The sequence below is a fragment of the Phycodurus eques genome, chromosome 1, assembly GCF_024500275.1.
Source record: "Phycodurus eques isolate BA_2022a chromosome 1, UOR_Pequ_1.1, whole genome shotgun sequence".
Lineage (NCBI taxonomy): Eukaryota > Metazoa > Chordata > Actinopteri > Syngnathiformes > Syngnathidae > Phycodurus > Phycodurus eques.
The window spans coordinates 12,410,469-12,554,647 of NC_084525.1; the positions used below are offsets into that span (position 1 = coordinate 12,410,469).

General features: G+C 42.6%; 3 protein-coding genes across 10 annotated transcripts; 1 reads left to right on the forward strand and 2 right to left on the reverse strand.

Annotated features, from left to right (window-relative positions):
• The first annotated feature begins 17,692 nt into the window (after window positions 1–17,692).
• Window positions 17,693–85,256, forward strand: filip1l (filamin A interacting protein 1-like). 3 transcript variants are annotated; one of them, XM_061677812.1, is made up of 6 exons: window positions 17,693–17,970; window positions 40,426–40,667; window positions 40,740–40,913; window positions 41,863–42,041; window positions 70,455–73,191; window positions 84,727–85,256. In XM_061677812.1, the coding sequence occupies exons 2-6, from the start codon at window positions 40,434–40,436 to the stop codon at window positions 84,940–84,942; spliced, it is 3,540 nt and encodes a 1,179-aa protein (XP_061533796.1). In that variant the 5' UTR covers window positions 17,693–17,970; window positions 40,426–40,433; the 3' UTR covers window positions 84,943–85,256. The 3 variants fall into 3 exon arrangements, with proteins under 3 accessions (XP_061533796.1, XP_061533805.1, XP_061533815.1); XM_061677821.1 differs by lacking the exon at window positions 17,693–17,970 and adding an exon at window positions 31,610–31,669; XM_061677831.1 differs by lacking the exons at window positions 17,693–17,970; window positions 40,426–40,667; window positions 40,740–40,913; window positions 41,863–42,041 and adding an exon at window positions 64,401–64,483.
• Window positions 85,196–94,197, reverse strand: LOC133403184 (epithelial cell-transforming sequence 2 oncogene-like). Of its 2 annotated transcripts, none has more exons than XM_061677851.1 (21): window positions 93,967–94,197; window positions 92,925–93,037; window positions 92,679–92,841; window positions 92,348–92,600; window positions 92,099–92,273; window positions 90,608–90,692; window positions 90,351–90,516; window positions 90,061–90,189; window positions 89,901–89,993; window positions 89,605–89,814; window positions 89,434–89,537; window positions 88,858–88,968; window positions 88,694–88,780; window positions 87,937–88,046; window positions 87,709–87,856; window positions 87,106–87,179; window positions 86,865–87,021; window positions 86,716–86,781; window positions 86,547–86,635; window positions 86,030–86,202; window positions 85,196–85,948 (listed from the first exon to the last, which is right to left on the reverse strand). In XM_061677851.1, the coding sequence occupies exons 1-21, from the start codon at window positions 94,039–94,041 to the stop codon at window positions 85,818–85,820; spliced, it is 2,712 nt and encodes a 903-aa protein (XP_061533835.1). In that variant the 5' UTR covers window positions 94,042–94,197; the 3' UTR covers window positions 85,196–85,817. The 2 variants fall into 2 exon arrangements, with proteins under 2 accessions (XP_061533835.1, XP_061533826.1); XM_061677842.1 differs by having other exon boundaries at window positions 89,605–89,835.
• Window positions 94,198–94,852: 655 nt separating this feature from the next.
• On the reverse strand, window positions 94,853–107,574 carry ccdc28a (coiled-coil domain containing 28A). Of its 5 annotated transcripts, XR_009768627.1 has the most exons (7): window positions 107,032–107,574; window positions 106,663–106,844; window positions 106,034–106,188; window positions 100,283–100,353; window positions 100,064–100,164; window positions 99,528–99,550; window positions 99,378–99,428 (listed from the first exon to the last, which is right to left on the reverse strand). XR_009768627.1 is itself a non-coding variant. In XM_061677879.1 (5 exons), exons 1-5 carry the CDS (start codon window positions 107,238–107,240, stop codon window positions 99,374–99,376), a joined length of 624 nt encoding a protein of 207 aa, XP_061533863.1. In that variant the 5' UTR covers window positions 107,241–107,574; the 3' UTR covers window positions 94,853–99,373. The 5 variants fall into 5 exon arrangements, 3 of the variants coding, with proteins under 3 accessions (XP_061533863.1, XP_061533848.1, XP_061533873.1); XR_009768628.1 differs by lacking the exon at window positions 100,283–100,353; XM_061677879.1 differs by lacking the exons at window positions 100,064–100,164; window positions 100,283–100,353 and having other exon boundaries at window positions 94,853–99,428.
• Window positions 107,575–144,179: the final 36,605 nt, after the last annotated feature.

Consider the following 144,179-nt stretch of genomic DNA (forward strand, 5'->3'; position numbering starts at 1 on the left):
TTTTCTGAAGTGTTCCTGAGCCCATGTGCTGATATCCTTTGCACATTGATGTTATTTTGTGATGCAGTGCCGCCTGAGGGATCGAAGGTCACGGGCATTCAATGTTGGTTTTCAGCCTTGCCGCTTACATGCAGTGATTTCTCCAGATTCTCTGAACCTTTTGATGATATTATGGACCGTAAATGATGAAATCCCTAAATTCATTCTGCAACGGACAATCAAAACTGCTGAAAGGATTGTCGGTACCCCCCTACCCACCATTGAGGACTTGCACGCTGCCAGAACTAAGACAAGGGCGTGCAAAATCCTCTCGGACCGTCTGCACCCCGGTCACCAGCTCTTCCAGCTCCTTCCCTCAGGTAGGCGCTACCGATCAACGCAAACTAGAACTAGTAGACATTCCAACAGCTTCTTCCCTCTTGCGATCAACTTCTTAAACACCTAACCTATAATTCCATTACAACAAGCTGGCAATTTTTTGACTTGAGTTCGTTGTCACATTTCTGTGGGGCCAATTATGTATTACTCGTGCACTCACTGTAGTTGTCTGGCCATGCTGCACTATTTGCATATACTGGCCACTCATGCCAGAGTAGCATCTGCTCCATTTGCACACTGATTGAGGAGTATCTGTAACATTGGCACAACCAACATTGTCCCAGATGATCGCACTACTCGTCACTTTAAACCGCATACACTCGTTGAAGTCTCAGCGCCCTTTGCACAATGGTCATTGCACCGGACTATTGCAATATTAGTCGTTCGAACTGCTAGAGGACTCTGCATCTTTTTGCACAATTGTTTTTTGTCAATGTCTTTATGTCCCCAAAGTGTTCTGTAAATTGACTGTTTGTTGTACTAGAGCGGCTCCAACTATAAAGTGAATGTGCAAATTCTGATGTTGCGTTGTGTGTGTGTCAAAACATCTGCAATTTAAGGCACGGTGTTTTCTAAAGTTATAACTGAGCTGAAATATCCACGTTGGGGCAGACAGTGCCAGACAAATACTACAATACATGAAAGCCATTGTTTTTGTTCGTCTAAATGTAAACACGAGTAGCGCCTTCATGGTAACAACGAGTTTCTCAACATGGCCGCCACGTACGCACGACAATCAACCGGGCTGGCTTATCTAGTGTTAATACCTATGCCCGGGAAGCCCAATAGAAGATGTGTGAGGTCATGTGACTTTCTTGTGTTGTTTGATTGGTGAACTAGACTTAAACGTCACAAGCGCTTAAACTGGTTGGCGCAAACAGCGCCCGATGCAGAAGTCGAAGTCGTCGTCTCGCGCACGAAATAGTTGATAAATACGCAATAATTGATGAATAAAAGTAGCAAGCGACATTTACATCATTGTAACGGAATAAAAGTACCGTTACTTCTTAACAGCAGAAGTGGCGGAAGTGTTTTTTCTGGTCTCGTCAACTCCTGTGACAAGCGGAACCTCAGGCCAATGCGCTCCCATATTAGTCCGCCGCGGAATAATATATATATATATATTTTTTAATCAGTTTATTTGAAAGGGGACAATGCAATTTCATAAAACACATGAAATACACATGTTTAAAAAAGCCAGAATTAGCCAGAAGGCTAGTTTTCATCTGTAGTCCCCTGGCCATGATGTAAAAAAGCAGTAAAATACATCTACAAGACAATATAATACAGGATACATAATCAAAGACTTACTATACTATTAAGAGAGAATAAAACCACAAATCATTTGATCATAACAAAAAAAAAAAACATCATAACATACTTGTCTTTTAGTGGTGGCAGCTATAGGTGTTAACTAACCACATTTTCAGTTTTTTTGTGAAGGCCTTGTATGTTGTAAGCAGTTTAACCTCCTCAGGTACTGAGTTCCACTCACCAGCGCTCCTCACTGACCAGGCTGACTTACTGAAAGTGCTCCTGCGGCTGATGAACTCAGCCAGAGGAGCTGGAGCCAAATCATGCAGTACTTTATAAATCAAATTTAAATCTGCAAATATGTGAAGACTGTCCCAGTTTAAAAGACTGTATTTTTTTTAAATTGCACAGTGATGATAGTGCCTTGGTTTTTTATCCATCACTGTTTGAACAAAACTTCCAATGTTTTTTTTTGCATTCTGACCAGCCTGGGACCAACTGGTTATGCAATAGTTAAAGTGACTAAGAATCATTGAATATAAGTAAATTTTTGCGGCTTCAGTTGACATTTCATTTCGAATTGCACGAAAATTTGCGAGGTTTAATTTGATATTTTTACACAATTTGTCAATATGGGCTTTAAAGGAAAGCTGTGAATCTATTATTAACCCAAGATATTTGTATTGGCTGACAATTTGATTTTTTTTCTCCATTAAGAAGTATGTCGGGGTCAGGTGATACTCTATTTGTTTTAGTGAAATACATGCCTACAGTTTTAGAGACGTTTAGCTGTAGACAGCACTCCTGCAACCAAGTTGTGACACAGGACATTGTATTAGTGAGTTTAGCAGCAACAGTATCTTTGGAGCGACCATGAACAAAGAAAACCGTGCCGTCTGCATACATTACGCACTCTGCTTCAGAACAAACAGTGGGCAAATCGTTGATATAAAGACTAAATAAAAAGGGGCCTAATATTGATCCCTGAGGGACTCCAGAGGTTAGCCTAAGAGACTCTGATCTGCAGTTGTTAATTGATACAGATTGTGTTCGGTCATGCAGATATGATTCAATCCAGCTCACAGCTTTGCGAGAGAAGTAAAATTTTGAGAGCTTGGTAAGAAGAACAGAGTGATTTACTGTATCGAAAGCTTTCCTGAGGTCCAAGAACACCACCCCTACAACTCCACCCTTGTCGAGAGAAGATTTTATTTTCTCAATGAAGAGGCATGTAGCCATTTCAGTGGAATGCTTGGATCTGAAACCAAACTGCATGGCGTGGAGAGAGGGGGAGCTGCTGTTTAAATAATGGACAATCTGCTCTGACACCCATTTTTCTGCAACTTTGGAAATGGAATGCTTATAGGTCGGTAGTTATTCAGACAAGTTGAGTCACCGGATTTAAAGACAGGGGTAACAAAAGCAGATTTCCAGGCCTTTGGAAAGTGACCAGATGAAATTGAAAGATTAATGATTGAGGCAATAGGAGTAGCAAGAGTTGAACCTAGATCTTTGAGCATGTTCGTGTCCATTCCAAAAACATCCTTTGCCTTAGATGGTTTGAGTGAATGAATTAAATCGATAACTTTGGTCTCAGTAATATTTTTAATAGTAAAGAACTGCGTTGCAGACAATGCAGGGTATTCTTTCCTTTGTTTTACTGCAAACTTAGAAGAGATTTCTGACACAGACTCAATGAAGTAGTTGTTAAAAGCATCAGCCATCACTTGAGGTTCCGCCAGGATGTTTCCATTTAATTTAATTTGCATTTGTTTTGTTATTTTGTGTATCACCCAATAGTTTTTTAATATAATTCCAGGTTATTTTTGAATTTCCCTTCACACTAGTCACAATTACATCTGTGTGTGGATGGTGGGAATGGATCTAGCTGCCAGTGTTCAAGTAGTACGAAACAGTCGATCCCCCCCGCCCCCAGGAAAAACTCATTGAATCTATACGATTCACGTAAATGGCCTATTTTGAGTTAAAAACAACGAACTTCGCCACAATGCGACTAAGTTGCATGTATGTAAATGGGAGCAAATGTGTTCTTTGGTTGTTTTTTTTATTTGTTTTTTATTCATTGTAAAAATGTATTACAAGCAAAATTATTATTTTTATCAGAATGCTTTAGTTAAAACACTGCGATCACACTATCATAATATTGACTTGATTTGGTTTTGTTATATAAACACTAGATCTGACAAAATATTTTATCTCAGTGTAGTCAGCCAGAGCTGCAAGGAATGCAGTTATCAGTCTTTTCACCATCGTTCTTTTCATACGGTGTTGTGTGTTTTTGTTTAGAACCCAATACAATTATAAAGGGCTTCAATTAACTCTGGATTTTCACTGTTTGCGGTCCAGCACGGTCCATTTCCCCCGCAAATAGCGGTGGTCGTTGTACATCATCTACCCACAGTTCATTGCGCACACAGTATAATGGAGGATAAAATGTGTTTGACAGGCCGCATGTGACGTCCAAATATGACAAAATTCCAGTGAAACAATAGTGACAGTTTTGATTTCTAACATCAGTATGAGGTTAATGGCAGTTTATATACTGGAACTCAAACTGTTCAGCATTTAAGGACTTCCGCTTAAAAAGACTGGCAACAAAGAGACTGAATCACACAATGCAAGCCTGACACAAAATGGAGGGTCCTAGACACGGTTTGTCCTGCTTTGATAAACCAATCGTGCTCTCTCTTCCTTTGCCAACAGAGCCCGTTTTTACTGGCGTACGGTGCCTCAGTGGAGACACACACAGGCAGATTCCATGCAGACGTTGTTGACAGAGCAGAAAGTCAGTGCCGATGAGCTCCTTATGCCGGCTTGCTGGAGTTTACAGAGGCTGAAGGAGGACCTATCAGCAGACTGAAAGCTTGTCCTTTTTCTAAGTTCCAAAGCCATGTTAAAACCTGTTTGCTTGCTTGTGCATTTTTGTTCCCAATAGCAAGATTCCCACTAGCTTCAACAACTGACTCATTTTACGAGCTTCAGTTACAAAATGAACAGGAAGCAGATTATCAACCACAAAAATGCAACCTTGTAATAAAAAAATTGATGTTCTAAAAAAAGTTGTTGAAGAGCAAGTTATTTCATATTGCCAGGGGCAATACAGTTTATGCCAGAATTGGAGGTGTTTGCTTTGTTCTTACAAGGTTACTTACTGTGGGACCAAAAGCCAGCCAAATTCTCTAGACATCAGCAATGTATACACACAATTCAATCCGCAACTCCTTGGGACTGGATCCCAGCAGTCTGCACGGCGTGTCGGGGAAAACAAGCTGAGATTTAACGTTAACGTTCTCATGCCTCCGCAAGAGGTTCCAGCTTTGGCAAGCAGGAATGTTGTAGGAATAAGGACGAAATAGAGGAAACCTCTGCAGCGGAAACCTTTTTCAAAATAAACTCATCATTCCGAACAAGTCAGAGACGGGAACTGTTGAAAGACTATTACTCTTAATAACAGGACTTGGAACCAACCAAGATCCTGAAGCAGGATGGCGGCTGAGCATAATCACACTCATTTCAGCATTTGTAGACATGTGGCTTACAGAAAGAGAAGAAATGCAGAAGCTGCTCAAGGTTTGCTTGTGCAAAGATATTAACTCGACTTTACACCGATTTTATCGGCCTGAACGGTATCGGCCGATAATTAGCATTTTATGCTGATCGGCTTTAATGTCATAATTCGCTGATAATTCGCTCCGTAAAAGACATTGACTCCACGTCGCCATTGTGCACAGTATATTTGAATCCAAAAGCTAGTTTATTTTTAGCCTTGTTGCGTGTCTTTTTACATAGTACTGTAAATATCTGATGGCCAATAAAGTTATTAAAAAAAAAAAACATGTCAGTGGTGTGGGACAGATAACACGTCTGAGACACAACACGTAATGCCTGGATCAGACAAGACAAATTTGCTCTATGTCAGACTATGCAATCAAATATTGTATTCTGATACCACCGCATCTCGTTTTTTTACAATCAGTGGACTTTATTTTATCAACTCAAATACGAATGGATACACTCGTTTCCATTGCGCCGACTGTATATGGACAAAATGGGGAAAAACGTGTTGGTGGTCACCGGTGCTCAGAACCAGAGAGGAGGTTCGTTTAAGGTATCTTCGCATACTTTTAATACGATACGAACAAAAACGCTATGTTGCCTAGCAAGCTAGTGCCAGTGCTAAAAGTTGTACGCAAATGCTGCCGTTCTGTCGAATCATGCTGTAAAGTTTCGGTGTGAGAGAAGTACTCTAATTACAAGAAAATAAAATAAATTACAGTAAGTAAGCACCCATTATTTCTGTCACGCTGTAATGTTGGTTGGACTGACTGATTACAAGACACGATCTGACGAGAGCAGTGATTTCCAACCTTTATGGAGCCCAGGAACATATTTTACAATCTCACGGCACACCAACAAACAAAAATGTCACAAAAAGTGGATACATTAATTACTGTATGTACTTCCTGACATCTAATAGCAAACATTGAGGGCGTTGTTACCTTTGCTGTGGGTGAGTTTTGGATGCAAGAAGTCTTGTATGCCGTCAGTGTCTTTGTGCGAGCCGCCTCCTCGCCCGTTTCCCTATTATGCCATTTCACAGAGTATGGAGAGGTGTGTGTACACAGCGGCTGAAGTATTTAACACGTCACCATTTTTTGCAAAAAAGCATGGCACACCAAGACATCACATATATATATAACACACACACACACACACACACACACATATATATATACACACACACGTGTATGTGTAATGATAGGGAAACAGGCGAGGAGGCGGCTCACACAAAGACACTGACAGCATACAAGACTTTCATCCAAAACTCACCCACAGCAAAGGTAACAACGGCCTTAATAACCTGCTTTATTGTTAGAAATCCCATCTTTTGACTATTTAGAGCTTATTGAAGAGATGCACACCCCTAATAAATACCAATTTTAATTGAACCAGGAAATGTATTGGTCAAGTCATTGATCAAACACCTGTTATGAATTTTTCCATTCAGTTTAGAGAACAGCAAGTTGTGCAAAAAGATTTAAAACAAACAGTTGGACATGCTTTCAAATGTTTTGAGAAGTGAATGAAAGGTTTTATAACAGTGTGACCACTGAATTGATTTATTGTACTTTATAGTTTCCCTACACTTAAAAATCAGTCCTGCCTGTGATCATCCTTAATAGTTCCACTGTTCAGGAAAGTGCAAAAATAGTCAACTACTCCTGTGAAAAATTATGTGTGGCGTTAACGCACTAAAAATAACTGACTTAAAAGACCATCTTCAGGAAGTGCAACTGGCTGTGTCTCATTACTTCCTGTTGGCAATCCTCTTGGAGCGTCGAGGAACAATATTCTCCTGCGGAACTAGCCCTCCTGCTGGCCGAGCATTCTTAGCGTTGTCTGCCTCTTTGACACTTTCCGCCCGTGATGCTGTGGCCTTTGGGTGTCTGACTGCCTTCACTCTCCCATGGGTACGTCGTACAGGCTGAGACCCATCTGGCAATGTCTGCAATCCTGCGGCTGCTTCTGGAGTCTTGTCCACTGTGGACTTTGAAGGTGATTTTGGGGTTTTGTTCGTGCTCTTACTTATGTCCTTTCCTGCTGGCTTCCTACTCCTGGGCAGCTCCCTCTTTGTCACTACCTTTCTTCTGACCATCTACATTAGAAGGGTTTAATACTGCATTTGTACATTAGATGCTAAATTAAGTCGATGGGTTGAAGCCAAGCTGGATCTTACCTCTAGCTGAGCCGTAGATTTAAGTTCAGACATTTCTCTCATTAGTTGTTGGATCACCAGCTAAGAAAAACCAGACTTAAAAACAAATAGCATTATTTCCTGCAGTTATGTATTTTTTTTTCTCCCCCCCCCCCCCCCCCCCCCCTCACCTGGTCATCAACAAGTTGTTTCTCCAGGTGTGCTTTAGTGTGCTCCTTTCTCCTGAGAGACATTTTTATGCACCATAGGATGGGGACATTCACCACTACTTAAATCCATATACATGTTTGCACATTCGTACATACAAACTGGCTTGAAATAAACTAAACCTTTTTTATAGAGTACTGACCATTCATAACTCAGCTGCTTCAAACAATTGTTCCCTGTTTTAATTAAAACAGAGTATACAGGTATATTTAAACTGACATTAGTACATCAAGTCAGAGCAAAAGTTAGCTTCGCTCATTAAACTGAAAGTAAAAGATTAGCATTCTAATTGACCTTTTCATTAAATAATTACATATTCTTTAATAATTGAGTTATGCTACCCAGGACACATGCACAAATTGCAACATGAGATGTCCAAACATACAGACTCATCTCCTTCTGCATGTGACACATTGCCTGCTTCTTCTCGCTCAGCACCCTCGCCACATCTTCCTTGGTCACCATGGCCAGCAGTGACCGGACATCCTGCTCCAACACTTTGAAAGATGGAAGTACAACTCCAAGCACCTGCTTGAGATGCTCCACGAGCTTAGTGCATGATGAGAGCTGACAGGCAGAAGACATTAAGCAGTTTCACCTTTTCTTCACACAAACTGGTCACTGTAAAATAACTGAATAAAAATAACCAACAGAGCAACAAGGTATTGTTTTGATAGCTGTTGGATTGTTTGTTGGCATGATTATACAAAAAACACAACCGAGCAAGGCCCCACTTCAATTTAGTGTACTGTGGAGTTGACTAAAGAAATAATTTACTTTTTACACTCTGGGACTCAACCCGACTCCAGTGTGCAAATAGTGGAGTCCAATCCATCGATCACAGACATATAGCACTCAATTTTTTTTTTTTAAATATTCAGCTTTCAAGGGTAAATCACACCAACCTTCACAGATTAATTTAACCACTTCATTTTGTGGGGATATTTGAGATTTCCATCTTTAGCTCTAAATATACTGACTACATGAAATTGTACATTTTGGCCCCATTGTGACTCCTGTTGGCCAATTGAAACCCATGAAATCTAAATTTACTAGATTGAATCATACAATTTGGATAAATTACATTGTAGAGTCAACACCAAGTCTTGTGTTTTCTATTATATTCCATTAATAAATGTTTGGATTGTTTCATGTAATATTCTTAGTTTCTGAAAGAGGAATTTAATGCTTACTTCAATCAGGTGGAGAAAAATTAATGAATTTTTTATTTTGGAAATGTTGCGGTACACTCTGCTGTCCATAGAGTAGAATTAAATTTTCAAAATTGTTAGAAAACAGTATATCAAAACAAATTTTTTTATGACAATTACTGTGCAAACAAATTTAAAGTGTTAGAAATTAATTCATTTCCATACTAAAGCTAAGAAGTGACATGTTAAAAATGTTGCAGCTAAAGACGTGAACAATTCCTGAAATGGTCATGAATAAACTGAAAGTGGTAAAAATCAAACAACGCCTGAGAGTTAAAACAACAAAACCAACAGGGCAGAAAAAGCAAACTGTCAGTGCTGAAAACACCTGTGTAATGAAAGGTCAACAAATGCCCTGAGCTTACATTCTCAAGAGCTGCTTGCACCTTCTCCCTAGAGGCCAGTGTGAGCTCCAAGGCCATCCGTTCACTTTGAATCACATTTTGCACTTGCTCCAGTTCTCCCTGAAGAATACCTGCATGAGTTTGCTTCACAACTTGTGCATGTGGATGACTTCATTGAAAACCAACCTGTAGCTGCTTTGTTTGCTTCTCCACTTGCATCTTCCTCATAAAGTCGAGGTCACACGCCGTTAATTGATATCCCTTCATGCCGGTCAGCAAGGCTTCAGAGAAATCTGAAAAACCTTGAGAACAACAGTTTAGCATCTTACGCTCAGGGTGGTCGAGGTGTCCAAACTGCATAACTACATTTAACTGATATGGATTCATCTTTTTATATTCAGTGATTTATAGCAATTCAGTTACCAACAATGGTAATCACTGAAGCTGGAAGAGCAGGAACCTAAACTAGTGAAAGCCATTCCCACTGCCATTTCAGCCCTTTATCTTTGGGAAACATGAGAAATGTTAGTGAACCAAGTAAGCAACCAACAACCAGATTAATTACTTTGAGACAATTTAAACAGGAAATACTTCTTTATCATTGCCATCAGCATTGTTACACCCTGCACAGTGGAATGAAGAGGGCCTGGGGGGGGGGGGGGGATTTGTCATGGCCCTCTTTGGATTTTGCTTAGGAACTTTCCTTTCAAAGTGAGCTGAACCAGAAGTACTTGGATAGGTTGTTCGAATTCTACAAAATGCTTAGGAAAGGTGCCTCGAATCCACCTTTAGGGTTGATTACTCCTTTACAAAAAGGAACTATATTACCTACAATCCTTTACGGGCTCAATATTTAAAGCAACAGACGATCTAGGTTTAAGACTTCACAAAAACGCTCTAGTGGCATGCTAGGGGGGAAAAAAAAAAAAAAAAAAAAAAAAAAAAAAAGAAACAAATTGTTCAGAACAGTTTTCATAAACATCCATCAAGAATACAGTCCTATTGAACAATAGCAATGTTAATTTACCTCAGTAAATGTATGACGACCAATATATCCATACTAAACAACACCTGTAAAAACAGAAAAATCTGCCAGGGATAAAACCTCGAGTGAGAGTAAAAAGGTTATGAAAAAAGCAATCTAGAAACCTTTTTTTTTGGAGAAGAGAATACAGTAGCAAAGGGGTGACATACAATCAGTTGCAAGAAGGCAGACCATGTTACAAACAAAGTCAATCAGAGATCCTAATCTTTTGACTGAATTTACTCCTACCCATCTACAGACCCTTTCCCAAAAAAACAAAAACATTTATTCCTTAATTCCATTCAAAAAAAGTTAAACTTTCATAGATGTTTATGGAAACATAACATCTTGTGCAACAAATGTATGTTTATCTTGATTCAGGGCCCACAATTTAAACAGTTTATTTTTACATAATTTAGGCCTCCAGCTCATAAAACCCACAAAATCATTTACCGTGGCTCAAATGTTGTGAAACACTGTTCTAGAAGCATTACTGACAATGACAAACCTTGTTTTGTGCCTGAAGTGTTCAACTTAATCATGTGTGGGTCAGGGTGCTCGCCACTGTCCCCCTTTGGAACACACAGACACAGGTCATGAGGTCAACAGTGGGACTTGCAACCAAACAATAAAGTGAGACAACAGACAGTCTGTGTACGTGCGAACCTCAGTTCTCTGATGCATTGCCACATTGTCACGTTTTCGATCCAGTTTCTTCACTTCATTCATAGGCGGCGTCCTAGGCAGTTGTCGGCCGGTTGGGATGATGTGCATGCTCCCGCTGAGTCGCTTCAAAAAATTGTCTGCCATGCTACAACAGGCTTTGGAGCTCCTGCTAAAAGTTGTCATGGTCTATGGTTTCCTTGCTGGGCCTTAAAGAGATCGTGTGTCATTCAGCTCTAATTATTTGCACCTGGGGGCGCACTACTGACTATTGGCCACCGGGAGGCAACAGTTGCACAGCCAGATGGTGCAGAAGCTTCAGGAAATTCTGATGGGCACTTTCACAGAGATCAATTCGATACGCCAGCGCACTGTAACAGCCGGGCTAACCGACGTGCCGACGTGGCGACTATTTTGGCAGGGGCGACGTTCCCATCAAAGGCAATGCATGGACATTGAAAATAGGTTGTAACTTGCTTATTTCTCAACCGATTTTCATGAGGTTTACTTTTTTGTCAATGCCAAAGCTTGTGCTATTATTACATTTGGGGGGAAGAAATTCACTCATATATATATATATATTACTAGCTTTTTTATTACTAGTTTAGCATATATATATTACTAGCCTACTAGCTTAGCATCAATATTATATTATTATATGGAGACGTGGGTAGAGTAGCCATATATTGTACTCAAGTAAGAGTACTGTTACTTTATAATAATATGACTCAAGTAAAAGTAAAAAGCCGTCATCCAAATATTTACTTGAGTAAGAGTCAGAAAGTACTCAATGAAAACACTACTCAAGTAAAGAGTAACTTGTAACTTCTGATTTTTTATTTTTTTATTTTTAATCCAAGCATGAACATCTAATAATAATAATAATAATATATTTAACAATGCACGACTGGTTAGCACATCTGCCTCACAGTTCTGGAGACTGAGGTTCAAATCCCGGCCCCGCCTGTGTGGAGTTTGCATGTTCTCCCCGTGCCTGGGTGGGTTTTCTGATTTCCTCCCACAACCCAAAAACATGCGTGGTAGGTTCATTGAAGACTTTAAATTGCCCGTAGGTCTGAATGTGAGTGTGAATGGTTGTTTGTCTCTATGTGCCCTCCTCCACTGACAGACTGAGGAAATCCTTCCTCCCCCATGCCATGTAATTTGGTATGCCTGCTTTGCCTTGTGTTGTTTTCAATTCAATCAACTAGAACAGTGCTTTTCCTTTGTGGATGAATAAAGTATCTGTCTATCCATCCACCCGTCCGTCTCTCAGTCCCTTTGTCTGTCCGTCCACCTACCTACCTACCTACTTACCTACCTACCTACCTACCTACCTACCTACCTACCTACCTACCTACCTACCTATCTACCTATCTACCTATCTACCTACCTAGCTACCTACCTAGCTACCTACCTCTTTCCAAGTCCTTAATTTGTTTAGAGTCAGCCACACCTACTGAGACGCCTCCTAAGCATGCTTCAACCTGCATTAAATGGGCTTTTTAGTCACTTCTTGGTTACATCACTTATTCACATCCATCCATTTTGTATACCCCTTCCCCTCACTAAGGTCACAGGTGAGCTGGAGCCTATCCTAGGTGACTTTGGAGGAAATATATAGGGTACACCTTGGACTGGTTGCAAGCCATTTGCAATATTTGTTCGCTATCCATACACTCATATACATACTGTATGTACTCTCAAGTCTGAGAGTATGGAAAATGCGCTGGCCCTCAATCCCCAAATTGTGAATTAGCAGAGCAGTTAGCCTTGCATCGCTTGCTTCGGTGACGTGTCCAATAAAACGCAAACAACAACTGTGTGCCAATGGGGCTTTGTTTAACAATGTGCGATATGTGTCCATTTTCTTACCATGGTCACTTCGCGACACTGCGGTATAGTGTAGCAGTACATCAAGTAGCTTAGTTAACTTATTTAACACTATGTAAATGTCCTAAACATTTTAACACTGAAATGTGTCATTATAGGGTGGCTGAGAAGTATAAACGATACGATTGATGACACTGTGGGCTTTATGGAAGTTCCATTCAGGATTCCACTTTCTCCCGCCCATCCTGTACAAGGTGAAGAGTGACCTGGAGCCTATCCCAGCTGACTTTGGGATCTGGGTCTGGTTGCCAGTCAATCAAATGGCACAGATACACAAACAACCATTTACATTGACGATGGGCTACAGTCTTCAGTTAACATAACGCAGATGTTCCTGGAATGTGGGAGGCAGTAGGAGCACAAGGAGAAAACTCACGCAAGCATAGGGAGAACATGCAAATTGGACAGAAAGGCAGTTTGAACGTTTCTAATTTTGATTGTAATAAAAAGTGTCGTTTTCTTTATAGTTTTGTAGTTTTCTTTTCCCAAATGTTAATTTGTTTCAGAGTTTGAAAAAATATTATTTAAAATGTCATTTTGTAAATGTGTTTGGTTGTTCATAATTTTAAACTACTGAAATACTTTTACTGTTTTTGTTTTGTAGGCCTACTTGTCTGGGAGTATCTTAAGTCAACAGTGTTTACTTTACTTGAATAATGGATTTGGGTTCTGGCAGAAGAAGCACAGATATTGACTGTACGAGGCAGGCGGACAGAGAGCCGAACGGAAACCCGACTAGCTTTAAACTGCCGGTGTCACACTGTCAGTCCTGCATGTTTTGTGGAACTCCAGGAACTTGAGAGGCGAGCACTGAGTCGTAAATACGTCTGTTTTTAAACTCCTTGCTCCCATGATGCTGTGGGAGAGAGGAAGTGAGAAAAGGGTCATCGATTGGTGCCCTGTAAAATCCGATTGTGTAACAAACTATTAGAGCTCATGTCCAAAGCAACGATCACTTTAAGTATTGCACTCATGGACAAGGCGTGCTGCTACTGTACAGTTACTGGATCGCAAAAAGCTCTTGAGTGTCCTAAAAAGAGACCATCGCTCCCTTCGTTCTACAATATCATGTGGTGTAGTGACGGGGAAGCTCATAAAGCCATGAATACGTGCTCTGACTTTTGACTCCATAGGAGACGGGGATGTCTAGAATGTTTATTGATCCTTATTAAAATCAACAATCTATTAATGATTACACAACAGATTTAAATGCAAATGTGTGAAGTTTTAAGTTTGACTATACTTTTGATAGCTGTAGTGTGTGGTACTTTGGGGCAGGGCAGCACAGTACGGTGGTTGGCACTTCTGCCTCATAGTTCTGAGGTTTGGAAACTCAGTCTTCCTGTGTGGAGTTGTAATGTCCTCACCTTTGCTTCCGTGGGCTTTCCCTTTCTAAATTTGTTAGGGAGTCGAATGTGCCGAATCATGGAAGCACTAGGATGTTTTTCTTTGGTTGTTGTTACGCCTGAGTCGAGCTGACACTATACATCCATTTTCCAAATAAAAAAGTTTAACGACCATCGCTTTTCATCGTTTCATCGTCAAAGCAGATGCAACAGTATAGTATTTTTCGTCTTCTTTCTGTTTTGGGGTCATTTGTTGAATTCGCTAATTGACGGCTGGTGTGAGGATTTAGGCTTTTAGTGAACTAGTGTTCCACAATCTGAGGCACTGCTGCTTACTGCGCAAACACAGCAACTGTTGCTTTTAATGTGGCGTCCGTGCTGTTAAAGTCAAAACATAAGCTCTAACCATCATTGCGAAAAGATAACATGGATGCATCAACTAGTAGTTGGTTCAACCCCTACAGGAGACCCCGCCTGGGTCCTGGAGAACATGGATGGATGAAAAATACATATAAATACTGATTAGCATAATTATTTTCTCACAAAAACAAAACTAATACAAAAAGTGAGGTGAGATACAAAAGATGTATGACCACTATTCAAACGGTAAATAATTTCCTTCAATTTGTATTATTAGAGAGTAAGATTATAATATTACAAATCCCAAGTACTAGAAAGGCACTTATGGTAAAAAAAGACTAGCTTGATTCACAGACACATAATCAGGAGTGCCTGAGTGCACCTGGGTTCATCTCCCACACGTGGTGACAATCAGACTAGTGAAGCTCTCTGAGGAAAGGGCGATGGAGGAGGTTTAGTTTTCCTCCTCCTCAGTTCTTCATGACATCAACACAATCAGCTGGATCAGTGGTTTTGTGTGTGTGTCTGTATGTTTTTGTATTTTTGTGTGTGAAGAGGTTGATTTTGTTGTTCCACTTAAATTCCAAGTGGTGGCATTGTCTCACCCCTTTCGTAGCGACTCCCAACTTCAGTTTTCATTTGGTGTAAGAACCACTTCTTTGTTCATCTGTCCCTTTGGTAGAATTACTGTTTTTTTTGTTTGTTTTGATTCTCCCAGTCCCCTTCAAAAAAGCATAGACCCTTTTTTTTCATCACATTTGTGCCTTTTTTGTTAGTATCCCAAATAGCAACTTCCATCCATCCATCCATCCATTTTCTGAGCCGCTTCTCCTCACTAGGGTCGCGGGCGTGCTGGAGCCTATCCCAGCTGTCATCGGGCAGGAGGCGGGGTACACCCTGAACTGGTTGCCAGCCAATCGCAGGGCACATAGAAACAAACAACCATTCGCACTCACAGTTATGCCTACGGGCAATTTAGAGTCTCCAATTAATGCATGTTTTTGGGATGTGGGAGGAAACCGGAGTGCCCGGAGAAAACCCACACAGGCACGGGGAGAACATGCAAACTCCACACAGGCGGGGACGGGGATTGAACCCGGGTCCTCAGAACTGTGAGGCTGATGCTCTAACCAAATAGCAACTTCAAGATAAGAAATTGTTTAATAATCTAGTCGCATTTTGTCTTATGGGTGATACCATTCCTGTAGCTGGTGTTAATGCACATTACAAAATGGGTGCCCATATCACACATAGCAAGCTTTATAGTACTGCAGCTCTAGATGGATTTATGGATAGAAAGATTTAGACTTTATGCATTCACTAGGGAAATTCAATGCTCCATTGATCTCCGCAATGAAAAGCAACACCACACAAAGCTGACATGCCAAATTACTAATATTAAAAATATTTTATCGAGCCACTGGATCTGGTGGGTAAATAACATTAGGTTGGTGTTTTTCCCCTTGTTTAAATGTTAATAAAGTACATTAGAAAAAGCTTATGTACTGAATTATCCTTTTCCAAAACATTAAGAACACCCTCAGATTTCCTATGAAAACTGTGCAATTTTCTTCAGTTTATTATCTACTTCTGTGTACTGTAACTGATCACAGTGATTTTATATAAAGGCACAAAACTAAGTCACAGTTATTTGCAACTGAAAAATATAGTATTACACTTTAAAATTAAATCACCTTATGAAGATCTAGGACTTATTTTGATTGTACTTTATACTTCTCTTTAAGACTAAATTGACTTCCCGGACCTATAGAACGCTAAACAACTGTAGGCTCACTACAGTATTTTTTTCACTTTCAAATTCATCCCGTGGGCCAGATTGAACCCCCTAGCACAGGGGTGGGCAAACATTTTGGCTCAGGGGCCATATTGACTTTTAAAATTTGACATGCTGGGACCAGATTCTTACATATATCTAAAAAACAAGCATTGTAGTGTTAATACTTAGATTTACCTTTAATGGGAACAGTGTTGTTTTGTTGATCACCTTTTTTTTGCCAGCGCATCAAAGTCTGGTATTAGTTTTGTTGTGGCAATTCTAAGCTGGGATCTGTTGGATGTTTTGTTGGTGTTCATCACACTAAAAGTCTGTTCACACACATTTGTAGAGCCAAAGACCACCATCATCCTCTGTGCCATCTTCTGGATTTTTGGAAATGTGTCTGCGCTTAATGAAGCATAAAACTCATACAGTTTGAGAGTCGAACTTCTCTTTTAAGACAGTATCACATTGGAGATCAATCAGTTCCATCTGCAGCTCCCGTGGCGCTGTTTCAGGGTCTTGTGGGACTGAATCTTGGATGGCAGTTTGTCAGATAAAGGTGTTTTGCTGAGTGTGGAAGCTTGATTTTAACCACTGAGCTGTAGCCATGAGTTCCTGCGTTGATTGGCTGTTAGCATAATCAGCATGCTTGGTAGAAAGGTGACAGCTGATATTATAGTCCTCGAAAATTGCAATGGTTTCTTAACAAATTAGACATACAGCCTTTGACAGCAATGGTTTCTCAACAAATTAGACATACAGCCTTCGACTTTTCTTTTCTTTGTCTCACACATGGTTGAAGAAGGGTTCAGAGCAGTAGCAGCGTAAAAACAGAACAGCCAAAGTCAAGTCAATGTATCACTGTACCTACTGCGCTACCTGGCGGAACCACTGGACATTACAGGACAACCTGGTGGAAGCACTGGGCATTACAGGACGACCTGGTGGAACCACTCTGCATTACAGGACAAGGGCAAATGAATGCAGTCATGACTTTGACATGATTTGGGTGATTCTGTACCAATCTTTGGCGGGCCGGATTGAAATGATCAACGGGTCGGATGTGGCCCGCGGGCCGTAGTTTCCCAACCCCGAGCAAGCCTGTTTTGGCCCAGGGGCTGTATGTCGAAACCCCTGTGATAGAAACTTTACAGTGTTCAAACTCAAAAATGCAGTTTGAGTTTTGTTTTAGGGTTCATTTACATTTCCCCCTGATAGCACAAGTGCCTCTATATGTTCCTCCATGTCCTCCACCCTTAGCATCAGGTTGTCCCTCTCCTCAGGGACTGCTGAGGCATTGGGCTTTAGTCAGGAGCCATATGGTAACGTCATAGTCGTGTGAATCAGAGTGCAGACACACATATACCCAAGTGTGTGTGTGTGTGTGTGTGTGTGTGTATAGGGAAGGGAGGGCAGTTGTGGCTCAAGGTGTCAGAAGGCAGTCTGGTTTAAATTTAACTGGCTGATATCTGCATGGCAGGTCGTCCTCTCCCTCTCCCTTACACACACACATACCCAGGCAGCATCGTGCTCACACAGACTTAGCCTTAGACACCATCGTGCACTACACACACAGCAGCAACCTTCCTTTTTCAGACCGCCTGGATTGTACAAGGAGATAACTGGGGACATAGCAGAGAAGTGATTCCTACACTGGGTGAGCAGAAACCATTCAACACTGAGGATAAAAACATCATCCCAGGCGTCAGGCTGAAGGCACGGCCAGCAGTTCTGCAGCATCACAGTTAGCGGTCGGTCGCTTAGCTACGAGAGGTAAGATGGGAGAGGCTTGTGCACCATGGCTGTGTGTGTGTGATTATTAGAAATGCTTTGACTACTTGACAGGAGAGAACTGCTGATGTATATTGCCTTGAGTGTGTTAATCGGCACAGATGACAGGCCACACAAGAGACACATTTTGGGCATCTTTTTTGACCTAATTGATCCCATTGTCTTTTAATGTGATTAGAATGCAGTGAGGTCCAAATTCATATCTCCACAGGAAAATAAATCAGGTGGGAAGAGGCTTTTGACTAACAGTGCTGATGATGGTGGAACGAGATATTGCACTGGCAGCCTGCGGTTAGTCTGCACATCAAAGGTACAGTGATAACTCATGCAAAACTGCTCCTACTTCATGGTGGCACATGTTGGCTGCACCCAGGAAAGTTTGACAAAGGTGTTTGTGTTTTTCCATTGGCCCCACCACCACTGGCTTGCCAACGCCTGTGTTTTGATGATGTGCTGATGTGATGAGGATCACAGGTTAAGCCTGCAGTTGAAATGATTGCCGTTAAGTCAAGTTCTTGATTTCCTCTGCACCGAAACTATTTTCTCCTTAAGTAGCCCAATGAAAAATTCTTGCACTATTGTCCAACCCAAGGCCCAGGACCAGATCTGGCGTGTGAGTTAATTTTTTGTGGTCCACAAAAAGTGTGTCAACGTAATATTTCCTGTGAAATGAATTTGTTCTATTCATATTGGCAGAAAGCCTGTACAGATTTTGCAACTTTATTTTTTTTAACAGATATTAAAAGCATTATTTAAAAAAATTACATAAATTGAACAATAGCATTTATTTGGTTGTCACTATTTTCCATTTCTTCTGATTTCAAACTCAGATTATTGTTGTAGATGGGTCATTTTCATATAATTCGATCAAAAATGGTAAAGAAACTAATTTAGAATTTTTTTCAATGCAGCCTTGGTTTTATATGAGTAAATGGCTTCCATGCTGAAAGAACTATGCTATGTCCCATTATCAAAAAGTTTAAATTAAAAATAATAATAATATGCATTAATAGTAAAGGCAATCCTTAGATCGATAGTTCACCTTGATAGTCACGCCTCCGCTCACACCGCCTCTGCTTGCGTCTCCATCGGCTTTTGCTAGTCCATTGCGCTGTAGGCCTGCTGGTTCTTAGTGGCTTAGCACTCCAAGGCTAGTAAACACTGCCAATTAGGCGTAACTACGAATCCAAAGTCACCGGATGATCGTACAGAAATTTGTGTTAGCCATTTCGTTGCCGTCGGCCCTAACCCACCTATGTCCAAATTTGGCCAGTTCCATATTTTCTCACAAATTCATACTATTGGTCAGTCTCCATGTGGATCTGTTATTTTTTTTTACAAATGATTGACCAATCTAAAGTGATGATGCAATGTTAATGGATCAACATACATGCCGTTTTTTGGGTTCCCTGAAAAGTGATAGTTTTGGAGGTACGGGGATTCTGCTCTTCAGCAGCGATATCCTGTGGATATATTTACGGTTTAAATTCTGCCACAGGTTTGTTAATAGAATCCAGTGACAGAGCAAATGGTGGCGGTACACTAAAATACACTTCTTGCATAACGAGAAAGGCGAAAGTGCATAACGGTAAAGACATAAAAAGCTTGATCAAAATCGTGTGAGTTCCACAATTTACATGTGTTGCCCTTCAAACTGCGGATACAAGTGCATATATTAACTCCACATAAAACCCATTACATTCTTGTCTTAAAACAATATTAATAACGGTAAAGACATGCAATTGTTCTGACACTTCCACAAATTCATACATACCTCATAAATAACATTTATTTTGGGGTCCACTATTGTGTATTGCAACAACATAATAGGGCTCGCTCCCGTGGCATTAACGGTAAAGACAACTTGAGTGTCAAAGACGGACCATTTGTAAAAGAACAAAAAAAAAAAAAAAAAAAAAGGAACTCTGAAATGCATTTTAATTAGTTTTCATGGAAAAGGCATATTAAGCAATAGGACAAATATCTGACATATACAATAATGTAATTATGATCTTAAAAAAAAACACAATTTCTTTTGGGGCACATAACAGTAAAGATATTTTGGCATTAAAAGTTTTAAAAATATTACTTATGAATATTTTTTTCTTTGAAACAATTATTAACTTTTAAATGATAACAACTGCCAATAATTCAAATACTCACCAGTAAAATTGATTGATTGATTATACTAAGGAAATTCAGTGAGGTATGTCTTTACCGTTATTGATCAAATTATATGAAAATGACCCATATAATAATAATTTAATGTTGAGGCAATTGTGTATACATAATAATATGATAAGGTGATTATACATCTGTATGATATTCAGAGTCATAATGGCCCTCTGAGGAAAACCACAATTACCATGTTGGCCGTGATCAAAATATGTTTAACAGCCTATTCCACAATGCTGAAACGAAGCAAGCAGCATGTTGCTGATATATATTTTGGGATTTGGTACATTATTGGAAGTGACGGTTTGATCTGATTGGGTGTGTCTAATAGCAGGGGAGCAAGCCAGCACCTTCTGGTGCTACTAAGCTGCACAACAGATTGATTAGACATTTTACATGTAGTCTCACGAGAGCCCGAAGTGTGAACGCTGGCCAGTCATACTGAAAGCTGCGAAGATTGTATGAATGCTTGAGGCATGTCTTTAATTTCCTTTGTTACATACTGATAAACAGATAATTACTTTGATTACCTCTGATTCTCTCACTTTTAGCATGTGAACCACCACAAAACCTTATAACCGAAATAATGAAATGTTGAGTATTTATTCTCTGGTGTGCTGAGGAGTCCTTTAGGCCAGGTTCGATCATTTGGAGGAAATGTTCTTATCAGATGAAATCTGAAGTGTTGAAATCAGTGGAGAAAAGTGCACCTTGCTACTGAGTGACAGTTTGGGGGTAGTGGGACACAGATTGTTAAAGTACTTTGAGCTCCTCGACTTGAAGGGCGGATTACAAGGCCTGATTAAGAGGTTTTGTGTTGGATTTATCACTGACTCATATGGTCAGAATGTTGCTCTTGCTGACTCTTCAAAAATATCACAATCACATCATTAAAAGGAGCCATTCTGTGAGAATTGTTATTGGGACCCACTTTATTCAGGGGTTTGTTATGGATTATTCAATATTTGGGAGTCACACAAATTCATTGCACCATCAATAACAAACGCGTAAGAAAAAAATCATAGATTACATTTGCTGATTTCATCAGAACCTTGTTTCTCAGTCCACACAAAGCAATAACATTTGTCAAACGTGTGGTGTTTCTAGAATCATTTGTTCTCTGGCGCATTGAGGCAATGAGGTGGTGGCGAGGTCGACCAGTCCAAATCAAAGTATGGAACGAGGGGCACATGGTGCTCGCTGACTTGTTAGGGCTCGCTGGATCTGGTTTCACTCACCGAATAGCTGCCACTCAGCGCTCTGGGAAAAGAACACTATTTATACTCCACCAGAAACACCGGTGTTGTCCAACATTAGCCTTGCTCCAAGCATGACCTGCAGGCGAAACAGTCCAAATAAGTCCAATAAAGTTAGCAGCGATCACAATGTGCTGCAGGATGGAAATAGAGAAAGATTGTTGATCTAAGCAAGTTCAAATTGATTTTGGGACACTGAAATGGTAAAAGTAAATAAGACACACCTCTTGGTCAACTGAATCATAATTAAGGGGTGGGCTATAACCAGAGGTGGCAAAAGTACTCACATTCTGTACTTCTACTAAATTACAGATGCTTGTGTAAAAAAAGACTGGTAAAAGAAGTACTCATTCAACTCCTGTACTTACTCTGAAATTCATTTAAGTACAAAATGAAAACACATTTTTAGTGTCAATTATATACCTTTCCAACAATTTGTTGATATTTAATCTTTGTCTCATAAGTCCATAAAACTCTTTAGGGTCTTTCATTACAACTTTCTGTATGTTTTTGTTCAGCTGCTTTTGTTTTCCTTCGTATACCTGTTTGACATCCAACCATACACCTCTACTTTATTTATTCTTCAGGTCATTGGCAATGGCCAATGTTTGTGCAATGGCCTTGACTGCTTTTCCATCTTCTCTCAGCTTCACAATTACTTTTTTTTTTTTTTTTACAATTAGTTCTTCATCCATAGACCTCTCCGATGTGGTCTGGTTAGTTACGGTATACCTCTAACTAGTCTAAATGTAGAGTTCACAGGCAAAACCCAAAAATGAAACTGAGCGTAGACATTTAGCGCTATTTAATGTTTTATGACTAGTTTAATAGGACCCACCTGTTAATCACGTTTCAATACTTTTCCTCACATGAAAAATAGATGTATTCACACAAAAACTGTGTGCTCACAAGCTGCTCTTACAAGCTCTGTGTCTGATTCAGATGTAAATACCTGTAAAATAAAAACTGAACTATTCCAATACTTACGGAGGGGAGTGAATGTCGTTAGGACAGTATGAGTTTAGATCACTGTAATAGTCTAGGTCTTATATACATAATAATTTATGTCTGGTTTTCAAAGGAGCACCAGAGGTTGTTGCTTGTTGCTAATTTTTTCTTGACCCACCGACCTCATGGATAAATTTACAGACTTATAGCACACACTTGGGTAAAGTACAGTCCGCTGGCCACATTGGGCTCGTCCAAGGTTTCTGATCAAAATAAATTGTGAAGTATGCGCTGCTCTTATTTTGATATGTCCGTGTGCACGGTGGAGAGAAGGGTCAGAAATATGCCTGGTAATGATTTGGTAGTCTTAACTAAGAACAACTAATATGATTTAGTGGTTTGTGCTCCGAATGTCAGCACACTTTAAATATATATATATAAAACAATATGGAATCTGTCGAAATGTTTTTTATTTTTTGTGAATGTTATTTAATAGTGATGTAATGTTATGTGTGTTAAGTCATTTTAATGTGACTGATTATATTGTTTTTAAGTTTTTATTAAAATTTTAATTTTTTAATTATAACATATACCAATACCATAAAAAATTCACTCGTATTAGTATGAGTATTCAATTAACCTACCATGCATGTTTCTGAGATGTGGGACGAAACTGGAGTACCGGGAGAAAATCCAAGCAGGCACGGGGAAAACATGCATACACCATACAGACAAGGCCGGATTTGAAACCAGGTCCTCAGAACTGTGAGACAGATGTGCTCACCAGTTGGTCACCGTGCCGCCTGGGAGGTCATATGTTTAAAAAAATAAAAAAATAAATAAATTAATTAATTAATTAAAAAAACAGCCTCGCCAACTGAATTTCATTATTCGTCTTTAAAGCCTAAAAAGTAACACTTTTCAAATTGCTTCTGTTGCACTTGTCTGCATCTGTCATGAACTAACAAGAAGACAAACTATTGAACAAACTAAAAAGAAAGTGTTAAAGGTGACATATTTTCCCCCAAAAACGTTTTCTAGTGTTTGGGATGTAATATTTGCTCTATGGTCCCTCAGTAAACGTGAAATAAGAATTAAAATTGTCGACTCATTCCTGAATCCCAGACATTTTTCTGCCGAGAGGCCTGAAATCAGGTCGTTTAAATTTCTTGAGCTTATCTACATCACTAATGAATATCTCCACCTACACGTTCCGCTCCCGAGCCAGGGGTGTCTGCATACCGAACACGTCTGCTCTCACAAGTGGGTCTTCTACACGGAGGCAACCAATCAGAGGAAAGGGGATGGTCTTAGCCACATACGGACAAAGCAAATACAAAACTGGGTCAAACAGAAGTAACTGTCAAAGGGGCCTTTTCTGGACATTTGTATGACAAAACCAAGGTGTATTTTTAAATGAAATTGACAGTTTTTTACTAAGTCCATATTATTGAGTCACTCTTTGGAGGTCTAAATAGCCAAAATACGGGACCTTTAAGCTGTTGATGTTAAATTTGAAATGCCATTAATTCTGTCCCTGTTTACACAAAAGAAAAACAGTTTGTTTTGAATTTTCTTCCCTTACCGTACCCAACGTGAAGCAAACCATCCCCATAAAAAACCAAACTCTAGTTATGTTATGAAATCTGTCTTTGCCATTTTACGGCTGTGTATGGGGCAGGGTGGGCAGTGGTTCACTTGTATGAGAAAAACAGGCAAATTTCAGCGAGACAAAATATTGATTATTTTAAAATTGATTAATTGATTGATAATATTGATTTAAAAAAATATTTTAATGCATCTTTAAAAAAAACTGCACAATCCTTCTATTTCTGATATTTTCACAACTTCCAAACATAGAACATTATTGAGGTACATTATCACCGCATATGCATCAAACTTCGATAATCAGTATTTTCTGGTAACAATGGTTCAGTCTCTAAATTGCCTTAGCTAAATTATCCTTTCCTGTAAGTTTAAAAGGTAAGTGAAGACAACACAAAAAACTCAGAATATTATAATAAAAACATTCATGCATTCATTTATTCATTCATCTTCCGTTACGCTTATCCTCACTAGGGTCGCGGGCGTGCTGGAGCCTATCCCAACTGTCTTCGGGCGAGAGGCGGGGGTACACCCTGAACTGGTGGCCAGCCAATCGCAGGGCACATATAAACAAACAACCATTCATACTCACATTCACACCTACGGGCAATTTAGAGTCTTCAATCAACCTACCCTGCATGTTTTTGGGACGTGGAAGGAAACGGGAGTACCCGGAGAAAAACCACGCAGGCACGCGGATTCGATTCCCCGGTCCTCAAAACTGTGCGGCTGATGTGCAAACCAGCGTCCACCGTGCCGCAATAATAAATACAGCAATTTTAAAAAAAGTCTTATACTGATGCCAGAGTTTATCACCTGCACTGCTCACATTTGCCACTGCATTATTGCCTTCGCTCTGTTTAGTATGTGTGGTTTGCTTTGTGTTAACTACACAGCAGGTCAAACTTAGATTCCACCGCAGGCTACTTGATGCGGGCCGGGGCTTTCCATGATGCAGCACAAATTGCCAAGGCTGCACACATACTGCCTCCCTCCACTGAGTGGCCTTGCTGGTTACAGTCACATAAAATCCTCACATAGACCCTCATACAGTCTTGCAGCTATTTCTGCAGTCTATTTCTAGGAGGGATGCAACGTCACCTCTGAAATTCCTAGCATGTGTAACATGATTAGATAAAGCGACACAGGTGGGGGGCTGTAAATATTCGCCTTGCAGTGGACATACCATAAACACTGCTCTTTTTTGAGCTGGCATTGTTGCCCTGTGCTGTGTTGCATGTTGCTATGGAGACGCCCCTGACGAAGACCGAAGCTGTGTGTCTCTTACAGTAACTTTCTTACAGAGCAGTTGACTGAGAGGCAACAAATATTTTTATGTTTTTATGTGTACCTCCTACTTTTAATATTAATTTAGTTTATTTACGTACACTTTCCAGTATATATTTTGTGCTGCAAACCACTAATGTATGGAAAAAACACACACATTCAGGCATGCAGGGAGAGATGTCAGAGTGAAACTGGCACACTGCTTTTGCGCTGGGGAGGGTGCCTTGCACAAGGGCACCTCGACAGTAGCCAGGAAGCAGACCAGCATCTCTGCAACAACGATATCAAGCAATGTATATATTGTTTATATATTTAATGTATTTTGAAAAACTTCATCACAGATTTTTTTTTTTTTTGGGGTGGCATGTGACCCTGTATCCGAGAAGAATCATACCACTCTTCCACTGAGCAGCAGCCGAATCACATCTCCACATTCTGAATCAAAACAAGAGCAATTTATAATATATTGTAAGCTGACAATCTTTAAAGAAATGTTTACTTCATTAGGATCATTACTGTCATGCTTTCCAAATTGGACCTTGAAACAGCAGAAAGTGGAGCTATTTGTAATTCTATGTATTTGCTTCTGAGCGGAATTATCTTTATTCATTGAGACTTTATGAAAAGAAATGTTATTATTTTGTTATAAATAGTGCATTTACAGCTTTGCACATCAATAAAAGCGCTTTAAAACAGTTAATTATAATTATTAATCATAGAAGTGCCAAATGTTATTGTTAGTACTGTATAAGTAGCAGGCCGCTATAGAATGGACAGTGGGCCCTGAAACATATATGGATACCTCTGCTCGAGACTGAGGTGGGGATAACTAGTGTAGCTTGGATGACTATGCAATGAGGCTAGGCCCCAGTGCCTCGTTAAGTTCACAGTCCTACTTGAGCACCAGCAGCTCATTGTTTTGCAAAGTTATTGATCAGCAGCATATTGTTTAGCAGCTAACAAGAAAAACAGTTCCCTCAGGAATCAGCTGATCTCAAACCATCTCATTGGGTGTGTTCACTTTCATTGATTAATTCTTGGAGCGCAGCCTTCTCCACACAGTGTTGCTGAGCCACAAGGAAACATATTCACTGTTCAGGGCTTTCAAGCGACAGCATGGATTGGCTCAAGGATGGCGTGACCTTGTAATCCTCACAATGCTCACTATTGTGTCAGACAGAAGCCACTCCGGCAGACGAGGTGACAGATTGCTGACCGTCCCATAAATCCTTGTCCTGCCTAATCTGCTTTCAGACATCAATTGGGGGTTCAAGCCCATAAACGAGGATGTGTACATTTGAATCCACACAAAACAGTCCTTATGGCCCCTCTGTACCTGTATGGTCCTCTGGCAATTAGCAACGGCAAGGCTGAGGATGGTGGTGTTGGGAACGGACCATTATCATCAACATTGTTATTACAGTGCTGCCTCGAGATACGAGGGACCCAACTTACAGGTTTTTCGACAGACAAGCCGTTGATTGGCTGAATTTTTGCTTTGACTTGCAAGCTTAAATTGGAGAAACGAGTCCTGTACAGTGGCAGGAGCCGGCACTCACTTGACAATAAGAAGCACTTTGGCTGATAGAATTAGTAAATATTCTTCAAAAAAGAGGCTTCAAGCTGTAGAGTGCTACTATCAGTTGGAGTATACTTGAAAACTAACTATAAAATAAAGATAATGACACATTGTGTGTTTGAAGCTACAACAAAGCCACCATCAAGCATACAAAGAAAAAGACCACACCCACCACACGGGCTAACAATTAACATAACACAAAAATAAAATATAATAACGCCAGCCACGTGTTGAAAAAAAATGTTGGAGCTGTGGACAAGAGTTCTATTACACTGGAGAAGTTACAGAGCGACGTCTGCAGAAGATGCGAGATGCTGATGTGGAGGATTCACTCAAAAGCAGATCGGCATGCATAGCATTATTAAAGAAGAACTGAATGTCATGTGGGGTGCAAATGTTACTGTGTGTTTCTACACAATGCGGTGCTGTTGAGTGCAAGTTTTCTTTTTAAAAAACGTCGAACAAACGTTTTTGGAAGTAACTGCTGATGAGAGACAGACACTTCCTACGCAAGAGGAGCAAGAGAGGGCAGGGGCTGGGACGTCAAGCAAGTGTGTCTGGGAAGAGAGAGAGAGAGAGAGAAAGAGAGAGAGAGAGAGAGAGAGAGAGACACACAGAGAGAGAGAGAGCACATTTAAATGCACATCATGCAAATGTAATTAAATTTGAGTGTGTGCGTGTGTGTATGAGGCTTTTGGCCTGATTAGACTTCATTGAACCATGCAGTTAATATCTTTATTATTATCTTCTATTGTTTTATGACTATATTTTACAATATACTACTACTTTTCTTTAGTAAAAACATTTTTAAAATGTTTTTGTTTTTGTTTTTTGTGGGGGACTGGAACGGATTAATTGCATTTCCATCCATTTTAATGGGGAATTTTTTTGTGATACGGGTGTTTTCAGATAAGAGCATGGTAATGGAATGAATTAAACTCGTATCTCAAGGTACTACTGTACTGTTGTTGTGCCCATTGTTTTCTCGTCCCTTCCCCGGTCATTCAACCTCTCTATCATTTTCTCGCTCCTCTGACTCTCCCTCTCAACCCGACCGGTCGACACAGACTGACGCCCCACAGAGCCAGGGTTCTGTTGGAGGTTTTGTCTTTAGAGGTCGTTGGTCCTTGCCTCCGTTGCCAGGTGCCGCTCATGAGGGGTTCAGGTGCTTTCCTCTAATGTATGACGAGTGTGGTTCTTGACCTGCTCAATGTGTTCAGTGCCTTGAGATGACTTTCTGTTGTGAATTAGCGCTTCTAAAAAAAAAAATACTTGACTGTTTGGTAAATAAACATGCAGAAGAGAAGCTAACATTGGTCCTCCTAAATATGCTGAAGAGACACGCATCCTCCATTCAAAGGGGGCCGGCCCCATCAGGCTTAAATTTAGAATATACTACCCTCTGCTGGTTGGTTGGTTAAGGTGCATGCTTTCATTTTTGGGATGATACTGTAAAAGCCGTCTCACGCGTTATTCCCACCGTGTGCGTGCGCGTGCGTGTGAGTGTGGGCGCGCGCGCGCGCGTGTGTGTGTGTGTTGCTCTGACAGAGGGAATGGCTGCTGCATGATTGAAAGACTAGCACATGATCAAGAACACCTGGGTGCTGAAAAGAGTTTTAATGGAACCACGTGTGTCAAACTCGAGGCCCGGGGGCTACATCCGGAACGCCACGTCGTTTTATGTGTTCTACCAAAGCAAATCTTATGTGTCTACTTCATGTTTCTTACCAAAATCTTTACCAAAAACCACGGTCTTTTCAACTCCTTTTAAAAATAAATTGAACAAAAGTTGAACAAACTACAATCTTTGACTTATGCTTTCAAAACTAGTTATCTATCATTCTCTGGGTAGTGTATCGATCGAAACTGGACTGGTCTGGTTGTCTTAAAATACGTTTCGCCTCTCATCTGTGCAGCGTTCATCAGTTCTTGGAACCGGCTACGTAAGACAGCACTAGTGAGTTTTTTTGTTTGTTTGTTTGTTTGTTTTTTGCCTGGTGTGGTAACCCCACTATTTATCCTCCAAATTTGTCCTGGGAATGAAATGACTTGGATGAATGAGAGTATTCACAGGCATTATCCATCAATTTGTTGTGTATATGTGATAATTTGATCAGGTGATTATTCATTTATAGTAAATGGTTTCACAGTCATAATGGGTCTCCAAAGGAAACCATAAGCCACAATCTGGCCCGCAACAAATATTAGTTTAACACCCCTGAGCTAAACTATTGATCTCAATAATGCTTTGTGGAAACAAAGATCCACAGTGTCACAGTCTGTCTGAACCCACTGACCCCTCACTGAGATTACTACAACCCAGGAGCACTTCTGGCTTCTTTCTCTCATAATCACCTGTTCCAAAACAGACCTGGTTACAGTGCAACTGTACGCGAACTACAGTTTGCGCCAAGAGAGGAAAGCCGATACGGGATAATAAATGCAATTGTGTGTTGGAACATGCACTGAGGTCCAAACGGGATTCTCAGGGCTAAAGATAGTGTGTACAGTCCCACGGTGCAAGAACGAGGTTTACGTCTCGTGCGTCATATTCTGTTCATTGACGTTTGACTTCACACAGCATGACTCTCAGGGTAGTCGCACAATTAAAAAGTACTCTGGTGTCATCTGTGGTGGGTGAACTTCTGGGGCTTGGGTTTTCACCAATGCCACCCTTGGCACCAGAAAGGCTAAAAAAAAAAACTTAAAAGGTTGAAGATACAGTATATCAAGCTACAGTATAACGTTCAATGTTTTGGAAGCAGCTGTAAAATAGAAAGATGTTGTTATGGCAACACCTGGAATTCTAAGAGCTGAACAGGACAAAAAAAAAAAAAAAAGGTAAACCCTGGCCTAGTTACTTACTAAATGACTGACACAAAGGGCTCTGATGCGCAACGTGCACCGGTGCGCAAATAGCACGCATCTTGATATTCGTGCCAACGCAAGGCTCGCTGCTCGTGTTTCTGGCAGACCGATCTACACCAAGCTGGGCGGTGTCAGCACAGCGCCGTTTGTTCCTTGCCTTCTGTCCGGAGCATGGGACATTTTGGTGACTGAGGGCTCTATTTTCAGTGATGCATCTTCATTTTCGCGCAACGGTAAGACTCGCTGCGAGTTGGCAGACCCGTCTGTGCCAAGCTGGGCTCAGTGAGCTTTGTCAGTGGAGTGAGGGTGTGCCCTTGGATATGTGGTAGGCGGAGTGAGATCTTGGTTTCAGAAAGTCCGTCTAAACTTAGGCCTGTTTATAAAACATCGAAGTTGTGGAGCGGGGATTTAACGCAATTTTGGTCAATCTGATGCATGCAGGCAGAAAGACATACAAATTCATCGGACGTGTGTGTGTGGTGGATAACATTTATTTCTGTCATGGGTGTGTGTTCCAGGTTTTGTCTCCCCCCCCTCCTGTTTCACACACACCTGCTCCTGTGAGCATCTTCACCACCTGTGCCTCGTTCACCCTAATTACCTATTGTATTTAACCTCGTGTCTCATTCCCTCTCGTTGCCGGTTCGTTGTACCTTGTCGTTGCGTTCCAGCATTCCTTGTTTCCACGTCACAGACTCACAGTAAGATTTGACCCTGTTCCGATTATCGACCTTGACTCTTTGCCTCATGTTTTTGGATACTGTTGCCTTTCTTGGATTGTCTGCCTGTGTACCGACCTATGCCCGTCTATTAAACCTCTCTTTTTGGAAACTGTCCATTTGTTTTGGAGTCGTGCATTTTTGGGTCATATACTCTGTTCCGTTCATGACAGAACGAACTGGCCATAACATGGACCCAGCAGACTCAGACCCGGTGCGCAAAGCCCTTCAAGCGCAGGGTCAACGCCTCTCGAAGCAGGATGAGCAGCTTGCTGCCCTCCACCTTCATCGAGAGGGACTGTCAAGGCATCAGGACAATATGATGAGACAGGTGGCCTCACAGTTTGAACTTCTTATGAAAATTATTCAAGAGAAGGAACCAGTTGGCACCACACCCAATACCGCCACGGTATTTCCATGTGAAGCAGTCACCATTCAGCCACCTGCCACCTCCGCTGCTGTCTGCCCACAGCTCTCTCGACCGGAGAGGTTCTCTGGAGATTCTGGGAACATTAAGCCGTTCATCACGCAGTGCGAACTCTACTTTGAGCTGCAGGCAGCTGCCTTCGCCACCGAGCGGGCAAAAATCACTTTCGTCATTTCCCACCTGACTGGTGGCGTGGGCAACTGCTGAATGGAGCCGCAATTCCGCCGTGTGTCATTCATGGGCTTATTTGGAGCAAATATGAAACTATGGAGCAAATTTTTCAATTTTCCACTCCAGATCGTGAGGCAACTCGCTCCCTTGTCACCTTACAACAAGGCAAGCGCAGCGTGTCAGATTACGCGATTGAGTTTCGCATTCTAGCAGCTGAGAGTCATTGGAATAATCGGGCGCTACTCGATGCCTTTTTTCGAGGACTATCCCCCGCCGTCAAGGATCATTTAGTCCTGGTAGACCTGCCGACCGACTTGGACACTCTCATCGCTCTCGCCGTAAAAATCAACAAGAGGCTTTTGGATCGCGAGCTGGATGGAGATCGGCGGAGGGCGCGTCACCGCGCACTTGGAGGACGAGCCTCGGTGACCAGCCAAACCAAGGCAGATCCCCTGGTTCCGGTCTCAACCCACTGACTAGCATCCCCACGGATGAACCCATGCAACTGGGCAGGTTCCGTCTCTCCCCTGAGGAACGTCTACGCCGGCTGAGGGAAGGGCGGTGCTTCTACTGCGGTCAGTTGGGTCATTCCGTGAGCAACTGTCACGTCAAAGTTGCCGGTGCCGGTAGCAAGGGCACGGGAGAGGTGAGTCTGAATTTGATGAAGGAAGACCCTACACGGGTTCTTCCTAAAGTGACACTATGCTCTCCTGATCAAGAAATTCATACACTTGTATTAATTGACTCTGGTTCTGATGCTAACTTACTTAACTCCCTCCTCGTTAGACATATGCACCTTAGAACCATTCAAATAAAACGCCACCGCAACACCTATGCTGCAGACGGTAGTTTTATGGGCAAGATCACTCACCGCACCCGAACACTCACATTGACATTTCCTGATTCTCACTCGGAGCGCATTAGTTTTCATGTTTTTGATTCCATGAATCATGACCTTATCTTAGGGAACCCATGGTTGAAATTACATAACCCCCACATTGACTGGTCATGGGGCAGCAATTGCGCCCGGAACTGTTTCAAGCTGCCATGTGATGTTCAGGGCTATGTTTCTAAGGACAATCCACAGACCCCATCTGGGGATCCTGATTTCTCAAGTGCCCACCTGTTACCAGGATATTAAAGATGTTTTTTCCAAGGCCAAATCCCTTCCACCCCACAGACCTTATGACTGTGCTGTTGACTTGCTGCCTGGAACCACACCCCCATGAGGGAGGTTGTTCTCTCTTTATGGGCCGGAACACAAGGCCATGAAGGAGTACGTAGAAGAATCACTGGCAGCCGGGATCATTCGCCCATCTTCATCCCCTGCGGGAGCAGGATTTTTCTTTGTGGACAAGACTCTGCGACCTTGTATCGATTACCGGGGTCTCAACGAGATCACTGTAAAGAACAGGTACCCTCTTCCTCTCATCTCCACCGCCTTTGTGTTCCTGGAGTGAGCCAAGATTTTCACCAAACTGGACTTAAGAAATTCATATCATCTAGTCAGGATAAGGGAGGGGGATGAATGGAAAACAGCATTCAACACACCAACGGGACATTGAGTATTTGGTAATGCCTTTTGGGCTTACTAATGCTCCAGCTGTTTTCCAAAACCTTGTCAATGTCCTGCATGACATGTTGAATGGTTGCTTTTGTCTATTTGGACGACATTTTGATATTCTCCCCGGATGAGGAGACTCACATTATTCATGTCTGCTCTGTTTTGCAGCAGTTACTGCAGAATCAACTATATGCCAAGGCTGAGAAATGTGAGTTCCACAAGGCGTCAGTTTCTTTTCTGGGTTTCGTCCTGGCTCAAGGTGAAGTCAAAATGGACCCTTGCAAAGTCGATGCAGTTATTAATTGGCCTACTCCCACGTCACGCAAAGATGTACAAAGGTTCTTGGGGTTCGCAAACCTCTACAGAAAATTCATCAGAAATTTCAGTTCTATAGCCTCTCCTTTGCATGTTCTTACCTCGCCACACAAACCTTTTGTATGGAACCCGCTTTGTCAGGCAGCTTTTCAAAAACTTAAATCGAGCTTTACCTCCACTCCCATTCTTACTTTGCCAGATCTCAAACAGTATTTTGTGGTAGAAGTCGATGCGTCTGATGCCGGAATAGGAGCAGTGCTCTCCCAGAAATCTCTCAAGGATGTTAAATTACATCCTTTTGCTTTTCTCTCCAAAACCTTCTCTCTGACCCCAGCTGAGAAAAATTATGACATTGGTGACTGTGAACTGCTGGCAGTCAAGGTGGCTTTGATGGAGTGGAGGCACTGGCTAGAGGGGGCACAGACTCCGTTTTTAGTATGGACAGATCACAAGAACCTTGAGTATATTAAAACTGCTAAAAGATTAAATGCTAGATGGGCTCTGTTCTTCACTAGATTTAATTTCATGTTATCCTACTGACCTGGTTCTAAAAATGGTAAGCCAGATGCTTTGGCACGTATTTTCTGCGAAGAGAATTCTTTGTCCGACCCTAAGACTATTTTGCCCAAGTCATGTTTCATTTCCGCTTTTGTTTGGGACATTGAAACTGCGGTTAAAGGGGCTCTGAAAAACACTCTTAGCCCTGAAGATTGCCCTGAAAACAGGCTTTATGTGGTTCCGACCTTAAGGGGAAGAGTCACCCACTGGGCTCACACGAACCGAACGGTATGTCACCCAGGCATTGCCAAGACTCAATCAGTGGTCGGACAGCGCTTTTGGTGGCCTAATGTTAGGAGGGATGTTATCGATTACGTCAACGCTTGCCAGGTATGTGCTGCTAACAAATCCTCTCGTCAACGTCCTTCTGGGGAGTTGCGACCCCTGCCAATACCACAACGTCCTTGGTCAGACATTTCCGTAGACTTTGTGACAGGATTACCGGCCTCAAAAGGTAATACCACAATTCTCACCGTAGTTGACAGGTTCTCTAAAATGGCTCACTTCATTGCACTCTCGAAACTCCCCTCAGCTAAAGATACTGCAGAGTTAATGATCAATCACGTATTCAAATTCCATGGTTTCCCCAAGAATGTGGTGTCTGATAGGGGTCCCCAATTCATTTCGCAATTTTGGAAGGAGTTTTGCAATCTCATAGGTGCTACTGTCAGTCTGTCTTCTGGGTTTCACCCTGAAACCAACGGCCAAACAGAGAGGCTGAACCAGGACCTGGAGACTGGGCTCCGATGTCTCGCTTCATAGGAGCTGCGATCCTGGTCTCAGAAACTGGTTTGGGTCGAATTCTCCCACAATTCCCTCCCCTCTGCATCCACTGGTCTATCGCCTTTTCACGTTGTGCATGGTTACCAACCATCTCTGTTTCCTGCCATAGCCTCAGAGTCCACAGTTCCAGCGGCATTGACCTTGGTGAGACTCTGCAGGAGGACCTGGGAGCGAGCCCGCCAGATGCTGCTGTGCCAGGGGCGGTCCTACAAAGCCGCTGCTGACCGTCGGAGGACACCGGCCCCGAACTACAAAGTGGGTCAGCGAGTTTGGCTCTCGACCAAACATATTCCACTCCGGGTGGAGTCCAAGAAGCTCGCTCCCAGGTTCGTTGGGCCCTTCCCCATCACAAAGATCATCAACCCTGTCACCGTGAAGCTGAGGCTCCCAAGGTCAATGCGGGTCCACCCTGCTTTTCACGTCAGCCTACTCAAGCAAGCCCGGGAGTCCCTTCTGGTCCCACCTTCCAGGCCCCCTCCTACCCCCCGGTTTGTGGATGGGGGCCCTGTCTTCTCTGTGAAGCGGCTGTTGTAGTCTCGTCGGAGGGGGAGGGGGTTTCAATATCTGGTGGACTGGGCGGGCTATGGGCCTGAGGAACATTCATGGGTGCCGTCAGCGTTTATCATGGATGATTCGCTCATTCGGGACTTCCACGTTGTGCATCCAGGGGCCCCAGGGCCGGCCATTAAGGGGGGGTGGGTACTGTCAGGGGTGTTAAATTTCAGCAGTCTGGATCCAACCTCTTAATCTTTGTAGAAATCAATTCATTGAATGCATTATTATTATAACAGTATATATATTTTTAAATCCACGTAGCGGCCGGCACACCGCTCTGGCGGACAGGGGTGTTGGGGACGTAAACGAACGCTCATCGGAGGGGATATAGATTAATGAGGTCCCAGGACACATTTAAGTTGCCAACAATTTTTCACCAGCAAATTCTGTATTTAATGTGCTCCAATTCTCCAGTCACGCATGGGTCGCTGAGTACTTTTCTACATACAGAATATGACCTCACCATGTGAGACGCCAGTATTTGTGCAGCTTTTAAAGGGTATGGAATAGCCCGCTTCGATTGGAGAGGATTGAAGCCAGTTGTGGTGACGCCCATACCAGCGCAAATGTCCCATTTTAAATGTGCTAGGGGTACATCGTTCCACTAAAGTACCAAAACCCTACTAATGTAGTACTAATGACCCTAAGGAATGAATATAAAAGTAGATTTTCAAGTAGAGTAAAAATAAAAAGTCGCTAGAAAAGAAATACTAAAGTAAAGTACAGATACGTAAAAAAACAAAATCCACTCAAGTCAACTTCCCACTATTGCAGGTAATGGACGACACAACACAATTACACCAAAATTCAGAACTCCTCGCTTGTATTCATTTTTGGAAATCAGCACATCACAAAACATTTACTTGGTTGTATAATTTCAGACTTTGGATGGGTGGGTGGACCGGCATCCCGGATTCCCAACTATTTATATACATGTCATTAAAAAGTCAGTTTTCCATAATCTATCCCCTTTTAAAGTTTTTTTTTTTTTCCTTTAAAACTCACTCACCCATCCACAATAATACCTGTACATCCTGCACCACACCCTGTGCTTTTGAATGTCTTGTGCTGGGGGGAACTTAATAAGATTCCCGATTACTCATTCGCTGTTTGACAAGGCTCTCTTATGCTGGCAGGAAGCATCTTAAAAGGTTTTATACCACCTCAAGGAACCGTAAACTCTGGGCGCCACCTGTTGCTATGACAACCATCTACCCTGTTTGTAAATATTCCACTCCTTTTTTGCCTCCATGATTAAAACCGTGGAAGAAAAGCATGCTACACTGAGGGTGCTGTTATTACAGGGCTAATAGCTGGAATAATGAAAGAAAATACTGTTAAGTTCCTGTGGGTATTTTACAAGCATAAGCATACTTGATGAAACAACATTCGCAAAATGAAAACAAGAACAATAGCTGAATAAGGAAATCACCAACAGTGTTGGGGAGATTACTTTGAAAATGTCATTGGTTACAATTATAATACCCTGATGAAAATGTTATAGTAGTGTAACTATTTTAATTACGTTCTCAAAATAAGATAGCTAATTACATTTTGGATACTTTTTCTTAATTTTGAACAAATGCTCTCATTTCAACTGTAAACCACTTTCATATTTTATGACCTGATGTGTGTGAAAATCTTTCAGCAGTACATAAGATAACACAAAGACTATATAATAAAAGACTATACAAGATGGAACTTCAGGAACTTTTTTACTGTCACAACAGCTTCACAGTACACTTACCGTCACAGTTTTCATTGCCTTAACAGTATATATAAACTTTAACACTCAAGACTTTCAACAGTCAATGCAAATTAAATTAAGCAGTTTTACTGTAAAATCAAACTGGCAAACAGAACAACACAAAGATAACAGATGTCCACACACTATACATCACTCATGTGGATATTATCATATAAAAACCTAGATGAATGATGGCATTAATGTTCCATCAGTAAGTAAAAAATTATAAAGCTGAATCTGTTCAAAAGTCAATGTTCTTTTTTTGTGTTCAAAAATATAATTTACTATACATTGAGTCGAATCTTTTCAAAATCTCAGAGAAACTAATAGATTGGTAAGGTGCCGCTTCAAGGTGATATTTAAAGGAAAACGATGCCATGTTTGAGAGCATCATAAATTATATGAAAATAAAGCTGACTTTGTCATCATCATTTAACCTGCTAAGCATCAAAAGACACGTGGAACATGGCAAACTCCTCAAGTCAAGACTCAGCTGTCTACCTGCTCCTCCAAGAGGAGCAGCACTTTTTTTTTTTTTTACGGCGAAAATGTGTATATTCTGGACAAGGAAGACAGATGGTTTGAAAGAGGGGTGAGAGAGGCCCTATACCCAAAGGTGGAAAAAAACATCGCTTAACAGAGGAGGCGGCTTACGACATTAGAATGTCGTCCTTTTGTCCATGCCAAAGAAACTCAATAATTCTGCCTCCAACAAACAGCACAGCCTCCTTGACTCTACGACCACTTTACAACTGAACGGAATATCAATGTGGGAGTTTCCACCCAATGACTCTGGTGGACGGCCAATGGCCTCTCGGCCAGGTGGCTTAACGGCTCTCCCCCTTTTTTTGCATTCCAAGGAAATCGTTCCTTTGGAATGCATGTGGGTGCAGAATGTGTGACTGTGGTGTGGGGGATGCCTCTAAATTGGAGCATATATAGTTGGGTTTTCCACACAAAACCGGCTAGTGCGTCCTAACTAAGCCTTTTTGCATGAACTAATGAAGCCTGCTCAGATGAGAGGCGAAACATCTACAAAGACAAACAGAACAATCCAGTTGGGATCGATTTAGTGCCCTGAGAATAAAATGACGAGGATGAATGAAAATATTCACAGGCACATAATCTCGTTACATGTAATTTCGTTACTCTCCAACACTGATTACCAACGTATACTATTTATACGATTGGAGCCAAAAGATTGAAAAAAAGCCAACATATACTAAATTGCAGGCCAAAAGTTGATATTGGTCTGATTAGTTGATAAAGAGCCCACTTTGTGTGCAGTAGGCAGACAAGTGGTGGAACTCCTCCTTCTTAGCAAAGGTCACTCACTCCATCTGCTCCTCCCCTCTCTTTCTGCTCCCATTTGAACTGGGTTCTCTTGCCCTCAATCAAGTCAGGGTGTTATGTCAGGCTGTAGGAATGTACTCATAATGAGTAATGTGTTTGTGTGTTTTCATGCATACGACCTCCATGCTTGGGGGAAGAGGTTTATTTTCTTTGTGGCACACCTGCTTCCTCACCTTTCACCCTGGTGACTTTAAGGCGAAAATAAAAAGTGAAGGCCTTTTTGTTTTGTTTTTTACATCATGATACATGAAGTGGTCGTTGACTCTACAGAGTTCAATAGTCTAAGGGCAGTATAACCAAGGTTCTGGGACTTCCCATATCCTACTTTTAGACCTGCTCGCCAGTCACGGAAACATAAGTGGTCACTGGAAAGAAAGAGTCCAAAAATTGCCAACTGTTTCCAGTGACTTTTGGCAGCAGATAATGTTATAACTGCCGAGAGTAAACGTATAGGCTGGATCTCCTGAACTGCTTTTTGTTGTTGTTCTTGTTCTTTTACTGCCACTAGATAATTTCATATAGAACAAATTACCACCAACACATCAAAATGTCACAATTACTGAAGTGCGTATTTACAGTATACTCGTTGGCCTTAACATTAGATATATCCAAATCAATCAAAAAACTGTATAAATTTTGTCTTAACAAATTTAAGGATGCTGTTGTGTAGTGTAAAATTTAAATTAATCAATTGAAACTGAAAATTAGATGCAGGTGCTGTTGGCTCAACTATTAATACCCTCTGCCTTTGACAAAATGTTCTTGATTGAAGAGGTAAGCAACTTACCAATCAGTTAAAATTAGTTTTTTTCCCAAAAATAAAAAAGGCAACAACTTCAATGCACTATAAATACCTGCATTTTACAGAATTAGCCTGTGGCCTGGAAATTCCCCAAGTGCATGTTTATAGCAAGTGACTGAACTATTCATTAAATTCAACATGAATCGGCTTCCTTGTCCCATGTTTGACCCTTTTTAGCTTTTAAATATGTGATATATCTGTGATCCCTGTTGCAGTTTTGGCAGATATGTGATACTTACACATGCCGAGCTGATGTACACGTCTGTGACCTTTGGAACTGTTGCGCTAACCCGTTCTGCTAGCAGCGCAGTGTTCTGACTGAGTGGATGTGGAGTTTGTCCTGGACTGCAGGGAATTACCTCAGCTCACAATCATGTGGCGTCTCACCTCCAGTTTGTACAATGTAATCAGCCAGCCATTGCGATCACTCACAGACCATCAGAAGGCCTCACACATCGGCCGAGTCACGAACACTCCACTAAAACGCTGCTCTATTTATCTGGCAAGTTCACCCAGTGGTGAGATTCCATTCATCTGCAAATGTGAGTTGGATAAAATGACCTTCTGTGCCATAGATTGAAATAAATCTCTTACTTTATTATTTTAGATGATTCATTGCCTACTAATGGTTTTCTAATCCCTCTGAGGCCCATGCAAATCTCTTCTTTAAGTCTCAACTCCGATAAAACCGCTAATAAAAGATGATGCAATGATTCTGGCATCCTTGTTTGGTTTCTGCTAAAAAAAGAAAAATGTTAGAAATTGCGTGGTTAGTTCATTTGCTTGTTCTATCAATTTATCATAGTTGGGTTCACCATAATCAGCGAGAGCCTGAGAGTCACACAGCGGACGTCAGCCTACCAGACGATCATTCTTCTTATCCCAAAGTCATCTTTCACTGAAGTTACTAATTTTCCAATCACATTCGGGGGCCAAAGATATCAAACATAGTCACGGGATAAAAAAAATTAGGAAGTCTTGGTTGTAAGTGGTAGGCAACAGATTTCAGCTAGGTGGTCCTCAAAAAGTTCTGGATGCAGTTTGTAATTTGTAGCATTTGATCATTTTTGGCCTGTACTGATGACTCAATTTTACTTTGAAGCTAATAATAGCTTGGAAGGCCGTGACAGCAAGAAAGAGGATGCAGCACCAGCGTGTTCGAAAACAGGGCCACATATACAAACTGGCTACATGATACAGTAGATAATTTTGTTGTTGCCTTTTTCAGATCCTTGGTATATTCTTGTGCTCGAGTTTGTCAGACAATTGTAGTTTGCTCTTGTTAGCTGTGAGGCCTAACCATTGCATGCATTGTTTAAACTGCTGCCAACAAAAAGTGAGTACACCCCTAAGGGAAATTGTCCAAATTCTCTGTGGTGCATCCTCAAACGGAAGGTGGAGGAGCATCCACCTCTGTGATGTCGTTATGAAGGAGTGGAAGAGGATCCGAGTGACAACTTGTTCAACGCTGGTGAACTTAATGCCCAATTGGATAAAGGCAGTGCTGGAAAATAATGGTGGCCACACAAAAGATTGACCCTTTGGATACAATTAGGGGTGTGCTCACTTTTGTTGCCAGTGGTTCAGACATGAATGGCTGTGTTGAGTTATTTTGGGAGAATAAATCAAATGTTTTAAAAAATGTGAGTGATGTATTCATCTTTGTTAAATTCTGTACATGCGTGTGCACATCTGAGTGTAATGTCCCAACTCTGTTCTTTCAAGGAAGCAACATGCGCTCCCGTAGCAGCAGCCTGGAGGACGTCACCAAGGTCAAGCTGGACAAAGAAGGACCATCAGGGCGGCCAGAGCGCCGCAGTCGCCACCGGGAGCCGCCAGATGACACCGGCACCGTCCAGCGGAACCACAACACCAACAAGAATGGTGGCAGCGGCGCTACGAAGGCAAGAGACCTTTCGCGTGATGACTTGGTCTTCCTGCTGAGCTTGCTGGAGGGAGAGCTGCAGGTCAGGTGAAATGGGCAGAAAGACACTTTTCCTCAGCAACTCATACAATAAACTACATTCTGCCCTCTGCAGGCAAGAGATGAGGTGATCACTGTGCTGAAGGCAGAAAAAATTGATTTGGCCCTTCTGGAAGCCAAATACGGCTTTGTCACACCACCCAAAGTGCTGCAGGCTCTGCAGCGGGATGCCATCCAGGGCAAAGCTGACGGCTTGCAGGAAGACATCTACGAAAGGCCCATGGTGGAGGTATCAGCAGTCTTGAATTAAGTACCAGAGCAATACTTAAGTAAAAGTATCTCAACAGAAAACTTTGGTGGAAGCAAAAGTCACCTTGTGGAATATTACTTGAGTAAAAGTCATAAACTTTTGGGCAAGAATATGTTGTATGCGCCCCCACTAGTCTAAACACGCCATACTGATTAATATTGTGCACGGAAATCACGATACCGGGCTCTCCATGTATGCTGCGATAACTAATCAACTATGGGTTGATTACATGATGGTTTTAACTCACACTTGCTAGAATGTTGTTTAAAACACCATGTAATCAACCCGGAGTTCACAGCAACGGGGAGGCCACCTCCTGGGTTCTGGGTTTGGTCACGTGACATTTGCAATACAAATACGATGACACTTGTGGCATTAACTTCAGTCGACAGCAGAGGGCGACATTGCCCCACATGGCTGGCCCCTGGGATCGGTGAAAATTGATGAATTTAACTGTTTTAATTCTTATTCCACAAACTATTCCACAAATTCTTGCCCACCACATTTTTGCAGTCCCTTCCCCTTTAAAGGATCTGATATCTGCAGTAGGCTACTTAAGTATTAAAAGTAATTTTCTAATATTAAACATACTTCAGTATTGCCAAGTAAAAGTATTTTTAAAAAGTGAGAATTTTGATTTGTTTTTATTTATATTTTTCTATTTCACACCCTTCAGTAATGTACAGATCTACATGTACTCTGCACTGGTAAATTGCATGCCTCACTCTTGACAGGCAGAATTATTCTTTTGCTTTGCGCTCCGTGGTACAATACAGATATATGGACATTTACAGTAACAGTAACAACAACGACAACAGTAACAAAGTATTCATACTCTGTTACACTCCAAGAGTGGGTAACACTTGGCTGTTGCTGATCTGCAACATTTTTTTGGCCAGACTGTAAGTGTCCTGCTACTGTCTTGAAGCTAGACAAGCTGGTGGAGAAGCAGAGGGAGACGTACCGTCGCATGCTGGAGCAGCTGCTGATGGTGGAGCAGGCCCACAAACAGGCCCTGTATAAAATGGCGGACGAGAAGCGCAACCATAGCGACTTTATGAGGAAAAGCGACGATTTCACCAACCTGCTGGAGCAGGAGCGTGAGAGGTCAGTGCACATGAATGCAGCACTGATGTCATCACAGAGCTTCCCCAACCTCAGTAGCCCAGGCCACACCATGAGTTTGTGTTTATTAGGAATTCATGCTTACAGTAAACACTGAATTGTAGCAAGAATTTACAAAGTGGATGATGAAACTAGATACAAATGAAAGCGTATATAAAAACTCTAAAATTGAAAAGAAACAAAGCATCTTCTAAACAGCCACAGAGATTTAAAATTTAATAAATAAATAAATAACATGACTAAAACAAGAATCAGAATCAGAATCATCTTTATTTGCCAAGTATGTCCAAAACACACAAGGAATTTGTCTCCGGTAGTTGGAGCCGCTCTAGTACAACAGACAGTCAATTTACAGAACACTTTGGGGACATAAAGACATTGACAAAAAACAATTGTGCAAAAAGATGCAGAGTCCTCTAGCACTTAGAGCAGTTCGAATGACTAATATTGCAATAGTCCGGTGCAATGACCATTGTGCAAAGGGCGCTGAGACTTCAAGGAGTGTATGCGGTTTAGTGACGAGTAGTGCGATCATCTGGGACAATGTTGGTTGTGCAAATGTTACAGATACTCCTCAATCAGTGTGCAAATGGAGCAGATGCTACTTTGGCATGAGTGGCCAGTATATGCAAATAGTGCAGCATGGCGAGACAACTACAGTGAGTGCACGAGTAATACATAATTGGCCCCACAGAAATGTGACAACGAACTCAAGTCAAAAAATTGCCAGCTTGTTGTAATGGAATTATAGGTTAGGTGTTTAAGAAGTTGATCGCAAGAGGGAAGAAGCTGTTGGAATGTCTACTAGTTCTAGTTTGCGTTGATCGGTAGCGCCTACCTGAGGGAAGGAGCCGGAAGAGCTGGTGACCGGGGTGTAGACGGTCCGAGAGGATTTTGCACGCCCTTGTCTTAGTTCTGGCAGCGTGCAAGTCCTCAATGGTGGGTAGGGGGGTACCGACAATCCTTTCAGTAGTTTTGATTGTCCGTTGCAGTCGGAGGTTGTCCTTTTTTGTAGCAGCACCAAACCAAACTGTGATGGAAGAACACAGGACTGATTCGATGACCGCTGTGTAGAACTGTCTCAGGAGCTCCGGTGGCAGGCCGTGCTTTCTCAGAAGCCGCAGGAAGTACATCCTCTGCTGGGCCTTTTTGAGGACGGAGTTGATGTTGGTCGCCCACTTCAGGTCCTGAGAGATTGTAATTCCCAGGAACTTGAAGGTCTCGACGGTTGACACAAGGCAGCTGGACAACGTGAGGGGCAGCTGTGGCGAAGGATGCCTCCTGAAGTCCACGATCATCTCTACCGTCTTGAGCGTGTTCAGCTCCAGGTTGTGTCGGCCGCACCACAGCTCCAGCCGCTCCGCTTCCTGTCGATATGCAGACTCGTCACCGTCCTTGATGAGGCCGATGACAGTGGTGTCATCTGTAAACTTCAGGAGCTTGACAGTCGGGTTCGCTGAGGTCCAGTCGTTCGTGTAGAGAGAGAAGAGCAGCAGAGAGAGGACACAACCTTGGGGCGCCCCAGTGCTGATGCTGCGTGTGGATGAGGTGGCCTCCCCCAGCCTGACCTGCTGTGTCCTGCCCGTCAGAAAGCTGTAAATCCACTGGCAGATGGCAGGTGAGACGCTGAGCTGGAGAAGCTTGGTTGAAAGGAGTTCAGGGATGATGGTGTTGAACACTGAGCTGAAGTCCACGAACAGGATCCTCGCGTAGGTCCCTGCACTGTCGAGGTGTTCTAGGATGAAGTGCAGTCCCATGTTGACTGCATCATCCGCAGACCTGTTCGCTTGGTAGGCAAACTGCAGGGGGTCCAGCAGGGGACCTGTGACACTCTTGAGGTGGTCCAGCACGAGACGTTCAAAGGACTTCATGACCACAGGCCTGTAGTCATTCAGACCAGAGATTGCAGGTTTCTTGGGGACTGGAATGATGGTGGAGCGTTTGAAACAGGATGGAACTTCGCACATTTCCAAAGATCTGTTGAAGATCTGAGTGAAGACTGGAGCGAGCTGGTCCGCGCAGACTTTGAGGCAGGATGGGGACACATGGTCCGGTCCTGCCGCTTTGTTAATCTTCTGTTGTTTGAAGATGCGTCTCACATCCTGTTCATGGATGGTTAACGCAGAAGTCAGAGGTGTGGTTGTGGTCGCGGGTGCGGCCGGGTGGGTGTGTGGAGTGAAACTGTCCTTTTCAAATCTGCAATAGAAGGTATTCAAGTCGTTGGCTAGTGTGCTATTGTTCTCAGCTTGGGGGGATCGTCGCTTGTAATTAGTCAGCGATTGGAATGCATGCCAGACTGATTTTGAGTCAGTCGCGCTAAACTGTTTTTCCAACTTTGCTGCATAGATCCTCTTTGCAATGTTAATTTCTTTAGTAAGCTGGTTTCTAGCTCGATTATACAGGGCCCTGTCCTCGCTCTGATATGCATCTTCCTTAGCTTGGCGAAGCTGCTTAAGTTTAGCAGTGAACCACGGCTTGTTGTTGTTGAATGTCCGAAATGATTTTGTTGGTACACAAACCTCTTCACAGAAACTGATATAGGATGTGACAGTGTCCGTATATTCATCCAGGCTGCCAGCTGAATTTTCAAAGACACTCCAGTCTGTGCAGTCTAAACAGCTTTGAAGTTCCATCTTGACTTCATTGGTCCACTTTTTAACTGTTTTCACTGTAGGCTTCGCACATTTAAGTTCTTGCTTGTACGTCAGTATTAAGTGAATTAAGCAGTGATCAGCTGAGCCCAGGGCTGCACGAGGTATAGCACAGTATGCGTTTTTTACCGTAGTGTAGCAGTGGTCTAAAGTATTATTTTCCCTGGTAGGACAGTCGATGTGCTGCTTGTATTTAGGGAGTTCGTGGTTGAGTTTAGCTTTGTTAAAATGACCATTCCAGAAGCATGCGTATATACATACACAAACAAGGACATCCATGTTTTCTTTTTGTTTGGACATGACTGGGGTTGGAATCCCGGCCCTGCCTGTGTGGAGTTTGTATGTTCTCCCTGTGCCTGCGTGGGTTTTCTCCGGTCACTCTGGTTTCCTCCCACATCCCAAATACATGCATGGTAGGTTGACTAAATTGCCCTTAGGTGTGATTGTGTGCTCAAATGGTTTGTTTATTTGTATGTGCTTTGCGATTGGCTGGCGAGTATAAGCGGAACGGAAGAACGGAACGGAAGATGAATAAATGAATGAATGTTGTATAATGAGGGGTGTCAGACAAGTTCCAGGACTGGTGTCACAAAAGATGTAAAATGTCAACTACTGAACTATTATCACTACATTTAGGCATAATTTTGACTAACAACTGGATGTCATGCAAGTAGAGTGCTACCTTGACTTACTGGTGCCCCAATTTACGAGTTACAAGCCTTGGCTTGATGTTTTTTTTTTTGTATTGTGAGCCAAAATTTCAATTTTGAGCAAACTTCCAATAAACTCGCGCTCGAGTGGTATGAAACAAAAAATGAGCAATTAAGGAACTGTACTGGCTTTGCATGTGGGAAAGGAGAGTTATCTATTTTGCGTGGATGTCTACTTATGACAAAACAAAGTGTTAATTTTTTAATTTGATACTTTTGCATTAATTTACCATCTGTTCCTATAAATTTCCATAATTCCCTTGGAAAATTTCAAATTAGGAATATTTCCAAGCTTGCCAAAATTAACTTCCCATGAAAATTTACCTGAAATTTTATGGAAGGTGATCAGAAATTTGCCAGCCCTTTGTACCCCTAAACAGAAGTCAAGGACAAATTGTGTCAAGCTTTCCCAGGCTACATAAAAGGACATGACGGGGCGGATATGGCCCGTGGGCCTTGAGTTTGACACCCGTGGAATAGCGGATGCGCGGAAATGTAGACAGATGCTCCCCTTTGATTGATTAAGGATTTGTCATTGAGTGGTGACCTCATCGCATGCCGGCTGATGCAGGAGCAGCAGGGATGTGGGAGCCACAACGAGAGCGGCGTGCTAACCAGCAACAGATGTTTCTTAAAACATGACCTCAGCTCAGAGATGAATGCTACGTAGACGGCAACTTGCCGCCATTGCTCTTCCAGAGGGAACTCAAGGCCGGGAGCCAATTTCATGGCTGCCTGTATCCCCTGATTCTGTTTAACACATATACACGCATGCACACACACACACACACACACACACACACACACACACACACACACACACACACACACACACATACATAGTATGGAAAATTGACTATTACAAATTGGGACATCACAATTTGGCTCTTCAGAAGTCTCTACTCACTGACAAAAGTAAAAAAAAATCACTTGATATTTTTGGTAATTGCGTTTTTGGAGTCCCTATAACGGTCACAAAGGTTGCTAAGCTGGCAACAATGAGTGGCCCTCGTTTTTGCCTTAGTCATCATGGTAACGAAAGACATACTCGACATTTGCATAAGAGAGAACCGACTCCTGAAACCGAGTAATTTCAAGCATAAAGTGACGTCAGAGACCCTTTATGAGATACCAAGGAATTGTTTTAAATTGTGGGGGGAAAAAATTGCATGTGTCTCCTTTTAAAGTAACATGGTACGTATTTTTAAGAACACCATCTGCCAACACTTTGAGCCAGGTTCACACTCACCGCTGTGGTGCCTTTGAGCAATGCACTAACATTTTTATATTTTGGGTAAAGGACCCAATTTGTAAATATGAAAGAGTAAAAGTCATAACAGTAAAAAATATTGCTCACCATTGCAAAACGTAAGAATAACAAACCACTCTCCTTTAACTTCAATCCTTTTGATTCGTGCTGTACTTTAAGCTCTTTAGTGAAGCATTGCTGAAGTCCCGTGTGATGTGATAACATGACGCCTTGCATTAGGCAGTTCCACCCCTCCATTTTCTATTCCATTATCCTGTATTTCTGTATTTCCCGAGTCTTAATGGTTGAGCAATGTGTGTAGTATATGATAATTTGAATCTAAACATGAAGCAATAAATTCATTATATGTAATAAAATAGGGCTGCAGTGCAATGACAGTGCAGTAGCTGCAAACATGACACAGCATGATCTCAGTCTGCCTCTTTATTTGCTACGCAGGGTTTGCCATTTATCTTTATGCCATCTGGCTGGCTTAACTGAAGCGGCGATGACGTCAACAGGTCGAGAACATTCTTGAGCGATGCCCTCATCATCACTGAGGTGTTTATTATCCAGACCTACCCTCTTCTTTGAAACAGAACACTACATTTTAACAACGTGGAATTTCTGGTTAAAAATGATCAGTGTTCCTGTATGATTGAGCTTGCCACAGAGGAAAGTTGTGAACTCAGCAAGAGAGTTACTGTGTAGTAAACCCCCGCTCTATTGCGGTTCATCTTCCACACCTCCACTATATTGCTATATATTATTATGTTTTTACGTTACAGTATATTGGCACGTCCGAATTTTGTGACAGTTATAATTTTGTGTAGTACCACGTGGTGCTGCAATATGCTGGGCAGCACTGAGCTCTACTAGGCAGATGAAGAAGTGGAGAAGGTCACTACTAAGTGAAGAGACTATATGCCTGTGAGTAATGTACTGTATGGTTTGGTTGGACATTTTGGTGTTCAAATACACATTTAGTTCTATTTTGTTGTATGTGATCTAGCTCCTTGAGTGTTAAAGTATAGGAGTTGTTTGAAGGTTTATATTACCGTTACAGCTATGCTAATTTAACTCGCCTATGGCGTTTTGCATTGTATGTTAGCATTAAGCTAGGAGACTTTCGTTGATATGTGGGTTGGTTAAATATTTTAGTTTAAATAAAGAATGTTTTACTGCTATTGGCTGGCAACTAGTTCAGGGTGTGCCCCACCTCCTGCCCGATGATAGCTGGGATAGGCTCCAGCACGCCCGCGACCCTAGTGAGGAAAAGCGGCTCAGAAAATGGATTGATGAATGGATGGATGAAGAATGTTTTAATTCAATTGTTTGATGTGTCAGTTTTACAGTAAACTTAAACTCGGAGTGACGAATAAACAGCTTGAAGCAAGCACCCTTTACCTTTTATAAATGTGTGAGCAAGATCGTGAGGACTAAGGAATACTTAGTTCTGGTACTACTCATATTATTTTATTAATAATAAAACTAAGGATACTTTGAAAAGTGTGTTTTAATTAGTTTAAATGTGTTTAAAGCATGTGCCAGGGATACAACTCACGTTGTATGGTCCCTCTAAATCACGTTTACTGGAACGTATCCACCGAGATAAATGGGGGTTCGCTGTATTCGCTGTTGTGTCCAAATGACAGCATGTTTGTGGACATTATCAGGCACCTGTCGTGCTGCATGCATGAGCAGGGCCTGTCGGCACCTACAGACCGTTAAAATGCCATTGGGCCATCAAAAAGTGTTTGCAGCATCTTTCCTGAAGAGATCCACACCTGCATTTTCAGCCTGCCGCACGCTACACATTCCTGCTCTGCACCAGCTTTCTGGGAGATGATGAAGGGAAATAGAGTTGTTGGGAACTGGAGATGCTTTGTACCAAACATTTCCTTGTATGGGAAGAAAAGTGATTTCCAGAGCTGAGGATTGCGGGTGTCTGGCAGATGTATGCTTTGTGAGCATGCCCTCATACTGAGACCACTAATAGAAAATAGCATCGACACGTTGACCCAACACACAAAACACGCACGTTCTACCTCATCTCCAAATATGTCAGCAGGCCTCCTTCCAGCGAACATCACTCTTGCGGGAAAAATCTACTTGTTGAAAAGGATGGACATCGGGAATGAGTCTGAACCCGGAGGGAGGAAGTACAATGATCGTAGAATGAAAAAGATTAAAAAGAAAGTCTCATGTGGGTCAGTTTAGCCTGCAGCAAAAGTACATTCTCTTGCTGATCAAGGGGCTTCTTTTTCTGATTTGTAATCTGCTGCTGCAATTGTATCCTGGGTTCAATATAAAGGTAATAGGTTATTCATAAAGGAACCTGTTTAAGCAGCAAGCCATTTGCAAAGTGGGCGTGAATAAGGCTACAAAATTTGGCCTCCCAAACACAATCACACGAGGCGACTCTTCCAAATTTTTGGGTGAATGTCTTCTTTTAAGTAACATTTAGTCAGAATGATCAGATTCATGTGAGTGCGGTATAACCTTCTGAGTAACTGAAGTAGCCAGGCCATGCAGTTTGTGAGATTTCAAAGTTCACCTTTCCTTAAAAGGTACAAAGGCCTGGGAGCAAATAGCTTAGAGCTTACGTGCAGGGCGAGACAAGCTTGACAGACTTAATGGAGTCTCGCTGGAGGTCTCATTTGAATGAAAGCTACACAACATTAGTGATGACATCATGCTTGAAGATAGAGCCACTTACAGGAAAGGTCTACAGACTGTGACAGCATGTGTTTTCCTTTATCTATCTCCATGGGTAGACAAAAAACAACAGTGTAAAGAGCTTGACAAATTATTTTGGTTGGCAAAGTGTCTGCTTGTGACAGAAAATACACAAAATATACCACACATTAAGACACCGATCCATCCATTTTCTATACTGCTTTTCAAGTTCAGGATGCTGGAACCCAACACTGCTGACTTTTGTGCAAAAGCCAGGTTATGCTGTGGACTTGCCAATCATTCACAGGGCACACTTATACAGACAACCATTAACACTCACATTCACACTTGTATGGCTAGGAACTGGACCCATTGAAGCCAAGCATGTGAGCCACTTCAATGAGAGTATTGAGACAAGGCGCTTAATTAAACAAATGAACCATAGTTTAGACTTAATCCCTTTAGTTACCTCTGAATAATAATTGTTCATCAGGACATTTTGGGAAACTCTGAATCAGAATAGGAATCCTCTTTATTTGCCAAGAGTATGTCTAAAACAGACAGGACAGGAATTTGTATCCGGTAGTTGGAGCCGCTCTTGTACGACAACAGATAGCCATTTTGACAATAAATACTTTTGAGACATAAAAACTCACTACAGAGAGTCACGTGGCCTCTAGCAGTTTAATGCCAAGAGGGAAGAAGCTGTTGGAACGCCTGCTGGTTTTAGTTTGCATTGATCGATAGCGCCTACCTTAGGGAAGGAGCTGGAAGAGGTGGTGACTAGGGTCCAAGAGGATTTTGCATGCGCTTGTCTTAGTTCTTCCAGCGTGCAAGTCCTCAAGGGTGGGTAGCGGGGTACCGACGATTTTTGCGGCAGTCCTGATTGTCTGTTGCAGTCAGAGTTTGTCCTTTTTTTGGCAGCACCAAACCAGACTGTGATGGATGAACTGGACTGATTCGATGACTGCTGTGTAGAACTACCTCAAGTACATTCTCTGCTGGGCCTTTTTGAGAATGGAGTTGATGTTGGTCTCCCACTTCAGGTCCTGAGAGACTGTATTTCCCAGGAACTTGAAGGTTTTGAAAGTCGACACAAGGCAGTTGGACAGTGTGAGGGGATGCAGGATGCTTCCTGAAGTCCACGATCATCTCTACAGTCTTGAGCATGTCCAGCTCCAGGTTGTGTCGGCCGCACCAAAGCTCCAGCCGGTCCATTTCCTGTCGGTATGCAGACTCGTCACCGTCTTTGATGAGGCCGATGACTCTTGTGTCGTCGGCAAACTTCAGGTGTTTGACAGCCAGGTGCATTGAGGGAACAGTTTTGGGAAGGCCCTTTTCTGTCCCACCTTGACTATGCCCGAGTATACAAAGCATGGTCCATGCATGCTTGGATGAGTTTGTTATGGAAGAACTTGTTATGGAAGAACTTGAGAGTGCCCCATCAAACACATTTGGGATGAAGTAGAACAGAGATTGTGAGCCAGGCCCTCTATCAGGTCCAATATTAGTGCCCTCTGATCTTGCAAAAATTCATAAAGACCTTTCAATCTTGTAGAAAGCCTTTCCAATAGAGAGGAATATCTAATACTGTAGCTGCAAATGGGGTCGGGGGACCATTTCCATTATTTTTTATCAATAGCGAACATGAAAAACCTTATCTAAAAATTCCCCTTTTTGGAGAAACAAAAAAACAAAAAACAATCAACAAACAAACAAAAACATGCAGGATGACATTTGCTGAGCATACCTAATTCTTCTTCTTAAAAACACTGTTTGTCTACCATGTTACTATATTATGTGTTGGAAAAAAGTATTGAATTTGGGTAGCAATCCATGTTTTCCTCTTCATCAAAATCCACCAATCAGAAAATCTTGCAGATTGTAAATTTTGGAGGAACCTTACCCTTTCTGTCTGGGTAAATTGAAACTGAAGAGGTAGATGTTTCTGTACTTTTGTTGTTGACCATTTGTTGCAACCGTCACAAAGATAGTGGTGACTTATCTTATCACCATTTAACCAACACTTTCTGCAGCCCCAGCTTTCCAAAAAGAGGAGGGCAAGAAAGGTTTTCTATTGTCGTGTGTTGAGAATCATCTGTGTGATTGTCTTCTGGCAGCCTCAACACACTGAAATAGCCTACTGCTAACATCAGATGCTGAGTAAAATGCATTATTGTAGCAATTAGACAAGGTTAAGCCCTGAAGTGTTGTTGACACGCAGAACGGATCCAGGCGCCCTCCGGCAAGTATGACCTCATCTCATGATTCCATCAACAACTACCAACAAGCTTCCACCCAAAGTTGTCACCAGATCTTATTCTTGAATGTCACAATTTGGTATCTTACAAAGTTTGGAATCTCTTAAATTCTGAGGGAGCTGAAAAACAACAGCTGTGAAATGCTTCGTGGTAAGTGGCTGGGGTTGAGTGATTTGTCACAACTTTCCCTTTCCCGTGATTGGTCTCACCGACGAGAGAAAACAGGATGGATTGAAAAAGTGGCAGCAAACTTCACTTGGTTCAGGCTTAAATTAAATGAAGCGTGTTTTAAACTAGAAACCTTGTTCCCAGATTGTGTAATTGCAACAGCCACTATGGTCAAAATGTTGAACTAAACTCCTCCTTAACCCTTTAACTACCCGCTCGGCCAATCAGTGAAGCATATTATAAAAAAAAAAAATCAGTTTTAAGGAACCTATTGATGTCTTTACCATAGATGCCAGCTGAACCGTTTTGTAGATTGTGTTTTTAAAGGAATTATTTAACATTTTTGTTATTACAGTGGGAAGGCCAGTCATAATGTGACAACAACAGAAAGCAGAGGTGAAGGTGGCAGAAATTAATATGTTGAGGTTCTCTCTAGGAGTGACCAAGTTGGATACGACTAGAATTGATCTTATCAGAGGGACAGCCAAGGTTAGATGTTTTAGAGACAAAGTTAGGGAGACCAGACTAAGATGGTTTGGACAGGTTCAGAGGAGAGAGAGCAGATAGAAGGATGATGAGGATGGAGCTGTCAGGCAAGAGAGCTTGAGGAAGACCAAAGAGAAGGTTGATGAATGTAGTGAGGGAAGACCTTTGGGCAGTTGGTGTTAGTACGATGCAGAAGATAGATTTAGATGAAAAAGGATGATGTGCTGTGGCGACCCCTAATGGGAAAAGCCCAAAGGAAAAGATAAAGATTTCACATTTTTGTTCTTATAAAACTCAAACGTTTGCTTTTGTACCCTGAACAGATGAGATGAAGATACTCTATGTCACTATAACTCTAAATATTCTCATACATCCAGGTCATTTCATTCTCAGGTTATTAAATCGATCATAACTGGACTCTTCTGGTTGTCTTATATGTTTCGCCTCTCATCTTAACAGGCTTCATCCGTTCATGCAACAAGGCTTAGTTAGGACAGACTTGTCCATATGTCACTATGGTAATATTTCACATTTTCAGCAGTATATGCATGCATTCCCCAAAAAAATATATATATATTTTGAGCTGTGTATTTCTTAAAAAAAAAAAAAAAGTAACTGCCATTATCGTTTTTTTGTTTTGTTTTTCTAACAATCAAGTGACATCTCAACTATTTGGTAGCGGCTCATATTTTAAAAAGTATTGATTCTTAAAACTGCCCAAACGAAATATAAAATACAAACTTTTTTTATATTGTTTGTTTCGGGGTTAATGCCATTGGCACTATCCACGACGTCCAATACACCCATTTTTTCCCAAGCGTAAATCATGCGGTGAAATCAATTTGGGTTGGTCTCGGGGAGCCTTTAACATGCATTGCTGCATGCTAAAGCTGAGGAACGAAGACAGTTCGTTGTTTTTTGCTTCAAATAAGCAAACACACAGTAGCTGGATTCTGAGACGATGGGAGTCAGGGCATGGTCTGACTAAATAGGATTCAGAGGCCAGATCTGATTGCAGCTGTCTCGGGAGGAGCCGAGCAGTGTAAGGAAGAGGAAGTATCAATGTCAGCATGCCGACAAGCCATGAGGCCCCTGCAAAGAGCCAAATGTACCAAAACAATGTCTTTGGATCACAATCCCTGATCTGGTTTTTGCAGGAACACACACACTCACTGTGTTGGATCAGCCCTTCCAAGCTCTCAACAGAGTTCTTGTAAAGTTTAATCAGGGGCACGGCATGTGCGGTTTGGATTAAGAGCATAGGCGAGAGGCTAAATCATGCTCTCTAATTTAATGTAAGTATAGCATGAGCTCATTCCAGAAGAACACTCTTTTTCCAAACAAAGAACTCATGAGCTCATGTTTGAAGAAGCCATCCATGACAGCCAACTTAACGCTCAAGTCAGAACGACCCAGAATCGAATTTAACAGCAATTCCCTTACTAATTGGCCTCATTTTGAGCCCTGTTAAACCCAAATTAACCTGCTATGTTTAAGCAAGTTATTGTCATAAAATAAAATTAAGACACAGTGAATAGTGTGGAAGGGGAAAAAGCACACAACTCTAAGTGGACTGGCTCCAGATGTGAGAACCAACTGTTGTGCTCAGTCACTGTGCTGTGAATATTAAAGGTGCCTTTTTTTCTTTGCTCAGCTTGAACATGTGGCCTGATAAAAATTTTCACTTTCTAGAGTGCACCTCTTCTTCGTGATATTACAAGTATTTGAACAGTGATTACCATCAAATGTGCTGTAGCACATTAGTGTGTCGTAACAGATTGTCAGGTATCGGTGTGCCTCCGGAAATTGTCCAGTTTCTCTTAATTATTTAAAACAAATATTTATATACTACAAATAAGGTGTCTTTGTTCAATAACAGCTTTTTTTTCAACTAAACAGGGCCAGGTTTTACACTATGTAAATTTATGAGTAAATTGATGTGAGGTCAAAATTATTTCAGTATATATACAGCTCAGGAAAAAAAATTAAGGGAATGCTGCAAAATGAAATGATCAGTTTCTCAGTTTTGCTATTCATAGCCTTACTCAAACATATACTCAAAACATATATGTTTGAGTAAGGCGGCATGGTGAAAACTGGTTAGCTCACAGTTCTGAAGACCAGGGTTCAAATCCAGCCCCGCCTGTGTGGAGTTTGCATGTTCTCCCCGTGCCTGGGTGGGTTTTCTCCGGGCACTCCGGTTTCCTCCCACACCCCAAAAACATGCATGGTAGGTTAACTGAAGACTCTAAATTGCCCGTAGGTGTGAATGTGAGTGTGAATTGTTGTTTGTTTTTATGTGGCCTGTGATTGGCCGGCGACCAGTTCAGGGTGTACCCCGCCTCTCGCCCGAAGATAGCTGGGATAGGCTCCAGCACGCCTAGTGAGGATAAATGGTACAGAGAATGGATGGATGGATGTTTGAGTAGAACCAAAAATTCATCCCAAATTTCAAAAACGGTCATTTAGAGCATTTATTTGCAGAACATTAAAAATGGTCAAATTACCCAAAAATGGCCAGTGTTTTTTTGTCTCTTAATTATTTCCAGCGCTGTGTACTTTTTGTGACGTTTTTGTTTGGTGGTGTGCTGTGACATTTTCTGATGTAAAATATGTACTTTGGCTCAATAAAAGTTGGGAAACACTGGCTAAGAGGACTCATCCAGCTATGACTAACAAGTTGTACCCAATTACCTCACGGAAGACAAGGTGATGACACCTTCGGATGCTGACATGATGTCACGCATCACATGGATGATGATGTGATGTAATTTGGCCCGAACCTGAAAGAGGCAGGCATCTTGCCTCATCCCCTTGAAGTACCCTTGGCAATGATGTCACCATGATTGCACACCACAGACTCAGGGTGTGTCGCAGGTCCATCTGTAAATTGCAGTGTCGCACACTGCAGTACAGAATGCCTGTCATTTCCATTCCTCGTCAAAAGTTACGCAGCAGGCAGGAGGATCTCTAGCTGGGGTCACCAGCGTGGTGCCCTTTGGTGACCCCAAGAACCACCGTTCGCCCATGGGCTTATTCTAAATGTAGCTCAGTCAGTATTAGGGCTAGTGAAAATGGGACAATGTGATTTCCTAGGAATATTATAGAATTGATCATTTGAAAATGTCAACACTTGCAGAGATTAGAGGTAGTGTTGCATATTGATGTTTGTGGGGGAGTGGGGGGGCATTGGATTCCTGCGGCCTCCTCAGGGTGGCCGGTTGTCAGGGCGCCTCGGTGGGGCCGGCGGACGTGGGACGTGTCCTGTCCGCCGGGCTGCTCTTGGGCCCCTGAGCCCGATCCGGTCCCTCGATTGATTGGGTGGGGTCCTCAGCCTCCGCACTGCTGGCATATCAATTACAGGACACTTCTGTCAGTCTTTGTGCATGCGAAAAGGTGTCAGTTCACTTGCATGTGTCCGCAGGCACACACCCCTGGGACTCTTACGCTGGGTGTGGGGCCACTCACTTATTGCGACAAATAACTCATGAATATGCAAATTGCTTGGGTATCCCCTCACTCAAACTCTCGTCCCATAGACTTTCATAATTTACATAGTCAGTCCCACCACACCTCATTTGTACAGCCGGGTCCACGACCCTTGTCCTGTATGCTTCTTCTCCTGTCCTTGTCCTGTTCTATCTTGTCCTGTCCTTCCCTCACAGGCTGTAGAATTACAGCCCCATGCAACACTCATATCTAATGCTTCATTGTTGTAGATATGTAATGATTTACTTTTCTCATCCTGTTTACAATTATTGCTTTGTCTTTTTTCTTTTTTTGCTCTCCCCTCTAGAAACGTTGTTCTGTTTGACTGATCGACTCTGATTCTCAATAAACATCAATTATAATACTAAGAAACCACAGGGGCAGCTTAAAAGCTCCACTGGGACACAGTAAAACTGTTCTGGCATAAAAGGGATACAGATCCTCCATTTTGCTTGACCTAACAGCTGCACAGGACAAAAAAAAAAAAAAAAGAGCGTACCACTACACCATCAGTGACCCTGTTTCTTTTTAATGATCACTAAATGGATCATCATTATTGGAAATCTATTATTTATTCAGAGGAAAATTGTATCAATGTTAAACTGTCATTTGCATGTAGGCTTAAAACAACCCTTGGATAAAAAAAAAGAATAATAATAAAGATCTAGATCTCTATGAGGCTAAGACCTATTTTTAGCTTTTAACAGCCTCAATCACAGTTACTGCCAATTATTTCCCCCTGGTTATAAATCACCAGCAATGTTATTATTTGTGTGATTGCAAAACAAGTCATCACTTTCATCAAAAAAACAACAACAAACAAACAAAAGAAAAACTCCATGACTGCAAAAGAATATTTTCATCTGCGTGGTCATGGTAATTTATAAACTTGACTGATGCTTATGCATAACAGCTTGATTGCACGCCATGTGTTTTGTTTTGGTGAGAAAAAGCTACTTACTGCCTTTATTAAGACAGTGATTAGAGGCACTAGAGACCTATTCACATCTTTGCAAGATTTAGATGCAGCAGTAGAAAACAATTTCTTCTGTTTCTTGAGCTCCCTGCCAAGCTATAAAGTGGCCAGCAACAAACTTGGAGTAAAATATCACACACATACCTTTTGGATTCAACTTAATTGACTAATAACCGCACTGCAGTCCTGCAAGGCAAACAATATTCTCATGGAATGTGGCTGTCTAAGATTGATGCAGATCTGTCCTGGTCACCATACTACAGTGGCACCTAAATGCCATCATGTCTGTACAAACAGTGTGATTGGATAGGATTGACATCAAAGTCCAAAGTGGTTAGTGGTGGCGGGACAGCTTACCAGCTGACCTTACTGAGGATAGTGTGCATGACACAGTGACGACAACGCACCCTGGTTTAAATTTTCTTACGTTTTCGGTTGGAAGTAGCAGCTCTTAAAGGGGACATTATGATAGGGAAAAACAATAAATCTAGGATTCCAAAGAATTTCCGTGGTGTGAACATGTAAAGTTACTCCAAATGTTCATGCAGTGAAAAGGGGTCTTAGGTGTGTAAATTACAGTCTGTCTGCATCGTTCCACCCTTCTGTCTGAAGGTGCACAATCGATTCCTGCCTCTAAACTTTGAGCAGTTCATGACAGGACTGCACACGTCACTCATTGTGCAGGTGCATTGGGGATTATCTTATCTATCTTATCTTTGGAATAGTGAAATCAGTCTTGATGAAATAAAAAACCTTTATAATTTATAAGAACAAAGAAATAGCAGTAGCATAAAAAGCAGGAAAGAGAGAATTAATGAGCAACTCTGGAGATAAAAAAAAAGGAAGCGACATTTGGCTTTTATTATAGGATGATATCGCGTGTGCATCAGATAATTAGCACCGTCTGTCCATTTCATATCGTGCAACATGCGTGAGCAGGCAGGTTTATGCGAGATGACGTAACTATCAAGACTCAGCGCTGAGTTGTTCCCTCTCTCCGACCTTATAGTTGTGAGGTGTTCACTCACACAAGTGAATGTAAAATGAAAGCCGAAAAATGAAGGGCTTGTTTACATTCTAAACGAAAAAGGGTCATGCTGGCAGTTGATTTATACAACACTTTTTGATAACTAAAAATTCCCATCGTGGTCCCATCTAAACATGAAAAAACAAAACATATTTTCAAAAATGAAGGCTAATCGAATGCTCAAGTACATAGCATTCAAAATATCAATGGTACTGAATATTAAGCCAAATCTCGTTTAAAGATTTCCCACTAAATATTGATTGAGACAAGCTTAAGTGATGCCAGGTGTGACTTGACAGAGCAAGTCTAGTACATCAGATGGCACTATAAGTGCAGGAAGTGACTTCAGCCATCACAAGGCCAAATTTCCACTAAGTGGTACAGTTTAAGTGTCTCACAAAAGTGAGTACACTCTGAGCATTTTTGGGTGCCTCGGTGGGACCGGTGGACCGCCCTGGGTCCCTTGGTGTGGGAGGTGTCCCGTCGACCGGGCCGCTCTCAGGTGGGGTCCTGGGCCCAACCCCGCCACTCGGGTGGGTGGGGTGGGGCCCTCAGCCCCCGCGGTGCAGACGCAGCAAATACAGGTCACTTCTGGAGGTTATTCGCTTGGTGTGGGGCTTGTCACTCATTACAATAAATAAGTCTTATAACTATGCGAACTTCCTGGGTATCCCCTCACTTTGCATTCTGTTTCTAAAGATGTTAAGAATTTACATAGCCACTCCAACCACACTTCAGCTATACAGCCGGCTCCACTACCTCTGTCCTGCATGCTTCCCCTCCTATTCTTGTCCTGTCCAGTCCTGTTCTTCCTTCACAGGGTGTAGCACGACTGCCCCATACAATACTCAAATCTAATGTCATTGTACAAGGTATATAATGATTAGCTTTCCTCATCTTTCTTATGGCTAATGTCCTGTCCTGTAGTTGTCTTCTCTTCCTATATTATTTAGTTATCTTTTCATTGTCTCTCCCTTTTGTTTTTTTTCTGTCACTGCCCTTTAAAATTTGTTCTGTCCAACTGAAATTTTCAATAACAATCAGAATACAGTGAACCACAGTGGCAGCTTCAAAACTCCACTATGGCACAGTAAAATAGTTTTGTCATAAATGGGATAGAGATCCTCCTTTCTGATTGACAGCCAAACAGGATTAAAAAATATATATTTTTGTAATTAAAAAAACAAAATCCTTTAATGGGACAACATTGAAGAAACGAGACTTTGCGACAATGTAGTCAGTGCACAAATTTAATAACGTCATTTTGTTGTGACCAGTATTAGAGTGTGCGAGCAATAACACCAAATTTAAAACACCTGCTCCCCATTAACACCTGTGACCTTATAACACTAACTAGTCACATGACACCAGGGAGGAAACATGGCCAATTGGGCCCACTTTTGTTGCCACCGGTTTAGACATTATTGGCTGTGTGTTAAGTTATTTTGAGGGGACATTACATTTTCACTGTTTTACCAGCTTTATACTGCCTACTTTACATTGTAGGATTTCTTCAGTGCTGTCACATGAAAATATATAATAAATGAATGAAAAATGGAGGGTGTACTCACTTTTGTGAGACACTTTAAGTTCCCCTGAAAGGAAACTACAAAGTGAAGTGCTCTGAGGGATCAGTTTTACAATGAACATGTATCACACAGGCGACATGGCACGGTAGAAGACTGGTTAGCGTCTGCCTCACAGTTCTGAGGTTCAAATCCGGCCTCGCCTGTGGGGAGTTTGCATGTTCTCCCCGTGCCTCCGTGGGTTTTCTCCAGGTAGTTTGATTTCCTCCCCCATCCCAAAAACATGCATAGTAGGTTAATTGAAAACTCTAAATTGCCTGTAGTGCAATGAGTGCGAATGGTTGTTTGTTTCTATGTGCCCTGCGATTGGCTGCCGACGAGTTCAGGGTGTGCCCCCCCTCTCACCCAAAGATACCTGGGATAGGCTCCAACATGCCCACGGTATAAGAAATGGATGTTTGGATGTATCATACATACACACACACACGCGCGGACACACTTATTTGTCAGGAAATTACATAATGCAGGCTAAATGACTTTACTTCCTGTAGACTTGCCACTGACCAGAAATGGATACACACAACATACTGCAGGATCCTTGTAATGGGTTGGGGGGTTGAGTAAATGTCCCCTGTATAATGTTGTGAGAAAAAATCCAAAAATTAGTAGAGATAAAAATTCGTAGAGTTAGTAGAGATAAAATACATTGACAAGTGGTTACATGTGGTTAAAATGCAGTGGTGGCAAAAGTACTCGCACTGTGTACATAAGTAGAAGTACAAATGCTGGTACCATAAAAAGACTGATACAACTCTATAAGTACAAATTAAAATGTACTTAAGTACAAAAGTAAAAAATATTTTTTACAAAAAGGTCTATACAATACAATACTCATTTTGATGACTCGGAACCAAGAAACTTGTCTGCACACAAAATAGTCTTATCAACTTTTATACTGCTTGTCCTGAGAAGAAGAAAAAGCTACCTTGCATTGGCTCAGGCTTTTATGCCATCAAAACAATGCATTCTAAAAGCTAACATGCTAACGTTGTGAACTGACTCAGGCAAAAATGCTAAATCAGCTAATGGCAACAACTGAAAAAATACAAAGATGTCTTAAATAAGGTCATGGCTGGCGAATATCTTGCTCCTCTGAATCTGTTGCATTATCGTTGGTAAGTCCCTCTGGTTTATGTTCTGCATTTTTTAAATGCTTATTGTCATCCATGAAGGTCGAAAATGCAGCCATTTGGGGGGCACAAGCCAGTGCAAACTGTAGGCCGGTCCCAAGCCCGGATAAATGCAGAGGGTTGCGTCAGGAAGGGCATCCGGCTTAAAACTTTGCCAAACAAATACGAGCGTTCATCTAGAGAATTCCATACAGGATCGGTCGAGGCCCGGGTTAACAACGTCCGGCACCGGCACCGTCAACCTGCAGGGCGTCATTGGAAATGCAGCTACTGTGGGTCGAAGAAGAAGAAGAGGTGGAAAGCGGGTTCTTCGGCAGAAAGAGAAGAGGAAAGCACAGAGCCTAGAACTGAATGTGGGGACTTTGAATGTTGGGACTATGACAGGAAAATCTCGGGAGTTGGTTGACATGATGATTAGGAGAATGGTTGATATATTGTGTGGAAAGGCAGTAAGGCTAGAAGTTTAGGGGCAGGGTTTAAATTATTTTACCATGGTGTAGATGGGAAGAGAAATGGAGTCGGGGTTATTTTAAAAGAAGAGTTGGCTAAGAATGTCTTGGAGGTGAAAAGAGTATCAGATCGAGTGATGAGGCTGAAACTTGAAATTGAGGGTGTTATGTATAATGTGATTAGTGGCTATTCCCCACAGGTAGGATGTGACCTAGAGGTGAAAGAGAAATTCTGGAAGGAGCTAAACGAAGTAGTTCTGAGCATCCCAGAAAGAGAGAGAGTCGTGATTGGTGCAGATTGTAATGGACATGTTGGTGAAGGAAACAGGGGTGATGAAGAAGTGATGGGTAAGTACAACATCTAGGAAAGGAACTTGGAGGGACAGATGGTGGTAGACTTTGCAAAAAGGGTGCAAATGGCTGTAGTGAACACTTTTTTCCAGAAGAGGCAGGAACATACGGTGACCTACAAGAGCGGAGGTAGAAGCACGCAGGTGGATTACATCTTGTGCAGACGATGTAATCTGAAGGAGGTTACCGACTGTAAGGTAGTGGTAGGGGAGAGTGTGGCTAGACAGCATAGAGTGGTGGTGTGTAAAATGACTCTGGTGGTGGGGAGGAAGATTAGGAAGACAAAGGCAGAGCAGAGAACCATGTGGTGGAAGCTGAGACAGGTTGTGCATCTTTTCGGGAAGAGGTGAGACAGGCTCTCGGTGGACAGGAGGAGCTTCCACAAGACTGGACCACTGCAGCCAAGGTGATCAGAGAGGCAGACAGGAAAGTACTTGGTGTATCTTCTGGCAGGAAAGGAGAGAAGGAGACTTGGTGGTGGAACCTCACAGTACAGGAAATCATTCAAGGAAAAAGGTTACCTAAGAAGAAGTGGGACACTGAGATTCAGATTATCGCACTACTCATCACTTTAAACGGCATACACTCCTTGAAGTCTCGGCGCCCTTTGCACAATGGTCATTGGACTGGACTATTGCAATATTAGTCATTCGAACTGCTCTAAGTGCTAGAGGACTCTGCATCTTTTTGCACAATTGTCAAAAAAAATAAAATAAAAATGTACCGGCATTACCAGATAACTAGCAACCCTATACTGCTCAGTGACTGATTTTTTTTGTCAATGTCTTTATGTCTCAAAAGTGTTCTCTGTCAATTGACTGTCTGTTGTCGTACTAGAGCGGCTCCAACTCCCGAAGACAAATTCCTTGTGTGTTTTTTGGACATACTTGGCAAATAAAGATGATTCTGATTCTGATTTTGAGAGGACCGAGGAGAGGCGAAAGGAATACATTGAGATGTGACACAGGGCAAAGGTAGAGGTGGCAAAGGCCAAACAAGAGGCATATGATGACATGTATGCCAGGTTGGACACTAAAGAAGGAGAAAATGATCTATACAGGCTGGCCAGACAGAGGGATAGAGATGGGAAGGATGTGCAGCAGGTTAGGGTGATTAAGGATAGAGATGGAAATATGTTGACTGGTGCCAGCAGTGTGCTAGCTAGATGGAAAGAATACTTCGAGAAGTTGATGAATGAGGAAAATGAGAGAGAAGGGAGAGTAGTAGAGGCAAATGTGGTGGACCAGGAAGTGGCAATGATTAGTGAGGGGGAAGTTAGAAAGGCATTAAAGAGGATGAAAAATGGAAAGGCAGTTGGTCCTGTTGACATTCCTGTGGAGGTATGGAAGCATCTAGGAGAGGTGGCTGTGAAGTTTTTGACCAGCTTGTTCAATAGAATTCTACCGCGCGAGAAGATGCCTGAGGATTGGAGGAAAAGTGTGCTGGTGCCCATTTTTAAGAACAAGGGTGATGTGCAGAGCTGTGGGAACTATAGAGAAATAAAGTTGATGAGCCACACAATGAAGTTATGGGAAAGAGTAGTGGAGGCTTGACAGAAGTGAGTATTTGCGAGCAACAGTATGGTTTCATGCCTAGAAAGAGTACCACAGATGCATTTTTTGCCTTGAGGATGTTGATGGAAAAGTACAGAGAAGGTCAGAAGGAGCTACATTGTGTCTTTGTAGATCTAGAGAAAGCCTATGACAGAGTACCCAGAGAGGAACTGTGGTACTGCATGAAGTCTGGAGTGGCAGAGAAGTATATTATAATAATACAAGACATGTACGAGGGCAGCAGAACAGCGGTGAGGTGTGCTGTAGGTGTGACAGACGAATTCAAGGTGGAGGTGAGACTGCATCAGTGATCAGCCCTGAGCCCCTTCCTGTTTGCAGTGGTGATGGAAAGGCTGACAGATGAGGTTAGACAGGAATCCCCGTGGAGCATGATGTTTGCAGATGACATTGTGATCTGCAGTGAAAGCAGGGAGCAGGTGGAGGAACAGTTAGAAAGATGGAGGAATGCACTGGAAAGCAGAGGAATGAAGATTAGCCGCAGTAAGACATGATATATGTGCAGGAATGAGAGGGGTGGAGGGGGAAGAGTGAGGCTACAGGGAGAAGAGATAGCAAGGGTGGATGGCTTTAAATACTTGGGGTCAACCGTCCAGAGCAATGGTGAGTGTGGTCAGGAAGTAAAGAAACGGGTCCAAGCAGGTTGGAATGGGTGGAGGAAGGTGTCAGGTGTGTTATGTGACAGAAGAGTCTCTGCTAGGATGAAGGGCAAAGTTTATAAAACAGTGGTGAGGCCAGCCATGATGTACGGATTAGAGACAGTGGCACTGAAGAGACAACAGGAAGCAGAGCTGGAGGTGGCGGAAATGAAGATGTTGAGGTTCGCTGTCGGAGTGACCAGGTTGGATAAAATTAGAAATTAGCTCATCAGAGGGACAGCCAAAGTTCGATGTTTTGGAGACAAAGTTAGAGAGAGCAGACTTCGATGGTTTGGACATGTCCAGAGGAGAAATAGTGAATATATTGGTTGAAGGATGATGAGGATGGAGCTGCCAGGCAAGAGAGCTCAAGGAAGACCAAAGAGAAGGTTGATGGCTGTTGTGAAGGAAGACATGAGGGCAGTTTGTGTTCGAGAGGAGGATGCAGGAGATAGGCTTACATGGAAAAGGATGACACGCTGTGGCGACCCCTGAAGGGACAAGCCGAAAGTAAAAGAAGAAGAGGAGTCATCCGTGAAGGTTGAAAAAAGTAACAAAACTATTTTGACATTGTACGGAACAGAAAATACAGATGTCTGTTTTCAAACATAAGAAGTAAGAGTAAGAAGTCATAAGAAAAATACTCAAGTGAAGTACAGCTACCCAAAAAAGTTACTTTAGTACAATTTTATATATATTATATATTTGTGCTTAATGACTTCCCACCACTGTTAAAAGAGAAGAAAATATGGCATACTGTATACATGCTCTCTAGTTCTTGCACACACTCACACAAGCAAGCAAGAACACCCCTTCTTGTGAGTCTGTGCAATGCAAAGCTCCATATAAGGCCATGCTGATGATGTCATGGTCGACAGGCAGAGAGAGCAGAGCACATCCTTTATTATTTGGTCTGGCTGTAGGAATTCTACTCAGAGAGCGAGGCTCACGATGTACGTCAAAATAACTCATGGCAGTGAGACTGAGAGAAGCTTGGCTCCAGGTAGGCTTGCTTAACATTATCCAAACTCTTTGCTGGCTTGGGGACATGCAGATCACACGTCTGGTCAATATAGAGTACTGTACAGTATTTTCTTGCTGGACTGTCACCATGATTTTGAGCGCTACACTCATCTGGATTACAAATTACTTTCCTACACAGTAAAATTTAAAACTTTTGTGTGTATGTACTTTATTGAGTACATTTAAAAGCTGCAAAATCAGATTTAGCCCACTGAATTGAGTAGATCAGAGTAAAATGATTAAGACTAAAATTAAAACTAATTTCCTGAATAAATACAACAATAATGCTAATTCAAATTCACGGGGGAAAAAAAATACAAATGAGCACGAGAGGGGTAAATGCGCTGTATTTACTTACATTTAAGAGAATTTAACTATAATGGATTATAATTTGAGGAGATCTGGGTTATATTTTTCATTTCAAGATCTCAGAGTGGAGTGTGCATCCTACATCCCAAAAACAAGAATGTTAGGTTAATTGAAGACTAAATTGTCCATGGGTGTGAATAATTGTTTGTCTAAATATGCCCTTCTATTTGAAAATACAGTATATGGATTATAAATTAATAATCTGTTACTTTTACTTAAATGTTTAGCTGTTTTAAACTTGTTACCAAACCCAGAGGTGCACATAAACGAACATGACACAAATTTGCCATTTATATATTTATCAAACAATAATTAAATTACATGTATACATAAAGCCTGCTTCTTTGCAAATGGTGTGCAAAAATATGAATGCCATACAAATAGGGTAAAATGGACAAATAATTAAACTCTGGACTTGAAGCAATCATTCAGTCTGAGAAATGTTGTAAAACTTGGCTTTTTCCCACCACTCCGCAGTATAATTGTCACCACAAGATTGTAAGGCTGGATGTTTTTTTTAGAGAATAAAACATGAAAATATATGAGATACATTTGAGTTGGTCTGTTCTGTTAAAATCAATCGCTGTAATGTGCCGTTGTAGAAGGTAGCCCATGAGCCATGAAAGCATGTCTGCATGCAGATTAATATCTGCTTAATAGACGGGTTCGTCAACTCATCGTTTATTTATTGAATCGCTCATAACTCCAAGACCTTGGAAAAATAATTTGGGAAGGCACAACAGTCAATCGCTTTGCGTAGTATTTAAAGTTTTTTTGTATGATGCATGAGGGCACACTTTGATGTGCACGGCTGGCACTGGCTAAATGCTGGTGACGAGGCCTAACATTTTTTAAAATCAGTGATAGGATAATACATTTAAAATGTTTTGTTTTGCGTAATAAATTAGCGATTGTACATGATTTTGATTTTTTTTTCTCCATGCAATACACTTTCTTGTTATGTTCATTTCTTGTAAGAATTATACTTCAGAAATAAATCATTATTTAAAAGTAAAAGTTTTTAAAAATAGGGAGTTACTTTTCAATCACCCTATATATATATATATATCCATCCATCCATCCATCCATTTTCTACCGCTTATCCGGGTCGGTTCGCGGGGACAGTAGCTTTAGCAGGGACACCCAGACTTCCCTCTCCCCAGCAGCTTCATCCAGCTCTTCCGGGGGGATCCCAAGGCGTTCCCAGGCCAGCCCAAGGACGTAGTCTCTCCAGCGTGTCCTGGGTAGTCCCCGGGGTCTCCTCCCGGTCGGACGTGCCCGGAACACCTCACCAAGTAGGCGTCCGGGAGGCATCCGAATCAGATGCCCCAGCCACCTCATCTGGCTTCTCTCAATGCGGAGGAGCAGCGGCTCTACTCTGAGATGCTCCCGGATGACCGAGCTTCTCACCCTATCTCTAAGGGAGAGCCCGGACACCCTGCGGAGGAAACTCATTTCGGCCGCTTGTATTCGGGATCTTGTTCTTTCGGTCACGACCCACAGCTCATGACCATAGGTGAGCGTAGGAACGAAGATCGACCGGTAAATTGAGAGCTTCGCATTTCAGCTTAGCTCCTTCTTTACCACAACGGACCGATACAAAGTCCGCATCACTGCAGACGCTGCACCGATTCGTCTGTCGATCTCCCGTTCCATTCTTCCCTCACTCGTGAACAAGACCCCAAGATACTTGAACTCCTCCACTTGGGGCAGGATCTCATCCCCGACCTGGAGAGGGCATGCCACTCTTTTCCGACTGAGGACCATGGTCTCAGATTTGGAGGTGCTGATTCTCATCCCAGCCGCTTCACACTCGGCTGCGAACTGCTCCAGTGAGAGTTGGAGCTCACGGCTTGATGAAGCCAACAGAACCACATCATCAGCAAAAAGCAGAGATGCAATACTGAGGCCACCAAACCGCACCCCCTCTACGCCTCGGCTGCGCCTAGAAATTCTGTCCATAAAAGTTATGAACAGAATCGGGAACGAGTCCGACTTACTGCCGGATATGCGGACCAAACTCTGACTCCGGTCGTACAGGGACCAAACAGCCCGTATCAGGGGGTTCTCTACACCATACTCCCGAAGCACCCTCCACAGGACTCCCCGAGGGACACGGTCGAACGCCTTCTCCAAGTCCACAAAACACATATAGACTGGTTGGGCAAACTCCCATGCACCCACGAGGACCCTGCCGAGGGTGTAGAGCTGGTCCACTGTTCCACGGCCAGGACGAAAACCACACTGCTCCTCCTGAATCTGAGATTCGACTTCCCGACGGACCCTCCTCTCCAGCACCCCTGAATAGACCTTACCAGGGAGGCTGAGCAGTGTGATCCCCCTGTAGTTGGGGATCACACTGCTCTTAAAAAGGGGGACCACCACCCCAGTCTGCCAATCCAGAGGCACTGTCCCCGATGTCCACGCGATGTTGCAGAGGCGTGTCAACCAGGACAGCCCCACAACATCCAGAGCCTTTAGGAACTCTGGGCGAATCTCATCCACCCCCGGGGCCCTGCCACCGAGGAGCTTTTTAACTACCTCGGTGATCTCAAATCCAGAGATAGCCTCAGAGAACCCACACTCTGCTTCCTCATGGGAAGGCGTGTCGGTGAAATTGAGGAGGTCTTCGAAGTATTCTCCCCACCGACTCACAAGGTCCCGAGTCGAGGTCAGCAGCGCCCCATCCCCATCTTTCTGTGTCCCCTGACGTCCAGCTTGGTTCTCGCTGGCCAGCGTGACTTTTCTGCATTCCACCGCGGTGGACAGCGTCACTCACATCTGCCCCCCACCATCCGGGCTTCATCTTCACTCACTTACTGTTATTGTCATCTGATTAGTGGAAAGCGTCTTTGAGTTTCTTGAGATGCGCTATATAAGTTTAACGTATTATTATTATTATTATTGTTATTATTCATAATAATAATAATACTAATTGTAATAAATAAAAAGCTTTAATAAACGCATTAGAGACAGAGTGAATGATATGTATGTGTACGTATATAAATGTATTATTAATTTACATTTATTTTAAACGTGTGCTTGTTTGCAAGTGCTTCCCTGACTCAACATTAGCCATGAGCGTGAAGAAACGACTGCGAGTGAAAGCTATCCCCGCGAGGACGTCAGGACTTGTGGATAAAAATCACTCATGAGTACGTTCACTGCGAATTATTTCGTTCCTTGCGCAAACAAATCATTCATCGTACTAGTACATCGCTCAGCGGATCACAAACGAAGAAGTTCAACGAACGAATCACTCATGTCTAACGGATCGCGAATGATAAGTTCAATGAACGAATCACTCTTAAGTTCCTCAGTACACCAGGACATTCAGACACAGGGCAGCCGTGGCCCAATGGTTAAGATCATCGCCTGCCACCGTGGGGGACCTCGGTTCAAGACCCCGACTGGACCATCCGCCAACACTCCCCGGACTCACGGCTGTGGTGTCCTTGAGCAAGACACTGATACCCCAAAAATGCTCCCCGGGCCCTTCAGCTGCCCCCTGCTCCAGTGTGTTCCACTAATATGTATATGTGTATGGGTTCACTGTGATGGGTTAAATGCAGTGAACAAATTTCGTGTGCATGCATGCATGTTCATGACAATAAAAGATTATTCTTCTTCTTCTTCTTAAGTCCCTCCCTCAATGAATCACTCTTCAGTTCTTCAATAGACCAGTTCACTGAATGAATCACTCAGTTCATTTAAGTCCCTCCCCCGCCTGCAAGGCACTGCTTGACGCTGGCTGCTCATTGGTCATTCGCCGAAGTGAGGGACAACGCTGGGGAATCACAAAACACATGGCAGTGTGTTTCGTGAAGTCTCCGCCCCCGCTTGAAGGCTGGCTGTTCATTGGTTATTCGCGGAAGATTCATAAGTGAGTGACAGAACACTTCAGCAGTTCTGTTTACGCTCCCAGCCAACTCGCTCACAGGGTGGGTGGCAGCCAAGCTAAAAAAACAAATCATTTCAAAAACTGATTCAGTTTAGTTCGTACACTAAAAATATTTGTTCTTCTGAACGAAACGTTTGGGAACGAAACAGCACTACTTGAGACAGCTCGCTGCTCTTACCCATCATGAGATGTGTCTTGACTCACACATTGGCACTGAGACCTTTTTGTAGGCCAACAATTAGGACTGAACCAGCTGATATTAATTTGCACTGACAAGGGACTGAAGTGAAGTTTGATCATTGATAGATTTTTTGTTGTCTTGGCTTTCCATGCCTTTTTGCACCTCCGTGTGTTCAATACCTTTTCCCTGTGTCATTTCACATTATTACACACAACTTAATTTTTTAATTTCTTTCTTAGGATGTATAGATTACTTGGGTTGTTCCCAACATCTGGTGAAATTGTAAAGTCAATAGCACCTTTGGAAGTATATTTAGTAAGAAAAATGGTGTCATGTTAAATACTTATTTCAGCCGCTGTATATCTCACAGTTTGGTTTTATCACGGTAATAATCTCATGGTATGATAATTGTTGCAATATCGTGGGAAAGCTCACGGTATTGCAAGAAGACTCATGGTATTGCAGGAAGGTTCCCGTTAAAGTTGAGGCAAAGAGGTGAAAGCAGGAGAACCGAAAAACCTCTTTTTCTTTCTCCTTCTCTTTTTGACACTTGGCAAGTCCCTCTCAACAGGTTTTAGTAGTTTCTGTTCATTTTCCCACTTTTTTGTGAAAAAGACAGCTTCAAATCATATATTACCGTGCACTTCTATCCCGGTCCATTCAATGTATATCATGGAAAAGTTTATTTATTTCCAAAATTCCATTCAAAGAGTTAACTTTCATAAATTATAGATTCCGGGCCCACAATTTAAACAATGTCAAGTATTTATTTGAAAAAGATGAGAAAAGAGAACATTTTTGGAGGGAGTTGAAATTCTGCGTTGCCCAGCGACAGCCCCAAAACATCATTGCTCTAGAGGAGATCTGCATGGAGGAATGGGCCAAAATACCAGAAACACTGTGTGAAAACCTTGTAAAGACTTACAGAAAACGTCTGACCTCTGTCATTGCCAACAAAGGGTATATAACAAAGTATTGAAATGAACCTTTGTTATTGACCAAATACTATATACATACATATATATACACACACACACACACACACATATATATATATATATATATATATATACACATATATATAGTATATACACACATATATACAAATATACATACACACACACATATATATATACATATGTGTATATATACACACGCACACACATACATATATATATATATATATATATATATATATATATATATATATATATATATGTGTATATACACACACGCACACACATACATATATATATATATATATATATATATATATATATATATATATATATATATATATATATATACACCTTATCTGCATAGTATTTGCTTCGCCACCCCGCCAAAACTTGCTGTTGTAGAAATGTAAGCCAAATCATGACTAGTTATTGTCCAAAATGTTCTATGACGGGTGGGGTCGAATATGACTTTTAGGGAAAGCAGATTCATACTGTTGTCTCAGTGCTTGAGGGTCATGCTTTCTAATTTCCTCTTTTTCAGGCTGAAGCTGATAATTAATCAGGAAAAGGCCCATCAAGAACGCAAGGACCAAGAGAACAACAAAAAGGTCACAAGTCTGAAAGAGGAGCTGACAAAGGTCAAGTCCTTTGCGTTGATGGTGGTGGATGAACAACAGCGCCTCAACGAGCAGCTTAGTCAACAGACGGCCAAGGTCCAACAGCTGAGCACCAGCACTTCACAGGTTCAGGAGCAGCTGAGCTTGGCCAACACAAACCTGCAGGAAGAGGAGCAGAAGGTGTGTTGCCTGGAGGCGGAGCTGCGTGACTGCATCAGTCGACACCATCAGGAGCAGGAGGCCATGATGGCCAAGCTGACAAGTGAGGATGCACAGAATTGGCAGCTGCGTCAGAAGTTATCAACTCTCAGTCGGCAGCTTGACGAACTGGAGGATACCAACAAGACACTGCGTCGAGCAGAGGAGGAGCTGCAGGAACTCAGAGACAAAATTACCCGAGGTGAATGTGGAAACTCCAGTTTCATGTCAGAATTGGAAGAGTTACGGAAAAGAGTGCTTGAAATGGAGGGAAAGGATGAGGAACTGATTCGAATGGAGGACCATTGCCGAGACCTCAACAACAAACTGGAAAAAGAAGCAAGCCAAAGTTATAGTTTGAAGGCTGAAGTTGATAAACTGAATCAGAGAATCATGGACTTGGAAAAACTAGAGGATGCATTTAGTGAGAGTAAACAGGAATGCAACTCATTAAAAAATAACCTTGAGAGAGAAAAAACTGTGTCAAAGGCTCTCTCTGGTGAACTAGAAGCCTTGAAAGCTCAAGTTAAAGACTTGGAGTGTGCCGAGGGTCATCTAGAAAAGACAGAGGTAACACTGAAGGAGGATCTTGCCAAGTTAAAGACACTGACAGTCATGTTGGTTGATGAGAGGAAGGCCATGGCAGAGAAGCTCAATCAGATGGAAAACAAAGTACAAAACAGCACTGGCAAACTTCAAGCGGAACAGGATAAGGTTACATCAGTCACAGAAAAGCTCATTGATGAGAGTAAAAAAGCTTTAAGGTCAAAGGCTGAGCTAGAAGTGAAGATGTGTGACGCCAAGAGGGAGCAGGATGACCTAAAGGCAAAACTAAGGGACGAGGAGGAGAAGAATATCGATTTGCAGTCAAAAATCAATATGATGAAAAAAAGGTTGCAATCACTAGAGACTGTAGAAAGAGACTACCTTAGGAGCAAAGTCAAAGAGGAGCATGTTAAAACACCCATAGCCAACCGCTTCCAACAAGAGGACAACAAAGTCAAAGACTTGACCCAGGAGGTTGAGCGCCTCCGACAGAAACTCAAAGACATGAGGGTTGTAGAAGGTGACCTGTTAAAAACAGAGGCGCTTGAATCCTTGGAGAAGAGATTTACAAACGAGCAAGAAAAAGCCAAGGCTTTGATGAAAGAGCTGGAAATATCAAGAAAAGAACTTTCCACATACCAGCTGGCTGAGAAGAATGAGTCTAACCAAGAGCACGTTTTGTTCAAACGTCTGAAGGAAGAAGAGACGAGGTCAAGTCATTTGGCACAGGAGGTTGTAGCTCTCAAAGAGAAGATCCACGAATACATGGGACAAGAGGATTCCCTATGCTGCATGAAGACGGACTACACCACTCTACGAAGGAAGCTGACCCAGCAGGAGGTCCGAAACAAAGAACTGGCCAGGGAAATGGAGACACTTACTCGGGAGCTTGAACGATATCGAAGATTTAGCAAAAGTTTGCGCCCTGGCATGAATGGTAGGCGCTTTTCTGATTTGCACCTTTCCACCAAAGAGGTCCAGACTGAGCCTCATGACCTCTTGACAGCGTTGCCATTAGGGCATGTCATGCTTAATGGGAAGCTCTGTGACCAGAGTGAATCTGAGGACAATGATATCCACACCAAATGTGGCCCCTCCCTTGTAAATAATATCAATAATCTCAATAACAACATGAGAAGAGTCCAATGTGCTAAATCCAATGAGGGCCCTCGCCAGCTGAATGGCAAGTTGCAACCACGGCCCAATGGTAACCATGGACAGGCTGGTGACGTGGTATTAACCCACAGTCCTGGCCAGCCGCTTCAGATTAAAGTGACTCCTGAGCATGGACACAACATGGCGACACTTGAGATCACGAGCCCTACCACGGAAAACACGCAGTCTTTCACCAGCACCGCCATTATACCCACAAGCGGAGGCATGCCCAAACAGAGAATTACCATTATCCAGAACACAGCCATTTCCCCGACTGCGAAATGCAGAGGTTCCCCGATAACAGACAGGTCTTGCTCCCCAGACAGGATACTCTCCCCTCTTACAATGGCAACATACTCCAGAGCTCTGACACCTGACTCTTGTAGCTCTCTTACCCCTGATAGACCCATGTCCCCAATCCAAATTGTTTCCGTCACAACAGGCACCCCTGACCGGAATGTCTCAGTTGACCCGGTGGAGGTTGCCGCAGGGCACGCCATCTTCCGTGTGACCCCCGAGCATCAGAACGGCTGGCAGGTGCAGAGGTCCAACAGCTCTGGTCCAAACGTTATCACCACAGAGGATAACAAAATCCACATTCACTTAGGGAGTCCCTTCATTCAGAGTGTCAGCTCACCAACACTGCAGGAGCAAAGGGTCACTAACGACAGCATTGCAACACCCAAAAACAAGAGCAAAGTCACTAGTAGCATCATGATTAAGCCCACCGCCACCCAAACCCAACGGCCATCGCAGATTACAGTAAGTAATGTTTACGACTGACCCTTATGACACCCTTCTCCACCCTCGTCCGCCATCCCATCACCCAAGAGATTCGATACAAAACCCTGACCCATTTATATGTGTCTCCTTTGACTCAGAGTAGCTAGCTTAGACCGGGGCTTTGATTGTTGTTGCTTTGCTTTGCTTGGTTCCGTTTGATTTGCCTCAATTGGACTAAACAGAGTGCACGTACTGTGTTGCAGTTGACACTGATGTACATTATTATGTCCTATCATATGTCTGAGTTCGTTTCTGAGAATTAAAGTTGTTCTCGTTTGTCATCCATGCTCACCCGCCTCATTTATTCACTGAATGCAGCATGTTTGGATTGTGTGGGATAAAAAAAGAGTTGTTTGATTCTATTTTTACAGCATGTACAGTTAACTTTTTTCAATTGCTGGGATGCACTCACATTTGACCATAATTACATGCATTATACAACTTTTGCACTCACATTTAAATGTCACTGAAATTTAAAATCCACTGGTCTACATAATAACAAAGAAACCCCAAATACCTAGACTAACAAAGCAACACAACAACTTCATTAGGTCCAGTAGAATGACCGATAGACATTGATCAAGCTTGTGTGAGTTGGCCTTCATACACCACTTCAATGGATTTAAAATGAGACAAACTAGATTTAAGTGTATAATTTAATTTGAGAGGTTTCTCAATTCCACTGACATGCCTTCCCTTGAGGAAGCAGAGTCTGGGTTCTCTGAGGCGGGCTGTCCTATCTCTGGGGTTGAGGTCACCGAGGTGGTTAAAAAGCTCCTCGGTGGCAAGGGTTAGGGTTAGGTATTCTCATCCACCCGGGGGTGGATGAGATTTGCCCAGAGTTCCTCAAGGCTCTGGACGTTGTGGGGCTGTCCTGGTTGACATGCCTCTGCAACATCGTGTGGACATCGGGGACAGTGCCTCTGGATTGGCAGACTGGGGTGGTGTTCCCCCTTTTTAAGACGGGGGACCGGAGGGTTTGCTCCAACTCCAGGTGGATCACACTACTCAGCCTCTCTGGTAAGGTCATTTCAGGGGTTCTGGAGAGGAAGGTCCGTCGGAAAGTCAAATCTCAGATTCAGGAGGAGCAGTGTGGTTTTCGTCCTGGTCGTGGAACAGTGGACCAGCTCTACACCCTCGGCAGGGTCCTCGAGGGTGCATGGGAGTTCGCCCAACCAGTCTACATGTGTTTTGTGGAGTTGGAGAAGGCTTTCGACCGTGTCCCTCGGGGGACATGTGGGGGGTGCTTCGGGAGTATGGGGTACCAAACCCCCTGATACGGGCTGTTCGGTCCCTGTACGACCAGAGTCAGAGTTTGGTCCGCATATCTGGCAGTAAGTCGGACTCGTTTCCGGTGAGGGTTGAACTCCGCCAAAGGCTGCCCTTTGTCACCGATTCTGTTCATAACTTTTATGGACAGAATTTCAAGGCGCAGCCGAGGCGTAGAGGGGGTCCGGTTTGGTGGCCTCAGTATTGCATCTCTGCTTTTTGCAGATGATGTGGTTCTGTTGGCTTCATCAAGCGGCTGGGATGAGAATCTGAGACCATGGTCCCTAGTCGGAAAAGGGTGGTGTGCCCTCTCCAGGTTGGGGATGAGATCTTGCCCCAAGTGGAGGAGTTCAAGTATCTTGGGGTCTTGTCCACAAGTGAGGGAAGAATGGAACGGGAGATTGACAGGCAGATCGGTGCAGCGTCTGCAGTGATGCAGACTTTGTATCGGTCAGTTGTGGTAAAGAAGGAGCTAAGCCGAAAGGCGAAGCTCTCTATTTACCGGTCGATCTATGTTCTTACCCTTACCTACGGTCACGAGCTGTTGGTCGTGACCGAAAGAACAAGATCCCAGATACAAGCGGGCGAAATTAGTTTCCTCCGCAGGGTGTCCGGGCTCTCCCTTAGAGATAGGGTGAGAAGCTCGGTCATCAGGGAGGATCTCAGAGTAGAGCCGCTGCTCCTCCACATCGAGAGGAGCCAGATGAGGTGGCTGGGTCATCTGATTCGGATGCCTCCTGGACGCCTCTCTGGTGAGGTGTTCCGGGCACATCCCGCCGGGAGGAGACCTCGGGGACGACCCAGGACACGCTGGAGAGACTACGTCTTTCGGCTGGCCTGGGAACGCCTCGGGATCCCCCCAGAAGAGCCAGAGGAAGTGGCTGGGGAGAGGGAAGTCTGGGCGTCCCTGCTAAAGCTACTGCCCCTGCGACCCGAATTCGGATAAGCGGCAGAAAATGGATGGCTGGAGGTTTCTCAAAATATTGAATTTGCATTGATTTCATTCAGAAATTGCAGCAATTATTGAGTTGAGAGTGCAAAGATTTAAACATTTGACATAGTTGTAGTACATTTATTGTAATTTTTAAAACGTAAGAACGCTTCACAGTCAATAAGTGCTTGAAATTTGGAATCCACGGACATCATAAACTTGTGATTTTCCTCCTTGGAGATTCTTTGACAGGTCTTCATTGCCAAAACCTGTTGTTGCTGCAAGTTTGCAGGTCTTACTGCTTTTACATTGGTCTGAGATCAGAACACTTACTCGGCCAAGGAAGGATATTCAAATGACTTGCCTTACAATTTTCAAGAATAGTATGTTTAGGGTCATGAATCACTAGTTTTATGAGCAGCGTATAAAGGTCTGCACATCATAATTCATCTTGTTACTTGCAGCAGTCAACACATCAATAATGTTCCAGCAGTTTAACCTGACCAGCCATGACATTACCTCCAACATGTTTGACACATGATGTGGTATGTGTTGGATCATGAGATATTTCTTTCCGTCATTTGGATACAATGGTTTCATCTGTCTACAGCATGTGATTCCAAAAGTGTGTTTTTCTAATCTGCTTTAGTTATCTTACTGTGAGTTACTCCAATTAGCAACTGAAGTCTTTTTGAAGGCAAATAAATAAAATATTTTTCAATGGCCAAGTCAGTGACCTGACCTGATATCAACCCTTTGGCAAAGCTTCTCCAGGGAGGAACCTCAGAATTTGGTGATCTTCATGGGCTTCATACATTTTCGTCCCTCAATTCAATCAAATCCATCGTAGTGGCGCAATGAGGCAAAATCATAAAATGTCTCTCACTTGTCCAAATACTACTGGACCTAACGGTATGTTAATATTGGGGGGAAATGGTGCTCCATCCTTTGTACATGAATCACAGCTAGAGAGATGAGCAGGCAGTCAGCCTGGTACTGGGACATGTTTAAATTCAAACTGCGCTGAACAGGCGCTAATGAGGGATATCAAGGGATGGGATGTGGAGAATGCAAGTTATGGATTTGTACATATGCATGCATTTTGAAAGATTCATTCATTGACAGTGATGTGTAAAAGACGTATAGTTGGTTGGAGTTTGGGCGGCACGGTGGGCGACTGGTTAGAGCGTCAGCCTCACAGTTCTGAGGACCTGGGTTCAATCCCCGGCCCAGCCTGTGTGGAGTTTGCATGTTCTCCCTGTGCCTGCGTGGGTTTTCTCCGGGCACTCCGGTTTCCTCCCACATCCCAAAAACATGCATGAATTGGAGGCTCTAAATTGCCCGTAGGTGTGAATGTGGTTGTTTGTTTGTATGTGCCCTGCGATTGGCTGGCAACCAGTTCAGGGTGAACCCCACCTCCTGCCCGATGATAGCTGGGATAGGCTCCAGCACGCCCGCAACCCTAGTGAGGAGAAGCGGCTCAGAAAATGAATGGATGGTTGGAGTTTGTGGTCATGCTGACTGCAGTAAGTACAACCCAATTCCAATGAAGTTGCGACGTTGTGTTAAACATAAATAAAAACAGAATGCAATGATTTGCAAATCATGTTCAACCTATATTTAATTGAATACACTACAAAGACAAAATATTTAATGTTCAAACTGATAAACTATTGTTTTTAGCAAATAATCATTAACTTAGAATTTTATGGCTGCAACACATTTGAAAAAAGCTGGGACAGGGTCATGTTTCTTTTTACAACATTCAATAAACATTTGGGAACTGAGGACACTAATTGTTGAAGCTTTGTAGGTGGAATTATTTCCCATTATTGCTTGATGTACAGCTTCAGCTGTTCAAAAGTCCAGGGTCTCCATGCAGAATGTGGTTTGGCATTGTCTTGCTGAAATAAGCAGGGGTGTCCACGAAAAAGGCGTTGCTTGTATGGCAGCATATGTTTCTCCAAAACCTGTATGTAGCTTTCAGCATTAATGGTACCTTCACAGATGTGTAAATTTACCCATGACACTGGCACTAACACAGCCCCATACCATCACAGATGCTGGCTTTTGAACATTGCATCCATAAGAGTCCTGATGGTTCTTTTCCTCTTTGGCCCGGAGGACACGACGTCCACAATTTCCAAAATCAATTTGAACTGTGGACTCGTCGGACCACAGAACACTTTTCCACTTTGCATCAGTACATCTTAGATGACCTCGGGCCCAGAGAAGCCGGCGGCGTTTCTTGGTGTTGCTGATAAATGGCTTTTGCTTTCCATGGTAGAGTTTCAAGTTGCAGTTACGGAAGTAGCGCCGAACTGTATTTACTGACATTGGTTTTCTTGAAACGTCACCTTATCGTGGTAGAGGGGTTTGTGTGTCCCAATGATCCTATGAGCTAAGTTGTCTGGGGCTTTATGCCCCTGGCAGGGTCACCCATGGCAAACAGGTCCTAGGTGAGGGATCAGACAAAGCACGGCTCCAAAAACCCCTATGACGAATACAATTAATCAGAATCAGAATCAGAATCATCTTTATTTGCCAAGTATGTCCAAAACACACAAGGAATTTGTCTCCGGTAGTTGGAGCCGCTCTAGTACAACAAACAGTCAATTTACAGAACACTTTGGGGACATAAAGACATTGACAAAAAACAATTGTGCAAAAAGATGCAGAGTCCTCTAGCACTTAGAGCAGTTCGAACGACTAATATTGCAATAGTCCGGTGCAATGACCATTGTGCAAAGGGCGCTGAGACTTCAAGGAGTGTATGCGGTTTAAAGTGACGAGTAGTGCGATCATCTGGGACAATGTCAGTTGTGCAAATGTTACAGATACTCCTCAATCAGTGTGCAAATGGAGCAGATGCTACTCTGGCATGAGTGGCCAGTATATGCAAATAGTGCAGCATGGCGAGACAACTACAGTGAGTGCACAAGTAATACATAATTGGCCCCACAGAAATGTGACAACGAACTCAAGTCAAAAAATTGCCAGCTTGTTGTAATGGAATTATAGGTTAGGTGTTTAAGAAGTTGATCGCAAGAGGGAAGAAGCTGTTGGAATGTCTACTAGTTCTAGTTTGCGTTGATCGGTAGCGCCTACCTGAGGGAAGGAGCTGGTGACCGGGGTGCAGACGGTCCGAGAGGATTTTGCACGCCCTTGTCTTAGTTCTGGCAGCGTGCAAGTCCTCAATGGTGGGTAGGGGGGTACCGACAATCCTTTCAGCAGTTTTGATTGTCCGTTGCAGTCGGAGTTTGTCCTTTTTTGTAGCAGCACCAAACCAGACTGTGATGGAAGAACACAGGACCGATTCGATGACCGCTGTGTAGAACTGTCTCAGCAGCTCCGGTGGCAGGCCGTGCTTTCTCAGAAGCCGCAGGAAGTACATCCTCTGCTGGGCCTTTTTGAGGACGGAGTTGATGTTGTTCGCCCACTTCAGGTCCTGAGAGATTGTAATTCCCAGGAACTTGAAGGTCTCGACAGTTGACACAAGGCAGCTGGACAACGTGAGGGGCAGCTGTGGCGAAGGATGCCTCCTGAAGTCCACGATCATCTCTACCGTCTTGAGCGTGTTCAGCTCCAGGTTGTGTCGCCCGCACCACAGCTCCAGCCGCTCCGCTTCCTGTCGATATGCAGACTCGTCACCGTCCTTGATGAGGCCGATGACAGTGGTGTCATCTGCAAACTTCAGGAGCTTGACAGTCGGGTTCGCTGAGGTGCAGTCGTTCGTGTAGAGAGAGAAGAGCAGCGGAGAGAGGACACAACCTTGGGGCGCCCCAGTGCTGATGCTGCGTGTGGATGAGGTGGCCTCCCCCAGCCTGACCTGCTGTGTCCTGCCCGTCAGAAAGCTGTAAATCCACTGGCAGATGGCAGGTGAGACGCTGAGCTGGAGAAGCTTGGTTGAAAGGAGTTCAGGGATGATGGTGTTGAACGCTGAGCTGAAGTCCACGAACAGGATCCTCGCGTAGGTCCCTGCACTGTCGAGGTGTTCTAGGATGAAGTGCAGTCCCATGTTGACTGCATCATCCGCAGACCTGTAGGCAAACTGCAGGGGGTCCAGCAGGGGACCTGTGACACTCTTGAGGTGGTCCAGCACGAGACGTTCAAAGGACTTCATGACCACAGATGTCAAAGCGACAGGCCTGTAGTCATTCAGACTAGAGATTGCAGGTTTCTTGGGGACTGGAATGATGGTGGAGCGTTTGAAGCAGGATGGAACTTCGCACATTTCCAAAGATCTGTTAAAGATCTGAGTGAAGACTGGAGCGAGCTGGTCCGCGCAGACTTTGAGGCAGGATGGGGACACATGGTCCGGTCCTGTTGCTTTGTTAATCTTCTGTTGTTTGAAGATGCGTCTCACATCCTGTTCATGGATGGTTAACGCAGAAGTCAGAGGTGTGGTTGTGGTCGCGGGTGCGGCCGGGTGGGTGTGTGGAGTGAAACTGTCCTTTTCAAATCTGCAATAGAAGGTATTCAAGTCGTTGGCTAGTGTGCTATTGTTCTCAGCTTGGGGGGATCGTCGCTTGTAATTAGTCAGCGATTGGAATGCACGCCAGACTGATTTCGAGTCGTTCGCGCTAAACTGTTTTTCCAACTTTGCTGCATAGATCCTCTTTGCAATGTTAATTTCTTTAGTAAGCTGGTTTCTAACTCGATTATACAGGGCCCTGTCCCCGCTCTGATATGCATCTTCCTTAGCTTGGCGAAGCTGCTTAAGTTTAGCAGTGAACCACGGCTTGTTGTTGTTGAATGTCCGAAATGATTTTGTTGGTACACAAACCTCTTCACAGAAACTGATATAGGATGTGACAGTGTCCGTATATTCATCCAGGCTGCCAGCTGAATTTTCAAAGACACTCCAGTCTGTGCAGTCTAAACAGCTTTGAAGTTCCATCTTTGCTTCATTGGTCCACTTTTTGACTGTTTTCACTGTAGGCTTTGCATATTTAAGTTCTTGCTTGTACGTCGGTATTAAGTGAATTAAGCAGTGATCAGACGAGCCCAGGGCTGCACGAGGTATAGCACGGTATGCGTTTTTTACCGTAGTGTAGCAGTGGTCTAAAGTATTATTTTCCCTGGTAGGACAGTCGATGTGCTGCTTGTATTTAGGGAGTTCGTGGTTGAGTTTAGCTTTGTTAAAGTCCCCGAGAATAATGAGGGATGAGTCAGGGTGTTTTTTTTCAATTTCGTTGACTTGTTCGGCGAGCGTTAGCAATGCGGCGCTCATGTTAGCTTGCGGTGTGATATAGACTCCAGCCAGTATAAACGACGCAAACTCACGTGGCGAGTAAAATGGTTTACAGTTCAGAAACAGCGACTCCAAATGCGGGCTGCAGTGTGTGCTGAGCACCGTGACGTCCGTACACCATTTTTCGTTTATATGGAGGCATATCCCGCCGCCCTTCGTTTTTCCCGATGATTCCATGTCGCGGTCCGCTCGATGAATGTTGAAGCCGGGAAGCGTGACGGCGCCATCGGGTACAGCGTCGCAAAGCCAGGTCTCCGTGAAGCACATGGCCGCGGAACGTCCGAAGTCTTTACTGGTCTTTAACAGAAGATGAAGCTCGTCCATTTTGTTGGGTAGGGAGGGTACATTCGCGAGGTGGATCGACGGGAACGCCAATCTGTGTCCTCTCTTGCGGAGTTTCACCTGAATGCCGGCTCGTTTTCCTCTGTGGCGCCGCTTCCGCATCCATGCGCCGAAAACCGCGGACGCCGCTCCGGTGAGTAACTCGGGGAAAAAACTGAGCGGATTTTCGAAAGTTGGTGACAGAAAGTCCGGAGTAGCCTCCTTGATGGTTAGCAGGTCTCCCCTTGTGTAAGTGAGTCGTGTAAGGTCTCCAAAGACGGACGAAAAACACAAAAACAAAGACAATACTAGAGAGCGCGTTACCGAGGCGGCCACACTGGTAGGCGCCATCTTGCCCGGACGCGGGTCACCGGGGCCCCCCTCTGGAGCCAGGCCTGGAGATGGGGCTCGAAGGCGAGCGCCTGGTGGCCGGGCACAGCCTGAAAGGGAAACGTGGGTCCCCCTTCCCATGGGCTCACCACCTGTGGGAGGGGCCATAGGGGTCGGGTGAAGTGTGAGCTGGGCGGTGGCCCGAAGGCGGGGACCTTGGCGATCCGATCCCCGGCTACAGAAGCTGGCTCTAGGGACGTGGAATGTCACCTCTCTGGCAGGGAAGGAGTCAGAGCTGGTGTGTGAGGTCGAGAAGTTCCGACTAGATATAGACTCGCCTCCACGCATAGCTTGGGCTCTGGTACCAGTCTTCTCGAGAGGGGTTGGACTCTCTTCTACTCTGGAGTTACCCACAGTGAGAGGCGCCGAGCAGGTGTGGGTATACTTATTGCTCCCCGGCTTGGCGCCTATACATAGTACCCTCTCGTCCACCACCCCGGGTGGGACGAGAGGGTAGTCTCCCTCCACCTTCGGGTGGGGGAACGGGTCCTGACTGTTGTTTGTGCCTGTGCACCAAACAGCAGTTCAGAGTACCCACCCTTTTTGGAGTCCTTGGAGGGGGTGCTGGAGAGCGCTCCTGCTGGGGACTCGATTGTTCTGCTGGGGGAGTTCAATGCTCACGTGGGCAATGACAGTGAGACCTGGAAGGGCGTAATTGGGAGGAACGGCCCCCCCGATCAGAACCCGAGCAGTGTTCTGTTATTGTACTTTTGTGCTCATCACGGATTGTCCATAACGAACACCGTGTTCAAGCATAAGGGTGTTCACACGTGCACTTGGCACCAGGACACCCTAGGTCGCAGTTCGATGATCGACTTTGTGGTCGTGTCATCGGACTTACGGCCGCATGTCTTGGACACTTGGGTGAAGAGAGGGGTGGAGCTGTCAACTGATCGTGGTGAGTTGGCGCCAATGGTGGGGGAAGATGCCGGTCCGATGTGGCAGGCCCAAACGTATTGTGAGGGTCTGCTTGGAACCTCTGGCGGAATCCCCTGTCAGGAGTTTCAACTCCCACCTCTGACAGAACTTTGCTCATGTTCCGGGGGAGGCGGGGGACATCGAGTCCGAGTGGACCATGTTCCGCGCCTCCATTGCTGAGGCAGCCGACCGGAGCTGTGGCCGTAAGGTGGTTGGTGCCTGTCGTGGTGGCAATCCCCGAACCCGCTGGTGGACACCAACGGTGAGGGATGCCGTCAAGCTGAAGAAGGAGTCCTTTCGGGCCTTTTTGGCCTTTAGGACTCCTGAGGCAGCTGATGAGTACCGGCTGGCCAAGCGGAATGCAGCTTTGGTGATCGCTGAAGTCAAAACTCGGCATGGGAGGAGTTCGGTGAGGCCATGGAGAAAGACTTCCGGACGGCTTCGAGGAAATTCTGATCCGGCGTCTCAGGAGGGGGAAGCAGTGCACCATCAACACTGTGTATAGTGGGGATGGGGCGCTGCTGACCTCGACTCGGGACGTTGTGAGCCGGTGGGGAGAATCCTTCCCTTACATGCAGTGATTTCTCCAGATTCTCTGAACCTTTTGATGATATTATGGACCGTAGATGATGAAATCCCTAAATTCCTTGCCATTGTACATTAAGAATCATTGTTCTTAAACTGTTCGATTTTCTCATGAACTTGTTCACAAAGAGGTGAACCTCGCCCCATCTTTGCTTGTGAATGACTGAGCAATTCAGGGAAGGTCCTTTTATACCCAATCATGGCACCCACCTGTTCCCAATTAGCCTGTTCACCTGTGGGAGGTTCCAAACAGGTGTTTGATGAGCATTCCTCAACTTTCTCAGTCTTTTTTGTCACCTGTCCCAGCTTTTTTGGAACGTGTTGCAGCCATAAAATTCTAAGCTCATGATTATTTGCTGAAAACAATCAAGTTTATCAGTTTGAACATTAAATATCTTGTCTTTGTTGTGTATTCAATTAAATATAGCTTGAACATGATTTGCAAATCATTGTATTCTGTTTTTATTTATGTTTAACACAACGTCCCACCTTCATTGGAATTGGGGTTGTATAAACACTAACAGAGGAAAGATTATTTCCTATTTAAAGCATAGAAGGGTAAGTGAAATTGACACCAGGTATTTGGCATAGCAACAATATTTTTTATATAATATGCAGTTAACAAGTTAAGGGGTTGAAGTAAAGCACACATAAAGAGAAGTGTGCTAAGCATTTTCCTCAGCTCATCAACAACAGACCTGTGCGACAGTGAACCGATGATTAAATGAGGCATTAAATAGAACACATGCTACAGTAAGTGTCACAGCTGAAGAAATTGGATCCTTGGTGGGTTTGGAAAGGAAGAGATGATGCAGGCTAAACAAGATGCTATTCATTAGTGTAAGGCCTGAGAAAACTGGGCAGCTGGGTATGCTGTCTGTGATTCACTTTGGATTGAACACAAACTTTTCCCAACAGCTGCACTGAAACTTCCTTTCCATAATTTCCATAATGGACGACAGTAACCATTGTGACCAGCAGGCAAAATAAAAGTATGATAACGCCGGTCTAGGGGCTTTCCCAAACATACCACATCACATGCAAGTGGGCATGCAGACGCCATGAATGTGACCGCGCTCCAGCACTAGCACCAAAACAAACCTCCTGTTTGGTTTCTATGGAAACAGCAAGAGGAAGCTGAGCTCCTGCTGCATCAATGATATGCCAAAGAAGAAAATAGAATCCCACAAATCAAGTATTGACACATATTACGGTCTCTCAGAGGAAATGTCGCCATAAAGAAGTAATGCACGCTCAACAATATACTATGCCTGTCGTTGTGCTCCTAGATTTTTAACAAAAATTTAATAAATAAATGTTAAGCTAAACTACTGAGACACAGAATGACATTTAACAGATGAAAATAGTTACCATATGTATCACCATGTGCATAAAGTCAGTGGCATAGCCATCATTTCAGAAGTGTGTGCGGGGGTGGGGGGCAAAGTTATTGCAATCAAAATGGAAAGGAATTTAACAAGTTTTGAACCATTTTTATTTATGAATGAATAAAATTCACATCGTCCTATTTCAGCCTGTCAAATTTGAATCTGATGTACTTAGTCCTCATTATCTCTGTTTTCAACATTCATGGACATCAACTGGCTTAGGAAAATCTATCAACATTTTTGCCCATTTTCTGATATGTTTCAAATGAAACAAAACATTCCCATTCCTGACAACTATGTCCATCCATTGTGTCTGAAAACATCTGCAAGGGAAGGGTTTTGTGTAACTTAGTAAAAGAGTTTGGCTCCACCTAAAGGTCGCTTTTTAGCAAACCAACTGCAACTTTTGTTGAGCTGCTCGACATACATTATTTTGTCTCCTCTGTGTGCTCCTCCAGATACCCCAAGAATCGTTCAGACGCCCAGGGCCAACACGCATACCAAAACCAAAGGGTTACGCTTCTGTAAAAGGGACAAGCGGCAACGGGGTGCTACAGATCGGGAGCCAGTCATTGCACACTCCTCTTAGTGGCAAAGACCAGCCTGTGCACACGTCTGCAGCGCGCAGAACTACCACCACCACCACCAACAACCCAAAGCTTTCCAACCGTTGACTTTAATCTAATGTCATGGCTTTATAACAGATGAATGACAATATGTGATTTGTAGGAGGTCATCCTGTATTCGGCTTACAATCTGATGATGACTGCAGAAAAAAAACATATACAGAAGCTGTTTTAGTTTAGTTCTCATCATGTCACCATCACTGCAACCCAGGTGAAGAGAAATAGGAAGGGCAATTCCAAAAGCTGTATGTTGAGTATATGTAATTTATTTTTTATCAGTTTGAGGAAAAAAAACAGATGGAGTCAAACTTTTTTTTTTTTTAATGATAAGTGGCAATAAAAAAATGTAAATGTGTAAAACAGGTGACAAAATGCAGCTGCATCACACTTTTAAAGTCTAAATAGTTGTTTTTCCCTCCTGGTTCAATAAAGACCTTTTATACTGTATCACACACACGTTTCAAATTCATCTTCACCATAAATTCTGCAGCAGCATTGGTTAATAGTAAAATACAGTCCATCCAGTAAGTATTCAGAATCAGAGTGCTTCACTTTTCTTATGCTCTAGCCTCATTCTAAAATGGAATACATTCAGCAAAGGCTATGAATACATATGTACAAGGGGATTTCTTTGTTATGCCCAATAAATTTGCTAAAAGGTAAAACTATTTATTCATATTGTTATTATGGAGTGTGTTTAGAATTTTGAGGAAAAAAATACGTGTGTACAATTTTAGAATAACGCTGTAACATAACAAAATGTGGAAAAAGTGAAGCACACTGAAACCTTCCGTATGTGCTATGTTATACTTGAAAAAGTATTCATGCTGCATCCTTAAATGTTTTTACTTGAGATTCCCTGACACTTCAAGTCCAACTTGTTCAAATCTCCTCCTGTCCTCACATTGTCATCCTGTTGCTGATCACGTGGATGTCAGCGTTGTTTGCATGGCATTGCTCAGCAGGCACAGGAAGTGCTTCATCTGATCGCCTCGCTCTGTGGCACAAACCCAAGAGCGTGAAGGCCCCTCCAGGATGAAGGCGTGCTTCACATCTAAGAAAATATGACGCAGTTGAGTGAAGAAGAGCGGCAGCAGCAAAGTGCGTGAAATTATGTCTGTATGTGACTGCTTACAATGTGAATGCGTGATCCTCCGCACAGTCAGACTGGCGAGCGTCACAGAAGCGAGGAACGTGTGTGTGCTCCTGTGCACTACTGTGAAAGGTGTGTGCTGCTTTTTCCTCCGCGTCAACACCAAAATATCAGAGAACAGGAAGAGGCTGACATCTGCCACATGCTCGTAGGTCCTAATCAAACATGACCCACACATAATTTGATCGTATGCAACATTAACATCTGAAAAAGCAGCATTGATACTTGAAGCACACAATGTGTATTTGTCATGGATATTTCTGGATGTTTGTGTGGCCAGAGCCTGTAGTGAGCAGCAGCAGAATCACGTCTCCACATTCAGAATCAAAACAAGCACAATCTGTACTAAGTTCAGGTGGGGAAAGTGGAGCAAACAATTAAGATTCATGATTCATTGTGGTGTTATGAATAGAAATTGTGTTAGTATTTTAAAGATGTTTGATGGGTGAAAAACAAGGAAATGAGAGATGAGAGAGAATTTGTTAAATTAAATCACCACCTGAGAGACTCTGGTATGTGGTCATTGGGGCTGTATATCAAAGCAGCTTCCTGACTGGTTATCAACTGACGGTTTCCCTCTCTGAGCCTCTGTATGCAGACACACACAAACACTAAAAAACTTGCCCGAGTGTACAAATGTTAGAAAGAGAAAAGAGGCGTAATTCTACCGGACAGTCTTGGATCATCTGCTGGGTTTCCTCCAACAGCCGGTCTCTTTCACAGTTGCGCTTCAGCTAAAACGAGACAAAACATATTGATTGTATTCTTTTTGAGGAAACACAGTGTTCACTGTTCATGTGTGTGTTTGTTGTTCTACATTTTGGATGAACTTTGTGTATCGCTGCATGGTGTTAAGGGCAGAGGAGAGGTGTGCATGATCAGGGTGACTGTCATGTGTATGCAAAGTCAGAGCTTGCAGCAGAGTTGTGTACTCCTGGATTCTCCACACTGGACACAGCAGCAGCTCCTGTAAACTATGAGAGCAGGCGTACACATGAAAACAAACAAGAATCTGTCAACATCTAATGTCAACAGGAGTACAAGCGTACACAAGTCACCTCAGCATGTGTGTTGCAAGAGTTCTGTCAGTTCTCTTCAAGAAAGCTCGAAATGCTGGCTTTGCATCCCTGCACTGACAGGCATACACACAAAATTACACGTATAGGACTGTTGATAACCAAATAGACAAACAAAACAGAATCATAACCATTTAAACAATCTAACTGAGTGAGTGTAGTGTAGTGAGCTGTATAAAATCATCCATCCATCCATTTTCTGAGCCGCTTCTCCTCACTAGGGTCGCGGGCGTGCTGGAGCCTATCCCAGCTGTCATCGGGCAGGAGGCGGGGTACACCCTGAACTGGTTGCCAGCCAATCGCAGTGTATAAAATCATGCCTTTCACAAAGATTGTCACTTTCAAAGGCGTATTCATTTCACACACTGTTTATTATTGTGATTGTAGCTAGTAGTGGTATAGAACTTCAGAGCATCACCCTGAACTATTTCTAACTTTTATTCATTCAATTATTTATTCATTTGGCTGCATAAGAGAGCCAACATATTAAACACAGCTTTCAGAATTATACAGTTTTGTGTAGAATATGTTCTAAAAATCTTGTACTTAATATCAATAGAATGTGCAAGTAGTGGAAGTGATTACCTTGTCAATGGTACTTAGAGCAGTTGTGTAATTGTTGAGATAGTTCGTGTACACTCTGAAGTGTGTGCACAGTTTCACGCACACATCGCCAACACACTGCTCTGCACCCCAATGCTGCAGTCTGGCATCTAAATCTACCTTGAACCCCCTGTGACAAACAGGTGGGAAATGTCCAGAGACAAAAACTAAACAAGAAAGCTGAGTGTGGAGGTTATACTTTGTGCATACCTGTTGAGGTCCAGAATTTGTGCAATGGGGCTCAGCACAACATGCATGTCAGCAAAGCTGAGAATGGCTCTGTTGGAATTGAGGGCTGCTGTGAGAGGCTCCTGGTATGCCTTTAATGCAGAGGAGGTCAAGGAAAACTAATCAATAAAGTATGGAACTTTAAAATATAAACAATCACTGCCACCAAGCTGAGTAAGTTTGGAATGATTCTGATCTGGTATAGCGATAGTTGTGTCAATCAAGCAAAGTTAGTTTGACATCATAACAGCATGACACAATAAAAACCCACCAATCTATTCAACAAACAATAAGTGGAATTTGACAAAGTAAACAAAAAAAACATCCCATATTTTGTGTTCTCCTTGGCATTTGGCTTTATTTGAGAACAGGCACTTTTTTGTTTTCTTCCAGTTCTATTTCCTTTTTCTAGAAGTGTCCAATTAAGATTGCAGTTTGGCTTGCTCCATCTTTAGGTACAACATATATCGCAGTGGTAAAAACAGAAGGGTGCTAAAAAGCAGTACAGTGTGAAACACTTGAAATTTGTCTTTTTTTTCTACCTATGCTACAGTGATAGAAAGACAACGTACTAAGTGCAGTGGACAACGCAACATGTTCCATCAAATAAGTAACCGCGTGTTAGTGCAAAACAAAATCGTCTAGCACTGTTTAGTAATTTTATGGACACAATCCATAAACGAGGCACTCATAAAGTGAGCCTCTTATCCATAATCATCAGGTTCTGAAGACGACAGACCTTCACAAGAGCACTCAGTCTGCTGATGTACAGAAATTCGCTGAGTTGCAGCTCTCTGACAATGACTCCTCTCCAGTCAAAATGCGTCTGGAAGCAGAGGTGAGCAAAGATGAAGGCATGGCTGTTTTCTGGCACGGGGAGAGAACATATATAGCTTATCACACCTGAGGATCCCCCGACACCAGAGAGCCATGAGACACTTGTTTTTCCTCTCTGGCCTCCTCCTCGTCACTCCATTTTGTCAGGAAGGCAGCGAGAAACTCAAACGGTCTCATCTGAGGATGCAAGCATGGGGGTTGTAAAGAGTGGTCGATTACTTGACTTTACTACTCCACGATAATGTTCACAGCTTAATCATTTTTCATTTAAAAAAAAAAAAAAAAAGCCACATTCGAGCAGGATTTGAAACAACGTTTCGGACCCGCATCAAAGTGGAAGGAGCGCACACGTCAATGCTCTTGTGTGCTAACATGTATGTTATGTAAAATGTAACAGCTGATTTGCTGCTTGTTGTTGATTTAGTTGCTCTTCTGCGCAGATTCTTCATATGAGCTGCCCATTGTAAGTGAAGACAGATTATTGCAAAAGTTTCCGTCCTGTGATTTCTATGACATCAGCAACTAGTCGACACCGACTTTACTTTCATCACATTAGAGTCGACTTTAAAGAATCTGAAGTACGCAACTCCTAGCAACCACGTTAACATCTGTTCAGGTGATCACTGAAGTAGTCCTATTTACCTCTTCCTGTTTGGTGAGAACAGTGAGTCCTTCTGTGAGCGCCATGCTAAGGTCTTCTGACAAACACAGATCCTCAAGACGGACTCTCTCCCACAATGAATGACCTGTACAATCACCAGAATTTGAAAGACACAGCATATTCTCACAAGCCTACGATAGTGTGACACCCACCCAGAGCTCTGCCCCAGGCTTGAAGGCCAACCTGCTGAAGCCGGAACTCCAGACAGCTTTTCATCTCCCCGAGTGCTTCCTCCATCCACTGTACCTGTCTGCACCAGCCCTGCAGGACTGGCTCACTGATGTAATGGAGCGCTGGCCCTCCCGGGTGTGGGTCAGAGAGCCCGATGGCACTGATACTACCATCAGACCAATCACCAAAGACTGAGGATGGGTAACAAACACCTGGGTTTTGTTCATTTTAAACGGTGTATCATTCTATTCTGTAAAACTGTGGCTACAGGACTCACTATTTTGAAAACTTCCAGTGGCGAGACCCATTGGTGCCCAAACCTTCAGACCTGTAACAGCGGCAAGCTTCTGCATGAATGCCATGCCTGAGGCTGAGAGAGATGAGTGGGTGAGACGCAGAGCTTTACTGAATTCAAAGTAAGAATGGGGTACACCCACTTGATGCCGCACATGGCGAGAAAATGTCAATCCCACCGCTTTGCTCAGCAGGGGCCACTAGCATGGACAGTTTTTCCCAGAAATCTCGGTGGGCTGGAGTGAGAAGGGTTCTGTCTGATAAACAGCTGTCTGCAGGAACAAAGTATATTCATGAAAACAAAGAAAAAAACATACAATTCAGAAGATCATCATTGTACACTTAAGGATTAATAGATGCTGTTCATTAGGACTAAAAAAAAAAGAATCACTTCTGGGTTTTTTAAATGTAAAGAAAATGTATGAATTCTCACTGTGAAATAGGTGGATTTCCTCTGTTCCTCCTGGGGCTAACAGGCCGAGCCTTTGAAAGGTGCGCCCAGAAACAGCCTCCTCCACCTGGCACAACAGTGCCGACAGGGTCCCTCGGTGGTCGTAGAGGACCACAATTACATCTGCCTTGACGCCGCTCAGCACCAGCTACATGCCACACAGGCAGAAAGCAATGGTGGCAGGTAAATCCCTTTCCACCCCTATGTTCAGCCATGTCTTCTTGAAGTTGATGGATCACCTCGTAAGCAGGAATTCTATTTGAGACCAACAGCAAGTAGGTTGCAGGATGTCTGTAGATGCTGGAGGACTGTAGTGGTGCAGGTCTGGAGATGTAGTTAGACAGTGGGCCACTAACTTTGTTCAGAAAATATTTAAACAGCAGCTCAACTTATTAACAGTTACGATATGAAGAAATGATTTAAAACCTTGTGCACTGGGGCACAGTCATGTGGGAACAGGAAAGGTCTTTTCCAACTTGATCCCACAAAGTCTGAAATGTCCACTAAATTCTGCCTATCTAAAATCAGGAAGTTGTTGTTTACAGTGTTCAACATAAATGAGTGCAACTAGATCGACTTTACGCCGATCCGATCGGTGTGATCGTTATCGGCCCATAATTAGCATTTTATGCTGATCGGCTTTCATGTCATAATTCGCCGATCCGATCAATGATCAATCGGCTCCGCACAATACATCTAACTCTGCGTCGCCGTTGCGTATGAATCCAAAAGCTAGTTTATTTTTAGCTTTGTGGCGCAGTACTGTAACTATCTAACGGGCAATAAAGGTTTTTATTTTTCAATCTTCGGTTAAAAAACACATCATCGGTGTGGGACTATTTTGCGGTGTCTCAGACACGCAACATAAATTATTTGCAGTTCTGCATTCTTTTTGTAAAGTGTATGTTAAGACTGTCTGTATGACATGCCAATAGAATATTATTAACATATTTTGAAAAATCATCTCTCTCTGGCACCATTTTATGTCTAATTTGTAGACTTGTCCCGCCACAAGAACAGCTTATCATAAACTGTAGAGACAGAAGGCATGACCCACGAGATGTCAATCATTTGCCGTGCACACACACACACACACACAGGCACATGCTGCAGCCTCGCACAGACTTTATTTTATTTACCTCCGGTTAGCAACAAGTTAAAAAAGAAGGCACTGAACAGCTTGAGACAAAACAAGGGTAAACGTACTGTATGTAATGGTGATATTTTACGCGGTTTGCTTACCGTGCACGTTCAAAGAGTGGACGTCTCATGCACGTTCATGTTAGTGGGGAGCTTGGCTTTGGTCAGAGACGAGAAGTAGGGAGTGAAGTGAGCATATATTCAAATCTTGCTAGCAGTTTGAAAACTGCAAACTCTGCTTTTAGGTGTGAATGTAAGTGTGAATGGTTGTTTGTCTGTATGCACTCTGCGACTGACTGGTGACCAGTCCCGGGTGAACCCTGCCTCTCGCCCAAAGTCAATTGGGATAGAATCCAGGTCACCTGTGACCAGAATAACCGGTGTTGAAAATGGATGGAAGGAGGGAACAATTAATTTTAAAAATGGGTTTCTCCAAGAATTCAACCACAGGTTGAGGCAAATCATCAACATAATTTTGAAAATGTATCCTGTGTTTACTGAGAACTGCTATCTTACAGTACTTTTTAAGTTCAGTGTATGTTGAACACTGTTTATTACAATTTCAGATTGTCATTAAATACATTTCTGACCTGCTCATGTTTTTCTCCAAGCTCAGGCCACTGCTTGTGGTCAGACTCAAGCCAGGAGGTCCAGAGGTCCTGAATATTGTCCCAAGGATGGTTGTTTGGCTCTGGATGCTACGACTTCTAGATTCCCCCAACTTTGTGCTGCTGCTCCAGCCTTTCCTGGTTCTCATTGCTATTCCTACAGATAGAAAAAAAAAAACATTCAATAGGCTGTATTCGTTATGCTACCTTCTTTGTTTTTACTCTACTCACTCTTCTCCTCTTGAATATTTGCTCTGATCATCTGCCTGATTCTGCTCTCTTTTAGTCTCTCCTCTTCTTCTTCTACCTCTTCACATGGTTGGTTAAATGTCCGGTACTGGTGTGCTGCCTCACGAGGAGTCAGCCAGTCCAGTGTGTTGAGACAAGAGATGAAGTGGTTCTTCCAAGCGCCAAACTCTTTTTCTCCGGGTGTGTAGGGAAGAAACCAACCTTGTCGTATGCAGCGCCTCGCCCACAGACAGTCCTGAGGTATATTTGAAGCCACAAGGATTAAACTCACCAGACAGGTCATGTACAATTGTTGGCCTTATGACTTTCCCACCTGTTCAGATAGAATCCTCCAGTGCCAACTGACTTGGGCGGCAGAGCAGAGGTCCAGAGGGGGCAGGAAGGACATGATGTAAAGTGACAGGAAACGGGGTAACATCGCTGTGAAATCCACTTGGGTCAACGGAAGTTTTTCAGTCAGCAGATCTCTACAGTACCTGCTCGGGTGATTGACATATTTTGTTGGATGGAGGTCTGATGTGCGCATTTTACAGGAGAGAAAAAAAGGGCATCACGTCACCTGAGCTGAGGCTTGGTGCATCGTGTGAGAAGAGAATGCAGCATGTGTTTCCTCTGTCGGTCAGTCCACAGATCAAACCAGTGGAGCACTAAACTGATCCTCTCTTCAAATAACTGCGGGGAAACAAACATGCTGCAGCAATGGTACGACTGCACAGTACTCCAGCTAATAAGCTCAAAACATTAAAATTATTATTATATTCAAAAGAAACAAGCCTTAAGATAATATAAGACGGTGCTCTTGTTATAAATGGTTCATTTCAGAATTGGAGGACAATTTAGGCACCAACATTGTTTGTTTTCAAGAAAATACGTAATAAAACATAGTATATATTTGATTTGTCCAGCTCAATTATCAACTATACACTTTTTATGAGATATTTTATTTGTCATGTGCTGTATTTGGCACAATCTTGTTACATATAGGCTTCTCAGGCACATGAAAAACAAATACAGGCGCTTAAAAAAATATTGCTGCGTTAATCTTTTATAATTAGTACAATTTTATTCAAATGCTAATTTTATTTTAGTATTACTCTAATTACAGTAGCAGGTTTAAAAATCAGTGCTAATGATGTTTTGATTAGGCGCACATGCTAGTTGTGTTAGCTGCTACGCTAGCTGGTCAAGAACTTAAAATGTATTTTATCTGTTATATTTGAAATGCAAGTTAGTCATCAAGAAAGGACAAATAAAATACAATAAAATCCCTTTTAGGGGGTGCTTAAGAGCTAGGAACAATAAATAATATTCAGGAATCAGTTACAATAGATACATTTTTGTCTCAAGACAACTATACGTGCATGTTTCTGTATGTATAAAATATCCTGTTTTCAGGTGCCTGGGTGCACAAAATAAATCAAGCGTACCGTTGATAGTTGAGTTAGACTAAACGATGCCTGTTTTTTTCCTTGAAGCCATAAAAAGAACAACTTTTCAGAAATGTCGGTGCCTACGGTGATGGGTCACTCTAGATTTTGTTCACAAATTTCTATTTGTGTACGCGAAAGCTCTTAAATTGTGTCATTTGGTGTTGCGCTGACCTGCATTTTCTTGATGTGGTTGCTCAACGGGGTCCAGCAGCTGAACAGAGTGTGGGAGTTCAGCTTCTTCTCCATGGATGATGCCTCAAAAAGCCGCGTGGAAAGCACCCATGACAATTATCTTCAACATATGCAAATCATGTGGCTCCGGGTCACCATGGAGACGCACCAACACATTCCTTTCTATACGGCGCCTCCTGCGGGTGGCAACCTCTCAATGTGCGAAAAGTCCGTTAGGACGGGCTTAAAAAAAAAATAATAATAAAATAAAGCAAAAAAAAAAAAAAAAAAAAAAAAAAAAGAAAAAAGTCCGCCAGCGAGTTGTTTTGTGCCTTCTTATCGTTAACATTTTAAAAGAACATTACGAACCTTTTGTGGGCGTGTGATTAAAGTTCTGATTTATTCAGTCCTATAAGCGCAGCTTCGTGTTATAAGCACAAGGTGGAGCCTGGTGAATGTCCAATGAAATCCAAATTCAAACAGCAGTTTCTAGACGTTTGCGCCAACAACACATCTTAAATGTGAAAAATGGCAACCACACCATCAAACAAAAAAATTCCAAAAAGTGGATACAGAGGCAAATTGTTATGTACCCTTTGCAGTCTGGTAGACGAGCATTTGAAAGGTTCTGCCTGTCACAATACGTCACTGGCATGAATAGATGAACAAAATATACATTTGTAGTAAATCATTTTTGGACCAATTAAGTAAAATTGGATAATTCCCAGCGACACACCTGATGATCTCTCATGGCACACAAATGTGCCGCAGTGAATTGTTTGGCAAGCACTGCACTGTACTCTACTTCCACATAAAAAAAACTAAACGAACCTTTCTTTCAAGGAAAAATGCTTACTGAAAATCTGCAGAATGTTTTTGAGGAATGTTTGCAGAAACGTGATTCATTTATTTTATTAAAAACAGCAGCATACATGTTTTTAACAGTTTAACCTGTGAAGAGAATTCATCCCCAACATTGGCTGACACTGACAGTGAAAGCAGCAAGTGATTGATTACAATTTGCATGTGAAGAATTACAATAACTAAAAATGCTTACATCACAACACAATTTAAGGCATGGTAGTGAAATCAATATTTGGATTACTGGACTGTTTGCAGCCCAACAGAGAACATACAGCAGCTGAAATAAGTATTTAACACGTTACCATTTTTCTCATTAAATATATTTCCAAAGGTGCTATTGACCTGAATTTTTTACCAGATGCTGGGAACAACCCAAGTAATCCATACATACAAAGAAAGAAGAACTAATACGCTCAGAAATTAAGTTGTGTGTAATAATATGAAATTACACAGGGAAAAAGTATTGAACACGCCAACAGGTATTTATTTAATACTTTGGACAAAAGCCTATGTTTGCAATGTCAGCTTCAAGACACCTCATGTATGAAGAAACTAGTTGCATGCATTGCTCTGTTGTGATTTTGGTCCATTCCTCCACACAAGCAGTCTTCAAATCTTTAAGGTTCTGTGGGGTTCTTTTATGGACCTTGAGTTTCACTTCTTTCCAAAGATTTTCAATTGGATTCAAGTCAAGTGATTGGCTGGGCCATTTTAGCAGCTTTTTTTAAAAAACATTATTATTTCTTTGAAACCAATTGAGAGTTTCCTCTGCAGGATGCTTTGGATCATTATCCTGCTGAAAAGTCCACCCTGGTTTCATTTTCATCATCCTCGTAAATGGCAGCAGATTTCTGTCAAGAATGTCTCAGTACATTTGCCCATTCGTCGTTCCTTCAATAACGTGAAGTTTACCAGTACAACTTACTCAAAAGCAGCCCCACACCATCATGTTATTGTATCTGTCATTATTATTATTATTTACTTCTTCAGGCTCTGAAAGCCATGATGGAGGCTAAATATGAGCCTGCTCAGAAGAAGGCTAAGGATGAAGTGGCAAAGGTGGCTGCCGTAAGCCTTACGTGTGACATGGATGCCTACCTGGCAATAATAACTTGCCATTTTGTGGGGGGGGGAAGCCTGTTTAGTGCTTTTGGGAGTGCAGGCATTCCCCCAATCCCACACTGCAGAAAATCTAGGTCATGTGAAAGCCTCCCTGATGGAGGAATGGGGAATCACTACGAAGGTGACATGTATGGTCACTGACGGCGCACCAAACATGGTTGCCTGTGTGAGGGAGCTGAAACTTCGCCATCACATTTGTATTGCTCACACACTAAATTTACTTGCAAAAAAGAAACTTGACCAGTACACTGTGCTCTTTGGCATCAGGACCAAAGCAAGGAAGCTGGTTGGTTACTTCAGAAGCAGCACCACTGCTAAGGTATGGTATTTCCCTTCATTCCAACTTTATAATGGTAATAATTTGTTCGTAGTTCCACAACAGTGATTAATGGCCTACTCATCTGTATCTTTGAAGGAGACGCTTACACAAGTACATCTTAATATGGGGCTGAACAACACGAAGCGTTTGCAAGAAGTGGAAACTTGATGGAACAGCACATATTTGATGCTGCAACGTTTATTTGAACAAAGGGAGCCAGAAGGAGCAGCTTTAGCAGGCCTAGAACATGACATCCCCTTATTGACATTGGATGAATTTAACATTGTTGAAGCGTGCCTTTCCCTGCTGTCTCCCTTTTATGATGCCACTGTAGAGCTGTCTGCAGAGGAACACGTGTCTGCCTCCAAGCTAGTCTCCCCTTGTTGAAGATGCTGGAGCAAACCCTACAAGAGGAAATGACCAAACCAGCACCAACAGTTACACTACAAATGGGAGATCAACTCATCAGGCAACTCCGACATAAGCTATTCACATTACAATCAATGAGGCTCCACCTACCTACACACCTGGATCCTCGTTTTAAAGCGATATGGTTTTTCAGCCCCACTAAAGGCACAGAAGCTATAGAGACTGACCTCTGAGCACATCAGTGTAATGAAGTACGAAAAAAACAGAGAGGAAATCCCAGAGGCTTCCACATCTCATGCTGTCACTCGAGGTAATGTATTCATTTAAATTTTGAGAGGAAGTATTCCTACCAGAGCACTTACTAACATGATCTGTTTTCCTCTTAGGTAGCACACTGTGGCATCGTTTTGACAGCAGCGTCATGGAAGCACATAAGTCAAGAATTGTTTCTGCAGATGCCACTGTCGAGATCCAGCGCTACCTATCTGAGCCTAATTGCAGCAGGATGGAAAACCCTTTATAGAGTACTGGGAGAGGCGCAAATCACTTTACCCCAATTTGTACACGCTTGCTTTGGGGTATTTGTGCACCCTGGCATCTTCTGTGCCATGTGAAAGAGTATTTTCAAAGGCCGGGTAGGTCATATCAAAGAAAAGGAATCGATTAAAACCACAAAATGTTGAGAAACTATTATTTCTGAAGAGAAATTAATAAAATCTCCCCTGTTCTTTACATCATAGTCCAAGCACAAGCTGCCATACTGGTACATCTCAATAAATTATAATAGAGTCAAAAGCTTAATTTACTAAAGTAGTTCAAAAAGTGAAACTAGAGATGTATCACACACACTGAAATATTTCATGATTTCTTTTATACATGTATAATTTTGATGATTACAGCTTACAGCAAAAGACAACTCCAAACTCGCCATCTCTAGAAACAAGAATAGAATGTAAAACTATTATGAAAAAATGGAATTTGTTTTTATTGTAGAATTTAGGCAGGAATTTGCCCTCTGAGAAGTAGTTTTTAACGACTTTATTTGTACGACTACTGAAATCAATTGAGTTTTCTACCACATTCGATTTTATTTTTTTAGACGTACCCATATATGATTACTACCATTTTGGGAACAGTTACGCGCACAGAATACGTTCAAACAATATTTTCTTATTTCATGTCATCACAATATTTGGTCAAACATTTTTTTGTCATTCATAGTCATTTCCAAGAGCCACAACAAATGCTAGATTGCAATGCATGACACATTATGTGGCCTGAGATACAGTTGCCTGTGATTATACACATGGCCAGCAGGTGGTTTCGTGTGCACATGAATCACCAAGAAATGAACCATTACTTGAACCAATGGTCTAAGTGTTATGATGCTTCATGGAGCTGCATCTCGCCATCACTAGTTTTTAGAATGATGTGCAGTGCCATTTCTCCTCCAAACATCGTGTACATTATGGGATCCAAACAGTTCAATTTTGCGCTCATCCGATCAGACTATATTGTCACAGCATTTAACTGGCTTGTCCAAATATTGTTCAGCAAACTTTATATGAGCTTTGACATGCTTTTTTTTTTTTTTTTCCAGCAATGGGGTCTTGTGTGGTGAGCATACTACAAGCCATGGCGGCAGAGCACATTACTCACTGTTTTCCGTGTGACAACAGCACCTGCTAATTCCAGGTGTTGATTAAGCTCTCCACAGGTGGTCCTTGGCTCGTGGACAAGTCTTGTGACTATTCTTTGCACTCCTCTTTCGGTAATCTTGCGAGGAGCACCTGATTGAGGCAAATTTATGGTGATATGATTGGCTTTCCACTTATGTATTATGGTCCCAACCATGCTCGCTGGAACGTTGAGAAGCTTTGATATGCGCCTGTAACAAATGCCATCGTTATGTTTTGCTACAATTAGCTTGCGATGGTCTTGAGACAGTTCTCTGCTCTTACCCATCATGAGATGTGTCTTGACTCATACTTTGGCAATGAGATCTTTTTGTAGGCCATCAATTAGGACTGAACCAGATTATATTCACTTGCACTGACAAGGGGCTGAATTGCTGTTTTATTAATGATATATTTTAGGTGTTGTCTTGGCTTTTCATGCTTTATTGCACCTCCATTTCTTTATATGTTCAATACTTTTTCCCGGTCTCATTTCACACACAACTTAATTTCTTAATTGTTCTTTCTTTGTATGTAAGGATTGCTTGGTTTGTTTCCAACATCAGGTGACATTTTCAGGCCAATAGCACCTTTGGAAATATATTTGATGAGAAAAATGGTGATGTTTTAAATACTTATTTCAGCCACTGTACATGTGGAGCATTTAATCTTGATGCTTAAAGGTGAGAAAACACATTTTTTTACAGATGGTAACCACATATTGATAAATCTGTTTGATTACACACCAATTGACTGATAATATAAAGTGCAACAGAGTGCTATAATATTGTTTGCAGCCACACAATCAATCTATTGTCATGTTAATTCAAATCACTTTGGTTAGAATGTAGACCTTCCTCTACAGGACACTGTTTGTAACAGCAAATAGATGCTGGTGATCAGTCAGACAAGATAGTAAATATGAGTGCCTAAACTACTGGGATCTTAATGTTGAGTAAAATTAGAATGCAGCCCTCACATTACACGCATTAAACTTTGCTTTTGCATCTCAGCGGCAACAACCATGTTACCCGCAGTGACTGTGGCGGAAAGGCAGTCACAAGCTGGCAGACTTCGGAATCTCTTGGCTGTCGGTCAGATTCAGTTTCTGTCTGAAAAGGCAAGTTCAGGGGAAACACAAGCACATGTCTTCTAACGCAACAACAGTTTATACATCTCACATGAGGTCTTGCGGGGGCCAACAAGGATACATAGATGAACTTAGCTCCTCCAGCTGAAAAGAAAAATTATAATTAGATTTTATTTTTTTTAACCATAATTCCTAAGGTTCTGAGACTATAGAGGATGAAGAGACAAAACAAAAATATTGAGATATAATATATAAATATATAAATATGTTTATGTTCATAAATATAGAAAATAGCGCATTCATTGACTTAATTTCTTCCCCAAGTTTTACTAATTGCACACCAAAATGGAATTCAATTGATGTTTCCCTCAAAATCCTATATACAATGGAGCAAAAAAGTATTTAGTCAGCCACCAATTGTGCAAGTTCTCACACTTAAAAAGATGAGAGTCCTGTAATTTATATCATAGGTATACCTCACTTACGAAAAACAAAATGATAAAAAAAATATCCAGAAAATCACAGTCTGATTTTTAAAGAATTGATCAGCAAATTATGGTGGATAACAAGTATTTGGTCACCTACAAACCAGCAAGATTTCTGGCTCTCACAGACCTGTAACAACTTTAAGACGCTCCTCTGTCCTCCACTCATTACCTGTATTAATGGCACCTGTTTGAACTCATCAGTATAAAAGACGCATGTCCACAACCTCAAACAGTCACACTCCAAACTCCACTATGGCCAAGACCAAAGAGCTGTCAAGGAACACAAGAAACAAAATTGAAGACCTGCACCAGGCTGGTAAGACTGAATCTGCAATAGCTAAGCAGCTTGGTGTGAAGAAATCAATTTATTAGAAAATGGAAGACATACAAGACCACTGATAATCTCCCTCGATCTGGGTCTCCATATAAGATCTCACCCCGTGGGGTCAAGTGAATGACCTGCAAAGATTTGGGACCAAAGTAACAAAGGCTACAATCAGTAACACACTACGTTCCCAGGGACTCAAATCCTGCAGTGTCAGACGTGTTCCCCTGCTTAAGCCAGTACATGTCCAGGCCCTTCTGAAGTTTGCTCGAGAGCATTTGGATGATCCAGAAGAGGATTGGGAGAATGTCGTATGGTCAGATGAAACCAAAATAGAACGTTTTGGGTAAAACTTTGGAGGGAGAAAGAATGCTGAGTTGCATCCGAAGAACACCATACCTACTGTGAAGCATGGGGGTTGAAACATCATGCTTTGGGGCTGTTTTTCTGCAAAGGGACCAGGATGACTGATCCGTGTAAATGAGAGAATGAATGGGGCCATGTATCGTGAGGTTTTGAGTGAAAACCTTCCATCAGCATTTGCATTGGAGATGAAACATGGCTATGTCTTTCAGCATGACAATGATCCCAAATGATCCCGAGCAATGAAGTGGCTTCGTAAGAAGCATTTTAAGGTCCTGGAGTGGCCTAGCCAGTCTCCAGATCTCAATCCCATAGAAAATCTTTGGAGGGAGTTGAAAGTATGTGTTGACCAGCAACAGCCCCAAAACATCACTGCTCTCGAGTAGATCTGCATGGAGGAACGGGCCAAATTACCAGCAACAATATGTGAAAACCTTATGAAGACTGAGAGAAAACATTTGACCTCAGTCATTGCCAACAAAGGGTACAGTGAGTACGGAAAGTATTCAGACCCCCTTAAAATCTTTACTCTTTGTTATATTGCAGCCATTTGCTAAAATCATTTAAGTTCTCCCCCCCCCCCCTCATTAATGTACACACAGCACCCCATATTGACAGAAAACTGAATTGTTGAAATTTTTGCAGATTTATTAAAAAAAACTGAAAGCCATAAGTATTCAGACCCTTTGCTCAGTATTTAGTAGCACCACCCTTTTGAGCTAATACAGCCATGAGTCTTTTGGGGAATGATTTTTCACACCTGGATTTGGGGATCCTCTGCTATTCCTCCTTGCAGATCCTCTCCAGTTCTGTCAGGTTGGATGGTGAACGTTGGTGGACAGCCAATTTCAGGTCTCCCCAGAGATGCTCGATTGGGTTTAAGTCAGGGCTCTGGCTGCGCCATTCAAGAACAGTCACAGAGTTGTTCTGAAGCCACTCCTTCGTTATTTTAGCTGTGTGCTTAGGGTCATTGTCGGAAGGTGAACCTTCAGCCCAGTCTGAGGTCCTAAGCACTCTGGAGAAGGTTTTCGTCCAGGATATCCCTGTACTTGGCCGCATTCCTCTTTCCTTCGATTGCAACCGCTCATCCAGTCCCTGCAGCTGAAAAACACCCCATCAGCATGATGCTGCCACCACCATGCTTCACTGTTGGGACTGTATTGGACAGATGATTAGCAGTGCCTGGTTTTCTCCACACATACCGCTTAGAAATGAGGCCAAAAAGTCTTGGTCTCATCAGACTAGAGAATCTTATTTCTCATCATCTTGGAGTCCTTCTGGTGTTCTTTAGCAAACACCATGCAGGCTTTCATGTGTCTTGCACTAAGGAGAGGCTTCCGTCGGGCCACTCTGCCATAAAGCCCCGACTGGTGGAGGGCTGCAGTGATGGTTGACTTCCTAGAACTTTCTCCCATCTCCCGACTGCATCTCTGGAGCTCAGCCACAGTGATCTTTGGGTTCTTCTCTACCGCTCTCATCAAGGCTCTTCTTCCCCTGATTGCTAAATATGGCCGGACGGCCAGCTCTAGAAAGGGTTCAGTTCGTCCCAAACGTCTTCCATTTAAGGATCATGGAGGTCATTGTGCTCTTAGGAACCTTAAGTGCAGCAGAATATTTTTTGTAACCTTGGCCAGATCTGTGCCTTGCCACAAATCTGTCTCTGACCTCTTCAGGCAGTTACTTTGATGATTCATGATTCTCATTTGCTCTGTCATGCACTGTGAGCTGTGGCTTTCCTAATCGAGTCAAATCAGTATAATCAAAAACAGCTGGACTCCAATTAACCTGTAGAACCATCTCAAGGATGATCTCAAGAAATGGACCACACCAGAGTTAAATACAACCCCAATTTCAATGAAGTTGGGACGTTGTGTTAAACAAATAAAAACAGAATACAATAATTTGCAAATCATGTTCAACCTATATTTAGTTTAATACACTATAAAGACAAGATATTTAATGTTCAAACTGATAAACTGTAGTTTTTAGCAAATAATCATTAACTTTTATTTTTTTTCAATCTGCAAAAATTTCAACAATTAAATGTTTTTCTGTCAATATGCTATGTGTACCTTAATGAGGGAAAGAAATTAACTTAAATGATTTTAACAAATGGCTGCAATATAACAAAGAGTGAAAAATTTAAGGGGGTCTGAATACTTTCCGTGCCCACTGTATGTAACAAAGAATTGAGATGAACGTTTATTGACCAAATACTTATTTTCCACCATCCATCCATTCTGTGAGCCGCTTATCCTCACAAGGGTCGCGGGAGTGCTGGAGCCTATCCCAGCTATCATAGGTCAGGAGTCGGGGTACATCCTGAACTGGTTGCCAGCCAATCGCAGGGCACGTATAAACAAACAACCATTGCACTCACATTCACACCTACGGGCAATTTAGAGTCTTCAATTAACCTACCATGCATGTTTTTGGGATGTGGGAGGAAACCGGACTGCTCGGAGAAAAGAACCTCCAGAATGACAAAGTGAAATAAAAAGTTTTTAAACGTTGCCTTCCTTTGGATGTTGCCTAATTTTGGGCAGTTTGTCTCATTCTTCAATGCAGATCCTCTAAAACGCAAAGCATCAGTGCAAAGCCATTTTCTGATCTCCACATTGGGTTCAAGTCTGAGCTTCAACTGTGCGACTGGAGGATATGCATAGACGACTCCCCAAGGCACTCTTTTGTTGTCTTGGCTCTTCACAATGCTGAAGATTTTTTTTTCTATCCTTTCCCAAATCTGTGGGGTCTCCAGAAAATTCCTTTGACTTCATAGCTTGGTTAAGTGTGGGACCTTCTATCGATAAACGTGTCGCTTGCCAGGTCATGTCCAATCTGGTTTGACCACAAGTGGACAGCAATCAAAATGCAGAAACAATGACGATTTGAAGTGCCATACCAATTGGCGTGCTTACTGATATAGTAAGTACAATAATTTCATTTTTAATTTGCTAACGCAAAAACAGTCATTATGACATCTTTCATTCTCACCGGTGTTTTCATCTGCCGCAAGCTAACACAAATGCCGCACTGCTAACGCTCGCGGAACAAGTAAATAAAATTTTTGGGAAAAAAAAAAAAAAAAAAAAAAAACACCCCGACTCACCCCTCATTATGCTCAGGGACATTAACAAAGCTAAACTTAACCACAAACTCCCTAAATACAAGCAGCACATTGACTGTCCTACCAGGGAAAATATCATTTTAGACCACTGCTATACTACGCTAAATAACGCATACCATGCTATTGGCTGCGCAGCTCTGGGCTCGTCTGATCACTGCTTAATTCACTTAATACCAACATACAGGCAAGAACTTAAATGCGCGAAACCTACGGTGAAAACAGTGAAAAAGTGGACCAACGAAGCAAAGATAGAACTTCAAAGCTGTCTAGACTGCACAGATAGGAGTGTCTTTGAAAATTCAGCTGGCAGCCTGGATGAATATACGGACACTGTCACATCCTATATCAGTTTCTGTGAAGAGGTGTGTGTACCAACAAAGTCATTTCGCACGTTCAATAACAACAAACCATGGTTCACTGCCAAACTTAAGCAACTTCGCCAGGCTAAAGAAGATGCATATCAAAGTGGGGATATGGCCCTGAATAATTGCCCTAGAAACTAGCTGACTAAATAAATTAACATTGCAAAGAGAAACTATGCAGTGAAGCTAGAAAAACAGTTTATCGCTAATGACTCTAAATCAGTCTGGCATGCATTACAATCGCTAACCAATTACAAGCGACCAACCCCCCAAGCTGGAACCAATAAAAGACTAGCCGACGACTTGAACACCTTCTACTGCAGATTTGCAAAGGACACTTTTACCCCCACCTAGCCGCACCACCGACCAACATCACACATTTGACTTCTGCGTTGACCATCCACAAACAAGATCTTCAAACAACAAAAGATTAACAAAGTGGCAGGCTTAAGTCTGCGTGGACCAGCTCGCTCCAGTCTTCACTAGATCGCTGGAACTGTACAGGACACAGCAGGTGAGGCTGCGGGAGGCCACCGCATCTACACACACCACCAGCACCGGGGCGCCCCAAGGTTGTGTCCTCTCGTCGCTGCCCTTCTCTCGCTACACAAACGACTGCACCTCAACACAACCGGCTGTCAAACTCCTGAAGTTTGCAGACGACACCACGGTCATCAGGCTCATCAAAGATGGTGACGGGTCTGCGTATCGACAGGAAGTGGGGTGGCTAGAGCTGTGGTGCGGCCGACACAACCTGGAGCTGAACACGCTCAAGACTGTAGAGATCAACATCAACTCCATCCTCAAAAAGCCCCAGCAGAGGATGTACTTCCTGCGGCTTCTGAGGAAGCACAGCCTGTCACAGGAGCTGATGAGGCAGTTCTACACAGCAATCATCGGATCAGTCCAGTGTTTGTCCATCAGAGTCTGGTTTGGTGCTGCTACAAAAAAGGTCAAACTCCGACTGCAACGGACAATCAAAACTGCTGAAAAGATTGTCGGTACCCCCCTACCCACCCTTGAGGACTTGCACGCTGCCAGAAGTAAAACAAGAGCATGTAAAATCCTCTTGGACCCTCCACATCCTGGTCACTACCTCTTCCAGCTCCTTGCCTCAGGTAGGCACTACCGAACAACGCAAACTAAAACAAGCAGACATTCCAACAGCTTCTTCACTCTTTCCATTAACTTCTTAAACAGTTACGTAACTACAATTCCATTGCAACATGCTGCCAATTTTTTGTCTTGAGTTTGTTGTCACATTTCTGTCGGGCCAATTATACATTATTTAATTGTGCACTCATTGTAGTAGTCTCGCCACGCTGCACTATTTGCATATCTGTTATTGACCAATACCAGCCACTCATGTGCCTGAGTCGCATCTGCTACAATTGCACAATCGACATTGTCCCAGATTATCGCACTACTCGTACCTTTAAACTGCATACGTTTCTTGAAGTCTCGGCACCCTTTGCACAATGGTCATTGCACCAGACTATTGTTCTATTTGTCATTTCAAACTGCTCTAATTGCTATGGGACTCTACATCTTTTTGCATTTATTAAAACAATAAATTGTACCGGCATTACCAGATTACTAGCAACCTTTTATTGCTCAGTGACAGTGTTTTTTTTTTTTCCAATTTCTTTATGTCTCAAAAGCATTCTCTATCAATTGACTGTCTGTTGTCATACGAGAGCAGCTCCAATTACCGGAGACAAATTCCTTGTGTGTTTTTGACATACTTTGCAAATGTGGAATAAAAGTGGAAAAAGTAAATACTCTTCAATGTAAGTGGTGTTTAGCAGGTGTGACTTACACTGGAGTTAAAGGGAATGGAAGCATAATTATTAACTATTTTAACTATGTCAATATTACTACTAAAGAAAAGGTCCTTAAAACAACAATGCTAGTGGTGGTCCAACAGTTTTGCACAGAACTGTTTAATGTCCAATATCTTACATTTAGAAGCAACTTGTCCATGTTGCTGTCCCGTGCTGTTTTCCTCTGTTCCTCTTGCATCTCTTCCTCCTCACCGTACAGGTCAAAGTGTAAGCGGGCCAGCTTCTCCTGCATCTCCCGCACATGTTCCATCTGCTCGATGGAACACTCATTACCTGGGATATACAAGAAAAAAGAAAAGTTTATCAACTCTTGTTTAACTTGCTGTTTGGGTGAAAATACCCAAGGCTGGATTTATACTTCAGGTCCAAGTGGCCAATTCCGATTTTTTTGTTTTTTTTGTTTTGTCTATTGACCTGTCCATTACATGTGCCGACTTCCAAAATGCATCTAAATGACCCTAAAAAAACATTTTTAATTTGAGGCACTGAAGTGATAGGGTCCCAAGACATTTTAACAAGCCTCATATTACAAAGCGGGCACTAAATCAGAACTGGGCACATAGACCTGGAGTGGAAATCTGTCTGAAGAAGCGTAATTCCAAAATGGGGACATACATTTTTTATTTATATATCAGGTTTTATTTTCTTTTTGTGCTGCCATATTTGAATTGTGCCATTCGAAAACAAAAAACAACAATTGAATTGTGTCTCTTGAGTCAAGCAGTGAAACTCCATTAATCAGCTCACCAAACGCTTGCAATTTCCCAGAGTGGAAGTCGTCGAGGAGGCTGAGAAGTCCATTCTCCATCTCCTGCACGTCAGAGACATCAGTCAAGAACGAGTGCTGGATGATGGGTGCTGCCTGTTTCTGATTTGGGCTGGGGTGAACACCGGAACCCATTTTATACTTTGATTTGTCACGAAGTCCCCTGGAAAAAACAAAACACAAATTAAAGCAGGGGTGTGGGCTTTTGACACTGAGAAAACGCATGGTGAAAAGGCCTTGAAAATCATTGAATGAGTTTGACACCCCTTAATTAAAGTATTAACTTGTGAGTGCTAGTGAGGATAAGCGGTAAAGAAAATGGATGCATGCAGCCCAAATCTTGCTGCTACCTTCTATTTTTGCTCTTCTGGCTGGAATGAGTCCCCGTGCCATGACTGTAGCCGACATGTTTCCCACCGGTAGAAGCACAGTGTTTCCGGCCAGATCCGGTTGTTGCTGTCGGCGCTGCTACCGTCACCGCAACCGCCACCGCCACTGGCGCTGGGGCCGGGGCTGTGGGCGTCCTTGGGCTCTTTCTCTTCAGTTTTCGCTCCTCCATAGCGGCAGCCCACGGTGCTCTCCGATTACCAGGGTCGAGCGCACATCAGGACAAGGCAACGCTCAACACAACCAGAACACACATAATCCCAACTCAAACCCGAATCTTTAACATCAGATTACATGAAACTAATGCTAGCTGTGAAATGTACGCATATGACACGCAGTCAAACGGATGTAATCAAGATTGGCGTAAAGTCAGCACCCTGGCAGCATGTCTACATTTGAGCAACAATCGAGAAAACTACTCAAACAAACAAAAACCCTTAGAAAATGACGCCTGTAGCCTTGCCAGGTAGCTAGCCATTAGTCAACTCAGAACACTTCCTGCTAGTTTTCATCTTTCTGTGTTTAATGGTGTTTGTCGAAAAACGTTTATGCACATTACCGCCATCTATTGGTAGGAGATCTAAACAACAACATTTTTAGGTAATTACTGCCAGCAACCACAAGATGTCGATAAGAGAACACCCGATTAAAATCCCAGTCTCAAATCGATTTTTATTTGTTCAAAATGTATTTAGAATGAACAATGAATAATAAGTTGTCGTATTTGTCTCCACGGAATGTTAGGTATTCTGCATACTAAGAGAACACAATCAAATCACATTTTAAAATGGTAAAAACATTTGGGTAAAAGTGACAAAATAGTAATGTGAGAACATTTTCTCGGTCCACTTGACGTCCCCTCTATACGCTCCCTCTTCTCGCCTTTGTGAATTTGTGTATTTGTGCTGCGTGACAGACTGAGTGAGGTGAACCATGACTAAAATTCCACAGATGAACACATTTTAGACTGAGTCCTCACAGCCATTAGGAGATGCGCGTCACATAATTGCAGTGTAGAATGCTGTTACGAGAGCCAGTTCATTCCTTTCTAATGCTTTTTGAATTATGCATTCGATTTTAGATGAATGACAACTCATTTAATTACACACCTCCTCACGCTGCTAATTCTAATTTACCTGTCGTTCAAATTCAGCGTTTACTTGAACTACAGAAAGTGCAAACTAGCATCAAAATTGCTTTGGATAAAGGAATCAAAAAGACAGTTCAGACGATTTTAAAAAATACAGAATTATTTTGCTTTGGATGAGAAAACTGTTCACTTTATTTTACTTGGATGCATATAAGCTACCTTTATATTTTAATTTCACGAGGTAAATGTATGCTCTTCCTGTGGAACTGGCATATGATGGGCAAATTGAAGAGTGTAATTTTTTCTACTTGATAGTGACTGTCCTCGTAGGAGCTATAATACGGTATGTGTAAGGTTTGCTGTGCTTAAGTAGAAAGTTTCAAGAACAGTCTTACTTTTATTACTGCACATGTAAGCTAATATTAGACCCTTTCACACCTTTGAATGCCTCTCACTTTTCCAAAACCCTGAGCTTTGACATTGTTGTTATGAGACTATAAAGCAAGATGTAAACTGCATGCATGGTTTAAATGACACAATTCAGATCTTTTTTGCTCTCAAGAGCTTGACGTCATTGAGATACAACACAAACACATTAAAAACACCTAAATGCAGAGCTAAGCTACATACCATTAATCAATTTCCATCCATCCATTTTCTACACTGCTTAACCTCACTAGGGTCGTGCGTATGCTGGAGCCTATACCGGGCAGGATGCGGGGTACACCTTGAACTGGTCGCCAGACAATCGCAGGGCAGATAAAAACAAACAACCATTCGCACTCACATTCATATCTACGGACAATTTAGAGTCTTCGATTAACCTACCCTCCGTGTGTTTGGGATGTGGGAGGAAACAGGGAGAACCTGGAGAAAACCCACGCAGGCACAGGGAGAACATGCAAACTCCTCAGAGGCAAGGCCGGATTTGAACCCGGGTCCTCAGCACTGTGAGGCGGATGTGCTAACCATTCATGCCGCCACATATCACATACCATGAGGTCTATATATGATACATTTAAGGTGTGCCAATCAAGTGGATAAGACTTACTGTAAACCAATAGGGTGAAGAGACAACCCAGGCCTAGCGAAAGATTATGTAACCTTTAGCATTTTTTAAAATTTTATTATTCTTGCCTTGTGTCTGGCGACCAGTCCAGGGTGTACCCCACCTCTCGCTCAAAGTCAAACAGAAAAGGATCCAGCTCAGCTAAGAGTACGACCCATAATGAGGACAAGCGGTGAAGAAAAAGAATGGTCTCTAGTGGCCAGTTTACAGTTGTGATCTCTTCCCAAACCAACTTTACATCATCTGCCCTTGTAGGTCAGCTTGCAGAGCCGTATAATCGTACTTTCCGAGCTTGGACCTCTGTCAGTGTGCCGCATTTAAAGGGGATGAGAGGAGCTGCTTTGATTGGACATGATTGAAGCCGGTTGTGGTCACTCCCACAGCAAGGCAGACCACCTTCTTTTATTTGCGCCAGGGTGCATTGATCCACAAAATTACCAACGCCAAGACTAACCAGGCTCAATGCAAAGTTTATTATGCCAGTCACAAAAATCGAGGCCTCAGTCTTTTTCTACCTCTGAAAACCTCCATTCAATTAGATTTACCGTGTCTGAGAATAATTCAGTATGAAAAAAAATCCTACTGAACTTTTAGTTAATTAAACCCGAGGCAAAGAAACCCAAAACCTATGAGTTACAGTTAATATTACACATTGTTACATATTTACTGACTTACTGTTAACTTTATAGCTGAAACACAAATCTTGTTACTGAGAATTTACTAACTCATGAATTCGAATTTTATAATATAGTTGAGTGATTCATCAAAATGCCTTTTGACCCATGAAGGCCACTGTACTTCTTGGATGAAGTACACAAATGAGAGAAACAATTTAGGTCTGACCGCAGGGACAACACACAACACAATGGAACACAATTATAAAGTGCACCATATTTTGTCTGCCGTTCAGGATTAGAATAGACAATTTAAGTAAAATGCAATGTAATTACTTGTATAACGGTATAGAATTGTGCTAAAATGAAATTTCCAATCACCAACTGATTGTCTAGATAGGCCCCTACTGCTCAAATTCCCCAACCCGTCACTCTTTTTCTCTTCAACTTTGGTCTCCCTCACACAATCCCTGGTTTCCTCATCACTCTGTAGAGGGTCCAGCTGACATTTTGGCTGTCTGCTGCCTTGAGGGGGTCCAGGAGGTACAGACGTTCTTGGCATGTCGCCACAGAATAGCCGAGGGTCCCTGATGGGGCCTCCAGGAGAAGCAATCAAAAGAAGACATCATAAAATGCACCAATCAGAAATAGACTGCACATATTTTACATTTGTAAAAAGTTGAGCTTTTATCAGGCTAACTATTTCAAAGGGTCAGTTTGGGGGGCCTCTGGAGATACCGTTGTAAATGATGGTGTAAATAACCAGTGTCAAACTCAAGGCACGGGGGCCAGATTCAGCCCACCACATTATTTTCTCGTGGCCTGCTAAAGCAAATAAAGTGTCTACTTTGTGTTTATTGCTCAATGGATTTATTATTTTCAATTTGGCTAAAAATCTGTGCAAAAATTCCAAAAACGGCCAAAAGGTTTTCTTCATTTACAAACACGACTATCATATTTTTTTTTTTTTTACAGAGGCACTGTGTACGTGTGGTTCACACATCTGCTACACAATTCTGAGGTTGGGGGAAGTTAGAAGTTTGCATGTTCTCCCTGTGCTTGCGGGATTTTCTGCTGGTACTCCAATTTCCTCACACATCCCAAAAACATGCATGGTAGGTTAATTGAAGACTCTAAATTGTCCATAGGTGTGAATGTGAGCATGAGTAGTTGATAGTCTTTATGTGGCATACAATTGGCTGGCGACCAGTCCAGGTTGTACCGTGCCTCTCGCCCGAAGTCAGCTGGGATAGGCTCCAGCACAGCAGTATAAAAAAAAATGGATGGATCAATGACAAGTTTGCTATGGTGGAGAGTTCTCGTAGCAGAGCTCCTCATCTCTGTCCAGGGAGACTACTCTTATCCTTATTGTCACTTACCTAACACTTCATTGGGCTTGCACGTCTCTTAAGAGTTAATGCTGCGATGGGAGAGCGTTACTGTGTAATTACCTGGTATACAGCTCTGGGAAAAATTAAGAGACTACTGCAAAATGATCATCCATCCATCCATTTTCTGAGCCCCTTCTCCTCACTAGGGTCGCGGGCGTGCTGGATCCTATCCCAGCTATCATCGGGCAGGAGGCGGGGTACACCCTGAACTGGTTGCCAGCCAATCGCAGGGCACATACAAACAAACAACCATTCGCACTCACATTCACACCTACGGGCAATTTAGAGTTGTCAAATAACCTACCACGCATGTTTTTGGGATGTGGGAGGAAACCGGAGTGCCCGGAGAAAACCCACGCAGGCACGGGAGAACATGCAAACTCCACACAGGCGGGGCCGGGGATTGAATCCCGCTCCTCAGAACTGTGAGGCAGACGCTGTAACCAGTCGTCCACCGTGCCGCTGCAAAATTATCAGTTAATGCTAATTAATTTTCATTGAGATGCAAAACAAAAACAAACAAAAAACTGAAAGTGTTTCTCAATCTCTTGACAGGTCTATATGACTGTGACACAAGCACAGCGAGCAAGAATGGTCCCTCACTTCACCCTTGATTTTAAAATCCTCTTATTTCTCTTTAGTTCAATCTTTCAGTGGTCTCTTATTTATTTATTTATTTTTGCAGCGCTGTAGCTGCCGATGTTTTCTCCAGAAGTTGTGCATACAGACAATAGAGGAAGGGATGATAGATAGACAGAAGAATTTTGGGTGGGTGGGTCCTCACGTCTGGATGCAAAATTTGTAACACTCTCAAATCATCCATCAGTTTTACTCATCTCTTTCAAACCATTATCAAACAAAGCCTTTTATTTTTGCACCTTGCTTGATGATGAGTGATAATAAATTCTGTGTGTAATAACTGAGACGACCCCTCTCTGTTAAACTCAAGTACGTTTAATGGCGACGCGACAGTGTTTGTGCGTGTGCACATATGCGATTATGTGTGAGTGTTTGAATTGATCCTGTTCAAATTGTGGAGTCTCTCCAGGGATAAATTGTTATGGATGCTGCGGTGCTCAAAATCACTGTTATTTGGTTCCTTTAAAACAAACTAATGACAGCAATCAGTGTTTTGTGTGTGTGTGAAGCTGTATGTTCGTGTGTATGTACACTCATGTGTGCATCAGTTTTTTTCCTCTTGATTGTTTGTGGCCACGTGTTTCTTTAGCGTGCACTTGTTTACTACTGCAGCTGTCCAAACCATCACTTTGGTTTTAAGGACAACAACAATGACATCAGTGCTTTTGGCCCAATGAAACCAAGTCATTAAAGTGTTGCAATCCCAAAATAATGTTTCTTTAAGTGCCACAATTAATTGCAATTAACCAACAAATTACTACCCAAATTCCAATCAAGTTGGGACGTTGTGTTAGACATAAATAAAAACAGAATAGAATGATTTGCAAACCATGTTCAACCTATATTTAATTGAATACACTACAAAGACAAGATATTTCATGTTCAAACTGATAAACCTTATTGTTTTTAGCAAATAATAATTAACTTGGAATTTTATGGCTGCAACACGTTCCAAAAAAGCTGGGACAGGGGCATGTTTAGCACTGTGTTACATCACCTTTTCTTTTAACAACATTCAATAAACGTTTGGGAATTGAGGACACTAATTGTTGAAGCTTTGTAGGTGGAATTTTTTCTCATGCTTGCTTGATGTACAGCTTCAGCTGTTCAACAGTTGTCGTATTTTACGCTTCATAATGCGCCACACATTTTCAATTGGAGACAGGTCTGAACTGCAGGCAGGCCAGTCTAGTACCCGCACTCTTTTACTACTAAGCCACGCTGTTGTAACGTGCAGAATGTGGTTTGGAATTGTCTTGCTGAAATAAGCAGGGTTGTCCATGAAAAAGACGTTGCTTGGATGGCAGCATATGTTTCTCTGAAACCTGTATGTACCTTTCAGCATTAATGGTGGCTTCACAGATGTGTAAATTACCCATGCCATTGGCACAAACTCAGTCTTTTTGGCCACATGTCCCAGCTTTTTTGGAACGTGTTGCAGCCATAAAATTCCAAGTTAATGATTATTTGCTAAAAACAATAAAGTTTATCAGTTTGAAGATTAAATATCTTGTCTTTGTAGTGTATTCAGTTAAATATAGGTTGAACATGGTTTGAAAATCATTGTATTCTGTTTTTATTTATGTTTAACACAACGTCCCAACTTCATTGGAATTGGGGTTGCATTTAACTCTGGTGTGGTCCATTTGTTGAGATCATCCTTGAGATGGTTCTACAGCTTCATTGGAGTCCAGCTGTTTTTGATTATACTGTGAATGTGTGTGTGTGTGTGTGTGTGTGTGTGTGTGTGTGTGTGTGTGGAGGCACCGACAATTTTAGTCTAACTCCCAAACAGTGACCTGACATAGGTGGTTTTAACACATTTTACACCACGGAATATTCTGTCAGGACAATATTTTGATCTATCGTACAACTAGGCTATTGGTGGCTTTAGTTGGAGGGGGAAACCGGCCAGATTATCATTATGTGTGTACTGGTTTCCGACAAACAGGGCACTATCTGCCAGGCAGGTGTGTGTGTGTGTGTGTGTGTGTGTGTGTGTGTGTGCGTGTGTGGCACACAAACCTTTGTGCCAGCTCCTTCACGCCCTTGTGTGCCAGGTATGGCTCGTCTTTGTGTGTGCATGAAAGCGCACCACATCTGAAGAAGGAAGAAAAATGCACATTCTCACGGGGAGAAGAGGAGGGAGAAGAGGAGAAGGAGAGAGATGGCCTTCACTTTCCTCTCATCATTCCATCCAACACTTCTCCTCCTTTCGTTTGGTTCCATGTACTCAGCTTTCAGGTCTTTCTGTTTTGTGGCATTCCATGTGGAGCCGCTCCTCTGCCGTCCTCCTTTCTTTGGACTCCATTCTTTTTCTCCCCCAGCCCTCTTTTTTCCATCCATCCCATCTTCCTTTTCGTCCCAATTTCTAAATGTTTGGATGGCTTGCTGCTCCGGTCACTGCTCAGGGACCCTGACAAGCTAAAGAAGAACATCACAGACAAATGGGCTCCAATTTCAACTGAAACTTGTTTGCTACCTGCACATCTCCACATCCCAAAGCTTATCAGCGCACCCAGCCCAGGAAGCATTACCAAAACTGGTCCGACATCACTCGCATGCAAACACCAAGCGTCCAGAGATAAGCCTCTCTGCTCTTGTCTACACTGGTTGCTCAGCACCGCAGGCCGAGCAGAGTCAAGCACAACTCAGTAGCACTGGAATTCAAACAGGCGCAAAGACAAACCTTCCATTATCCTCCCAACTGAAAGCTACTGTCATCTGTGAAAAAAAAAATCAGTCAGATATGAGTTACAGTATGTGATGCCGATGAACACTCAGTAAACAGGCCCAGTAAATAAAAATTTCGCAGGAGAAATATTAGCACGAATGCGACAAAAGTGCTGTAGTGGCTGCCGTTGTTGTTTTGGGTGTGACGGACATGGACAGAATATAGAATATAGAAATATAGAATATATAAAATGATTACAACCATTTTCAGCCTTTAGATGGAAATGATAACAGGTCATTTTCATAAAGGGTAGGAGACCCATTTCCAAATGTTTGCATTTTCTGGGCTTCAATACATTAATATAAACAAAAGGCCAAAATTTCTAACATTTTTCAGGTTTTTTTTGTCTTATACCTTTATTTAACTTGATAAAACACCAGTTGAGACCAAAGTCTGAATGGTGATGTCGCCAAACGGTCAGCAGTATACGTCTCACAAAACAAATGAAAACCGAGATCCCATTCAACATAGCATGATTTGACATAAATTAAGGTACAGAAGTTGTGAATGTAGGAACTATTAAAAATATAGGCACTGTCCAATGGATTTTTGTGTGACGGATTTTTTTCTGTTCTGTTCCAAGCGGAGCAGCATAACTACAGTAAATATTCTTTCAACCAGTTTTGAACACTAAGGATAAGAATGTCACATGACTGTAGGGTACAGGCATGTCTTTCTTAGAAGTAAACAACCAAAATACATCGGAAGTAGACCAATGAGGATCTTGTAGACCAGAGTCAGTAAGTGTGTGTATCTGCAAACACTTGACAATGCCAACCAAAGTTCATATACAGATCGCAATGATGTGCCGGCCAAATTAAACCAGTTATGAAATGCAAAGCAAAGGGACTGAATACGTTTTGTGGAAACACTCAAATAGATTACATCACTCTAGTCAATTAGAGGTATACTGTATTAGTATAAAAACCCCTCAGTCAAGAAAACTGTCTGAAAATTAATAGAACATACACAATTTTTAAAAGTGAGGAAAAATCTGAGTAAGCAAGCGAAAACCCACAAATGATTTGGGGAGAACATACAAACCCCCCCAAAGGCCACAAGTCAGGATTTAAACTCAGAACCTTCTTGATAAGCCGTAAAAATGTGCACAGCCAAACCCAGTGTACTATATGTTGAGCAATGTTGAAGCTCCTTCTCACTTCGTACTGAACTTATGACATACTTCTAACTTGCTCAGGGATAACAGCATCACTTGCTGTTACATGCCATCACTTCCTCCCTCCTCCCTGCTACTCATCCTCAATGGTGCCTTCATCTGCGCACATTGATTGAGTGTCAATCCGCAGGTGTGCATGACCTTTCACCTGAGGTGCTCGTTCTTCAAGACTTCAAGAGGTAAGAGCGATTGATGTTAGATCTTTGAAGGTGTTTGTGTGTGTGTTTCTTCTGAGCTCCTGCAGTTAAGGAACCAAAGGTCCTCAGGGTATTAGAGTAGGAGATCAGGATATCGGCTCACACACACACACACACACACACACACCCATACTGTGGCATCTCAGCGACCTCTTGGTGAGTTCAGTGGCAAGGCGTGGTGGGAGTGGTCGTTTGAACCTGAAGATTTTAAAGATCACACACACACATGAACTGCATAAACGCATGCACAAACATATCCACTGCACATTGAACAGCACACATACACAAAAATGTTTGTGTTTGCTTTTGATGGAAGGACCGCACAGAGAATCCAACCTGCTGCATATAGAAATTCCTCATGTGATGACAGATGTTGGAAAGTTCAGATGAGGGGGAAAAAGTCTTTAATGTGAGCGGTCTTGTAAGGTCGGATGGGGGAGGCAGGGGCTTCAGGCGGGGGAAAGGTTATAAGAAAGGTCAGCATGATTTATTTAATCACAGCTGAATCTCTCTCTCTCTCGCACACATGCACATATACACACACATACACACATTGTGTATTTCTCAGCTTCATCAGAAGATGACAGAGGTGAGAAAAATTATTTATTTATTTTGGACCTCGCATGTATGCAGAGGTTTTTGTAAATTTTCAAGGCTATTTTCCAACCCAATTCCCTGTTGGGTTAACTAACACACCTCAAAACTTGATGCTTTCCTGGAATGGGTAAAGAGGCCCTGGTGGAAGAAAGAGAATAGCGGATTGGTGCAGTGTATGAAAAAGAAGCCTCATGAAAAATGGACGAAAGGACTTTAGAAAAGAGGATGTAATTAATGCTTGCGATGAAACAAAACTGACTGTCATTTGCTCATCTTGTTGGGAGAGTGGAAGACAGAGGCGGGATGATGATGAGCAGATAAAAGTAGAGCACACCTGCCTTTTGTGGCTATGGATGCCCTGAGGCACAATGTCACAGTAGTGTCTCAGTGACAGTGCCAGCCTCATTGACCAAGCACACCCCCTTCCTAAAGCTCATGTACCGCCACCCCCTTCCCTCTGCTCGTCCCCTGTTCACTGCGTCGCTTGCGGCCTTGTTAGTCCTTTGTGGGCCGTGACCTTGGTGGTCACACAGAAAGCGGCCATATGGGGGAGACCGAGCACGAAACTGAGATTCAACTAATCCTTCATTTGCCTCCATTTTCTTCGCCTCCTTCCTGTCGCTCTTTCATGTGCACCATATGCACTTTTGCCTCCCCACCCCCACCAACCCCTTTGGCTGATGCCGAGGCCAGTGCCCCTGCCACCTTACCCAGGGCAAGGGCTGCATTTGTTAAGAAGGTGGGTAGGACACAGTGGCGGCAGATGGCCGAGCCCTAAGGCTGCCACGGCTGGTGGTAGTGCTGGTGCATGCAACGGAGGTGTGCACAGTTAGGTGGTTGGAGATTCTGTCTGTGTGTGTTTGTGTGTGTGTGTGTGTGTGTGTGTGTGCGTGCGTGTGTGTCTCTGTGTGTGTGTGTCTGTCTGTGTGTGTTTCTGTACAGAAGGAAGCACCAGTGCAGACAGACTTGTTATCATCATGTTGAGAGAGCCAGGGAGAGCATTTACATTTCTATTTAACCTTATTCAGTTAAAAAATTCTGAGATTCTTTGTTGGAAAAATTGGTCACGTGTTACCTTCCGGTCTTGCAGGTGGTTAGCAGTTGACAAGTAGTTGACAACTAACTACTAAACAAAAGAGGGAGAAAAAGAAGCCAGAGCTGCTGTCTGCCATCCAAAAACTATTAACAAAAAAATCCTTGGTTGGATCTAAACTAAAATGTAAATATATTCAGTATACTGTATACAGTATCTCATAAACGTGAGTACGCCCCCTTTTATTATGTCTTTTCATTGGACCGAAGAAATTACTTTTTTTGTTACTATGTAAATTAGTCAGTGTACAGCTTGTGTAACACTGTACATTTACTGTCTTTTCAAAATAACTCAACACACACCCATTAATGTCCAAACCGCTGGTAACAAAAGTGAGTACAACCCCAAGTTAAAATGTCCACATTGTGCAAAAAGTGTCAATTTTTGTATGACCACCATTATTTACAAAAATGTGAGGGGTGTACTCACTTTTGCATCTTCTGTCCCCCCCATAAAGTTGTTTCTTTAGCTACAAACAAACATACGTATAAGCACAAAATAAAACCTTTAAGCACTTTGTGATTGGTGTAAGTACTACAATTTTCACTGAAACTGTCAGAGTTAACACTGCACCTTACCTTTAAATAAAAAAAAAAAGATAAAAATAAAGGTGCTCAGGTTTTTTTTTTCTTAGCTTCGTGATGGATGTGTTCTAGACGTTTATGCCGCAAAGCCAGCGGCAGTCGGTGAGTTGAGGGAAGAAATTGGAAGATAGTCTCTTGCCATTCCAAATAAAATGTACACAGTGTTGTTGAATCCGATGATGTGTTTTTATAAACTGGAAAATGATAGAAACTAGTTTGAAGATTTGTGAACACGCATGAATCAATAGATTGTACTAGGGAGAGATAATGCAATTATAACTAATCTTTAATATAATGTTATTTTCTTCAATTCAATTCATTAGACCACCATGTCAATAAACATATAAATCAAAATGAAATAAATGAGTAATCAGGAACTGTCATAGACCATTTTACAACTTAGACTATGTGAGTCCTGGGATGCACATGTCATGGAAACAATGAGTCTGTCATTGTCACTATCACTATCTCTGATTGATTTAGAGCCCACGATGGGTTTCATGTGTCTGCTTTCAAGTCGCGGAAAGTTTTATTTCTTCCTCAAATGGCTGGGCGTACAGGTGCACCGCACCATTCAGAAATGAGGGCGCATATGCGACCAAATTAGTCGCACTCTAGAGCCCTGTCTCACCCCTACGCCCCCCACCCCTACAAAAAAATGAAAATGTCGGGTTCCCAAGCACCACGCCAGAGTACTTTAAGCCATAACTCTGCAGCCTAAAAAGCAGATTGAGCTTAGTCTATGCGTCCCTGCTAATTTTTTGTGCGGCACAGACGCAGGATGCACATCAAACGACATTTTACATACTATGTCCCCTTTCATTGTCGGGTGAATAGATGAGTTATTTTGCCATCGTTATGCAAACAGTGTTATAGTTTTCTATTTGTTGCTCCTATTACCTCAAAGGGCAGAATATTGGCAGAGCGACTCGAACCTTCTGATCTCATGTCTGTTTTGTGACTACAGAACAGTAAAGGCACATTAAATCCGACTTGAACAGGCTGCCTAAGAGGAGCTTTTGTATAGCAAGAAGTTCTGAAACAGATCTTAAAGTGCATGCACACATGTGACACTGTCCAAGGAGAAGAGATTACATTTCATCGGGGAAGTCGAAGAGTATGACAGAGGGTAGACTTTTGTCCTTCATTTCACCCACAATCCTTCTCTTTTGCTACAGACGAGGGCGTTGTGAAGATGCTTGGAGGTATAACACAGCTGCTGCGCTCTGAAGCGCACACACACCTTGCAGATATGGGCCGGCTGCCATGCTTTAGTCTGGATAATAGGCTGCTAAGGGCGCTGCTTGCTAGGCAGCCGCAAACACACACGCACACACACAATTTCAGAGACAAGTTCACCTCACTTCCCATCTCATGCATTTTCAGTCATACTGAACTTGTAGTCTGTTCAGCGCTTTTCAACTCCACGTTTTGGACATTGTCGCTGTCGGACAAAATGCTCGCATCGCCAAAATTATGTTTCAGGTGGGAAAAAAAAGCATGAGATGCCAAACGCTGCATTGTTCAAGTTGGTATTATACCTTTTATTGCTATCATAAAATGATGCACAACAAAATCAACACAACACCTCCCCATAATCAGAATCAGAATCTTTATTTGCCAAGTGTGTCAAAAAACACAAGGAATTTGTCTCCAGTAGTTGGAGCAATAAAAGTACTGTAAGTACCATCCATCCATCCATCCATTTTCTGAGCCGCTTCTCCTCACTAGGGTCGCGGGCGTGCTGGAGCCTATCCCAGCTATCATCGGGCAGGAGGCGGGGTACACCCTGAACTGGTTGCCAGGCAATCGCAGGGCACATATCAACTAACAACCATTCGCACTCACATTCACACCTACGGGCAATTTAGAGTTGTCAATTAACCTACCATGCATGCTTTTGGGACGTGGGAGGAAACCGGAGTGTCCGGAGAAAACCCATGCAGGCACGGGGAGAACATGCAAACTCCACACAGTCAGGGCCGGGGATTGAACCCCGCACCTCAGAACTGTGAGGATGACGCTCTAACCAGTAATAATAATGAATATTAATAATTATAAATAAATAAGTTGCATTGCGTTCCTATTAGCTCATTTTAATTGCTGTCTGTTTTCTATAGTAACGTTCACCTTGTTAACGAGGCTTACAGCTTAACTTTATACACACTGTTATTCATCTTTTTTTCTGTCATTGGGTATTGTTGAATACATCCCATGTGAGTTATTTTGAGATCAAGGGGCGGGACTTATTTCAACTGACGCTACATTGTCGCAGAGGATGTAACATTAGAATGCTTGAGCACATGCCGGGGGGGAAGCAGTTTCACCGAACGTTTTGAGATTTTTGTACATTCTATCAGAGTAAACAACGCGTTTTCGCTGGATGTTTGCACACACTGGATGCACAAGAGGTAATTACATCTTTCTGGTTAGGTTTAACAAATAATGACTGTCCGCGATTCGCGATTAGCTTAACCAGTAAAGTGATGTTGGTTAGCTGTGGCTGCTAATATTAAGAGACAATTTCCTGCTAGTTCTAAAGGAAATAGAGTTCGGTAGAGTAGCAAAATATTGTACTCAAGAGTACTGTTACATTTAAATAATATGACTCAAGTAAAAGTAAAAAGTAGTCATCAAATATTTACTTGAGTAAGAGTCAGAAAGTACTCAATGAAAAAAGAGTAACGTGAGTAACTTCTGATTTCTTTTTTTTTCAAATCAGAACATGAACATCAAATAAAATAATAACAAAAATAATACATGGGAGTCGACACACACCTGCCACCATTTAAATTTTTAACTTCCCAAAAACCAACACCACATACATTGGGCCCTACAGAAACATTATTTGCTTTATTCGGTTAAATTACTTCATGAAGAAGCTGTTTGCTGACCAGACTTAGTGATTGTGTGCTCGTGTGCGACACCATAGGGATAGTGCTAATTTTGCAATATCCACTGCCAAAACAACAGCAGAAACATCTTCAACTTACCACAAGGTGTTTTCTCAAGTTAGAAGTGGGCTGAAATGTCGAAGTTTGGGCAGTCACAATTTATGAGCTGCATGATAAAGCTGTTGTTTTTTGGAATCTGTAAAATAAACACAGAGGCTCGGCTGTTTCCTCCCCCCCCCAAAAAAAATTAGTAATTTTGATTGGCTTGCGAAGGCTACGTGTGCGGTTATGTGACTGCCTTGTGTCGTCTGATTGGTGAATTGGAGTCAAATGACATTAGTGATTCCGTTTGATTGGCGCAACGGGCACCCTATGCGGAAGTCAAAGATGGAGTCTTAAAATAGACGCGCCCACGCAAGAATGAATAAATCAAAATAGCGAACGGCATGTCAATCATTGTAACGAGGTAAAACTGTCGATCATTCTTCACATAAATACTCAAGTAAAAGTAAAAAGTACAGGGCATTTAAAGTACTCTGAGAAGTACAGTTTATGGAAAATGTTACTTGAGTAAATGTAACGCGTTGCTACCCACCTCTGAAAATAGTATATGGACTTGATTCTCAGTACTGTCCTGTTAATTCAGGAGCAGTCGTGGTAAATTGTGAGCAGTCAGGAAACCACTCTGCTGGACGTCTGGAGAGCCTGTTTTCCTTCTACTGGTTTGGACTGAAGGCTGATTCTTCGTGCTGTCTCGCATTCTCTATTCATGTAGCTGAGTGAAGCACGTGCCCCCTCATCTCTGCTTCTTGTATTTATCTTTTATTTTCCTCTCTTATTTGGTACTTTTTCTTCCATTCTCTTGCTTCCTACATACCCACCTCTCTCTTTCACCGGGACCTGTGAGTTCTCAATCCATAAAATTTGTGCACGAAGAACATCAGGCCTGCTACGTGCATTGGGCTGTGGTACTAGTACCTTGTGAGTGGGTGTGAGTGAGTGTGGGCCCACATTTCTTTATTTATTTGGTACTTGGTGTTCGATGCCATAATCACAGTTGACCATTTACTGTTTTGGAAGCCATACCTTTATTAATTTCATGAACTGGATGTATTAAGAATACATTTGTTTGGCTTAATTTTACAATGGATCCCAAGTTTTGAACTTATAGTCTACATTGTTTTTCCTATATACTGTGGCATTGTACATATTGGTTTCTTACATATTAATAAATAGTTTTTGTGTTTAAATTTAATTTGTGTCATAGATATAGAATCACTCCATACATAATTAATAGGGGTTTAAAAAGTATATATATATTTTAAAAAGTGTAAAAGGAAGCTATTCGAAATACTTCCACAGTTAATGGAGGCACCGCCAACAGTAATTAAAGATTAACCGTTAAAAGTTTCGTGATTCAGGTAACAGCGCCACCTAGTTAAAGCAGAACCCAGGCCCCGCCCAAAGGGAGGGTGTTACACTGGCATTTCCCCATTGCTGCAACCCATTCTTTCCACACTGCACACAGCTGCAGCATTCACCCTACAAGGAAAAACCCATTACTTTAATGAGGAATTAACGCAAAAACAGGACTGTTGTCCTTCATGTGCAAACACAAACACAATCTGGAAGCAAGGCTAATGAAGGAAACTAAGGATGTACCTTAAAGTGCAATATTCAACATGCAGTTCTGAAAACTACAATAGGAAGATACCGTATCATTTGTGGAGGCAGAGAGAGTGGTGCTGCTCAAAGTGCTGCTGTGAGCTGCACGTAAATGCCTCTCGATGCATTTTGATGACGCACACGGCCGTGCGACTGTTGGTGGCTGGGGTTGCCAAATAGGGCTTTATCCCCCTACATATGAAGGCTCGTTCACAGTGTTGTTAGCTGGGATTTCTCCTGGAAGTCTCTAACGAAACCTGGCACTCTATTGAACAAAAATAACCTGCCAGTCAGAAACAGTTCACAGATGCCAGAATGAGCGTGTTCGCAATAATTAACCAGGCAGAAATTCACAACCTTCAGCTCACTTTAACCCAAAATATGAATGTGTTCATTGTACTATTAATTTTTAACAAAACAGGCCTCAACTTATCTAAGCTAACTATTTTCACTTGATAATATCCAAAAAACAAAAAAAAACTTGAGGCGACATAATGCTGCAAGGCTCCCACAGAAAGAGAAAGGGGTGGAGTTGTACGACACTTCTCAGACATTTGGAGTGTCCAAGAGAGTTAATAGAGTTGGTCTCAAGATATTTTTAACACTTTAAATTGGTTAATTATGTGTAAAATTACTGTAACAAGACATCGTGGGGAAAGACCAACAGCATCGGTTTGTGAAAAACATGAAATTGACCATGCGTAGATATACGGAGGTTTCCACTGGACAGCGACGATATTAAGTTTGCATATCCCTATTATCGCATCTACACAAGCACCCCCCATCCCCCCCAGACTCCCAGAAGGTCATTGCCCTGAGGACATCCATTTGAAGTGAAGATCTCTGGCACCAAGCGGCTGGAGGCCTAGATACAGCGTCTCGTCTAAATGCTGCTCCTCTTGTATGGTTTTCTTTCCCCATTGTTGTATATTTAGACTTACCCTTGGTAAACAAACACTAAAATCTTATTGTGAACCAGCAGGCAATATGTTTTTTACCTTTGAGCCTAGAAACAACATAGACTAGGCCTCTTTCTCCAATAAAACCGCTTCTATGACATTCATCTTCACGTCTCTTTGTGTGTTTGTGTCTTCGTATACCTCCTGGTAATGGATACTAATGGTCCCGGGCAGCCCTCTATGGTGCAGCGGGTGAGAGTTGTCTGTTTGACCCCATCCTCAAGCTGGGCGACCTGGCCCCCAGGGGTGGTTGGCCCTGTAGGGATCTGTGTCGCCATCAGCATGCATTACACTCAAGGTAAACACACACTGTTAGTTGCTATGCCTTTTGTGGTTTGCACGGTGTTCATGGACCTGTTCATACAATGTGGCATTAATTTCATACAATGTGTTTTTCAATGCCTGAACACCTTTTATTGCATATTTGAGATCATTCTGCACTATCTGCCAAAATATTTACAACTTTGGTTCAGGTTTTCTACACGATATTTACTTTTTATGATGGCTGTTTATTTATTTTCTTTTTTTCTAATTGTGGGGCCGACCTTAACTTGCCCAAACAACATGTGTCCTTCCTTTTTTCTCCTTCTGTCTCCAAGTAGGTGAATGTCAAAAAGAGGGGAGTAGCTCAGGTAAACAGAACTCCCAGGGGAGTGTTGGCCTTTGGTTTCACAGTCGGGGAACAGACAAAGAGAGGCAGGTGAGGGAATGAGCATGGGGAGGCAGAGTGGAGAGAATAATAGCAAATAAAGAAAAAATGGGGATGAAAATGGAAAACGAAAGTTGTAAAGCAGTAAAGAATCCTATCCTGTCCATCGAATTAGGTGAACTTCATGTTCACCTAATTCGTGATTTGCCTTGTAAAAATAATGTATTTCTGGGACGTTGGAAGGTTCCCAAAAAGTTTATCTTGGGTTAAAGAAATCTGATCATAGTACATATTCAAGTTCACTTGCCTCCTACAGGGGCAGGCCCACAGCAACCCTCTTCGAGGAAGTGACACTTCGAAGTGTTGCACACTAGCACAGAGCGACTCCTGCCTCCTAGATGGAGGTCTTGGCCTCCTGGCGTGGCAAGCAGACACTGCTCGCCCTGGGCAAGTGCTTCGCTGTGGGAAGGAGCCTTAGCTTTAAGTGGCTCTAAGTGGCTCTCGCTGTTTGTCTCTTTAGCTGTTTATTTTCTCCTGCACTCGGTGTGGGCAGGGAGGGGCCTCTTAGTGCTAGGCAAAGCCAGGCAGGGAGGGTGAACACAGCAAAGCCTGCAGCGCAGTGTTCACATTTACCGTACTTGTGTGTGCATGCCAGTCATTTCATCATTAGAATTGCTATCCGTGTTTATTAAGATTGTATTATGTTGATTTGGAGTGAGTGAGTGAGTGAGTGAGTGACTGTGCATGTGGCTTTGTATTGACATAGCCAAAAGGTCCAAGAGTGACCTTCTAAGATGACATTATTTGGTATCGATCTACCGCCGTTGTGTGTTTGAACCTTGCTGGGACTTCGGTGCCGACAAGGCTGCCGTTGTTCTGCTTTTAAGGACGCTCGGTGGCCTGGACCTGACTCAGCGTTACTTTGTGAAGTTGTTGTGAGCTGCACTTACAAAGGTGGCCTCTGAGGTGGCCATGAACGAGGATGTTCAAACACTAAAAGTTGCCTCAAATGGCACTTACCACACAGACACAGACACACACATACAGACACACATCTTCAGTGGCCTCACTGTCTCAAGTTAAGCAGCAAATGAACACAATTAGCCACGGCTCTGCAAACACACACTGGGGTATTGTTCTGCTCACACTCACTCAAACCCTAATCTGGTGCACCAGAGGGATCCTGTATGTGTATGTGAGAGAGTGTGATGTGTATGTAAGAGTGTGTGTGTGTGTGTCTGCGGGGGCAGTCGAGGGGAAGGAGTTCGGAGCCCAGCTGACAGAAGGGGCTTCGAGGCCTTTTTCCCTCAGAGGTTTACACGACGATGATCAACTCCTCGCGCCTTAGTCCTTGCTGCGCTCGCATCAGTACACATGCACACACACGCTCTCTCTTTCTCTCTTGCTGTCTCTTTGAGCAATGGCCCATTTCAAACAATCATAGACGCGCACACACACACAAACACACACACCCTTCGGTCAAAGCCAGATGTTCCAGAGTGAACAAAGGCATTAAGTCACAAGTTACTGTTCTCAACAGCAGGTTGAGCCTTGGGTCATGATTAACATGCACACAAACACGTGCACACATGCACACATACTCATTCAGTGCAGTGTTCATCCACTCCCTTTCTCTGCAGCAAGTGCGTGTGTCTAATTGACGGCTGGTACAAGATTTCTTGCAAGAACACCTACACAAGTGGCTGCCTAATGACTGCACTTTAAGAGGCCTCCCGGGCCTTTCTAGCGGTGGAAGCGGCTTCAGGCCCGTCGCACCAGCAACTGGTGGCAAGTAGAGCTCAAACAATATGATTAAACCGATATAAGTTGCTGTCATATTGTTATGATTATTATTATCAGGTTGGTTACACAACAGAGCAGAGAGGGTTGTAAATCCTCTGCCAGTTTGACTCTTATTCACGTTCTCATCCTATGTGAGAAGTCTGTTTGAGTGTTTCTGCCGCCGTGACAACTGGACAGTGTCTTTCTGTGTTTCATTTTGCCATTGCAAATGTCAACTTGACTACATGCAGTCGTTTCAGGATCATGAACAGGGTCAGGATAAACTTTATTGTCCCCTCAGGGAAATATGTCTTGAAAATCAATGGAGCTGCAACCACTTTAATTATTGTTTGTGGAAAAGTACTCTATTTGTAGTGAGAGTACTTTTCCACAAACAATAATTTAATACATCTGATAAAAATTAAAACATATACATATCCATACACATACAGACTTTCTACACATTCTCAATCCATCTTCATATTGTCCACAAGTTAAATAAGCCACAGAAGTGCATGGCCTATTATCTCTATGTATACAATATACTGTAAGCAAATATCAAGTTGGTCCCTACTTTGCAACCATAAAGATCTCCCACACTTCTGAAAGACTTTCTACATGCATTTGGAAGAACATTTGTGATGTCAGAGTTCAGTGATGTTGGCGTAATCTCTGTTCTCACTCACCTTGAAAGTTTGTGGTTGAAGTGTTCAACTCCGTGTTTTTACAGCATGCTGGAACTGAAAAGATCCTTGCCCCAACTCTTCCCACAAAGTTGCAAAACAGAACTGTACACAATCTTAGGGGACTTACTCAACAACTGATTATTTATTTCATTTTCATTTCTCCATTGCAGTGTACCACAGAAAACACACACAATGAACATTCCAGTTCAGATGAAAAGGTGGCATTCTGAGAGGACAGTTATTACCACTGCTGCATCCAGCCATCTCAAAGTGCACCAGATGTGCTCGCTTGTGCAATTATTCCAGCAAAGACACTAGCTCAGATGTTTTGTGTGTGTGTGTTAACAGCCTTGTTGGAGCAGTAAATGTCTTCCATTTGAGCTTCTGGCTGACCTTCTAGCGCTCTGGCCTTTCCCCCTGTTCCCACCTTCACCAGCAAGGCAACTGTGGAATTGTGTGTTTAAAGCTTTGCCACCTCTGACATCTCTCAGCGTGCCTCTCCTTCGAGGGAAACCTTTGGCTAACATTGCATGTGTCTCTTCCGGGTTCCACTTCCTTCAACTGGGGCAGTTTTGTTTGGACATGTTACAGCAATAATTTGCATAGGTCTGGTATTTACTCGCAAGCCTGCATTGTTTTTCAAATGTGTGAATGTGCTGATGCGAATATGCTGATGTATGTAACAATGTGTGTCATAATAGTCCAAAGTGCAGGTGAAAGATGGAAGAGCATGTACTCTTCCTCTTCCCACTAACATTCTTTTACTTGTGCTGATGGCCCGAACAGGAAGTTGAATTCACCTTGTACCCTTTAAAAACGATCCAACATCTTGTACTTCCTTCATGCATTTATAACATGTCAATAATTTTCTAAATATAAGTCTCTACCCAGTGGTTGTGATGTCACTTGATGTTTAAAAAAAGAGCATAATGGACTAAACTAGAAGAAAAGTTACTATTTTTAAAGATTAGTTTTTCCTGTGTAAAATACGTATTCACAAGAGGTTTTTGAAGTAGATTTTGCAGTTGATAACATGGTTAGGCATTGAACATGGTGCAGACTGCACAAGGAATTTTCTATGCTGAATAAAGGGCAATATTCTGTTGATTGTCTTGTTTAGATATCTGAAGAATTTCATCGGATCACGGGGACTTTCAATGCATCCCTTGACAAATTCGTGCCTGGCCTGCTGAAACTGTACAGGTATCTTGGTGAGAAGATGGAAGACCTTCTGGATAAACTTGATGAATAGGTGAGTAAAGTGTTTTTTTTCCTGACATTTTTCGAGGAGTATGAATATACTTTTCTCATAAGAGAAACAGAAAAAGATGTTGGCTCCAGCAATAACACATTAACGGACATGTGTCAGTAAAAATGAATATCAGCAGTCATTGGTTTATGTTTGGCGGTATTTTATTTAACAGAATTTTAATTTGTAAAAGCAAAGTAAAATTGTTAGCATGGTTGAAGTGTTTTTTTTTAAGTTTTATATGTTGCTGGTCTAACCTGTGATTTATTTTCATTACTGTAAAAGAGTTCTGATTTTACATTGTGCATAAAGCACACTACGTTACCATACTAATTGAAATGCTTGTTTTCCACTGAATACTCTTTAGACATCCAACATTGTGTCCCACCGAAAGACAGCAGCACTGAGAGGCCTGCCCATTTTCCTCCGAGAAGATGCAATAAAGGTTTTCCTGAAATGCTTTGTAAGTACAGAAAAAGTAATGCAAGTAAAACTAATTCCCATGAGGTGTTTTAAAGGATGAGTTCATCCAAAATGGAAATATACACCTGAGTGCTGTGCACATAGAGTAATTTTATGGTGAGGATTGCAGTTCTCTATAACTCTCGCTCCCTTTTTTCTGCTGAGAAGCAGCTGGGCATTTTTGGTGGGTGTTCAGTAGGAGAAAATACTTTTGTACAAAACTCATCACAAGGTTGGTGGGTGAAAGCTATTGTGTCATTAATACAAGAAAAATATGTGTTTTCTTTTTAAAACCTCCATGAGTCAATTGACCAGCATGGTACGGAAGTCTAAGTTCAGATCAGTAGAAATTTATTTCGTCTTTAGTTTTTCTTAGCTCTCAATAATGCATCTGTATTTCTCTTCAGGACACTGATATTTTGGAACCGGTGCTGAACAGTCCATCTGTTGCCAGCCTCACCATCCTACAAGATGACAATGCCGGTACATCTGTGCGAGACCAGGCAGTTGTGTTTGAAGGGGACATCGTGCTACATAACATTCCAGACTTCTCTACGGCCTTGGCATACCTCTTTGGCCTTCTGTATGCCCTCAACATTGATTATCCAAAGCAAATGAGGTATACTTTTGAAGCAATTCAGGCCATCTTTTTTTAGCTTGGTGGCTCTCGATGCTCACAGCGCATAAGGTCTCTGAAAACAAAGCTATTGCTGTGACTGTTAATGGGGAAGTCAGACATGACTTCACATGAAGCGCAGAACTGGTGTTTTAACAGTTAGTTCCCTATTCATTGATGGTGAAATGTCAAAGAACTTTTAACTGCTCTAGTTCATTATAGTTATGCCCATGTAAAACGTCAGTGTCTGGGTATACACAGCCAATCATTTGTGGCACTATTCTATGTACAAGTGGTTAAGTTCGGCTCAGGGTCTGTGCATGAGTTACTATATGTAGCTGGACACTTTCTTTTCACATACTTTGTTTTTCTTTATTGGTTCTGGACTTCAATGTTAACATCTGTGCTGTGGCGGTCAAAGCAACCAAAAGAAAAAGAAACCGTCAATATTTTTTTTTGCAGGAATTGTCCCGATTACCCATGACATTCTGAAATGTACTTGAGGCACTGTTAAACAAAATAAATAAGATTTCAGATAACATTTCAGTTGTGCTTTTTTTTTTTTTTCAAAATCTATTTCTTGAGCATTTTTCAAATCTAATTACAGCAACATACATTTTCCTTTATTCATATAGTAGGTACATTTTTAACTCACTGGAGTAAGAATTGTATGATTATTCAACAATAATATTTGTGTTTGGTGAAGGCAGAAATACATGGCATTGAAACCAGAATTTCTTCGTTAGCCTTACAGGATTATCCTAATTAGGTCAACACAAAAATCCAATTTGGCAGAACTTGTGTCCTAACTTGTAAACCTTAGTTAAGTCAGCAACAGTAGGCAAAAGTTGAGAAAACTCAAAAATCTCTTGCATCAAGTTACCTTGATATTTTACGTTTTGTCAAGGTTTTTTTTTTTTTTTTTTTTTTTTTTTTTTTACAGTGTACGAGATGCACTTGTTATCTTCACACCTCGTTTGCAAAACTTAATGTTTAATGAGACAGACAGGAAATTAGATTGCTGCAGTTGCTTCTTAGGTTGAGATGAAACCATTGTAGATTCTTGGGCCCCTGAAACCCACTCTGTGTTTCAGAGGTGACATCATACTTTTGACATGACAAAGACCTATTAGTCAATCTGAGAGACACCACGTCGACACACACGCTCGGGCGCGCGCACACACACACACACACACGCACACACCAAATTAAAAAGGGAACAGTGAGCAGTACAGTACCTGTGAAAATCGTCTTCATATTATTTTATTGCTACCCAGTATATTCTTTGAGCACATGCTGCAGTTGCAAAGGCTGACCAGTAAGTGGCAATATGAAGCACACAAAAATTTGAAACGCCATTCTGGATCTGCATTTGTTTTTCTTGTTTGTTTTTAAGCGACTTCATTTTACTTTTATGTTTTTGATGATATTATCGGTCTGAATGAGTAGATTTTCAAACATTTTTTGCGTGTCCCACTTTGTTAAAGCACAGATACAATATTTTTAAAGAAGTTATTTCGTACTTTTCTCTTTTCAAAATGCATCAATATTTAAGTGTGTGTGTGTGTGGGGTGGGGGGGGGGGTTGTGGGTCTTTTGTTTAGGTCAGTAAGTATGTTGGTGTGTGTTGACCTGATAATCTGTGTGCTTTATGGAGTGCTGTTCATACATCAGTCTCGACTGTGATCCCAAAACCAAACACAATGCCGCCCCTCCCTTTTCTACCGCACACACACGCACGCGCGGGCGGGCACACATAGTTTCTTCATTAAACAGATAAAAACGTATATAATTAAAATTGGGTTGATGCAGCAACCAAAAACAATTTCACATACAAAAACTAAATGCAGCTTTTGTGTAAGTGTAGTCTCATTTTTGTTTTTCCCCAAAGGTCAGTTGTACTGATCTCACTCAGAATCCCTCAATCCCAAACTCAAACAAAGACTCTTTATCAGAGAACACACTCGCACATAATCCCTGGATAACGACACCTGGGAGTGCGTGTGCGTCTGTGTGTGTATGTGTGTGTGTGTGTGTGTGTGCGTGTGTTTGCGTCCATGTGCTGCCTTTCTGCGATGGCCACAGTTCTTCTAAATTCAGAAAAAAAGTGAGCCTTTGTGAGCAGAAACGAGAGTTAGTGCATTGGAATGGACATATAGTGTTCCATAGTGCAGCATGTTTATGATGATACCTATCATTGATGATTTTAATTGTGTGATGCGTGGAATTTAGGGTTCAAAATAATACTGCATATATAATAAATTATATGAACTCAAGATTGGTAATTGGGGGTGGTGAAGGTGCTTATCAGCATCTCAGCATTGTCTTGATACCCTTAAGCAAGGCAGGAAGGCACCCAAAACTCAGTTCAGGAGTCATGTGTCCTTGCCTACATGCTTGCATGTTTATGGTCTGTTTCTATGTGTGTTTTATGCATAAGAAAACAGAGTATACTGTACATTTCTCTTTGGGGATTAATTTAGAAATTTTAAAACAATAAACTAAATCTAGGCAGAATGTGTCCAAGTGGGTCTTGAAGAAAAAAGTCATTACTTTGTCAAAACTGAAAGATACAGTATTGAGGCAAGTACTGTTCTACGGACACCAAATTTGAATGTGCTTCTAGTAAATGTTTGACATGTGCTGATAACAAAATAAGATACCATATTGCATGTTTCCTTCCTTACTATAATTCTTCGAATGACACATAGACACATATAACAATTATTGGACTGTTTGCAGCCTCTGTTGGGGATGCTGGAATTTACACGCGGTGATGATGAGCAGCAACGTTGAATACTTAAATGGGACACAGAGAGGTTTCGTTGTTGATGTCAATTACATCTTTAATTGGTGCGTGTGTAATGTAAATACAGTCTGCTTTAACTGCTGCTGCTCCACAGTAAAACAGATTTTCTCCCTCATTAGGCAGTCACTCCTTCAAGTGGCTCTCTCCCCACGGACCTGCCCTGGACATGCCTGCATGTGTGTGCATGCATGTATACGTCTGTGAATGATCGAAAAAAAAGAGGTGTATATGCGTCCATATTTAACAACAAAAATGTTACAAGGGAGGACAATTGCTACATTAAGAAAACAATAATGTCCTTTTCTTGATTTTGGCAAAGTATTGAACACATGCAAACATCAACCTTCTTCTTGCATCCTTTCATGCAATCTTTTCTGTTCAGTCAAACCCTGATTGTGCCTTTCGCTCCATTCATTGTTCAGGATGTTATTTGTCTCATAATCGTTGGGGGGCTTTTTGAATGTGGCAGCGATGAAAAGAACAAGTCTATTTGAATGAGCAATGTCAGAGTTTTTATTTATTTATTTTTTCCTGGAAGTGTAACCTTAATGTGAACACGGGCTGGCTGCATGCACAGCCCCACTGTTATTCCTGGGGTGCAAATGTCTGAGGGTTCCAAATAATACACACCATATAATAACATGGACTATTGGTGGCCTTTGCAGCGAAAGATGAGAAAGAAAAGAAGGCTGCAACTAAAACATTTTAGTGAGAAAGAGTGCAAAAGACACCATGTGCTGTACACCTGAGTCAGGCGAAAAGGGTGGAGGGGTTAGGGCAATGTGGGGGGTGGCGGGGTGTTAAGTGGGGGATGATGGGAGGGAATCAGTTCCACTACACGCTCATTACCACCTATTCATCTGGAAGACCTCTCTGAAAAGATCCACTGCGGGCTAACTTATGTATTTGTTTGCAAGTGGGGGTATATTAATCTGCATGTATGTGAGCATGCTGCAGCACCCCCATCGCAACCACACACATAATAAGATTAATGACTTCATAATGAACCATATTTACATCCCCGTCCTTTTACTTTCCCCCGCGTGACTTCCACTCCGCTGCCCGGCGTTCACTTTGAAGGCTGCAATTAGCTCCTTTATTAACATGAAAAACGCAAGCTTTTACATCTTCATGGGATAATGGAAGATGACGAGCACTACAATATTCTACTACAATGTCCCCCACGTGGCCATTTGAGGCTTTTTAATACCAGCACTGAACATTCACAGCAAAGCACTCAATGGTCAAGTGCAGCACACGTTACATCTTTATGAAATAGGCTTTTTTTTAATCCCAAATTCCAAAAGTCAAGACAGAAGCAGAGTCACAGATGATGAAAGAAAGATACAGACCACATTATTCTAATACAGTTTGGAGGGCCTCACGGCGGTCCTGCATACTTCAAGCCTAAGTTCCAGAAAACCAACTTGCAATATCTAGCCACATCTCTTCCCTCTTCTTCATCTTTTCATCTTTTATTACAAGATTGATTTGAATGTTCTGTTCTACTTTTTGTTCTACTTTCAGTTCAATTTCTCTTTTAAAATCTGTATCTTGGGCATCTGCTTAAGCAACTGCCAAATTTTCTATTACATTTGATGACGGTGCTCGAGTCTTGGGATGAAGGAGATAAACTTGAGGATACAGAGAGATTATTTTACATTATATCTTGCATTCCTCCATTTGGACCATTTTGCCTGTGAAATGTGATCCTCTGAAATCAGGACCTTTTGCACTGTGGCTGCCCCTGGCCAAGCTGATGGTCTTGGGTTGAGATCATGAAATCACAAAATGTTACTTTTTTCAGGGTAACACTTTTCACTGGTATTCTGTGCTTTTTGGGAAGTTTTGAAGGCTTCGTTGCCTCATTTACGAGTCTGTCGTCACATATTAAGTAGAACAGGATTGGGGAATTACCTCACGGGACAGACCCATATTTTAAGTACAATTGCTGATATTGTCTCTTAAATGCAGCCCTTTTTTTTCTTGGATGTTGTAGGCTCTTCTTCATTTGTCTCATAAATTTTTGTGAGTGCAGTGGCACAGGCAGATGCACCTTATTTTCCTAATAAAACTTATTTTTGACTCTGATGATCAATAGAATATTTTTTGTTCAGTCGATCTGTGTGACCGGTGGTTGGAGACCGTTGCCTCATTCCTTGTATTCATCGACAGATTCATCTAAAATAATAGTATTGATACCATCGTTGATACATTATCTGTATTAAGCAATACTTGTTTGATGAGACTGATACTTTTTTTGTGTGTCAACATTCAATACACAACTCTAGTTACATCATAGTGGTTGCGCTACTAGCACTCCTCTTACTTTGCGTCTCCCTCGCCCCATAATATGCTGTGAGTTGTTGCCGCTGTGCTATTATGGTGCGAAGTGGCTCAGCCATGCGCTGCTGGCTACTGGTGGTAGAAGATGAGTTATTTTATCGCTGCACATAAGAATACTGACATTTGTTAATGTTTTAAGGAAACAGATATGCTACCTTGATTCATCCATCCATCCATCCATCCATCCATTTTCTTAGCCGCTTCTCCTCACTAGGGTCGCGGGCGTGCTGGAGCCTATCCCAGCTGTCATCGGGCAGGAGGCGGGGTACACCCTGAACTGGTTGCCAGCCAATCGCAGGGCACATAGAAACTAACAACCATTCGCACTCACAGTCGTGCCTATGGGCAATTTAGAGTCTCCAATTCATGCGTGATTTTGGGATGTGGGAGGAAACCCACGCGGGCACGGGGAGAACATGCAAACTCCACACAGGCGGGGACGGGGATTGAACCCCACACCTCAGAACTGTGAGGCTGACGCTCTAACCAGTCGGCCACCGTGCCGCCACCTTGATTCAGATTATTATTATTATAATTATTATTATTCTTTGTATATTTATCACACTTAAATGTTTCAGATCATTCAAGCAATTTTAGTACAAATAAAATTCAGTTTCCAAATGATTATTTTATGTAAAACCAAATTTATCGGCCCACTGTAAAAAAGTATTTGCGCCCGCAACCTTACAACTGATTGTGCCACCCTTGGCAGTAAAATCTGAAATCAAGCATTCGTGATACTTGCTGGTGAGTCTTATGCATCGTTGTGGAGGAATTTTGGCCCACTGTTTTTTTGCACAATTGAATGAATGAATGATTGAACTTATGTCATGGTCTGTCCCTGCAGTTCCGCTGTTGGAGCTTGGGTGGCGCTTTGTGCTCCTCTCGCCCTCTCTCTCTCCCCCTCTCTCTTTTCCCAGTAATCAGCACCACCTCGGCAATGCACCTGTTGCCAATCAGCACTCTACTCTGCCTGCATTTAAGCCTGCCTGATCCAAAACTCCACTACCAGAGTATTAACCTTCTCCCGTGGTACAGCGGCTCTCTGACCAACACGTAAGCTACGCCAGTCCACGCAACACTTCTGACCTCTGTGTTTTTCCTTGTCCTCAGTGCTCCTTCCGTGTTCCCCGCCGTATTGACCTCTTCCACCACGCCGCAAAGCCATCCACCTGCTCAAGCCTCCGCCTGCCGCATGTTCCCTGTCTCGACAACCCGCCAGTACGCCTCAAGGATCCATCTCCATATCCTCTTCAATAAACCTTTCACCACAGACCTCTCAGCCTCCGCTTGCTTCTGGATCCAGTGAGAATCAAATTGTGACAACTTAGTCAAATTGGAGGGTTTTCAAGTATGCATCCATCCATCCATCCATCCCTTTTCTACCGCTTATCCAAGGTCGGGTCGCAGGAACGCCCAGACTTCCCTCTCCCCAGCCACTTTATCCAGCTCTTCCGGGGGGGAATCCCGAGGCGTTCCCAGGCCAGCTGAAGGACGTAGTCTCTCCAGCATGTCCTGGGTCGTCCCCGGAGTCTCCTCCCTGTGGGACGTGCCCTGAACACCTCAGCAGGGAGGCGTCCGAATCAGATGCCCCAGCCACCTCATCTGGCTCCTCTCGATTTGGAGGAGCCGCGGCTCTACTCTGAGATCCTCCCGGATAACCAAGCTTCTCACTCTATCTCTAAGGGAGAGCCCGGACACCCTGCGGAGGAAACTCATTTCGGCCGCTTGTATCCGGGATCTTGTTCTTTCGGTCACGACCCACAGCTCGTCACCATAGGTCAGGGTAGGAACGTAGATTGACCGGCAGGTCGAAAGCTTTGCCTTTCGGCTTAGCTCCTTCTTTACAGATCGATACAAAGTCCGCAGAGTCAAGTATGCAGCGCCCGTTTAAGATCCTACCACAGCATCTCAATTGGATTTAAATTGGCTGCCTTGGCTACTCCAAAATCTTGATCTTGTTTTTGTTTTTTTGAGCCATTCAGAGGTGGACTTGGTATGTTTCTTGTCATTATCCTGCTGCATACCCCAAGAGCGCCTGAGCTTGGGGTCATGAACCGATGACGTTCGCCTGCAGACAGCAAAATTCATTGTTCCATTAATCACAGCAATTTGCCCAAGTCCTGAAGTACAAAAGCAGCCCCAGAACATGACACGCCACTACCATGTTTGGATGTTGGCATGATGTCCTTTTTGTCAAAAGTGTCAGTTTTTACACCAGCTATAATGGACTGCAAACCCTCCAAAAACAAATTTGATCTCATCAATCTACAGAATATATCTCAAAAAACATTGGGCTTATCATCATGTACGATGCCAAATTTAAGATTAGCCTTTGTGTTTTTAAATTTTATTTTGTCAGCAGCAGTTTCTGCCTTGGAACTCTCCCTCAGATGCCAATTCCCCCCGGTGTCTTTCTATGGTTGAGTCATCATCACTGACCTTAACTGTGGCGAGTAAGGCCTACAATTGTTTGTATGTCATTCTGGGTTCTTTTGTGACTTCTTAGAAACGTCATTGAACTCTTTGAGTAATTTTGGTTGGCTGATCAATCCTCAAAAGGTTCGCCACTGTTTCTCATTTGTTCTTGTATTTCTTTCTTTCATCATCATCAACCACCTGTGCTGGAATGCAAACATCATCTGCACAAAAAAACCTGAGCAGTCTGACAGAGAGGTTTCTCACACAGTTGCTATAACCCCTAAATGAACACCTGTTGTTTCGGAAATTTGTCACAAAGTACATCTTCAACATTATCTTCTTTGATGTATCAAGATGAGGTCTTCTCCAGTTGTACATAAACAATTCAAAATCTGTATTTCTGGACAATGTGTGGTGATCTTCATGGTCACAACTTTACATGAGTTATGCCCTAATTTTTAATTTCACACATCTGTATGAATGTGTGCATGCAACTACAACTGTTACATGAAAAGAAATCAGGTATGAGTTACAGTACACAACAATATATGAAGAACAAGATTTTCCATCACAGGAAGCGACACGAACATCAATCAGAGCTTTGTTGCATTTACTAAATCTGTCTTCAGGCACGCTTTTCCTCCCGTTTATGTGTTTGTGCATTGACATTTTTATGTGTGCATCAGCGCGCATATGCTTGTGCACGCCAGCGAGTGTGTCGCGCAGCTGGCAGCCTTGCAGACAGGTGGGCAGGCAGCGCTTGCCTTCCAAAGAGTCGTAGCCCCGCAAATGTTTCCTCCTCGCCACCGCCATCCTCCCCCACTTGCCGCCCTTCCCGCCTCGTCTCGTGAGCTGCTGTTGTTTCGTATGTTGGCCCAATCTGGAGGGACATATGCAGCCGCGTGACTACCCCCTTGTTTGGGCTCCCAAGAAATTGTCCCACATAAATATTGCAAATTAGTGAGACCAAATGGCCTTTTATGGATTCTTCTGTCACCGGAACGATTTCAAATGGCAGCTTTTATTTCCTCTGTGATGTACATCTGTTAATGTGGGAGAAAAACAACAACAGATTTTTGCATGCCAGATTTGAAACTTCCACTTTTTTCTTTTAACTGTCCAATTTTCCAAAACACAAACTCTGGCCGTTGTACTGTCACGTGTGCTAAAATAATGGCTTTCGCAAACAGCTATTGTTACTGCAGAGACAGCACACAATGTCACACCAAAAACGGACACGAGTGTCTGTGTGTGTGTGTGTGTGTGTCTGTGTGTGTGTATGGCATAGTTTATCATGCCAGAACCCTCTGCCCTTCTTTCCATCTGCTGAAACCCCCTAGGCTGGACCAAGGTCATCTTGCCCCTCCTATTCCTTGGATGTGGCTTCACCTCAGACCGCATATACTGTACGAGTGTGAGCATGAATCAAACAGGTTAAAGTCTAAATAAAGTGCACTTCCCATTTGAGTTGGAAGAAAATTATCCAGTCTAGCTAAGGCGACGAAAACAGCCAGGGATTATGACAGGACTAAGGAACAACATCTTGTCAATAAAATGTCCTTGAGAGTGGAAAAAAATCCCAATAAATACTTGATGCAGATAATATGGGATGCTGTGTTTGCAAAACCAACATTAGGAAAGTAAAGCTGGCGTTTCCCCTCAACCATGGAGAAGAAAACGCAAACATTGACAGAGCGATGCTCCTTCTCTCAAGAGGACGTGGAGGACGTCTTAAGACGTGCTGATTCCCCGAGGAGAGAACAGACTGGGCTTGCTGCCAGACTCTGGTCTTGTTACTGGATAATTACTGACATCATCTACACACACATATTTGATGACAGCATAAAGCATGTTTTCCAGAGAGAATAGAATAAAGAAAATTAGTTAGCATCAGCATACCTTGCATTGCTAATTTTTCCCTTGGGGACAGATTATGAGCGGTACCTTGATTTACATGTGCCCCAATTTACAAACCCCAGTTTCAATGAAGTTGGGATTTTGTGTAAAATATAAATAAATCTAGAATAAAATTATTTGCAAATCCTTTTCAACTATGCACTTTCTGCAGATTACTGAACGGGACAAACAGTCAAACATACAAATACAAAACAAAAACGCTCACAAGGAGCATAGATTAGATGCTAACAATGAACAACTGTAACTGCGTGGTAAATGGCCAAAGGAAGCTGGAGTCAAAACTTGGTCAAACAGAAGTGACTGTCAGAGGGGTCTCTTCTGCACACTCGTATGACAAAACCAAATGAAATTGACACTTTTATACTAAGCCCATGTTGGAGAGTCACTTGATGGAGGTCTAAATAGCCAAAATATGGGACCTTTAGGTGGCACGGTGGCCGACTGGTTAGAGCGTCAGCCTCACAGTTCTGAGGACCCGGGTTCAATCCCTGGCCCCGCCTGTGTGGAGTTTGCATGTTCTCCCCGTGCCTGCGTGGGTTTTCTCCGGGCTCTCCGGTTTCCTCCCACATCACAAAAACATGCATGAATTGGAGACTTTAAATTGCCCGTAGGCATGACTGTGAGTGTGAATGGTTGTTTGTTCCTATGTGCCCTGCGATTGGCTGGCAACCAGTTCAGGGTGTACCCCGCCTCCTGCCCGATGACAGCTGGGATAGGCTCCAGCACCCCCGCGACCCTAGTGAGGAGAAGCGGCTCAGAAAATGGATGGATGGATGGATGGGACCTTTAATTGGGAAATATGTTTTGAGATAAGAGGATGGTCACGGAGTGAATTAAACTAATTTCTCAAGGCACCACTATATTTGTCCATCCATTTTCCATTCCGCTTATCCTCACTAGGGTTTCGGGCGTGCTGGAGCCTATCCCAGCTAACTCCGGGTGAGAGGCGGGGTACACCCTGAACTGGCCAATCGCAGGGCACATATGAACAAACAACCATCCGCACTCACATTCACACCTACGTACGGAAAATGGCCAAAGGAAGCTGGAGTCAGAGCTCCTGATGTTGCTCACTAAGCCCACCGCAATACCACTGTATATGTGTGTAACATTTGGCTTAATTGCACTTTATCAAGCCAGTTTATTGTTTTACATTTTCTTGTATTATGTTTTCTTATGTTTGTAAATTCATATGTTACAATGCAGTGCTATTTTTCTTTATTAAAAACGTAACAAAAAATGGTGGGGTTTTTGTTAGGTTTGGAACAGATTGATGGCATTTCAATTCATGCACATGCCCAAACACACACACACACACGCACACACACATGCACACGCATCAAAATTTTTTGTATTTAAAACAATTTTAATCTGTGGAAAAGAGATCCATTACTTCGGAGAAGTTACAGAGATACGTCTGCAAAAGATACAAGCCATTCATGCAAATGTTATGTGGAGGATTCACACAAAAGCAGAACGCTTTTATGTCGCAAAAAAAACAACTGCAGGTTTTGTGGGACTGCAAATGTTGTTACTTTGTGTTTGTACACAATACCGTACTGTTGAGTGCAGGTTTTCTTATTAAAAGACCTCTAGAACAAAAGTTTGTGTCATGTAACCGCTGACAAAAGACAGATCCTTCATGCTTGCATTACAGGAGCATGAGAGGAGGTGGTAGAATGAGTGTGTGTGTGTGTGTGTGTCTGTGTGAGAGAGAGAGAGAGAGAGAGAGAGAGAGAGAGAGAGAGAGAGAGAGAGAGAGAGAGAAAAAGAGAGAGCGAGAGAGAGCACATTTAAAGGCACAGCATGCAAATATATTACAATGTGTGTGCGTGTGTGTGTGAGAATTTTGGCCTGATTAGATGCCATTAAACCAATATATTTACATTCACTTATATTATGTTTTTATATTATCGTCTTGTCTTGATCAAAAACGTAAAAAAAAAATGGTGGTGTTTTTTGGGGGAAGTGATTAATTGCATTTTCATTCATTTTAAAGGTCCCATGTTTTGCCAAACAAACCTTTTCTAGTATTTGGGATGTCATATTGTCTCTATGGTGCCTCAGTAAACATGAGAAATATCAATTAAAATCTTCCACTCATTCCTGAGCTCCAGACGTTTTTCTGCTAAGAGGTCAGGTCATTCGAATTTCTGGAGCTTATCTATGTACTTAGCTGAGAAGCAAACAAACACATGTGCTCTCACAAGTAGGTCTTCTACATGGAGGCAACCAAATGAAAGCCAAATATGGACAAAGCAGATACAAAACTTGGTCAAACAGAAGTGGCTGCCAGAGGGGTCTTTTCTGCACACTCGTATGACAAAACCAAATGAAAATGACACTTTTCTACTAAATCCATGTTGGAGAGTCACTTGATGGAGGTCTAAATAGCCAAAATATGGGACCTTTAATGGGGAAATATGTTTTGAGATAAGAGCATGGTCATGGAGTGAATTAAACTCATTTCTCCAGGCACCACTATATTTGTCCATCCATTTTCCGTTCCGATTATCCTCACTAGGGTTGCGGGCGTGCTGGAGCCTATCCCAGCTAACTCCGGGTGAGAAGCGGGGTACACCCTGAACAGGCCAATTGCAGAGCACATATGAACAAACAACCATTCGCACTCACATTCACACCTACGTACGGGAAATTAAAAGTTTTCAATTAACCTACCATGCAATTTTTGATTTATTTATTTGTTTTTTTAAATTATTATTATTTTTATTAACATGGGAGGAAGCGGGAGAGGAGGCACGGTGGACCGACTGGTTAGAGCTTCTGCCTCACAGTTCTGAGGACCGTGGTAGGTTAATTAATGACTCTAAATTGCCCGTAGGTGTTCATGTGAGTGCAAATGGTCGTTTGTTTATATGTGCCCTGCGATTGTCTAGCAACCAGTTCAGGGTGTACCCCGCCTCCTGCCTGATGATAGCTGGGATAGGCTCCAGCACGCCCGCGACCCTAGTGAGGAGAAAAGGCTCAGAAAATGGATGGATGGATGGATGGAAGCCGGAGTACTCAGAGAAAACCCACACAGGCACAGGGAGAACATGGAAACTCCACACAGACGAAGTCGGATTTTAACCTGGGTCCTCAGAATTGTGAGGCAGATATGCTAACCAGTCGTCCACCATTACACCCCTCTGTATTTGTATACGAGCAATTAAAAATTCAATTATCCATAACATGCCCAATTTAAGACATATGGGCCACAACTGAGACATCATTAAGAGGAAATAAATTTTGTTCTGTGAGTTTCTAAACTCAAAGCTGACAATCTTAGGTAACACCTTTCTGGAAAGGCACTGCCCGCTGCTAGACCAAGATGAAAAGAGAATATTTCAAAAAATTGTACGTGCCTGCCTTGTTACAAATTTCTTTAGTGGCACCAACCAGTACGCCTCACATTCATTCGCTTTGTCTGGAGAGTTTTCGATCCATGTTGGTGCGCAAAATTCTCAGTCAAAGAGAAATTGGAGCGGAGCCAAAGGTCCGCTCCAATCCAACAAAGAAACAGCCTTTTTGTTGCACTGAAGTTAATACAAAAATGAGGAAAATCGCTTGTATTAAAAAGTTTCAAAGACAAATGTGATTTCCTGTGTGTGCGTATGTGTGTGTCTGTGTGTGTGTGTGTGTTTGTTTGGGATACAGTGTTGGGATACAGTGGGTGTCTCAAGGTGAGAATCCCTTATCAGCCGTGTCTTCAAGACGTGCTGTTGATTGTTTGATAGCAACACACACACACAAACATACACATGCACACACACACACACACACACACACACAAATGTACCTACGCACGCACACAGGCACAACACAGGCACACACACAACCCCCTAATGGGCAACACAGAATCTTGTTGCTCTTATTTTATATTAGTTAAAACTTGTCCATTAGCATCCATTCATTTTCTAGAACCGCTTATCCTGTTCAGGTTTGCTGAAAGCTGGAGCCTATTGCAGCTGGCTTTGGGTTAAAAGCAGACTAGACTATGGACTCGTTGTCAGTCAATCAAAGGGCAGCAGCTATAGCAGTTTACACTTTTTGAGGTATTCTTAAGATTTTGGAGTGTGGCTGTGAATGTTTTTTCCTTTAATGCAGATTAATTTTGTGAGGTAAGGGCTCACTGCATTTGTTCACCATCCGTCTTGTAGTTCATCCCAAGGGAGTCTCGATGGGGCTGAGCTTGGGATGCTTAAGTCGCTTCACACTAAACTCAATGCCTGGACAGACCTTGCTTTGTACAATGGGGGGCACAGTCACCCTGGAACATGTCTTGTTCTCACAAAGTTGGAGCCAAATAATTCCAGTCCTAAATATCTTGGGAAGATAAGGAATTATGATTCAGAGGAAAGGAAGACCTGCCGGGAGTGTCAAACAAATTTTCACGCTGGTCCACATCGTAGTTATTGTATCACTCAGAGGGCCGTTATGACTGTAAAAATTACAAATGTATAATCACATCATTATGTTATTACATGGTATACACAATTGCTCCTGTATTCCATCCATCCGTATGTCCATCCTTCCATTTTCTATAAGCCTTAGCCCCTTTAAGGTTGTGGGTGTGCTGGAGTCTAGCCTAGCTGACTTAGGGCGAGAGGCAGGGTATACTTTGGACTGGTCACCAGCCAGTCTCTGGGCACGTATAGACAGTTTAAATTTAGTCTTGAATGACTGAACATGCATGGTTTTTGGATTATGGAAGGAAGTACCCAGAGAAAAACCCAAGAAAGCATGGGGAGAACATGCAGGAAGGCTGGAACCTGGAGTCAAACCCCAACCTCATAACTGTGAGGCAGATGTGCTAACCAGCACCATGCCACCCCTTACTTTTGTTGTTATGATACACTGTATAGGTCTATTTCTATGAAATATCAATTTATGTGAAAGATGCACCAAAGAGGCCAAAAGAATGTCTTGCCAATTTGACACACCACAAAGAAGAGCGTTTTTAAAAAGCCTGCCATATTTAAATGAATAAAAAAATCACCATGTATGTCAGATAAGGCTCTAAAATCATGAAAAATAAGGCTCGCGCTCGAGCTGCAGGACTGTGTGGACGTGTCTGCTGAAACCGCTGGAGACAGCCCTTCACCTGTCAATCGAATATATTCCCTTGTACGCTATGTGCTCAAGTGTTTTTAGTCAGTTACTGGATGAATAAAGTGTGCTGTTGTGGTTATGGTTAATAAACACTTAACTTTCCCGTGTCTCTGTTATGTGGGGAGACCACCACACTACAACTCAGAGTAAGGCGCTGACGTTTTGGATGACCCAGCCACGGTCTAGCGACCTCCTTAGCATGTTGGCTCGCTATCTTGTTAGCTCACATGCTAGCGAATGTAATAAACATTTAACTTTCCCTTGTGCCGTGCCTTTCCCTTGTGCCAGTTGTCTTTGTCGCATGGATCTAGCCGCGACGGATGGAGCAAGGCTGTGGAGTACTGTACGGAGCCAACCCTG

Coding starts and splice junctions, on each gene's coding strand:
- filip1l (XM_061677812.1), top strand. CDS start 40,434: ATGCGCTCCCGTAGCAGCAGCCTGGAGGACGTCACCAAGGTCAAGCTG. Junction 42,042..70,454: donor CTGGAGCAGGAGCGTGAGAG/GTCAGTGCACAT, acceptor CCTCTTTTTCAG/GCTGAAGCTGATAATTAATC. Junction 73,192..84,726: donor AACGGCCATCGCAGATTACA/GTAAGTAATGTT, acceptor GTGCTCCTCCAG/ATACCCCAAGAATCGTTCAG.
- ccdc28a (XM_061677864.1), bottom strand. CDS start 107,240: ATGGAGGAGCGAAAACTGAAGAGAAAGAGCCCAAGGACGCCCACAGCC. Junction 106,189..106,662: donor TGGGAAATTGCAAGCGTTTG/GTGAGCTGATTA, acceptor TGTATATCCCAG/GTAATGAGTGTTCCATCGAG. Junction 100,354..106,033: donor TGGACAAGTTGCTTCTAAAT/GTAAGATATTGG, acceptor AAATCTTTGCAG/GTCATTCACTTGACCCCACG.
- LOC133403184 (XM_061677842.1), bottom strand. CDS start 94,041: ATGGAGAAGAAGCTGAACTCCCACACTCTGTTCAGCTGCTGGACCCCG. Junction 89,538..89,604: donor AGCCTGGGGCAGAGCTCTGG/GTGGGTGTCACA, acceptor GTGATTGTACAG/GTCATTCATTGTGGGAGAGA. Junction 87,022..87,105: donor CTTGCAACACACATGCTGAG/GTGACTTGTGTA, acceptor CTGCTCTCATAG/TTTACAGGAGCTGCTGCTGT.